General features: G+C 38.0%; 3 protein-coding genes across 4 annotated transcripts in view; all 3 read right to left on the reverse strand.

Annotated features, from left to right (window-relative positions):
- Positions 1 to 12,170: 12,170 nt before the first annotated feature.
- LOC121384987 (serine/threonine-protein kinase DCLK1-like) lies at positions 12,171 to 80,854 on the reverse strand. The gene is given in 8 exon segments (XM_041515499.1): positions 12,171 to 12,995; positions 16,464 to 16,631; positions 19,623 to 19,755; positions 26,245 to 26,391; positions 29,042 to 29,686; positions 29,689 to 30,644; positions 68,284 to 68,785; positions 80,778 to 80,854. Coding segments are annotated over 7 exon segments (2,706 nt in total). The 5' UTR covers positions 68,705 to 68,785; positions 80,778 to 80,854; the 3' UTR covers positions 12,171 to 12,759.
- Positions 80,855 to 95,258: 14,404 nt separating this feature from the next.
- On the reverse strand, positions 95,259 to 118,359 carry LOC121385390 (outer dynein arm-docking complex subunit 4-like). 2 transcript variants are annotated; one of them, XM_041516056.1, is made up of 12 exons: positions 117,984 to 118,359; positions 114,937 to 115,068; positions 112,520 to 112,673; positions 111,658 to 111,722; positions 109,706 to 109,874; positions 106,916 to 107,122; positions 103,745 to 103,952; positions 102,398 to 102,484; positions 101,175 to 101,371; positions 100,522 to 100,590; positions 97,054 to 97,410; positions 95,259 to 95,517 (listed from the first exon to the last, which is right to left on the reverse strand). In XM_041516056.1, the coding sequence occupies exons 1-12, from the start codon at positions 118,095 to 118,097 to the stop codon at positions 95,504 to 95,506; spliced, it is 1,773 nt and encodes a 590-aa protein (XP_041371990.1). In that variant the 5' UTR covers positions 118,098 to 118,359; the 3' UTR covers positions 95,259 to 95,503. The 2 variants fall into 2 exon arrangements, 1 of the variants encoding a protein (XP_041371990.1); XR_005959534.1 differs by lacking the exons at positions 97,054 to 97,410; positions 100,522 to 100,590; positions 101,175 to 101,371; ... (6 more) ...; positions 114,937 to 115,068; positions 117,984 to 118,359 and adding an exon at positions 95,737 to 95,943.
- Positions 118,360 to 121,197: 2,838 nt separating this feature from the next.
- LOC121385093 (contactin-like) overlaps positions 121,198 to 144,179 on the reverse strand; it is a 39,049-nt gene continuing 16,067 nt past the window's right edge. The window contains exons 14-24 of the mRNA XM_041515629.1: positions 141,794 to 141,920; positions 141,168 to 141,323; positions 138,688 to 138,828; positions 135,898 to 135,992; positions 133,934 to 134,023; positions 131,694 to 131,841; positions 130,484 to 130,605; positions 127,086 to 127,266; positions 126,062 to 126,177; positions 124,011 to 124,188; positions 121,198 to 123,090 (exon numbers count right to left, since the gene is read on the reverse strand). Coding sequence (XP_041371563.1) covers positions 122,960 to 123,090; positions 124,011 to 124,188; positions 126,062 to 126,177; positions 127,086 to 127,266; positions 130,484 to 130,605; positions 131,694 to 131,841; positions 133,934 to 134,023; positions 135,898 to 135,992; positions 138,688 to 138,828; positions 141,168 to 141,323; positions 141,794 to 141,920 — 1,485 coding nt within the window. The 3' untranslated portion in view covers positions 121,198 to 122,959. The remainder of the gene's footprint in view (positions 123,091 to 124,010; positions 124,189 to 126,061; positions 126,178 to 127,085; positions 127,267 to 130,483; positions 130,606 to 131,693; positions 131,842 to 133,933; positions 134,024 to 135,897; positions 135,993 to 138,687; positions 138,829 to 141,167; positions 141,324 to 141,793; positions 141,921 to 144,179) is intronic.

Below are 144,179 nucleotides of genomic sequence, written 5' to 3' on the forward strand. Positions count from 1 at the left end.
GTTTCTTGTTCCAGCCAGTACACCACTACTGGTATATCAAAGGCCGTGGTATGTGCTATCCTGTCTGTGGGATGGTGTGTGTGCATATAAATGATCCCTTGCTACTAATGGTCCATATAATCTTTTAAGATCCCTTGCTACTAATGGGAAAATACGAGCTATTCTCGGCATACTAAGCTCCCCTTTTGTAATTCTATGCATCGTTAAAAATGCGCCAAACTTCCATCATAGAAATTCCTTCTTCACTTAATCCTACGGGACATTCAAAATGTCCATAGCACCAAACCCGCTACCGACCCCGGTTGCACTGCTGGTGCTCCCTTGCACCTACCAGTGCGGGCGGGCCCATCTCCCACCCACCCACCAACTTCAGGAGCAGGCCAAGACCGTGTCGTTTCAAAGATACTATTTGCAACTATTGTCGTAAAACGGGGCACATTAAGCTATTCGTCGCAAAGCTAGACAAACCACTCGCACAACAAATATGGTTTAGCAAATTTATTAGTCAGATAGTGACAATGATGTTTCATTCCATGTGAATCCTGATGAGGAGGAATACTCATTATATCATGTAATTGGATGTTAAAGATGATCGTATGTTCCGATGATTCCCAGTCTGGAGCTCCACGCGCTAAGACGTGTTTGTTTCGCTGGTGCACACTGCACGTGCTTTCGTGTGCTCGACTTGGGGATTCTTCATTTCGTTGTTTTTGTCGGCGAAATGAAGTTTGGGATGTATGCGGCCATTGGAACTGATTGAACGCTGGAACGCTTCTCGTTTCGACAGTCTGCAAAACCAGGTTGGATTATTTTTTAAATAGCGAGATTCCTCGTCTCCACGTCATTTCTCCATCTGACTATGTTGACTTGTTTTTTCGAGACTCGTATGACGGCCATTCTGCAGAACGCCACGGTTGTTCGCGTTTAGTCTCTACATGTTCGAGCCTGTCCTAGCAGCACTGGAAGATTGACTGCCCCACTCTAAAAAGAAATAGGAAGCGGGGTCGGTCCCTACTAGGCCTACTCTTTTCTAGACTTTACTTTGCTTTATAGTGATACCATCTCGTATCCTCCGGAGTCGGGCCCGTCCGCACCACTATACCAACCAACCCATGACGACTGGACTATACCCTAGTCTGATACTCTCTCTCGTTCAGACGGATCCGGCTTCTCAAGATTTGTATTTCAGCACAGCACTACACCTTCAACGTCTATCGACTGTCAATCTCGGGGTTTTCTTGACGGGATGCAACCCATCTCGTCCCTATAAGCTGTGCACCCAAACGGTCTTAACGAGGCCATTCACGTGGACATATCGATCGGACTTTAAACTTTTATATCTGCGTTCAAACGTTTATGTCGAAATTACAGTCTTTTTTATTATTATTAAATAGTCCGATCCTCCCTTCTTTCTCTTATTTAATTTTGGACTTTCCTTCTAAAATGCTTCAAATTAGATAAATATTCGGTCGAGCAGTCAATTCTTTTTATTTTTGGCTTGTAATTTTTTCTTTTCTTTTTTTATAAATTAACTATTATCTATTAACTTTTTAACTAATTGCTATTTTCAAAAATTCTGCCCATTTTCAACTCTACACCCCCCCCCCCCCCCCCCCCCCTTCCATCCCAAGTCAGGTCACCGATCTTATCGGAGGTCGGACTCGGGATGGGCGTGTTCGAAACCCTAGTGGTATATGGGCACGTTAAACAAGTTATCATCATCATCTTCTGTTCCGATTACTGTAGATGTCTGTATATGAAGGTAAACTAAAAAAAAGAAGAAAAAAAAGAGAAGAAAACTGATTTTCGTTGATTATGTCTTTCATATTAAACTGACAAGTAAATATTTTGTAAATATCCTTTTTAATGATACTCTACCTAGTTTAGCATTTACTTGTTTGGGTTTTCATTGATGTACAAGGTGGTGTTTACTCTTGAAATTAAAAGAAAGATGGCGGTAAACAGGTGATTTGTGTACTTTATTGGAACAGACTATAACACATTTTTGATCGACATGTGTCAATTACATTACCTTCAAACAAACTTTTAATTTAAAACTGCAAGTTAACAGTATTTTGAATTGCAGTACAAATTATTAATTATTATCAGCATATTTAGTGAATATAAATTCAATATAAGTACATTAGAAATTTACACAATCTTGCAACCACTTAAAGGTGGTATATCCTTGTTAATTGTGAGGATCTGTTTGTGATTAAGATTCTCCAATAAAATGTATTTTCTACTAGTAGATAAAATTATATTGTTAGAATCATTTATGGGCATATAGTTGAAGGTGTAGTCTTTAAATTTTAAAGCCAAATTTTATTTAATTTTTTTTTTTGCAATAGCTGATTATGCAACCTGGAGACAGCACCTTTAATACATGTACATAGCCCTTTAATATCGTATAATAGATCACACACTCAGAATGGTTCTTGACAGTTTTGTTCAAAAGTTACTTAGAAATGTCTACAAATATTTTGTTTTGGAGAGGGATAGGGGTAAATGTCATCAGAGACCTACCTCATATATCACAACAGCAATGAAATTAATACATGTCAATCAACAGTTGTTATAGTCTGTTCTAATAAAGTACACAAATCACCTGTTTACTGACATCTTTCTTTTAATTTCAAGAGTAAACACCACCTTGTATATCAATGAGAACCCAAACAAGTAAATGCTAAACTAGGTAGCGTATCATTAAATAGATATTTACAAAATATTTACTTGTCAGTTTAATATGAAAGACATAATCGACGAAAATCAGTTTTATTCTATTTCCGACACTACTTTAGTTACACTGCATGTTGACACATGCGCTAGTGTATCTCTGATGAGTGAGTTATGCTATAAGAAAACATGTTCTGAACGTGAAGCTCCTCCGTTGAGGAAATCTAAAGCTGTACTTCGTACATGTACATACACAGTTGAACAAATTAAGGTACCCAGTGTCATAGACATTTACATGGAATATCGGGGACAAAAGGGTGATGCAGCATCTATTATGAATGTCAACGGTCAAGAAGCAAATCTTCTTGGGAGAGACCTGCTTAAAAATATTTGTCCGAACTGGAACAAAATCTGTCATGTGGAAAAAGCTACATCTCTCACTCAAATCCTGGACAAGTACTCTGACATTTATAAAGATGAATTCGGAGGGTAGTCGGAAAACATTATGTTCATCAAAATGCGCAACCCAAATTCTTCAAACCACCAGTTCTTAAGCAATGTGCAAAAGTGGAACTCAAATTGGATAGACTTGTGAAAGAAGGAATCATTGAACCAGTTAAGTATAGTGACCGCGCATCTCCAATTGTATCTCTGGTGATTACGAAGTCACCATAAATCAAGTTTCCAAAAGTGTGTATCTTTAGCTTCCTCTTGATGAAAAGTCAAAGCAGTTCACAACCATCAATACTCACCCTGGTGAAGTGTGCTACAATAGACTTCCGTTTGGAATTTCAAATGTACTTCTTTTAAATTACCGGGTATGCTAAAATTGTGACCTTACAATGCTGAGCATATGAAAAGTGACTTGCATGTTTCCATCTATACTATAAATTTTATGGAAACCATGGCTATTGATTTCTAAGTATTACGCTTAGTGTATAACTGGAATATATCAAGAAATCCTTGTGAACCTTCCCAGTTTTTCAAATATACTTCTCAAACTTAGGCTAAAATTCCGACTTTACAATGCCGAGCATACAAAAAGTGACCCCATGTTTCCATCAATAATAAAGTAGATGAAAACCACTGCTATTGGTTTTTAAGAATCACACTAACTGTATAACAAGAATATATAAAGAAATCCCTGACAACCTTCCCAGTTTTTCAAATATACTTCTATAACTTAGGCTGAAATTCTGATTTTACAATGCCGAGCATACGAAAAGTAACCCCCATGTTTCCATCTATACTAAAGTCGATGGTAACCACTGCTATTGGTTTCTAAGTATCACATTAAGTGTATAACAAGTATATATACCAAATCCCAATTAACCTTCCCAGTTTTTCAAATATATTTCTTCAACTTAATTATGCAAAAATTGTGACTTAATTTACAATGCCGAGCATACGAAAAGTGACCTGCATGTTTCCATCTGTACTAAATTCGATGAAAACCACTGCTATTGATTTCTAAGTGTTACACCAAGTGTATAAATAGAATATATAAAGAAATCCCTGTTAACCGTCCCAGTTTTTCAAATATACATGCAGTGACCTAATAATGGTTTAAAGTTCGTTTTGTTTAACAACACCACTAGAGCACATTGATTTATTAATCATTGGCTATTGGATGTCAAACATTTAGTAATTTTGACAGTCTTAGAGAGGAAACCCACTACATTTTTTCCATTAGTAGCAAGGGATCTTTTATATGCACCAGCCCACAGACAAGATAGCACATACCACATCCTTTGATATAGCAGTCTTGGAACACTGGATAGAACGAAAAATAGCCTAATGGGCTCCTAATGATGGTATTCAACACACAGCCATCCCAAGTTGTACTTGCATGCAGGGTTTGGTGATTCTATAGGTCACAGTTACCTAGCAATGGTATGAGATGCACAGCCATCCCAATTTGTACTTGCATGCAGGATTTGGTGATTCTATAGGTCAGTTACCTAGCAATGGTATGAGATACACAGCCATCCCAAGTTGTACTTGCATGCAGGGTTTGGTGATCCTATAGGTCACAGTAACCTAGCAATGGTTTGAGACACACAGCCATCCCAAGTTGTACATGCATGCAGGGTTTGGTGATCCTATAGGTCACAGTAACCTAGCAATGGTATGACACACACAGCCATCCCAAGTTGTACATGCATGCAGGGTTTGGTGATCCTATAGGTCACAGTAACCTAGCAATGGTATGAAACACACAGCCATCCCAAGTTGTACATGCATGCAGGGTTTAGTGATCCTATAGGTCACAGTAACCTAGCAATGGTATGAGATGCATAGCCATCCCAAGTTGTACTTGCATGCAGGGTTTGGTGATCCTATAGGTCAGTTACCTAGCAATGGTATGAGATACACAGCCATCCCAAGTTGTACTTGCATGCAGGGTTTGGTGATCCTATAGGTCACAGTAACCTAGCAATGGTATGAGATGCACAGCCATCCCAAGTTGTACTTGCATGCAGGATTTGGTGATCCTATAGGTCACAGTTACCTAGCAATGGTATGAGACACACAGCCATCCCAAGTTGTACTTGCATGCAGGGTTTAGTGATCCTATAGGTCACAGTAACCTAGCAATGGTATGAGACACACAGCCATCCCAAGTTGTACTTGCATGCAGGGTTTAGTGATCCTATAGGTCACAGTAACCTAGCAATGGTATGAGATGCATAGCCATCCCAAGTTGTACTTGCATGCAGGGTTTAGTGATCCTATAAGGTCACAGTAACCTAGCAATGGTATGAGACACTCATTTTTTATGTGATGTCATCATAGGAACATACATTATGAGACATTTAAATAATCTTTTTACAAGTATTCAAACATTTTAAACTGCAAATTTAAGTTTTACACAGAGGAAAATGTAATGTAAACCAAAGTGAGACTGATCTGTGTAGATTATATATTAATATTTTAAAATAATTTCACTTTCAAAAACAACAAACATTGTGATAAACTGTAATTACATTTGTTTTATTTCGAACTGTATTACTGTAACCATCCATGCAGTTAGTAAAATATATCAAACAAAACGTAAAATAGAAAACATGAAATTAATGTATATTAAATATTTTTGCTAAAAATAAAGTCACCATTACTAAATTAGCTGAAATATAAATCGGTGTGTGAATGCATGTGTGTTTGAGTATATATGTATGTGTTTGTATATATGTGTGGGTGAGAGAGAGAGAGGGAGGGAGGGAGGGAGTGATGGAGTATTTGTATGAGCATGTGTGTGCATATGTCACATTCAAGATAGAAATGTGTCACAATGTGTGTATTAAAATGAAAGTAAAACTAATTCACCAACTTGGTGATACTGTTAAGGACAAACCATAAAAGATTGGCAACATTCATCATTTTAAAATAATTATAAAAGATAGATATACAATACATTTAGGCAAATGGCAAAATTCACAAATATAACACCCTAAAATAAGACGAAAAAAAAGGAGAGAAAAATCACAAGTTATGATGCAACATTACGTTAACAAGATGGATGGCACATGCATAACTTAAGATATGTTAACAAATACAACAGACATGATCTAGCAAACCATTCACCTTTCAACTGATCAGTCAATTTTACTGTCTTTATTAAACTATTATTTGGAATCAAACACATTATTAATTTTGTGATAACTGGAATGCTTCCTTTTCATGAAAATACATGATGTTTTATTTTACAAAATGACCAAAGATCGTTAATCAAATGTGCCAGTAATTTTTAAGAAAAAGAAGAAGAAGAGAAACATTAAATGCTGTAAACATATCCATTTGGTTTTGTATATATCTTATCACTTAACAGACTAAAAGAATCCTTCATGTGTGTCCATGTGGGACAGGGCTATTCCACCCAAGGGTGGAATAGCCCTGTCCCACATGGATACATAATGGAGGATTATTTTTGTCAAAAAAACAAGCATTTTGGGAAAACATGGAAAACCTACATTTTTTTTATCTCACAATAAAATCATCATAACCATTGAAAAGATTGGACCCAAAAATAGTTAATACTAAAAGTATAAACTGAAAATGATAGTATAATTTCATTATGACAGCAGGTTTCCTTGTTTTTATGAAAATAAGAAGCATTTTTTGCGTTATTTTACCGTTTACGTGACGCCACCCAATGTTAATATCAGCTCAAACAACAGAAGTCACGTGGTCATGCAAGACTGATTTATTCCGCATGGGCTGACGTCATGGAATACGCCTGTCTTGCATGGCTAGGGATGGGAGAAAAGACAGTCACTGAAAATTGCCTCCCTTTAATTAATCTTGCCTCAAGGGTTGGTGTGTAGATCAGTGGTAGAGAACTCGTGTCAGTTGTGGGGGGAGGGGACATATGGGTACCAGACGTTTCGCCCCCAGGTCTGTTTGCCCCCAAATAGTATGTCAGTTCGCCCCTATAAAGATACCACTGTGTCGATGTGAATGCGTGGTCTGGACCCATCTGTGTGCCGAGCTTCCTCTAGTGCAACCCTACCCTATTTTTAGGTGATTTCGCGTACTTCCATGTGTATTTAGATGTGTGGTTTGGCAGTCATCAAACTTTGATGCAAGTATGATTTACATTTTTGAATCCAGAATAAACAGATTTATTATGAATGTCATCAATGCTTAATTCTCAGTCAGGTGTGCCATGTCGCAGGTTCTTCATACCTGAATGGTAAACAGCCTTTTCCAGGTGTATTCAAAGAGCACCTAGCATATCGAAACCGAAACCCATCATGTCTCATGGTCGTTCCCACGATAAGGAGGTGGTACACATCCTGGTAATTTAACTCTACTAATAGTAATATACTGCTCAGCTGGCACCGGTTCTTTCTGCTGACAAATATAACCAACTACAACATCAGCGGTCACCAAAAACGTTCTGCGATGATAACCAACAGAAGGACGACTACAGCCTGTTATTTATACCATGGATAGGCGGCGAAAACTCGTAATAATAATGCTTAGGAATGACGAACGAATGGATCAGCAAATTACACTACCAGGAAATGTTTAAAAGTAGCAAATAATTGGGAGTTGGGAGCGAACTGACTATAAATTTGAGGCGAACTGACAAATAGTTACATATTGCTTTTTTTCCTCAGAACATTAGTACTGCATTTTGCCTGGCCTGTACTTAAGAGGTGTGTGTGTGTATCTTGGGGTCGGGGTCGGGGTCGGGGTCGGGGTTGGGGTCCGGGTGGTGGTTGTGTTGCGGATTCTGGCTCCACTATAGTACTCCTGATTAGTTTTAAATTTTAAATTCCTGAGGATCACACTTTGTAAACATGATTACAGGTTAGTAGTCACCATCATGTGAGCCAACACCAAAGGAGAAAAACAAATAAAAACAAATTGTTTTGGATAATATGTGTAAGAAAATTCTTATAGATTTGATAAATATGATTAATTAATGGATCAAAATAAATAAATGTATGTAATAATATAACAATAAAAGAATGAAAATAAAGTTACAAACTTGTGTTTTAAGGTAAGACAAAATATAAATAATTTACCGGTAATAACACTCTCATCAAATATATTGAAATTTAGGTATTTACAATAAATTTTCCAAAGTGTATGTATTAACATGAACATACACAAAAATATCTATTAGGAATGGATTAAGAGTACACATTCTAAAATATACAATTTGTTAAAAGTTACAATAAATAATGTCAAAAAGCACATATATTAAGTGGCAATGCAGATTTTCTTAACAGATTTAACAACTTTTGATAAATTTGCAAATTTAAATATTTGAAATGCTAAATAATTTTGTAATTTATTTTAATATAAAATACTGTGTTCATGTATTACAGTGAAACCTGTTTAAACCGGATCACACTGGGGACCTAATATTTATACAATTTAGACAGGATTCAGTGTTTACAGTGTCATGTTTTACAATTTAGAAAATTCAGGACCATAAACCTTGGCCTGTTTTGACAGGCCCCTGTTTTTCAGGGCCTGGTTTAGACAGGTTTCAGTGTATAGTAAAAATTTAAAAATTAACCGAAGAAATGGATTAATGTTTTCCTGGTCATATCAGAATTTTGAATGTTATTTTGAGTCAGTTATGTTCAGAAATGTCACGTTTTATATACATGTAATTATATACGTTTCCTTTATATTAATATATTTCACTGCTAAAATCATAATAAGGTATGATATTTGGTATTATTTAAAATACATGTCAATATTTGTATCACAATAAAACAGGCCTAGCAGGACCATGACTATGATGTAGATAGATACACAAAACATGATCTACATGTGTATGTATATATTTACAAGGATATACATATTTACAAGGACATACATATTTACAAGGACATACATATTCATCACAACACTGATATACATGTATGGATAAAAATATTATCTATTTATAGAACCAAAAATGCATTATAATAAAATCAATGTACAGCCAAGTGACAAGTATGTAAATTTTAACAAGACGGAATGCTGTTCATTTAAGTTTTTAATTAATACTGTATCAATATACATGTATATATATATATATATATATATATATATATATACAACATATACAATAATTAAATAACATGTATAACATAACAAAGTGCTTTACTACAACACTGTTAACAAGTAGAACACTACTAAAATGTCATATAACGAAAACTATACACTGCAGTGTATTTACAATTTTACAACTTAAATGCTGTCATTAACATCAGCAGTACACTTAAGTATTATTGGAGTTGAATAAAAAATATATATGGGTCCTTATATTTTTTTGAAAATGATTCCTTAAAGTGTGACATAGGCACAAGAAATTCCTTCTTACTTGAGCTAAAATTGTCTGGTTTTGTATACAGCCTGTTTGGACACCACTGGTTATACATACAGAACAGATGAACATCAAGTTTAACATTATATTCTTTATTTTCATGTACATTCAGGCCTCTAAGGATGTTATTTTTTCCTAACTGTTGTACATGTACATGTAGCCTGGAAATATTTTAGGGGGGATTGATATAAAATTACTGTCTAATTACGTGTAACTGTCTATTCAACTGTCAAAAAGTTATCATTTTAAAAGAAGGACTTGTATAATTTGTATTATAAGTACATGTACATAATGCACATATAGAGATTAACAAGATTAAAAAATAGTTAAACCAAAAAACGTATTAGAAATTTAGTTAATTTGGTCTGAAAAATCTGAAGTCAAATTCAAGTTTTAATTAGTCAAACAGTCAGAATGGCTGTGAATTAATCTTTTTTAAAGGGCAGGCAATAATGAAATGTATTCACCAAATTCAACTTTAATTTGCATTTGGCTGCCTGGTGGACAAGTTTAACCCTTCACACACAGATTGATACATGTACAACAACAACAACAACAAAAAAGGTTGAAACTATAATTTTCAAGACCTTTATAATTATTATAGATACATTTCATTGAACAGTCCACAATAAACACATTTATAGATTATTTCAGTACATTTTATGTTATTTTAAAGCAGTGTTTATTTCACAAGCCTCTTGCAATTTTATCCAACTCTTGACACTCAATCCAACAGGGCTCCATACACAGGTATAGGTGTAGGTGTTGATTGGAAATGGAGTTAAACACAAAAATGTTAGTATTGTTGACATAGTTGAATCCTGTTGGTTCGAACCCCATCGGTGCTCAAGAAAGTGTTCAACTCATCGGGTAGTTCGACCCAACCATTCAGTGAACATTGTGTAATTTTAACTTGACCCTTCCGAGTTCAAGCTAACAAAATTCTACTTTATCTCCAGCAGACTTCACAGGGTTCATACACTTAAAGGAAGTCAAAATTCCAGGGTTTTTCAAGCACTTTCCAGGTCAACTTTACCAAAATTCCAGGACCTTACCGAGTTTCCACAGGTCGTTAAACACGCAAGTGCCAACCATCTTTGTGGGTTTACAATAGATTCATTAACTTAACACGCTCCCTGAACTTGCTAAATACCCAGCGGTAAAAAGTGACAAACTTTCTTTTCCAATATGGCGACGCTGTCGCTTGGATCTCGTGGCTGCGTGATCCTCGCATCGCAAGATAAAAAACAACAACAAACATTCACACGTCAACTGTGCCGGTAAACATCGATTAGCCGGACGATTGGCATTTGATTGTGCCGCGGAAATGAAACAAATAATTTAATTACATGTTAAATAAAGTAAATAAAGCCTCCGTTTTAGGCGTTTATATTTTATTTGACATCAAATTATCATTTTCAAGGGTTTTCCAGACCGCAAGATGATTTTAAAGGGTATTCAAGCACTGGAATACATTAGTTTATTTTTAAGGGTTTTCAAGGGTTTTCCAGGCGCGTACAAACCCTGACTTCAAGTGTTAGGGCTAGACAATTATATGGACACAATTAAATGTGGATGATTTTTATTATTCAGTTTGGTTACAGCAAATAAATATTTCTTTACAATTGGCCTTATAGAGCTAGCTGCTATTGTATATATCGATATACTATCAGCATTAAAATCATAATAAACATGACAAAAGTGTTAACCATTTAAACACTGATATATTAATGCTAGCCATAGTAATTGGGAAAAAAGACCACCGTTTTTGCATTGATATACATGTAAAACAAAATAAGCATGTGACATACATATTGAAACATGTACATACATGTACATGCATGTACCTATAGAGATTAAATTTTATCCAATAAAATATAAAACAACCTAGCTGAACTGTTTTTTGTTTGTTTTTAAATAAGAGACATATAATATAATAATTAAATATGGCTGAAGATGAATACTAAATATGAAGACAAATAAGAACAGTTTACCAGTCAAAAAGAATGCTTACCTTTACGTTAAAATGATACCGGTACACAATGTACGATAATATCACATATAACAATTAAACCACATTTGTCATAATAATACATGTTCAACACAGACTAACTGTCATGAACCAACATAGGCATACAGGATCCCATTTCAGTGGGAGGGGGCAGACTCCCCCCCCCCCCCCCCCCCCAAAAAAAAATAAAAAATAAAAAATAAAAAATAAATAAAAAGATCTAAATCTCAATAGCAACCTTTCATATTAACATTACTGTCAACCAGCTATATACATGTAGGGTTCAAACAAATCACTGAGCATTTTACATGGATTGTGAGTAGAATTATGGAAATACACTGAAAATTAGGTATCAGACCAGCTAATTTTGCCCAAATTTGAAAATTTGCTCCAGTACTAGTTGACCCGGCCCCCTGGCAGTGTTTTTGCCACAAAGAAATGTTTGAGTATAGCACTATGGAACTGAATGCAATCATACAGTAATGATAAGAGTAATTAATTTTGTCAAAATTAAGGTTAACTTAATTTTGTTTTAAATCTGCAAAAGCATTTGGGTATGGTGCCATACCCATTTTACCCTCTGGCAGAAACCCTGCCCATGCCCCCCCCCCCCCCCCCCCCCCCCCCCCCCCCCCCCCCATCTCGTATGCTTATGTGAGCCAATGTAACAGGTTTTCAACTAACAGTATCTTTAAGAACTAAAGTTACAAATCAAATGTATTCTCTCATCTAAAGTGAAGAATGCATTCAAGGCGATTTTTGTTATCCAAAGTACTAGGGTTTTTTCACCTCCAAATAATTTCAAATGTGTCAAAAAAGTTACATAGGAAGTAAAATGAAATTAAGAGTTATTACAAACATTAAGATGACATATTTAATATATAGAAACTTATATTCTAAAAACTAAACTGTATTCCAGATGTAACTTTAGTTGTCAAAAAGGATTTATTATTTGGAAACATGTTACAATGGTTTCAAACTCAGGATACATCCTTTCACATGTGTCAAACATTTTGTTACGAACTTGAAAACATTGAGTCGTGCATGATTAATCATAAATATATGCATACATTTAAGTGAAGAATGCATCATCCTTAAACATTTGTTATAAAATACATTCTCAGTAGGGTTTTGATGAATAGCAATATGTTAATATGTAAAATATACTCTGAAACCGTATAACCTCCATTTTAATTTAAAGTTCTATATATGAGGACTCTGGGTTTTTATTTTTTGTTTGTTATTCACGTTTTGCTGCTTTTCTTCTTTCTTTCAACTTTTGGTAGCTCTCAAGATTCTGTCTTCCTTGTGATTCCAACTCTTTTCTTCTCTCTCTTCGTAATTCTTCCATTTTGGTATCCCGTGGCGTAGACGTGTCTCCACCAAATATAATCCACGGGTGACTGAGTACGTCGATTGCTGTGTAACGTCGCTTCTTGTCCACAATCAACAAGCGCAGAATCAGATCCTTGGCAACTGGAAAGAAAAGGAATGTTTGTTTTACGACACATTTTAAACTACAGGTATTTGGTGTCAAACAAATTAATGGACATTTTAAGAAAACCCTAGCTACCACATAGACTACTCCTACCAGGGTTTCTGCAAGAGAGTAAAACTGGTATGGTGCCATACCCTATTTTTTTTGCAGATTTTATTTGTTTAATATAATTAAGTTAACCTTTTAACAAAATTAATGACTCTTATATCATTACTGTACATGATTTTCTTAACCCTAAACCTAAACTTAACACATTTTCTTTCTGGGGGAGGTTCACCCCCCATACCCCCTGTTGACTGTGATTGTATTCAATTACATAGCACCATACCAAAAAATTTCTTTCTGGCAGAAATTAACACTGCCTACTGATAAAGCAGCATGGGACATTTTATAGGCTATTCCTCAGACAGGACGGTACATCCCACAGCCTTTAATGTACCAATCATGGGCCACTGAATGGTTGGGATAGGAAGGAAACACGGTCCATTAATGACATACCCTAGTTTTTAAACAGTCCATTAATGACATACCCTAGTTTTTAAACACAACAATGTATTTTTCACTATTATAGCTACATGTATAGAGCCATTTTAGACATTACTTAATGGCTGGTGTATCTATACTCTCACCCTGTTGAGTCATTGTCTCTATTAAGTTATGCCATTTGGGATTTCTCCCCTTTTTAAAGTAAAATGCTACATATACCAATTGTTTACATTCCAATTCTCACAGTAAGATGTGTAGACAGTCAATTTTAAGTAGCAAAGAAATGTTAAGTATATCCAATTCTTTGTTACATTTTACCTTAAAAAATAAATTTCTACACAGGAACCAAAATAGGTAAAAAACACATGACCCGTATGTCAATTAAAACATTTGTAGTTTTCTTAATTTATGGCGAATGATCATGCCCAAAACATATATCGAAGTGTCGTCTGTATGTGCATGTTTATTTTGACGTACTAGTGAGTGGCGTCAGTAAAAATGTTAGGTCACACACCAATCGTTTTTCTATGGAAGCAAATATTAATGGCGCTAAAATTTGAAAACGTAAACTAAGAATGTAGATCAATAGAGTTTTACTTTAAAAATATGACTACAGTGAACCTGTCTAAACCGGATCACGTCGGGGACCTAATATGTATCCTAATATTTATATAATTTATATAGACAGGATCCAGTGTTTAGAGGGTCACATTTTAGAATACAGAGTTATTTCCCTTGACATATCGCATCATAGACTTATAACTGTAAATGAACAAGTCTGAGAATTACTGAAGACTGTCGGACTAATAATAATGTTGTTATATCCCAATTTTGTTATGAACAAACATTAATTTTAAGCATACTTAAACAAAAACAACAAATTTCAATGTAATTTAGTTTTTATCACAATTAAGGTTGCAAAATGACAGATAATTCCACACGCTTACATTTAGCCGGTGGTGGTCAAGACATTTTTGTTCTTTCTCAGCAAAATTCATTGTGCGTATTTCTCACTTTTATCACAGAAAAGATAACATATTCTGTTTGTATTTAGTGTATAAAATACAAATTAATTAAGTCACATGTGTGTATTTTACTCTTACAATTTAGTTATTTATAGCATTTAATTTTACTCTCAGAGTGTCAGTATTTCATTATTAAAGCGCACTGACCAAAATCAATGTTGGAAACTCAACTGTGTGAGCATCTGAGATTTGTCTGAAGATAAAAGAAATTTTGCACTGCCCAAGACAATACAATTGAAAACAATTGATTACTCTGATGTCTGTTAACCTGGGCAGAAATCGGTGACTGCATCATGACGTAACACTGGATGCTGCACAGCATATATTCCAGTCAGCATTGTTTTCTGGTGTCGTGTTTTTGTTAAGTAGACAATTCATTTACACTACGTACGCCAGTTTGTTCAGGTTAATTAATTAACGATTTTACATTTCTGAACCAAAAATCAGTCCGGTTTCTGAAATGGACAGGTTCCGGTTTTATCAGGGTTTTAATACATTGTTTAAATAATAAACTTTCGGGACCCTGAAACTTAGCCAGTTTTGACAGGATTTCTGTATCTTCAGGGTCCGGTTTAGACAGGTTTCACTGTATTACTACAATATATATAGTCAATAATATAATATAAAAAATAGGAATATAACCAAAGCTATTTAAAAAACCCAAAAAAGAAGTTTGCCCCACCTTATGTTACAAGCAATATGTTAAACACCATGCAGCATTTTGCTGACTGTTAAATGAATAAACATACATGTAAATATAAAAACAGTTCCTTTTTTATTGATTGCTTCAAGACATAAATTCAACCATGCAAATTACAGTTATATACTTTGTTTTTATGATATTTTGTGCTTCTATACTTGAAAATAGTAAATAACACGACTCAATAATTAGATATTTTCGTTCAATGAGTGGGGGTAGGCCGATTGTCAGCATGTACATGTACATGTTACCTTTTGATTCCAACAATTAATGTATATTTTTTTGCATTGGTTCAAGTGACAATTAAAATGTTTTTTTCAACTAATAATTATAATATGTACATATGGGCATTTATGGCGAGCTGTCCAGTATTTATGTTCATTATTCCGAACAATTATTTCTGATCAGAATGTTTTAACAAAAAATTAACTACGATTCATATTCCAATATTTGGTGATTTTCATTGTTGGTAAAATTATCAAATGTATTATGAAATTTAGCTGTCACAATCAGCTATCGATTCCTGAAAATTATGACTGTGACGTGCCGCCATTCTTGTACATTAGAGAAAATACTTGTTGAAAACCAAAATTCCAAGGTCTTTTCCATTGAAAAACGAAAAACAAAAGTAGCAATACTGTAAACTAAACTGTTTCCTGGCTGATAGAAATGTTTCAGGTGAGTGCCACGTGCAAAACAGCCGGAAATATGAATTGGGGAATGCACTATATACAGTTTTCAGTACGCCAACTGGCGTGACATCGAGCCAGATATCTCACCTGCAGTTGTCATGCAGAAGGTTAAAACAAGTTCTAACCTCATAGAGAAAAATTAGTTGTTTAATTAGTTTATAAAACAGCATTCCATGCCACACTATATATTGCTGGTGAATTCATGATGGCTTGTACGCTACCTGTATGTCAATCTATGTAAGTGCTAGACAGTTACCCTCCCCCATCCCCTTAAAAACATCACAAAACACAATCAAAAAGTAACAAAATGATGTATTTTAATATACACTTAAGAGACATGTACATATGTAAGGTAAAATGTGAAGCTAAATTGTAGAGCTAAACTCAGCATACCAGGAGCTACACCATTGTAAATTTTAAATAGCAGTTGGTGATCAATTTTCAATTGATTAGCAACTGTTTGTACTGTAATTAAAATTTTAAAAACATCATGTTCCCTGGTTCTCAATAAATATTCAAATGAAGACCTAGCTATTAACTTACCATGTGAAGTATTATCCCAATATGGACTTAAAAACTCGTACTTCCCAGCCTTAATGAATTCGAACAGTTCCGTCTGGTTTCGATCTGGACTGCGAAATGGCGGAAAGCCACAGAGCAAAATGTAGGTGATTACCCCTATAGCCCACATATCCACTTCAAGTCCATACCCTGTAACAAATAAAGAATATTTAATTTATAAACAATTTAAAGGCAAAATTTAAACACTTGGTCCATGCAGAAATCTAAGTAAGCAATGTGTCTGGTAACCCATGTACAGCTCACCACAAAATACAGACCTGGTAACCCATGTATAGCTAGCTCATCACAAAAATACAGACCTGGTCACCCATGTACAGGTCACCACTAAATACAGACCTGGTAACCCATGTACAGGTCACCACTAAATACAGACCAGGTAACCCACGTACAGGTCACCACTAAATACAGACCTGGTAACCCTGGTACAGGTCATCACTAAATACAGACTTGGTATCCCATGTACAGGTCACCACTAAATACAGATCTGGTAACCCAGGTACAGGTCATCACTAAATACAGACCTGGTAACCCATGTACAGGTCACCACTAAATACAGACCTGGTATCCCAGGTACAGGTCACCACTAAATACAGACCTGGTAACCCATGTACAGCTCACCACTAAATACAGACCTGGTAACCCATGTACAGGTCATCACAAAATACAGACTTGGTAACCCATGTACAGCTCACCACAAAATACAGACCAGGTAACCCATGTATAGCTAGCTCACCACTAAATACAGACCTGGTATCCCAGGTACAGGTCACCACTAAATACAGACCTGGTAACCCATGTACAGGTCACCACTAAATACAGACCTGGTAACCCATGTACAGCTCACCACTAAATACAGACCTGGTAACCCATGTACAGGTCATCACAAAATACAGACTTGGTAACCCATGTACAGCTCACCACAAAATACAGACCTGGTAACCCATGTATAGCTAGCTCACCACAAAATACAGACCTGGTAACCCATGTACAGGTCACCACTAAATACAGACCTGGTAACCCATGTACAGGTCACCACAAAATACAGACCTGGTAACCCATGTACAGCTCACCACTAAATACAGACATGGTAACCCATGTATATACAGGTCATCACAAAATACAGACTTGGTAACCCATGTACAGCTCACCACAAAATACAGACCTGGTAACCCATGTATAGCTAGCTCACCACAAAATACAGACCTGGTAACCCAGGTACAGGTCACCACAAAATACAGACCTGGTAACCCATGTACAGATCACCACTAAATACAGACCTGGTAACCCATGTATAGCTAGCTCACCACAAAATACAGACCTGGTTACCCATGTACAGGTCACCACTAAATACAGACCTGGTAACCCATGTACAGCTCACCACAAAATACAGACCTGGTAACCCATGTATAGCTAGCTCACCACAAAATACAGACCTGGTAACCCATGTACAGGTCACCACTAAATACAGACCTGGTAACCCATGTACAGGTCACCACAAAATACAGACCTGGTAACCCATGTACAGCTCACCACAAAATACAGACCAGGTAACCCATACGTGTACAGCTCACCACAAAATACAGACCTGGTAACCCATGTACAGGTCACCACTAAATACAGACCTGGTAACCCATGTACAGGTCACAACAAAATACAGACCTGGTAACTCATGTACAGGTCACCACAAAATACAGACCTGGTAACTCATGTATAGGTCACCATAAAATACAGTCCTGGTAACTCATGTACAGCTAGATCACCACAAAATACAGACCTGGTAACCCATGTATAGCTCACCACAAAATACAGACCTGGTAAACCATGTACAGGTCACAACAAAATACAGACCTGGTAACTCATGTATAGGTCACCATAAAATACAGACCTGGTAACTCATGTACAGCTAGGTCACCACAAAATACAGACCTGGTAACCCATGTACAGGTCACCATAAAATACAGACCTGGTAACTCATGTATAGGTCACCACAAAATACAGACCTGGTAACCCATGTACAGATCACCACAAAATACAGACCTGGTAACTCATGTATAGGTCACCATAAAATACAGACCTGGTAACTCATGTACAGCTAGGTCACCACAAAATACAGACCTGGTAACCCATGTACAGGTCACCATAAAATACAGACCTGGTAACTCATGTATAGGTCACCACAAAATACAGACCTGGTAACCCATGTACAGATCACCACAAAATACAGACCTGGTAACTCATGTATATGTCACCACAAAATACAGACCTGGTAACTGATGTACATGTCACCATAAAATACAGACCTGGTAACCCATGTATAGGTCACCACAAAATACAGACCTGGTAACTCATGTACAAGTCACCATAAAATACAGACCTGTAACTCATGTACAGGTCACCATAAAATACAGACCTGGTAACTCATGTCTAGGTCACCATAAAATACAGACCTGGTAACTGACGTACAGATCACCACAAAATACAGACCTGGTAACTCATGTATAGGTCACCACAAAATACAGACCTGGTAACTGATGTATAGGTCACCACAAAACAGACCTGGTAACCCATGTACAGGTCACCACAAAATACAGACCTGGTAACTCATGTATAGGTCACCACAAAATAGACCTGGTAACCCATGTACAGGTCACAACAAAATACAGACCTGGTAACCCATGTACAGGTCACCACAAAATACAGACCTGGTAACCCATGTAGATTACTGGACGTGCTGAAAACTAAACAAAATGGCTGCAGGAATTATCACTTCTTTTTTCTGAACTCTAAAATTACACGTTTTTTATTTCTTAAAGTGTCAGTATGTATTGGTGGTCTGGGTATGCATGTTTCCAACACATTTACGGTTCATGTTTGAGCTTACTTCCCTTTTAATAGCATCACAATAAAATAAGGCTTCTAGAATATATGGTAGCCCGGTCAAGCTACCAAATTATCAGTTTTACCATGCCTGACGGCTAGTGGATTTACAAAAAATTAATAATAATCGGAGCTGGTGGCAAAAGGACGGGGGAAAAAAACAAAAAACAAAATGAAAACACCACAAAAACCACATATATAATAATGAGACTGCAGCAAGTAAGATTTCAAAGTAACACTGACCAATTTCCGACAGTATTTCAGGTGCAACGTATGTTGGTGTGCCACACACTGTATAAATGGCCTCCTTTACTTCCATTGCCAGGCCGAAGTCAGCCAGTTTTAATGTTATCGTACCATCCTTATTCCGGTGGACCTAGAGTTAAAAACAACAACATTTTGTTGACTGTGAACACCCTCATACATACACATACCATCAAACTGCATAGCTAGTTATATTAATTAAATTTCCTTTTTTCTACAGGGATGAATTAAGGCTACTGCTGGATTAACCAAGGTACATGTATAGTATGGGTGTAACGAATACACATGGTGCCGAATATGATACATATCATGAATATGAGGTAACGAATACACATGGTGCCTAATATGATACATATCATGAATATGAGGTGAGGAATACACATGGTTCTGAATATGATACATATCATGAATATGAGTTAACGAATACACATGGTGCCGAATACGATACATATCATGAATATGAGGTAACGAATACACAGGGTGCCTAATATGATACATATCATGAATATGAGGTAACGAATACACAGGGTGCCGAATACGATATATATCATGAATATGAGGTAACGAATACACAGGGTGCCGAATATGATACATATCACGAATACGAGGTAACGAATACACATGGTGCCTAATATGATACATATCACGAATATGAGGTAACGAATACACATGGTGCCTAATATGATACATATCACGAATACGAGGTAACGAATACACATGGTGCCGAATATGATACATATCATGAATATGAGGTGAGGAATACACATGGTTCTGAATATGATACATATCATGAATATGATTTAACGAATACACATGGTGCCGAATACGATACATATCATGAATATGAGGTAACGAATACACAGGGTGCCTAATATGATACATATCATGAATATGAGGTAACGAATACACAGGGTGCCTAATATGATACATATCATGAATATGAGGTAACGAATACACAGGGTGCCTAATATGATACATATCATGAATATGAGGTAACGAATACACAGGGTGCCTAATACGATACATATCATGAATATTAGGTAACGAATACACAGGGTGCCGAATACGATACATATCATGAATATGAGGTAACGAATACACAGGGTGCCGAATACGATACATATCATGAATATGAGGTAACGAATACACAGGGTGCCGAATACGATACATATCATGAATATGAGGTAACGAATACACAGGGTGCCGAATACGATACATATCATGAATATGAGGTAACGAATACACAGGGTGCCGAATACGATATATATCATGAATATGAGGTAACGAATACACATGGTGCCGAATATGATACATATCACGAATATGAGGTAACGAATACACATGGTGCCTAATATGATACATATCACGAATACGAGGTAACGAATACACATGGTGCCGAATATGATACATATCACGAATACGAGGTAACGAATACACATGGTGCCTAATATGATACATATCACGAATACGAGGTAACAAATACACATGGTGCTGAATATGATACATATCATGAATATGAGGTGAGGAATACACATGGTGGCGAATATAATACATATCACGAATATGAGGTGACGAATACGAATATATATTCACGTCCATGAATACAAAAGTCAAAAGATTTTGCAGAAAGGAAGAACAGTATATAGGCGTTTTTTGTTTGTTTTTTAAAGTAAAAAATTATTAATCATGGGTGGGGTTTTTTAATTGCTTTTTGTTTTTTATTGACAGAAGCGAAATCAAGGTACACATAGGGTACCAGTCCAATGAGTTGAATAAAAAAGGATTGGTAAATGTGCTTTATTTACTACAAAATCGGTCCGGACATTATCAAACAATCGAATCGGTATTGCATTTTGGTCAGTGTGAATTAGAAATATAAACTGTACAGTTAGAATTACATATATGTATTCATGTATTCTGTTCAGCTAAGTGACGAATATGAATGCAACTATGATACAGATCACTGTTAGTGCACCGAACATTCAAGAATATCATACGTTACATCCGTAATGTAAAGCAACTGCACATGAGGTTATGCCTTTAAATGCTGCATACTGCATATCAATTAATAATAACAATCCAGATGCTACTTGGCTGTTCCAGCATTTTGCCTTCATCCCTGTATTAAAAATAAATTAAAAGTAAGATCTAATCTACACAATTTGATAGTAATTTGTGCTAAAAAAAACTACTCTTCTATTTACGATGAATACTTTTGTAAAAAAAAAAATGATATGATAATTAGTATAGGTTTTAAACTAAATAATATATTTTTATATGAACTTAGTATTACATGTAATCATTATAAAGTTACATCTCAATTCACCAGTTCCCTTTTCATTGTAGTAAAATATGTTAATTAATGGCGAAGCAAGTCTGGGGTTTTACATATTAAGTTTACATATGCCTGACGTCATAACTCACGTTTTATGACAACTGACATCATTACTCATGTTTTTCAGAATTCTGTTTACCATTTTATGTTGTATCATTGTTTTAAAAATATTTAAACAAATTAAATTTTTTCAACTTTATATTTATCGTTAGGTTGTTATATTTTTATGTTGTTACATAATATGAACTATATTTTTTTGTGTATGATATAAATGAGTTTGTAGGTGAAATGTTTAGAAATCGTTCTACAATAAACAAACCATTTCTTACAAAATTATTGTTTTGTTACTGTAATTAAATGGGCAAGAAAAAGAATCAATCACTGTTTTGAGGTATAGATTTAGAGAATACTTAACAAGCTACATGTACATGTACGCGGCAATACCACTTATTTTACATGAGTGAATTGATGTTGTCCTTCCCAAGCCTTTGGTGAGAGAAGGACAGTCATCAATCCATGAGTGCAAGATAAACAGTATTGCTGAGTAGCGTATTGGGTATTCTATTTATTACCCATTTTCAATATTACCATTTCATGGAAGATTTTCAAAAGATACTGTTGTTTGCAAGTTGAGAACAAGAGGCAGTGTTGGGTCACAGCTGTGACATACATAAGTTAGTTGCAAATGACCTGATGTCCACCATGGAAACTATTCTCACACACAATTACCTGCCTATAGTGGAACAATGTTTACGACTTCAAAACATTCTAGGGTAGGGCTAGCTCTGGGTTAGCAGACATTTTCACCAAATTAGCTATTAAACTTCAATCATTGCAAAAACCCAGTAATAGTGTAACAAAATATCAATTATTACATAAAATTATTTCGCCAAATTAAAATAAAATTTGCCAATTGTTTTTGAAATTCATAATTGGCAAATTTGGTGAGTGCCAGAGCTAGCCCTGTAGGGGAAGAATTAAATGGGGTTTTCTTTCTCTAGGGAAAGATCACTTTTCATTCCCCACTTCTCTCTGCCCATATGGGTAATAAAAGGCAATTTCAACCCTCAGGACAAAACAAAATATTTTTGGAAGGTAAAACCTCAGCCCTCAATTTTTTTTTTTTGTCCCCCAGGTTGGAATTCCCTTATTTATACCTCACAATGGTGATAGCTAGATTCTGTTAGTATAAACTGTATTCATTATATTATACTCTCCAGCAAAAGGCTTCCAGAATAAGAAAGAGGGGGAAATATTGATGTATTTTTAATTAATATCTAAAAATTTTAAATGTTTTAAAGGGACAGACCCTAGTTTCAGCCCATGAAAATTAACACTAAGTTTAGTTAATCTACAAACCTGTAACACATTTGGATAAAGTTACAATTGAGTGAAACATGAGTCTGGGACTTTGAAATGGTGAAATACCCTCTAAAAATAGACTAAAACTCAACTCCATAACTGTTACTTCTCAGATGCACGTGTGTTTTTGAAAATAAAGAGAAATGCATTTTGTGGTATTAAAAACACCAGGATGACCAAAAACACTTCAAATGTACGAAAATAGATAATCTAAACAATAAAATCTAAATAATGTCTGATTTCAGTTATCAAAAACGACTCTTAATAGTCAAAAATATGCCTTAGTGTTTAAAAACTAGGGTATGTCTCTTTAAACGTGCATTGTGATAAACATAGGCACAGCTATAAACCAAGTTTCAATGAAGTAGGACTAATAGTTTTTGAGAAATGGGGCTAAACGTAAATTTAATGTTCAAGCTAAATGTAAATGTTGACACCATCGCCGACGTTGCCGGAAACATAACACTGGGGAACAATTTTTCACTTGATTTAAGACTAAAATTGGCATGCTGATTTCAAAACTACAGTCAGTTTTCTTCTATCACGTCAAGTTTTTTCTCCACAGCTGACCCTCTGAATAAGCAAAATTGCATTGTTTGTCCGTAAGTAATAAAATCGAGTATCCTAGTCTATCATCAGCTATACAATGTATGTCCAGTGTCTCATTCAGCTGAAATCCCAGTGCCAGTTTTCGTTCGACTACCCTCTTGAAGATCTGGGTTATGATGAAGAATTCAGTGACAGCAATGATGAAGATTTTGAAATTGAAGATGACTCAGTTCGTAAAGGATTCGATCAGCATGAGATAAATGATTTGGCACGAGATTTGGGACTATCAAAAAAGGCTTCAGAACTCCTAGCATCAAGACTGAATGAGAAAAACTTGCTTCAAAAGGAGCGAAGGTATCATACTTTCGATCCAGAGAAAGTGCATTTCTGCAGTACTTTCGAAGTGACAGTAGCTTTGTGTATTGCCATAACATACATGGTTTACTGGAGGAATTGGGAATTCCGATCTACAACTCAACTGAATGGCGACTGTTCATCGATAGCTCAAAGCGGAGCTTAAAGTGTGTCCTCATCCACAATGGCAATTTATTTGGTGCAGTTCCAATTGGGCATTCAGTTTGTCTTCGTGAAGAATATGGAGACATAAAGAGAGTCATTGAGTTGTTGCAATATCACAAACACAATTGGATCATCTGTGTTGACCGTAAAATGATATGCTACTTCTTGGTCAGCAACACGGATACACCAAGTATCCCTGTTTTGTGTGCATGTGGGACAGCAGAGCTCGAGAGAAGCATTGGGTGGATAGGAATTGGCCTCCAAGATCTGACCTCAAACCTGGTGATCCCAACATGATATCCCAAATTGTATGTAAATGTTTAAAACATTATATAAAATAAACACAACATGAGCCACTTGTTGACAGAAAGAAAATTATATTCCCATCTCTGCACATAAAACTGGGTCTCATGAAGCAATTTGTTAAAGCATTGCCAACTGAAGGCAACTGTTTCAAGTACCTCATTTTGGCATTTCCTGGCCTGTCAATTGAAAAAATCAAGGCAGGTGTGTTTGATGGTCCACAGATTCGGCAGCTCATCAAATGTGAACATTTCATGGGGACAATGTCAGAACTCGAAAAGAATGCTTGGTTATCATTCAAAGACCTTGTCAAGAACTTTCTTGGAAATATACATGTACATTGTACACTAGCAAAGAATTACACTGAAATTGTCCAGAAACTATTGGAGAGCTACAAAATGCTCGGTTGCAACATGAGCATCAAGTTGCATATTCTGCATAGCCATCTTGCTAACTTCCCGGAAAACCTTGGTGAAGTCAGTGATAAGCAAGGTGAACGATTCCACTAAGATTTGAAGGTCATGGAGGAACGGTATCAGGGTAGATGGGATGTACATATGATGACTGACTATTGTTGGAGCATCAAGTGAGATTGTCCACAGACTCCAGGAAAAGCTATAAACGTATATTTTTACCGTAACTACTTACACACAATTTGACTTACACAATATCCTTTGTATGAACAAGTAACTTTAAACAAACATTAGTCAAGCAATTTTTTTTTTCCATTGTATGTAAATGTTTAAAACATTGTATAAAATAAACACAAATTTGTTAGCTGCGGTATTTTTATGGTTTTTGAGACAAAGCGTGGGAATCCTGTAGCTCTAACAGTTGATGTGATGGAGAAACATTTGGGTTATATTTGAATTCAGAGGCCAAAATTTTAAGTTAGTCAAAAACATGTCAAAAATCTACATGTAACTCAATGAAAATTTTGTTCCCCAGTGTAATAGATATATTTTGCTTTTTACCTATGTTTAGACAAACATTTCTCTCGTGGTTTATGTACTCTAAAACAATATATTTTTTTGTTTTACATCATTTGTGATACAACTTTCCATAAACAATTTCTAAACATTTTAGAAAAACAAGTTTTAGAAAATTCTAGAGTGCCCATGAAATACAATATAAAATTCGCAATGGATTTTGTATCTTCTGAGATGATAAACTTCAAATAAAAAATGGTATAAAACTATAGCAGATAAGGGTTCACCTTGACCAAAAATGTCAGCCTTGGCTCCCTGACTAAATAATATTATGGATAATAAAGAAGTTATTACACTCAAGTGTGAGTCATACTGATTTAACAAAACTTATGTCAGGATCCATGTATTACCATTGCTCTCCCTTGGGCAATATAAAAATTACGACACTTGTTTCATAAAATCAGTACAATACACAAGCTCAAATAACTACTTGTATGTGAATGTAAACTTGATCAAATAATTTTTTTTTTTTTTAAAAGTCTAGGATTTAAATTTTTGTGTGGTACGAGAGGACTCGATCTTGAGAAAATACAAAAGACTGTACCAAAAGGTTTTCTGGTTTCAGATCTCGGTGGACGATTTCGCGAGAGTGCAGGTAGAAGAGAGCGCTACACAGGTCCTTCACCATGTTGGCGGAATCAACCTCTCCAAACTTGACACTCTGTGTGATGGCATCAAACAAATCACCTCCCTGAAAAACACAAATAGTTCAAGTCAGTTTTCTTATTTACTTCTTACATGTAGTTTTTTAGTTTATTCATTACCGGTAGGTTTTTTTTTTAATTAACCATACATCTTCCATAATGAAAACTCAAAAAAATATATTAACCACAGATATTTAGTTTTCTAGTTCAGTCATTAATTTTTTAATTAAACATACATGTACATGTACTTCTGGAAGTAAAACTTGTATAAAATATTAACCACAGATATTTAGTTTTTCAGTTTAGTCATTTGTTTTGTGGTTACATGCATGTAAACATATTTCTTCTATAATTACAACTCCTTTAAAATATGGACCATGTATATACTTAGTTCTTTAGTCATTAGGTGTTTTTTTTTTCAAGTAAACATACTTCTTCTATAATATTATAATTCTTTTGAAATATTAACCAGAGATATTTAATTTTTCAGTTTAATCAGCAGGCAGCCTGCTACGACTTATTGCCCCGGGGAAACCCCTGTATATTAATTAGTGAACAGCACCTAATGGCTCCTTGACCGAAACAGTGCCGAACAGCTCTGACCTAAACAGCACCAAACAGCTCCGTGACCTAAATGGCACCAAACGGCTCCTTGACCGAAATAGCACCGAACAGCTTTGGGACCAAAACGGTGCCGAACGGCTCTGTGACCGAAACAGCACCGAGCGGCTCCATGACCAAAACAGCACCGAACGGCTCCATGACAGAAATAGCACCAAACGGCTCTGTGACCAAAACAGCTCCGTGACCGAAACAGCACCGAACGGCTTTGGGACCAAAACGGTGCTGAACGGCTGTGTGACCGAAACAGCACCAAACGGCTCCATGACCGAAACAGCACCAAACAGCTCCCTGACCACGCTGAGTGGTGTGTTAACTGAAGCAGCGCCAAATGGTGCCATGATCGAAGCAGTGCCTAACTGCGCCGCGGTCAACCATCGACCGTGAAAGAGACGTTACCCTCGAGCTGCAAGTACTCTCCTCCAAGGGACCGACAACCCGGCATCCATCGCTATGACACTTCGGACTTGAGAACAAGCCCAGAGGTCGCCTCCAGGCTACGCCTGTCCAGTTCCCTCCTTACCATTCTCTTGCACTCGGAGACGCGAGACAGACAGCAAAATGCCACTCAAATGAACATGACCAGCAGGCACGACACACCAAATGTGTATCGAACTGCGGTAACCTTGGAGGACTGCAGAATCAGAAATGAGGATATACGGTATGCTCATGTGCGGGTGTACTATGTACATCGGCATGGGGAGATAATTCTGCAGAGAAGGTTATAACTTGGGGTTGTATAGCATTGTTGTTGTGCTAGCACAGTAAGTTGAACAAGACTAAATGTTATATATACTACTGAGAAGGAACTCGACATCTACTGTACATATATACAAAAACAATTACAATATGGCCCCCATTTTGTTTGCACAATGAAATGCACTTCTATCAAACATCGTCATACTGCCGTCCGGTATATATATACCGCTATCCCTAGTTACCGCCTAAAAATGTTTGAGCACAAATTGTCTTTATTTATATTTACATAAATTTACCCTGTTCACCACCCCCCACTATCCACAATCCACCAATGCAAGCATAGTAAAACAACCTGACATACATGTAGCACCAAACAATCATAGTAGACACACACACAGGTCATGTTCAATTAACTGCTTTTCGCTAATGCTCGCTAGACTGTTTTTGACGCTACACAGTAAACTGAATTACCACTTTGGGAACCAGTCAAAATAATTTGCAAACATAATTAGCTGGTTGAACTTGGGTGTAGTCTGCCAATCACTCATTTGCTGAATGTGTGAGATCATGGGGTACATGCCAGCTTTGTCTCAGATGATGGTCGTTCCACAATTCCTTAATGGAAAATCAAGATTGCTACCTTTTTATTTTTTATTATTATTTTTTTAATCCTTTGAAATAGTATGTAATGTTAAGCACCATCCTACACTCCAAATTACTTCATTCACTCTTACAAATAAAAATAAGAAATTATTTTTTGAAAATGTTATGTAATTCTAAACCAATACCCATCCCTCAAGTTTTATAACGTACATGTACCCTATTTCAGGGCTTCTAGATTATGGTAACCCCACTCCCATGGCTAGTGATATTCAATGTTAATTGGGCTAGTAAATAACTACTACTGCCATGCCCGATGGCTAGTGAATTTGTTTTGGGTCAAATGTTGCAGTTAACTCTATTTTGTAAACATGAATATCCTGACCCAACCCCCCAATGTTAGTGTTTTTAAGCTCTATCTCCCTCTTTAGGTGACATATCTGATTATTACTATTATTTAGCAAAATTGGATTAATTTAAAAGTAAAGTAGGGCTAGTGAATTTTTAATCGTGGCTAGTAAATGTTTTAAATCACTGATCCCATGGCTAGTGGATTTTTTAAAAATTCTAGAAGACCTGCCTATTTGAGTCTCTCTTTGGGCGTTTGCATACTACATACAGCAAGGTCAACCAAACAAGTTGAGCGATTAAGATCAATTATGGGTAATAAATAGGATATTAAAATCGCTGCCATTTTGTATGATGTTTCCTATAAATATGTTACACGTAGCCTACTAGTAACATTAATAATGTGAATGTGTGAAAAGAGTGACCTACCTTGACGAGCTCCATGACCAGATATATTTTATCATCTGTTTCATACTCCTCATACAACTTGACAATGTTCTGATGATTGCAGTCCTTCATTATCTCAATCTCATTCTCAACCATGTGCTCTTTACCCTTCAGTTTGTGTTTGTCAATAACCTTCATCGCAAACTCCTGACCTGTCACCTTTGACTTGGACTGTCGCACAATGGCAAAATTCCCGTCCCCTAAAGTCCGCCCCAAGTCGTATCTTGAAAGCACATAATCATCCCCGTCCACCCGTCTCTCGGCCTTAGTCTTTCGAACAATTTTCAATTTGGTCCTTTTTTTAGGTGGAGGTTTTTCGTTCTCTTTATCCGTCTCTCGTTCTTTCACATGACCTTCTTCTTTGACGTTCACAACATCTGCCTCAACTTTTGTCACACTGTCCACCTTTGATTTTTCACTTTTTACACTTTCGGGTTTATTTTCTGTGTTTGTAATATCCTCTGTAGCAGACATGGCCTCTGCCTGCAATCTCTCCTGCTCTGCTCTTTCTGCTGCGAGTTGTCTCTGTCTTGCAGCAGCTTCTGCTTCCTCCAATTCCTTCTGTCTTCTTGCTTTGGCCTCTTCTAGTCTCTGTCTTACTTTCTCTTCTTCTATCTCTTGCAGTCTCTTCGTTCATTCTCTCTGCGCTTTCTAGCTTCAATTCTCTCTTTTTCGCGGTCTTTTATCTTTTTAAACGGATCATCTCGTGGTTTCAGCGCAACCAACCCACGTTTGCGTTTCTCATCTTCAAGGGCTCTCCGTTCAGAGTCTACCATCTTAGCTTGTCGTTTCTTTGAGCGTTCGGTTTCTTCATAAGCTGCATTTCCCCTTTCTTTATCAATTTTGGGAACGAGTTCTTTGGGATGAGGACTAACCGAATGACTTTCATCAGGGACTTTACTCTTTCGACCGTATCCCAGTTCCTGGTCCGACTCGCGATTGCTGTTACTTCCGTCAGTACTTTCGCCAAACCCACTGTCCCGTTTATCAGGTTCGTGATCTTTCAATACTTCAACTTTATGGCGTTCGGCATGTCTCTTCTTCCTTTGTCTTTCCCAGTTCCTGTGAACATTTTTAGCATACGGACTGTCGGGGTAAAGTTCTTCAAAAATATCTTGAGCATCTGTAGCTGACAATGTTTCGTTGAGTCCTACCCCTACAAACACATCATCTTGTCGGAAAAAATCTGAAACACTCTGAACTTCACGTCCTTTCATTGTATACAATCTACACACTTTGTTATTTTTCCACTTTGGCCCAAATGCTTCCGAGATATCAGCCATGAGCTGTTCGAAAGACTGAACACTACGACGATTCAATAAAATCCTTACATTATTCCTTGGTTTCGAACCATTTCGTACAATAGTGACAACTTTCGGTTTTATCGGTAAAGAGTCTGATTGGGCGAGGTATGCGTTTCCAGTGGCCATTCCAAAAGCCCCTGGGTAGCGCCGGTGTTGATTGCTCGCGTTAGACCGGAAGTACCGTCCAGGGTGGAATGCGTTGTTGCTGGCATACCCACGATACTTGTAAGAACCAAGTGGATTGCTGCCATCTTCGCTTTGTCCAAGCTTTTGAGCTTTGGCTGAAAAAAAAGAAGAAATATTTATTTTAAAAATTAATTCATTAAGATATATGTACATATATACATGTAAATGTTAACCATTCAATCTAAACAACAAAACCTTTATTATTTTCAAAACTGCATCTCTGCACAAAGCAAAAGTCCAAAGGAAATTTTAACAATATCATGATTAGCTGCTCCCAAGTGATTTGCCATAGGAGGACTGCCAGTTCCTAGTACAAGACACCCTTCTTACTTCCTCTGTTGGAGGATTCCACTCCAAAGGCTGGTTAGTACATCGCTTGAAATCTGAAGTAAAATATGGCCTGCTATTATATGTTTTAAAATAGCAGAACTGAAAATATGTCCTGCTATGAAAAAATATGGCCTACTGGAAATAAGACAGCATATGAAAAATTAGGACCATTGAGATATATTTAGAGCATTATGGAAGTAAAATATAACAGAATGTTGAACTACATGTAAATAGCAAATGAGATAATCCTCTGTAAATCGGTCTTAAAAAATTATTTATGATTTTTTGGTGACTTTAATTTAGCAGGTGAATTTCTATTTCAGCTACTGGGTCTAAATGACGGACTGTTTTTCGCAGACCACTATCTGGAGCCAGGAGGATGTTGCCAACAAGGTTGCTGTCCTCCACTGCAACATATCTCTTTCTGACAGCTCGGTCTCCTGATGGGGGTGGGATTTTTTAAATCTCTTTTCAGGATTGTTTTTGGGTTTTTTAATATTTAACCAATTTCAATTTAGGCTTATAAACAAGTATAATATTGATCTGTAAATGATATTTGTCAAACATTTTAAAACCTTGATATAATTTAATCAAAATTTATTAATCAGTTTCAATTAGTTGGAAATTAGAAATTCTGTAAAATGCTATCTGCGGTGCATGCTCGTAATACATGGTACGTGCTCTTTTGACAGGCAAAATGGGTCTTAAACTAAATTAATTAGTGGACCACCAATTTTCGAGATAGCCCAACCAGGAGTTCAACGTAGCTAGGCTGAGATATATCAAAATGTTCATCTTGGTGTCAGGATTCAAGAAACCAATGTTGACATTGTGCCAAATTAGTGCGGGCTGAGAAATTTGGGTCAAAATATGCATTTGGGGTGAAAAAATACGAAAAAGTAAAAATGCTAAATTCCAAAGTATTTGCATACAACTGGTTTAATTATTACTTTTTGAGGCCTAAATTACTTTTATCAAATGAAGAATAACCATATCAACTAAATTTACTGTATTGTTTGTTTGTATGGCCATTATAGTATTTGTTTTGTCAGAAGGCGCTGGTTACAGCTATCTACTGAATTATTTATCTTTAATACAGTGGTTTTGAACTCACAAACATCAGAAACAAGACTGCAGAGAGCTACATAATTTATTCAACCAATGACAAGTTGTGTTCATTTGTGTCCACGCCTTCTCACTGTGTATATATTTTAACAGCTGACCAATGGCAGTCGACCTCTTATAATTCCTGTTAATATAGTTTGGAACCAGACCTCAAGCGCAATTATTTATAAATATACAGTGAAACCTCTCAAGACCGGACCCTCTGTAAACCAGAATTCCCTCAAAACCGGACATATTACAGTCCCTTTTTAAAAACCAGGACAGAACTTCACCTCTCTAAACTGGATCCCTCTTAATATCGGACATGTTTACTGGTCCCAAGGGTGTCCATGCAGTTTCGATGGGTTTCACTGTATTTTCCAAATAATTATTAAATGAAGAAACAAAAACATTTACCTGATTAACTAATTAGTACAACTTTAGTACAACTTAAATACAACTCCCAACTAATTTCCTTTTGCCAATTTACTCTACAGTGGGGATTGGCATAAAATACATATCAAGATATACATGTATTAAGAAAATAAACTAGGAAGTTATATAAATATAGCCAAAATCAAATACCGGTATTAACAAACTCAGAAAGATTCCCTTGCATGTATATAAACACTGAGTAATAATTAAATACAGCCGTATTCACAACTTTAAATACATTTTACTGTTGGCTACATGCATGTAGTTTAGAACATCAGTGTGTGTGGATAAAACAGTGTGTTTCTGGTCATCGTAATGTTTGTAGTCGTCCAAACTGGATTTACCTCCCAATAGTTTTTAATGTACATTTAGGAAGTAAAATGAAGTTTGAGTTACTACGAACATTAGGACAACTCAAAACACACTGCATATGCAGACAATGATATTCTAAACTGAAAAAAATATTTAATCTTTAATTTTAGTTGTTATAAAAGCTCTATGTTTTTGAAATACGCTACAATGGCAGTAAACTGAGGATTATCCTTTTAAAGACAAAAATGTGCTGGTAAGTATCTCTGCATGGTAGTGGATGAGAAGTATTAGGATGTTTAGATCAAAATGTTGTCAGCACACCTCCAAAAAACTTCATTTCTTATATGGGCCTCCTCTTGATTAGATGACATTTGTGGAATACCAACAACACCTATTGGTGTTACCTGAGCAGTTACTTCCACAACCACTCAGTCTGATAACACAATGTCTTGTTCCAGGAGAATCCTTTTTTCAAACAGGTAAAGGTAAAGAACATTTTTACTGTTGTTGAGAAATATTTCTATCTTCTACAAACAAGACAGTAGTAAAGATAAAGAAGAACATAACAATGGATGCATGGTGTATTTATTATATACCTTCATGCTGTCAGTTGTGAAAAAGGTTCCACCAGCAAGATTTATGACATGGAAATGAACTTGTTCCATTAAGTATGTTTGCAAAAAATAGAAAGACTATCAGCAAAATCTCAGCGGTTACCATGTCTGGAAGGACTCCGTGTTTTGGAAAAAGTGACATCTCTCACAGAGTGTGATGCAGTGTTATTACACAGACATATAGTAACCCTGTTCTACAAGTACATGTGGTGTCTTGACAGAATCAAGGGACAGACACTGAGAACTGGCATCTTGTGCAACAAGCTTTGCATTTCAGCAAACTGGACATGATTTCTCAGTAACTGAAAATAAAGCCAGTCAAGCAAAATGTTTTACTTTGTACCCGTCTAACATCTCTTACCACAAGACTAGGCATTGTTTATTGGTGGTTGTGGATGTGACAAAACTATTCAGGTTAACACCAACAAAAAGCAACACGTGTTCCTGACATTCCACATATATCCAATCAGTCTAATCACGAGAAGATTCATATAAGAGAATCATAGTGCATACCAATGATGCTTCTAGGAGGGCTGCTGACAATAGAGCAATGTCCAGTTCTAATGTCAATGTCCTTGTTCTCGATCATCCAACAGTGATACTTTCTAGCAAATCTACTTCTTAACGGGCCATGCTGGTAAGCATGTCATTGTTGAAAGTTTATCCCTGTTCATGAGATAGTACTGTATCACTTGACATTTTCCCAGAGTCTATACATTGCCAACTGTGGAAACAACACACAGACTGTCAAAAGAGTACTTTGTGCTGTGTGTGACATTAGTTGTAGCTTGTACGGCAAAATTATGGTGTTTCTTTGAACAGTCTTTATTGTCAGGGTTCACATGCATCCTGGAAAATCCTAGAAAGTGCTTAAATTTTATTTTCATCCTGGAACATGCTTAAAACTCCTGGATATTTTTGTTATTTTATTATTGCTTATTTGGGCTTTGCACACCAGGGATGGGAGTACTATAATTACTAATTACATTAATTAAACAAATACAATTTAAGACAATTAGCATTTAGAACGTTGTGAGCTATCATTACTTGACAGGGATATATAGCTTAACCGAACATTATCAAAGTGAGTTACGTTAATGAACCAGCTGTTTGAAAGTTTATGTGACGTCACTAAGGTAGCGGTTTGAAAGATATATGTGACGTCACTGAGGTAGCGGTTTGAAAGATATATGTGACGTCACTGAGGTAGCGGTTTGAAAGATATATGTGACGTCACTGAGGTAGCAGTTTGAAAGTTTATGTGACGTCACTGAGGTAGCGGTTTGAAAGATATATGTGACGTCACTGAGGTAGCGGTTTGAAAGTTTATGTGACGTCACTGAGGTAGTGATTTGAAAGATATATGTGACGTCACTGAGGTAGCGGTTTGAAAGTTTATGTGACGTCACTGAGGTAGCGGTTTGAAAGTTTATGTGACGTCACTGAGATAGCGGTTTGAAAGATATATGTAATGGGGAGAAGAAAACACCAAGTGTTGTGGCCCGTGTGGGATTAAATTGTAGGCGGTCTAGATTTATATGATTAGGAGATGAGAGCACCAGAGTCAAGCTGATGTCCAGGGGTGACATTATTATGGTCCGGCATGGGTATGTGGTAGATGTTGGTATATTTTGTTATAGTCTGGCACACAGTGTGTCATAACCTGGTACTTTTATTTAGTGTATTTATGGACCAGAGTAACCTGCCTATCCCAAAATTATATGTGTAGGGAGTATGAATAATTAATGGGTTTTTTATGCCAGAGATAACCTACCTAATTATGGTGTAATATGGAGTAAAGTATATACCCCATCTTTTTACCCCAACCACTGACAGGTTGTGACTCAACTAGGGGTGCAATTACGATACCGTCAAAACCGTATTGCGATATATTGTGATATAAGAAACTGTATTGCAATATGTATTGCAATATAGTTGATATTATTTACATTTAATATTTATGGGTTTTTTTTTAATGAAAGCAGAAGGCATAAACTTTTTAATGATCTTTAAAAGTTTCAGCTGTCAGGCTAAACGCATCATCATAAACATCAAACATGTCGGCGGTTTTTTGATGGTCAGTAGCTAAATAACTGTTGCATGTGTTTTTCGTGCATAAAACTTAACATATAGCTAATTTGAGTTAAATAAGTAATACTAAGTATATAAATCGAAATATTTGTAATATTGATTCCATCATAGACCTAAATGATTATATAAACCACAACATTTATTAGTAGCATATAATGTTCAACTTGGTGATTTTTATTTTTAACACAATATATATACTGGGTACTGGTAATGGTCATTCAAGTAAATAAAGCCAGTAAATTTAGTTGATATGGTCATTCAGCATATAATAAACACAGTAAATTTAGCTGACATGGTCATTCAGCATATAATAAACACAGTAAATTTAGTTGATATGGTCATTCAGCATATAATAAACACAGTAAATTTAGTTGATATGGTCATTCAGCATATAATAAACACAGTAAATTTAGCTGACATGGTCATTCAGCATATAATAAACACAGTAAATTTATCTGACATGGTCATTCAGCATATAATAAACACAGTAAATTTAGTTGATATGGTCATTCAGCATATAATAAACACAGTAAATTTAGTTGATATGGTCATTCAGCATATAATAAACACAGTAAATTTAGTTGATATGGTCATTCAGCATATAATGAAAGTCATTTAAGCCTAAAACACAATTAAAAATGAATAATTAGACCTGTTGTTTGCATATACATGTACTTTGGAATTTTGAATGTTTACTCTTTTTTGTATTTTTTCACCCCAAAATGCATGTTTCGACCCCAAATTTTTCAGCCCGCACTAATTTGCCACAATGTCAACATTGGTATCCTGAATTCTGACCCCAAGAGAATCTGTAATCGGCCAACTTATTCCAACTGGCTTGGAATACCGATGAGAGAGAAGTGTGTTTGACTATTAGTATAATTTTAGTTTAATTATAAAACAAAGATCTAAAACGTAATAATTAAATTCACTTTGCAGTTTTTTGACAGGTGTACAATATTGTACACCCCTTCAAAATCTGTATTTCCTGAGGTCAGGGTTTTCCAACACATTGATGATATTAGCTAACATATGTTTGTTTGGATTTTCTGATGATACAGCTTTTGCACAAACAATCCATCGTTTATGTTTATACTGGTTTTGCATAACTTACAGACAAATAACCCAGGGGATGCGATCCTTTAATCCATGCACCTCGGGCGAGGTGGAGTGCTCTGTCGATTGAGCTATTGATGCCACCTTCTCTTTAACAGATGATTTTCCGTTTATAGTCCTCCCCAGCTTTGATAAACATTGTTATTTTGTAAATTGTTTAATTTTTCCATTAGTAGCAAGAGATCTTTTTATATGCATCATCCCATGCAGACAGGATAGCACATACAGGTACCATGGCCTATAATGTTCCAGTCATGGTGCACTGGCTGGAACGAGAAATAGCCCAATGGGACCACTGACGGGGATCGATCCTAGACTGATTTTGCATCAAGTGAGCACTCTACCCCTGGGCTAAGTCCACCCCTTCTGAAAATATGGCACGTGTAACTGTAATATTATACCTCTATGTATCCATCATGCATTACCTTATGTAGGGTGTAAAGAACCACTGGAACAGAATTAAGTCTGCAAACTATCCGGGTTTAACCTTTTTCAGTTGAGCTGTCAGGTAAGATCAAGGTTATTAAGTTGATTTAGGTGCATGATGTCTTTGTGTGTTATGTTTATTTCTGGGTCAGACTAAGGCCAAAATGTTTGTTTTGTTTAACGACACCACTGGAGCACATACATTGACTAATTAATCATTGGCTATTGGCTGTCAAACATTTGACAATTCTGACTCGTAGCCATCAGAGGAAACCCACTAAATGTTTCCTGATGCAGCAAGGATCTTTTATATGCACTTTCCCAGACAGGAAAGCACATACCACAGCCTTTGTCTAGTTGTGGTGCACTGGTCGAAACAAGAAAATACTAAATCCAAAAAAAAAGTTTGTTTTATTTAACCACGCCACTAGAGCACATTGATTTTTTATCTTATCATCGGCTATTGGACATCAAACATATGGTCATTCTGACACTGTTTTTTAGAGGAAACCTGCTGTCACCACATAAACTACTCTTTTACAATAGGCAGCAAGGAATCTTTTATTTGTGCTTCCCACAGGCAGGATAGCACAAACCATGGCCTTTGTTGAACCAGTTATGGATGACTGGTTGGTGCAAGTGGTTTACACCTACCCACTGAGCCTTGCGGAGCACTCACTCAGGGTTTGGAGTCTATATCTGGATTAAAAATCCCATGCCTCGACTGGGATCCGAACCCAGTACCTACCAGCCTGTAGACCGATGGCCTAACCACGATGCCACCGAGGCCAGTATAATAAGTCCAAAACACATTTCTTATTTTCTGGGAACCTGATCCTACATATACATAGAAAAAAGGGGTCAACCCTAATTAAAAAAATTTTGATGCATTATTATTATTTTATTTTTTTCTGCATTAACATGTACATGTAGTTGAAAAGAGTATGTAAAATGTTATGGGGTAAATGTATTTTTAAAAAAACAAAAACAAAATCAAAACAATACAAAACAAAACAAAACAAAACAAAAAACAGCCTACATGTACATCTCTTTCTGCATTCAATTTTCCCATAAAAACAATTTTGCTTTAGGCTTAAAGATACACCATCAATAAATGAAACCTTTTGCAGCATGACTTCATTCTTTGTAGGAGATAACCCAGTGGAAAAGCACTCACTTGATGCGAGGTCAGTCTAGGATTGACCCCGTTAGTGAGCCCTGGCATGCATTGGGTATATTTTTCGTCCCAGTCAGTGCACCACAACTAGTATATATCAAAAGTCATGGTATGTGTTATCCTATCTGTGGGATGATACATATAAAAAATCCCCAGCTATTAATGGAAAAATGTAGCAGGTTTCCTCTCTAAGACTGTATGTCAAAATAACCAAATGTTTAACATCCAACAGCTGATGATTAAATAATCAATGTGCTGTAGTACGACGTGGTGTCATTCAAGAAAACAAACTTCAACTTTATGTATGAGGCACTGTAGCCACATTAAAATGCATTTCCAAACTCAAAGTCATAATTAAATATATATTTATATCTTTAATAAGACACACAAACAATGGATCCAACAATAAAGAAATTTGTGTATATATCGTCATCATATACATGTAATGTAGTGTGATTGCAGGATAAATTACATAGATCTCACCTTGAAAAACACCTGAGGGAGTGATCAGTTGCTCCCCTGACTATTATGGGGAGTCATTTAGGATATTATCATATATTGATAATTCACTTGCTAACAATTACTCTCCTTGAATTATGTGAAGTGTTGGGGACACAGGATTGAAAAAGCAGAGGTCCAATTACAATAATACAATTCTGAATGAGTTTCATGTTTGTGATTATGACAATTTAAATACCATGTATATGTCCAGGGTTTCAGACAACATCATCATTGAAACAATAACCGTTGTGTTCAAAATACATATGCCCAACATAATAAAGCCCAAATTAAGTATACAAACATGCTCAAAACCACTGAAATGTTAACTTTAATTAGATTAAAATAATTTGAAATGCATTTCTGAATACTGACAACTCTCCAGCAGCAGTTAATGACAGTACTGAAGTAAACCGACCTTCCTGTGATCAAAAAGACAAAAGTCTCCATTGTGTCCAAATTAGCGAGATCTATAAAGCCCCGATATCTATAAAATCTCCCGCCCCAACATTTTTCTCCAGCTAGATTACCATACATGTAATAATGCTGACTGGACTGCTGAACCAAATTTTAGAAACTGCTTTGACTTTAGTGTATGCATGTATGTACACACATGCCGAGTACACACTGGTTTTCATTATTTTAATTCAGATGTATTCAGATTTGCTAAGTCTAACAGATATATTGAATAGATTACTGCACAAGAGATCTGTGTTACAAACTAGCAGCATTTCAACCAAGAGTGTGTAATATATGCTGTGAAACTATGGCAGCTAGCACACAAACAGACCACTGGAAACATCGAAATAATCTTTCCTTACAAAACAAGGGAAGATTAACTTCAAGCTCAGCTATCTGGGTTGTCGATCGGTCTCAACACTTCAACTGCATGACAAGGGAACCCATGAAATGGCTTGTAGCAATATAGACTGCTAAAACTCACATCAAAACATACTGGGACGATTTCAATACGTCTGGGTAATTGGTGGATTTTGGAAACAGGGAACCCATGAAATGGCTTGTAGCAATATAGACTGATAAAACTCACATCAAAACATACTGGGACGATTTTATATGTCTGGGTTATTGCTGGGTTTTGGAAACCTATAGGTTAAACCCTGGTTTTCAATAGTTAACCCTAGTTTAACACTGAGTTACAATTGTATTGCTTGTTTAAACTTGCAAGCTCTTTAAACTACATGACGTCATTTTGAGTGTTTGCCAAATCGTGATGACATCACAAAGTACTGATTGGTTTGGTTTGTAAGCTTCAAATCGTCCAATAATATTTGTACGTTACACCAATGCAGAATATTTCTCATTGAGAAAATATGCAAAATATTTTCCCTGTTATAAGTGACCGCTGGGGTAATAAATATACTTATTTACTAAATTAGTAAAAATAAGCATTTTATTTATGACGTATGAATTGCATGAAAATGTATGATTTCAATTTCTACCACTGTATGCCTCTCTAATGTATGCATAATGTATGATTTCAATTTCTACCACTGTATGCCTCTCTAATGTATGCATAATGTATGATTTCAATTTCTACCACTGTATTGCCTCTCTAATGTATGCATAATGTATGATTTCAATTTCGACACAAGCAAGAAAGGTAGGTGGGAAAAGAGAGAGAGAGAGAGAGAGAGAGAGAGGTGGAAGGGCGTTGGAATTAAGGTTGGGTTTTAATTTTGGACCTTTGTTTTGGCTTCGTAACCACAATAAATAAAACCTATCCAACGGTAATGTTTTGATATGATATTTTTGACAAAAGTTACTTTTTATTTCTTTCATCTTTTAAAACTTAATATTTAAGGCACTCAGTCACGGATGGTTGACCTAATTAATGACCCAACAAAGTATTATATGAAAATATATACATTTCATGCAGATAGAGGTGTGATGTATTATTTTTGAGTCACGTGACGGACATCCCCCTAATAGCCGCAGTGTCAAAACGATTTGGACAGCAGATAGAGGTGTGATGTATTATTTTTGAGTCACGTGACGGACATCCCCCTAATAGCCGCAGTGTCAAAACGATTTGGACAGCAGATAGAGGTGTGATGTATTATTTTTGAGTCACGTGACGGACATCCCCCTAATAGCCGCAGTGTCAAAACGATTTGGACAGCAGATAGAGGTGTGATGTATTATTTTTGAGTCACGTGACGGACATCCCCCTAATAGCCGCAGTGTCAAAACGATTTGGACAGCAGATAGAGGTGTGATGTATTATTTTTGAGTCACGTGACGGACATCCCCCTAATAGCCGCAGTGTCAAAACGATTTGGACAGCAGATAGAGGTGTGATGTATTATTTTTGAGTCACGTGACGGACATCCCCCTAATAGCCGCAGTGTCAAAACGATTTGGACAGCAGATAGAGGTGTGATGTATTATTTTTGAGTCACGTGACGGACATCCCCCTAATAGCCGCAGTGTCAAAACGATTTGGACAGCAGATAGAGGTGTGATGTATTATTTTTGAGTCACGTGACGGACATCCCCCTAATAGCCGCAGTGTCAAAACGATTTGGACAGCAGATAGAGGTGTGATGTATTATTTTTGAGTCACGTGACGGACATCCCCCTAATAGCCGCAGTGTCAAAACGATTTGGACAGCAGATAGAGGTGTGATGTATTATTTTTGAGTCACGTGACGGACATCCCCCTAATAGCCGCAGTGTCAAAACGATTTGGACAGCAGATAGAGGTGTGATGTATTATTTTTGAGTCACGTGACGGACATCCCCCTAATAGCCGCAGTGTCAAAACGATTTGGACAGCAGATAGAGGTGTGATGTATTATTTTGAGTCACGTGACGGACATCCCCCTAATAGCCGCAGTGTCAAAACGATTTGGACAGCAGATAGAGGTGTGATGTATTATTTTTGAGTCACGTGACGGACATCCCCCTAATAGCCGCAGTGTCAAAACGATTTGGACAGCAGATAGAGGTGTGATGTATTATTTTTGAGTCACGTGACGGACATCCCCCTAATAGCCGCAGTGTCAAAACGATTTGGACAGCAGATAGAGGTGTGATGTATTATTTTTGAGTCACGTGACGGACATCCCCCTAATAGCCGCAGTGTCAAAACGATTTGGACAGCAGATAGAGGTGTGATGTATTATGTTTGAGTCACGTGACGGACATCCCCCTAATAGCCGCAGTGTCAAAACGATTTGGACAGCAGATAGAGGTGTGATGTATTATTTTTGAGTCACGTGACGGACATCCCCCTAATAGCCGCAGTGTCAAAACGATTTGGACAGCAGATAGAGGTGTGATGTATTATTTTTGAGTCACGTGACGGACATCCCCCTAATAGCCGCAGTGTCAAAACGATTTGGACAGCAGATAGAGGTGTGATGTATTATTTTTGAGTCACGTGACGGACATCCCCCTAATAGCCGCAGTGTCAAAACGATTTACCAAGCTTGTGTAATGAGAACGATCAGACCATCCTCTGCGATATAGTGTAAATAGATCAAAACAACAATGAAAATAAGTTATTAAAAATTAATAAAAACATGTACTGAATGATATAAGCTTATACATTAATTTATTTCATAACAGAAGCATTTTAAACGTCAACAATCCCGACTAGTTAGGCCTTTGCATCTATAGGTAAATTTATTGTTAGTCATGTAAAAAAAATCTGAACATATGGATCACAAATGTACACCATCATTTTCCACCTTGTGAAATTCATTATTATGCAAAATATGCCATAACAGCTGGCTTAGGATAGGAATTGTTACATTTTTAAAGAATACTGTGAACTAGACGGTGTTTATATAAGCCTCCGCTAACGAGAGCTGGCTGTATACACAGCATAAAATGTATATAGGTGGTAAATAAGTATTTAATTGATCCATATTACCAAACCATCTGGAACAGGAGGAATACATACTAAGTACTGTACGAACAGTGCATGGTCTGAACATGGGACAGGGGAGGGGATTGTATATGAATCTAGCGGGCCCTTTTGTCTACATTTTCCATGAAACATAAATAGCGTAATATTGCCCCTGCAGTACTCAAAAATAATAATAATAACAACAATAAAATAAAATAATAATAAATAAATAAAAATAAAAATTACAAATTATCAGCTGCTGAGGTAGATTATCGAGAAGCTAACATACAGACAGTACACAAACTAACAATTTAACAGGGCATGAACTTAATAATTTTTCACTGATTGCAATTTTGAGGCTGCTTACGTAAATTTAACAAAAAGAAGTTAATTTTACCGCAAATAAATATGGCTAAAAGGTTATTTTGCTGCATAGTCTTATTTCATATGCACAAAATTACAAGGGGCAATAAAACTCCAATTTCTTTTTTTATTTCAGTAAAGCTGAGACCACTTCCGGGTCCCCCTCTAAATTTATATAATGTTTCTGTAACAACCGCCCACATGCACTCCACTGCGACATGATTTTATCAACATTATAATAATAATTAATATATAATAATAATAATAATAATACAAAATTATTATTATTATTAGCCTACTACTACCTTTTTGGGGTGGAGGGGGCGGTGCTTTTTCTGGGGAGTTTTGGCTATAAAAATGCAAGATTAATGTGCGTGCACACACAAATGGCAGGCTGAACTTGCCCCTGCATGTAGAACTGGATTCAACTGGGTTAAGTTATAATTAAGCCAACCTTTGGACGGCAAAACATGCGACGGTACACTGTTTGTTTTACGCTATACATTAAACCGAACAACCACTTTGCGAATCAATCAAAATAGTTTGCAAACGTTTAACGAAAAACAACTGGCTGGTCATAGGCCACATTGGTGATACTGGAAAACATGTTACCTGTTTTCAAACCAAGCACTATAGCACTATAGAGTTGTAACCGTCTAGACTCCCGCTGCTGCTAAATTCCATGCACACGCGCCTACAGTGGTACTGTGTTCAGTAGCTCCATAAAAAAAAACTCCACCCAAAGACACAATTTAGTTTTTTTAAATCATAGCAATAATGAAAACAAAATTGTGAGTTCATGTTCTGACTGTTTATTATTTTATTTCAGCGTATATTCACCATTATTTTGTCATGAAATAATATATTTTTAATTTAATATTTGCCATGTATATATAGCCCATACTTATTTTCCAAGTCTCTACATGTATACACGATGGTCGTTTATATAAAATTCAATTTAAGGGTACATTACACGGTTGTCGTATATATAGTGCCTCATCAATACTAGTACATGTAGTTTTTGCTGTACGTTGAGTTCCAAATTTTAAAAATGAAGCATGCATGTCATGGAATTCCCTTGATTGTGGTTCAATTAAAATGTTTTGGATGATACAATAACGAGGTAGGCATTCCAAACGAATGTAATTTCCATTCATATTTCGAGAAATAAGGTCCTCTAAATCCATGACTGAGTACACTGTCTTTAATATTTTGTCCAGAATTAAGAAATATAAGAAAATACCGACCTGTAAACTGTAAACGTTGTCTGCTTGTTATAGAAATTTGACAGGGGTCAAGGTTAGTAGACTAGTTTTTATTTTAATGTGGCGAAGCATTGTAATAATATAGCTAATTCTGAATTTGAATGACGTCACTATTCCAATGACCTCACTTTGCATCTCCTTACAATAACCATAAACTGCATATGGGTACATGACATTTCCGTTTTAATAATGTTTGAAAAATTCCAATGCAAAATTGCCATTGAAATTGTTTTGTTTGAACATTACTGATGTATCCAAATATGTTTGAAGAAAATCTTGCACTTAAAAAATTGTACCTTTTACTAAATATGGATTTCATGTGAAATTACGGTAAGATATGCTATATTTATTGTGTATGAAACCAAAATAATGGTGCGAAAAGTGACTGTCGTCGACCTTAGTCCATATATCACTTAACTCATTTCAATTCTCCATGCATAGACCACAATCCATACACATATAGCACTCTGTATAAAAGTACATGTAGATCGGAGAAAGTGAGTGGTTCTACAATGTATGTACAAATCAATAGGATCATTAATGACCCACAGATCAATAACAGTTATATCCTTCATGGATTCTCCTTACAGCAGGTTGTAACCTATTGACAGAACATTTGCAAGGCTTGAGGGGTCATAGCATCTATTCTTCTCGGTTTAATGACACCACAAGAGCACATTGATTTATTAATCATTGGCTATTGGATGTCAAACATTTTATAATTTTTAACGTGACAGAGAGAGAGAGAGAGAGAGAGAGAGAGAGAGAGAGAGAGAGAGAGAGAGAGAGAGAGAGAGAGAGAGAGAGAGAGAGAAAACCTGCTGCATTTGTTCCAATAACAATAATGGTACATGTATAAGCAATTTACCACAGACAGGACAGCACATACCATGGCCCTTGATATACCAGTCATGGGCACTGGTTGGGGTGGGGAAAAAAATAATCAGAGAAATGGGTTGACTAGGGTGATTTAATCAGACAATGCGTGCAGCACAGGACGTGGTCTACTGACTGCACCAGATGCCGCCTCCTTTACCGAGCATACTGAGATTTATAAATGTACACATAAACAGCAGATCGACAGTGGTGGCAGCAGCTGCCTACTCAAAGTTAAAGTTTGTTTTGTTTAACGACACCACTAGAGCACATTGATTTATTAATTATTGGCTATTGGATATGGTAATTTTTGACATATACAGTAGTCTTACTACATTTTTCCAATTATTAGCAAGGGATCTTTCACAGACACGATAGCACATATCATGGCCTTTGATATACCAGTCGTAGTGCACTGGCTGGAACGAGAATGGGCCCTCTGATGGGGATCAATCCTTGACCAACCACACATCAGGTGAGCACTTTACCATGCACTGGGCTGCATGTACGTCCCGCCCCCAGATGTCTACTAATGAACAATACAATGATAATTACATCTTTAATTATTTTGTATAACACACACTAATAACACACGTAAAGACACAAGATTGGCTGCTCCTAGATGATGACCAGGTCGCCAATGTCATACCATCCAATGAAAACAAAATATAATTGAAATCGATTACACTGTGATATATAAGTTAACCTGAAACAGATTGGTAAGTTAGCTACATGCATCAGAGCTGTAAACATGTTCTAGTTGGAAAAGACATTTAAATTTGCTTAAACTGTGGTTTTTGAGGATATACATGTATGTACATGTATGTTAGAAATCAAATACTATATTTGTGTTTGTTAAATACCATTTACTCGCTTAAAAACATATCCAACATGCTTTTGCTTGTTGTAGATATGTTTTAATTAAAACAACTCACGGTAAAATAAATGGTATCTAAGGCTGAGTTTCCATAAAAGTTCACTTTCCGCCATTTCAAAGTGCAGGACCCATAGACATTCACGTGTTGCTTTACACCTTCATGTCATGGGTCACGCGTGAATAAAGAATCAAACATGCTTGTTTTTTGTGACATGCTAGAATAGCAAAGTATAGTTACCCTACATTTGTAAGTAGCCTGCCCTTTTAAATCTGTTTATATCCTTGTTGTTTTGTAAAAATAGTTTTGTATATATTTGCAAAATGAACCTACATAACACAAAAACTATTACATTATGTTGAAAATGTAAATACTGTAGTTTCTTTCTGCATGGATTTTGGGTACATTTTACAAAAATTATTGACTGATGTAATAAAAGTGCTATAGCCACCAATGCTATATAGAAACATAGTGTAAATAATTGTGGTCTGTGGTAGATGTACATGTACATGTAGAATAAGGAATTCTGTTTTGGTCTGGCAAAGTCTACCTGTACACGTGAGTAGTACATGAACAGGCCAGTCGATCCAAAAGCTAAATGACAAAATCTACACTGGACAATAAATCCACTAAAAAGCATGATATACACAAGACATACCTTCCTTCAACAATCTTTGACACCTTCCTAAATAGAAACATGAACACATATGGCTGTTGTATTTGCTGATGTATGAATATCTTACATCCACAAGCAACCACACTCTTGAATTTATTTAATCACATCTTCTACATAAGTCTAGCAATGTATTCACAGCAAAACCAATATCTTCACGTACCATACTGCAACGTCACGAGCTAACTAAATTATGCAGTCACGTACATTTATTTGAATTTCTACAACCGACAATACTCTGAAAGTGATATAAGCAAAAGATCATGATGAAGTCTTGAAATCCACACAATCTTTGAAATCTTTTGAAAAGAAGAGTAATTTTTCACACATAATGTAGTGCTACAACAATCAGACTAACACTCCTATTACAGGCAAACACTGGAGGTAAGACTACCTGCATACAATGCTGGTAATATCAGACCTATATACATGTATGTAAGTAGGAATACCTGTACCTGTTGTGTATGAAAACTTTAAATGAGGAATTTGTCTTGTCCTTGTCAAGTAAAGAAAGAAATGTTTTATTTAACAACACACTCAACACATTTTATTTACGGTTATATGGCGTCAGACATATGGTTAAGGACCACACAGATTTTGAGAGGAAAATGCTGTCGCCACCACATGGGCTACTCTTTCTGATTAACAGCAAGGGATCTTTTATTTGCGCTTCCCACAGGCAGGATAGCACAAACCATGGCCTTTGTTGAACCAGTTATGGATCACTGGTCGGTGCAAGTGGTTTACACCTACCCATTGAGCCTTGCGGAGCACTCACTCAGGGTTTGGAGTCGGTATCTGGATTAAAAATCCCATGCCTCGACTGGGATCCGAACCCAGTACCCAGCCGGTTTGTCAAGTAAAGATGCATGTACATGGACTGCATGCATGTGTTGATCTTCAGTACAGAACATTAAAAGGATGATACATATGTATGTGTTATGCTATAGTAAAGGAAAGGAATGTTTGTTTAATGACATTATAAACTACACAAATGTATGGCATATATAAACTATGGCTATTCGGTCATGAGAGAGCAATGAATCTGCTGCTGCTACAAGTATATATGCACACAGGTGAGCTATTCCTTCTAAAAAAGCAGCATTACAGGATCTTTAATTTATATGCATCTTTCATAGACAGAGCGGTACGTAGCCCAGTGGTAAAGCGCTCGCTTGATATGCATGGTCGGTTTAGGATCGATCCCCGTCAGTGGGTCCATTAACTGGGCTATATTTTCGTTCTAGCCAGTGCACCATGATTGGTATATTTATCAAACAGTATATATGTGCTATCATGTCTGTCGAATGGTGCATATAAAAGATCCTTTGCTACTAATGGCAAAATGTAGCAGGTTTTCTTCTAAGACTATATGTCAAAATTACCCAATGTTTGACCTCCAATAGCCAATGATTAATAAATGAATGTGCTCTAGTAGTGTCATAAAACAAAAAGAACAAAAAAACGTTCATAGGCAGGAGAGTATACATACATGTACATGTATACTACAACATTGGACCATGCATATAGGCACGTATTTCATGACAGGATAATTTAATTCATCCCAATATATCTCCAGAGGACCCCTACAAAGCACATACTACATACAAACACAGAGAAAAAGAAAACAATAATAATAATAATACAAGTCGTATAATTGTATTATGAACTATAAATTATGATGAATATTTAAAATAATACAAAGCATATTTTATTTCCATAAATTAGCACCCCAACCACAGAGACAGGACATCAGAAGCAATTAAAAGTTGATACGGCCATGAAAGCAATGGATATGATGTGATCTATACTATGCAAGCACCATAGGAAGAGAAAAAAATGTTCCTGGACCACAAAATGGTACAGCCATGGCCGTACCGCTTAAAATTCCCACACCAATGATAATAATTATGACAAGCGTTTTACAGATGTTGTCAGTGATGCACTAGTGCTGACAATGGCATTTCCCCCACAAAATAGCCAGAAACTTTGTAAATGTCTAAGTTGCTTTGTAAAGATGCAATAAAATGTAAAGTGTAGTTATTATAACCAATAATAAAACTACATCGTTAATGAGCCTTGGTTATATAATAGTCCTATTATAACCAATAATAAAACTACATCGTTAATGAGCCTTGGTTATATCATGGGCAGATCCAGGAAATATTTTTAGGGGGGGACCAAAAAAGAAGGGCACATTGACTCGTCAAAAGGGCACCTTACTACAAGTTTTGATATTTACAATTAATATGAATTCCTACAGTTCTACGTCATAATATACTAGCAATAATGAAGTAAATTGGCGTCACTCGCGTTAGAACCTCAATGGGGCCCCATTGAGACTCAATAACACAGACACATATCTGCAAGCTTGCGCATGTACACGAAAATCTTGATTTCATTTATCTACAATATAATTATTGTTTACTTAAAAAAAAAAAAATTCTACAAACAAAAAGGGCACTTGGACATTTTGAGGGCACTTGAACAATTTTGGGGGGGGATGCGTCCCCCTGGTCCCCCCCCCCCCTTGGATCCGCCCATGTATATAATAGTCCTATTATAACCAATAATAAAACTACATTGTTCATGAGCCTTGGTTATATAATAGTCCTATTATGACCAATAATAAAACTACATCGTGAATGAGCCTTGGTTATATAATAGTCCTATTATAACCAATAATAAAACTACATCGTGAATGAGCCTTGGTTATATAATAGTCCTATTATAACCAATAATAAAACTACATCGTTAATGAGCCTTGGTTATATAATAGTCCTATTATAACCAATAATAAAACTACGTCCTGAATGAGCCTTGGTTATATAATAGTCCTATTATAACCAATAATAAAACTATGTCCTGAATGAGCCTTGGTTATACAATAGTCCTATTGATGATCCTGCACAACTTTTATTCACACCTGATTATATCAACTATACATGTGTATTTCATTTCATTTAAACTTATTTTCATGCTTATATCCAATTAAGGTTCAAGCACGCTGTTCTGGGCACATACCTCAGCTATTTGGCTATCTGTCCAGGACAGTGGGTTAGTTGGTTAGTGGTTAGTGGTTAGTGAGAGAGAAGAGGGTGTATAGTGACGTTACACCTACCCAGTGAGCCCTTAAATTAGAACTCACTCTGAGTTGGAGCCGTTACCGGGCTGCGAACCCTGTACCTACCAGCCTGTAGTCTGATGGCTTAACCACTGCACCACCGAGGCCGGTTTTAACTACATAAAGTATATTTCAAGAAGCATATGATGCAACTTGAACATTAAAATTAATTTTGTACTGCTTTTAACATATTTCTTATGTACACATGTAGGTATCTGCTATTTTAGCTAAATGCTATTTAAAAACAATAGTGGACATTTCTTGATTAAAACATGTTTTAGAACTTTTTTTTCTTTGACTTAATTGATAGTTTAAATGAAACTTATTTTTATTTATTTTGATAGTTTACATCAAACTTCTTTTTCTTTGTTATACTCATTTTGGGAATTTTTAAATACTGTACTTCAACATATTGTTCAGTTAGAGACATTTTGATAAGTTACTTATATTTAACTGTTTAGGTTATCCATTTTCATACAATCAAAGTCATACAGGTTTTTGTAATATACTCTTTAAAAAAAGTAGGGGAACTCTAATAAGAATTTACAATTGCCAAAATTGTAAGGTATATTAGCTGTGGAGAATGGTTATATATGATAATAGTAAATTAATTGGGCAAACATTACAACCGGTAATTCAGTATTACAGTAGGTTTTATGACCATCAAAGATCTTGAAGGACGATTGGGGTCAAAAGTGAAATTTGAAAGTTGACGTTTTTTTTATCAGTAAATTGCAAATTCAAACAATAAAACTGACTAAAAACAAAACAATAACAACTGTATGATCAACAGAATGAAAAAGATTGACAGAAATAATGTTCCACAGTGATTAATTGACCTTCCTGGAAATTGTCAAAATTGATAATGACACCCCATGCACATGTACGGGGAAACTGCGTGATGCACGTGCAAAGTATGGAATGTGTTACGGTGTGTTGATAAACAGACATGAATGTTCTTTACTAGGATGTCTGTGGTCAAAATGTATCTTCAGTCTAATAGTTGATATTAACATTAATATTTCAGGAAATAAATTTTTCATAATTTTAAAGATGCAGGTCATCTGAGCAGTAATGTTATTGAGCCAAACTCTAATCTATTTTTAGACTTTATATCCCTGTTTAAACATCACAAACTTTAGTTTCACTTTATTAAAACTTTATCCAGACGTATGTGTTACAGGTTTGTAGATTAACCAAACTTGGTGTCCATTTTCATGCAACTATAAACTTACTTTTCCTTCCCCAGATATATTTTCTGTAAGTACCACTGTCTGGAGAATCCCTGTTTTCGTGATGTTTTTCTTCTTTACTTTGATAAACAATGTTTTTGACCGGTTCCTGCTGAAACCAGTCAACATCCTTGGCATGTAAGTCATGCTTGAACCGGTCGATCCGTTCTAGGTGTCGCTGCAGTAGTTTGTTAGGGTCGTGGCTTCTGTACATATAGAACTGACGGTGAATTGTGAAGTAGTTATTTTCAGCTTCAAACGTCGGTCGGATTGTTGGGAAATACATGGTGTATCGAGAAATAGTATCGCGATCATACAGTAAAAAATAATCACTTGAAATATAGTCAAAAAGATTTTGTAACAAAAACCCTGTTTTTATCAAATTTGTTCAGCTTTGCAATGACCAATAAAACTACATTTCTAGTAGTTAAAAAGTGCATACAGGTAAATATGTAATTTCTTCACAACTTCTTCATTCACTTTAATTATAAGCATATACTTGGAAACTCAAAATGAACTGTAATCTAAAGCAATTAAATCTTTAATTTGTAGCCTTTTGTTTGGAGCTTTAATATAATTACAATTTCAAAATGATTTGAATTAAAGTGTAACAGACATAATCAAAACTAATTATAAATAAAGGAATATAATTATAAATCTATTAATTAATTTAATTTGGACACACACAGAGCAATTTGTAATATATTTTTAAGACTCATTTATTGTTGATAAAGCCATCAGTCTTGTTATGCTTCAAATGATTTTCCATAAACCACACATGATGAATCTGTTCACTTTCAAATGTCTTCAAGACTTCATACAAATAAAACAAGAACAGTATAACTCTATTTTTGAATCTTTATAAATGTATTTAATCCTGGTAACTGTAAAGGACATCCATGGCAACTTAATTTGACAGTACCATTCACCCAATCAATTTCACACCAGAAACTAATTTCCACATATATATATCCAAGCCATACATGTAGGTAATATCCTTGCAAAGTTGCATGTAAGTTTTAGACAAACGTCTTGTTAGCTGGTGAAATACAGATATATGTTCATTGTCCACAGTGAGTGACGTCAGTAATATAAAAAAATGAAGAGAATTATTCAACAGTCAGCCACTATAGGGCTATGAAAGGTTTCTTTCACTTGTAAATAAAGTGTATGTATGTAAGTAGTCCAAGTGAAATGGAGTGTCGGCCCAGACAATAAACCTACTGGTGTCGAGTTCAGTTTTTATTCGTGTTGTTGGCCCTCACAGGCTAGGTGGATTCCTGTACTTGACAAACAAAGAACAAGACATTTGCTGCCATATTGGTATGAAAAACAGGCAATGTTTAAAGTATACAAACATATAACATATCATAACACCAACTGTTTGTCACTACAAAGGATTGGTTGTTATTACAAAACAGCAATGAGGTTCAAAATATCTCAACATATGTTTAGAAAAAGTTCTTCATACTTCAATAACACAAATGTGTACAATGTTTTTATGATTAAGTTAGTGAAATGCATTTGTGTGAAATTCTTTGATATTTTCTTTATACAATATGTGGCATTTGAAAATTTTAATCAAGCAAAACAAATATATCACAAAATGCGTATATACATCTTTTATATGAAAGGAATGTTTGTTTCAATGGCTGTGGGTTGTAAATGCTTTCAGAATGTGAGAAGAAACCCACACTGGCAAGTCTTTTGTAAGTGGCAATGAGTGTCTTGTATGCACCCCTTCCCTAAAAAAAAATATAAAAAAATAAAATAAATAAATACAGCCTTTGATCTATACATGAACATGTAGCTGCTGTACGGCATTATAGTGGCTGGAATACAAATATCCAGTAAGTTCATCCAGGTGAACCACTCTTGTAAGTGGCTATGACCCACTGTATTGCACCTTATTAATTATAGAGTGAAACCTGTTTAAACCAGACCCTGGTCTTACTAGAATCCTGTCAAAACCAGCCAAGTTTCATGGTCCTGAATTTTCGAAATTATAAAACATAACCCTCTAAACACAAGGGGCCTAATTCACTAAATTGTCGCAACTTTGCGATATCGCAATGCAATGCTAAAAGACTTGCAAAGAGGATGCTTTTATGTCTAGCAGAGCCTAAGAGAGCTTTGTGAATTATAGGCCCCATATCCATAAATATTAGGCTCCTAGCTAGCATGATTTGGTTTAGACAGGTTTCACTGTATACATGCATACAGAATTTCTGAAACAAATACCTATCGGTTTGGTGTAAAAAAAAGAGAAAATTTTAAAAACTACACATAATAAACTTTTTTTTCTTTATCTTATACCCATGCATACAAAAAAAATTAAAATAAATAAATAAATAAAACAAAACAAAACAAAAACAACAACAACAAAAAATCAACCCCACAAAAAATAGCTACTGGAATGCAATGTTTTTAAGAAGCACCTTATGTTAACAATCAGTTGTAAGTTGAACAATCATCAATTATAACGGGTTTGCACCAACCAATCAATTTTTGATTGTACAACTGGGTAGAATATATTAGAATATACAGGTGCATGTACACATGTATGTAACAATGGTGTATATATGTTACACGTAATGTGTAAAATCAGGCAATCTGTAGAATGCCTGAAATATTCAGGCAATCTGTAAAGTGTCTGATTCACTCAGGTAATCTGTATATTGCCTAAATATTTCAGGAAATCTACACATGCATTGCCTGACTTTTCGAGGTAGTTTTTCAACACATTGACTGAAATGAAAGATCTATCATTCATTGACGGCAATTATGGTAAAGGTAAACACAACTAAAGACAAGATGCAATATTATTTAATTATTTCGAGCCCTGCACACACACACAATCACTTACAAACAAACACACACAACACACACAAACAAACACACACACATACACACACACACACACACACACACACACACAAATACACACATGTCCATTCATCAATTCATCCTTTTGCTTAAGACAACATGAAAAAAGTCAAGCTTGGTCAAATTTACACACATTTCATCAATTCATTCATTCATTCATTTGTTCATTCATTCATTTGAACTTGTTTCCATGCTTATATCCTATTAAGGTTCAAGCATGCTGTCCTGGGAACACAATTCCGCTATCTGGGCTGTCTGTCCAGGACAGTGGATTAGTGATTATTGAGAAAGGCGTTAGTACATGTAGTGGTCTTACACCTACCCACTGAGTCATTAAAACTCGATCTGGGTGGAAGCTGATACTGGGCTGCAGTTATATGGCATCAGACATATGGTTAAGAACCACACAGATATTGAGAGAGGAAACCCGCTGTCACCACTTCATGGGCTACTTTTTTCGATTAGCAGCAAGGGATCTTTTATATGCACCATCCCACAGACAGGGTTGTACATACCACAGCCTTTGATATACCAGTCGTGGTGCACTAGCTGGAACGAGAAATAGCCCAATGGGTCCACGGACTGGGATCGTTCATACATCGACTGCACATCGAGCGGGCACTGTACCACTGGGCTACGCCCTGCCCCTATGTCGGATGGCTTAACCACAACACCAATGAGGATGATATGCATACATTTGACCCACAGTGCTTATACATTTGGCATAAAATAGTGACGACCAGTGTATTTAGCCAAACCTGGTGAACTGTGACACCTGAGGATTGGTTCCACTGAGTACCAAGTTACTCAGCTCTAACTGATCCACAAAACCAATACAAAACCGTGGTCACTTGACAAGTCAGTTGATAAGTAACAGGCCTTTATACTACCAAGAATTGCTTACTTTGTTTGACAAAGAGATTAATTTCAAACAGCAGTGCTCTGTTCCTGATTCTAGGAAGAACCATTCTTTACTGACACATGCTTGAGCACTAAAGCACATCCAAAATATATGTATCGGTGATTTAAACTCAATGACTAAATTAATGTTTAATGATGATACTCTAGAGTGAACAAACACTGGGTATTCTCACCAGTCTTAAACAAAGGTAATTTGATATGTACATACGAGTCACATGTACATTAAAAATGTACGTGTTAAAACAGTCAGAAAAATACACTGCATGCAAATAGACATAATTAGTCTGTAATTATCTATGCTTCTTATTGTCTGCTGTGGCACAGTATTGTAGGTTATGACATAATCCAGGTGCACATTTCTACATATAATAATTATACATGTATTTTATTGTGCGCAGTCATTGAAAGTGGGGATTTTCCTACATTATTTTTCCAGATTCCACCAGAATCATAAAAAGTATCTAATAATTTGGAATTCCATGTCATAATCTTGCGCTTCTGATTCAGAAATAGAGGATTTGTCACAAGCATTTTTTAATATGGAAAATATCAACAGAGTCTATGTTAATCAGTATTTGTCTCGGGAGAGCCTTGACAAATACCCATAACAGCAAATCACAGTACTAAAGTCACTGCCATCAAGGTGAACCACTCTTGTCATCATGATTAGCACAAATTAGTTTGATGTCACACATTTTAAATAAATCTTTGAAAACGTTACGCTTAGGTACAAAGGTCTTAAGCAAATGACACATCCACAGCAACACATTACCTAGAGACCTTGCAAATTTGCATACCATTATTAACCGGGGTAATACACTAAAGTATCACATGGGTTTATGTCATGGATATCTTGGGTAAGTTATATGATAATAACTTTTATGTCCCTTACAATTTTAAATTATAACACAACAAGGGTTAACAACCAGATCTGGTTATACCCAGTGCTTAATATTTTACTAATTAGGAGATAACTACATTGTAGTTGACCATTTGCAGATGTTAATGCTGGTTTTACTGTCGCAAAGTGAGCTTCACTGGCATCCAAAAAGAAAAACAAAAGCTATATACACACCGAGGTCCCTTCCTGCTGTTTAGTTGTATATGGCAGTATAGGGGGTTTCCTCTCTCACTGTCTACACCACACATCAAGATTCTAAAAAGCTATATACACCGAGGTCCCTTCCTGCTGTTTAGTTGTATATGGCAGTACAGGGGGTTTCCTCTCTCACTGTCTACACCACACATCAAGATTCTAAATAACTATATACACCGAGGTCCCTTCCTGCTGTTTAGTTGTATATGGCAGTATAGGGGGTTTCCTCTCTCACTGTCTACACCACACATCAAGATTCTAAAAAGCTATATACACCGAGGTCCCTTCCTGTTGTTTAGTTGTATATGGCAGTATAGGGGGTTTCCTCTCTCACTGTCTACACCACACATCAAGATTCTAAAAAGCTATATACACCGAGGTCCCTTCCTGCTGTTTAGTTGTATATGGCAGTATAGGGGGTTTCCTCTCTCACTGTCTACACCACACATCAAGATTCTATAAAGCTATATACACCAAGGTCCCTTCCTGCTGTTTAGTTGTATATGGCAGTATAGGGGGTTTCCTCTCTCACTGTCTACACCACACATCAAGATTTTAAAAAGCTATATACACCGAGGTCCCTTCCTGCTGTTTAGTTGTATATGGCAGTATAGGGGGTTTCCTCTCTCACTGTCTACACCACACATCAAGATTCTATAAAGCTATATACACCGAGGTCCCTTCCTGCTGTTTACTTGTATATGGCAGTATAGGGGGTTTCCTCTCTCACTGTCTACACCACACATCAAGATTCTAAAAAGCTATATACACCGAGGTCCCTTCCTGCTGTTTAGTTGTATATGGCAGTATAGGGGGTTTCCTCTCTCACTGTCTACACCACACATCAAGATTCTATAAAGCTATATACACCGAGGTCCCTTCCTGCTGTTTACTTGTATATGGCAGTATAGGGGGTTTCCTCTCTCACTGTCTACACCACACATCAAAATTCTATAAAGCTATATACACCGAGGTCCCTTCCTGCTGTTTAGTTGTATATGGCAGTATAGGGGGTTTCCTCTCTCACTGTCTACACCACACATCAAGATTCTAAAAAGCTATATACACCGAGGTCCCTTCCTGCTGTTTAGTTGTATATGGCAGTATAGGGGGTTTCCTCTCTCACTGTCTACACCACACATCAAGATTCTAAAAAGCTATATACACCGAGGTCCCTTCCTGCTGTTTAGTTGTATATGGCAGTATAGGGGGTTTCCTCTCTCACTGTCTACACCACGCATCAAGATTCTAAAAAGCTATATACACCGAGGTCCCTTCCTGCTGTTTAGTTGTATATGGCAGTATAGGGGGTTTCCTCTCTCACTGTCTACACCACACATCAAAATTCTATAAAGCTATATACACCGAGGTCCCTTCCTGCTGTTTACTTGTATATGGCAGTATAGGGGGTTTCCTCTCTCACTGTCTACACCACACATCAAGATTCTAAATAACTATATACACCGAGGTCCCTTCCTGCTGTTTAGTTGTATATGGCAGTATAGGGGGTTTCCTCTCTCACTGTCTACACCACACATCAAAATTCTATAAAGCTATATACACCGAGGTCCCTTCCTGCTGTTTACTTGTATATGGCAGTATAGGGGGTTTCCTCTCTCACTGTCTACACCACACATCAAGATTCTATAAAGCTATATACACCGAGGTCCCTTCCTGCTGTTTACTTGTATATGGCAGTATAGGGGGTTTCCTCTCTCACTGTCTACACCACACATCAAGATTCTATAAAGCTATATACACCGAGGTCCCTTCCTGCTGTTTACTTGTATATGGCAGTATAGGGGGTTTCCTCTCTCACTGTCTACACCACACATCAAGATTCTAAAAAGCTATATACACCGAGGTCCCTTCCTGCTGTTTAGTTGTATATGGCAGTATAGGGGGTTTCCTCTCTCACTGTCTACACCACACATCAAGATTCTAAAAAGCTATATACACCGAGGTCCCTTCCTGCTGTTTAGTTGTATATGGCAGTATAGGGGGTTTCCTCTCTCACTGTCTACACCACACATCAAGATTCTAAATAACTATCTAAATAGGTGTCAGTCAACAAATACAACTTTTTCTTTGGTCTATGCTCTATTTTTTATGTCTAATTACCCCATCCCCTCCTTTTCTGGAATTGCCCTTAATATGACCATATATGTCTCTTATATAATAAGGGGGTGGGACATATCCCAGTGGTAAAGTACTCGCTTGATGCATAATCGGTTTGGGATCAATCCCTGTTGGTGGGCCCATTGGGCTATTTCTCGTTGCAGCCAGTGTACCACGACTGGTATATCAAAGGCTGTGGTATGTGCTATCCTGTCTGTGGGATGGTGCATATAAAAGATCCCTTGCTACTAATGGAACAAGAGTACCGGTGAGGTACATGATACACCTGTCAGGAGTTTGATGGAAAACCATAGATGTTAATCAATGGGTATGATTCAATTCTAATTGTGTGGAATGTTTGCAATGGGATGGATGAACAGTTTGTTTTGGACCAACTACTGATGATACTGTATCCACTGGAGAAGGTGCTGTCTGATTAATGAAATGGAAATGGTTTATTAACGACGCACTCAACACATTTTAATTACGGTTATATGGCGTCGGATATATGATTAAGGACCACACAGATATAGAGGGAGGAAACCCGCTGTCACCACATCATGGGCTACTTTTTTCAATTAGCAGCAAGGGATATTTTATATGCACCATCCCACAGACAGGATAGCACATACCACGGTCTTTGGTGAAGTCCTGGCTTCTTCAAAGGCTAAACAAGATTTTCCTATGATGTTCCAAATATAGACAAATTATTTTATTTATTTTGATCACAGTGACCTATTAATTGTATGCAAGATATGGTCCAGGCAAGGATTTACTGTTCTGTGCAGTAGCCCATGAAAAGTAGGTCACAGTGACCTAGTAATAGTACACGACACATTGCCATCCCAAGTTTTCCCTACATATGAGGTTTGATGGTCCTGTATTCAAGATATGGTCTAGACAAGGATTTACTGTTATGTGCAATAGACCGTGAAAAGTAGGTCACAGTGACCTAGTAATAGTACATGTACGTAACACACTGCCATCCTAAGTTGTTCCTACATGTGAGGTTTGATGGTCCTGTATGCATCTGTATGCAAGATATGGTCCGGACAAGAAAAGTTAACAGACGGATATATGGACTGACCGAATGACCGACCGACAATGCCATACCCATTACAGACAGACATATAAAAATGTAGTGGGTTTCCTCTCTAAGACTAAATTTCTAATTACCAAATGTTTGACATCCAATAGTCAATGATTAATAAATCAATGTGCTCTAGAGGTGTCATTGGGCAAAACAAACTTCTCATATAATAATCTGGAATCAGTTATAAATAGAACTATTGGGTAATAAGATTACTTTAACAATTCCATGAGCTTCATTAAAAGTCAAGACAATAAACAAAATGCTAGTAGCATGCCAAAATGCAGTAAAATTAATCTGTATGTTATAAATAACCACCAAATGTATACTCACTGCCGTTACATTATTTATTCAACAACAACAGAATCAATAAGGTTTTTATTCTGTTATGGAAACCTTAATATCAACAGTAACTTAGTTACGATAAAACAGCTACAAACCTAAAGAATCTGACGAACACCTCGGAACTAGATAGCAGTGAAAATGGTTATGTTTCAGTGGCATACATAAGTCATGGGGGGGGGGGGGGGGGGGGGAGAGAGAGAGGGATGTAGACCAGTGGTAATGTGCAAGCCTGTGTGGTCAGTCTAGGACCGATCTCAGTCGGTGGGCCTATTTGACTATTTCTCGTTCCAGCCAGTAGTCTGTAACTGGTTACCAGAGGCCATGGTATGTGCTACATGTATGTCTATGGGATGGTGCCTATATATAAAAGATCCCTTACTACTAATGGAAAATTGTAGTGGGTTCCTTATATAAGACTGAATATTATAATTACTAAATTTTTGACATCCAATTTAGCTGATGATTAACAAATCAATGTGCTCAAGTGGTGTTGTTAAACAAAACAAACTTTAACTTTTAACTATCAATTAATTTTTCTTTTCTTACCTTTGATTGACACCCAACAGCTCATCATGTATTTTTCGTGCTGGGGTGTCATTAAACATTCACTGATTCTAAGATGTTTTCTATAAATTCAAAACTTTAAAATGTATATTAATGAAGACAAAAGATATTGCATGGTCATAAAATAACAATAAAATATATTGAAAAATGGGTAACTATATTCTTAAATATCCATGCCTAAGACTTAATTTATATCAAATTATGGATGACAAACATTGTGCAGCATACAGCACATGTATGGAAATACAATTAAGTCAATACAAGAACTTTTGATATGACCTGTATTCAAGAAGTTACAGACCAATTATATCAGTCACCGATATAGCAACCTAGAAGAAAAAAAAAAGTCTCCATTTATTAAATGCCTACGCTATAGAGTCAGGCAAACAATGTTATTGTAAAACATTGGGAAATGTGCCAAAATCAAGTCCTCTTTGTGCTGTCAGTTTCGTACATTAATCAATATTATTAATGTTAATTTTATGTGCCCATGTCATGACAGCTACATGTAAAGCCTAACCTTTGATAGTGATCAGCAACAAAAGTACCGGCATGGACTAGCCTAAAGAACATATTGGTCACAACTTAGGAAGATATCCAATATAAATTACAATAAAGTTTTAACTTGACAATTAAAGGCAATGTAGTCTGTGGTATGTCAGTCGACCAGTAGATCTACATGTATGCATATATCAATAAATAAATAACGGTGGTACAAACTTTAATAAGAAGCTGGGTTTTATTTCTTAAATTTTACTTGATGCCCATGGCTTTGACTTTGGGAATTTTAGCGTTGTTTTAGAAAAAAATGGGAATTTTTAGTTTCATTTAAAAGAAATCTGATTAATTAGCTACGTTAGACTTTAAAAGAGTACCGGGTAATACGTACTACATATATACTTGTGATTTACTCTAATTAATATATCTATTTTGTGTTATGGGTGAGGGAAGGGTGTTAGTGAAGTGATATGTATTGTTTTCAAAATATATCTTAAATTTATATAATAAAAAAGGAATTAAATGCAGATTGGGAATATTTTAGTCCAGAAACATACATGTACATGTACATGTAGGTGGTAAATTGAACTCTGAGTAGAAAAGAAATAGGAAATAAAATATTTGTTTAATTGCATAGAGCTATATATATCTCTGTGACTCGCCAAATTTGCCAACTGCTAATTTTAAAAACAACTGGCAAATTCCATTTTAATTTGGTGAAATAATTACATATGATTGATATTGTGTTAAAAAATAACTGAGTTTCTGCAGTTTGTGAGGTTTAATAGATAATATTTGGCAAAATGTTCTATCCACTCAAAAGTTTCCCTGTATTAATATCAAATATTAATAAATTTATGTATATTTTGATTTACTCACCAAAAATGCTTATTTTTAAAATGTACAAAGCATGTGCATATAGAATACATTGTGTCTTGTATTTGGTATGGTGGTGCTGGGGTCAATCATTACGGTTATTTTAACACTTCGTGCAATAAATTTAGGACTTCATTTACATGCATGGCCATGACGGATTACGAAAAAAAAAAAAATGGGTTACTTGATTATAATTATGATCATAAATAAAATGTTACACTTGTACATGTACATGTACACATAATTAAATTTCATTACAGTAATTTCAATTTAACATCACCACGTTAGTCAAGCTATAGCAATAAGCTTGTTCACTTCTTGATGTTTAGTACCAAAACAATTATTTAAAATAAAATATGAACTTTTAATGTTATTGTTAGTAAGTATGTTTCAAATTTATTTATAAGTATTGTCTGCTACCGGTATTTCTTTTACATTCATCTGGGTATGAAAACAAAATGGTTTAACTGAAGATTCACACAGTTAATTTGCAGATGCTTTTTTCCTGTTCATAACCCAATAAATGTAAGTGTTGTGTTGTTTATTTTGTGCTATATTCTGGAATATATTCCACTAAAAACATAAAAACGTTTCCTCATCTAGTATGATGCATATTGGTTTTCCCATGATCATGTGATACGCAATATAGTAACCATGCAGAACACCAGTTTTGTTCTCCATGCATGGCAAGTTGTTGACAATTTAACAGAAAACTACTTCTATATGAATAATAAATGTATTATTTTTTATACATACATGTACATGTTCAATTTTTTATTCACCAACTGTATGCAACATCCAATAAATATAATGTACCATATACATTGATGCAAACATCCACATGTAGTATGTTCAAGCAGATTTGTTCTGTGAACAACAGTACAAACAGCCAAATTTTAGATTCTGCCTTCATGCACCATAAAGAACTTTTACATTAATTACCAGTGTCAAATTAAGCTTCTGCAAGCATGCATTAATAAAACTTTAGAGTCTAGACTCGACTTTAACAGGGAACATTTTGTTCAGTATCACATCACGATTCACCATGCAGCTTTTAGAGATCACTAAACAATTAAAAAACAACAATAGTAATTGCAAATCAATTTTCTCTTGACTAGAAACGTCACTGATCAAAATTTTAAAAGCAAAATGTTCCCTGTTTAATAACATGTTTACGATTTTTATGACATTGTAACGCCATACAAATTAATAAAATAAATGAGACTGATGGTGACCATTTTGAAATTCAAAATGGTGGCTACCAGAGGGAGTTAATTTTTTGTGTCCTGTTTTAAAATTGATCCCACCATGTCATAGAACACCTAGCTGTGCCAATTTAATATGTTTCATACTTTCCTGAAAAGTGAAGAATTTACTGAAAAGTTGGGCCTTATAGTTGCTGGACTGAATTGGACATGACATGACATTATTACAGATCTGAGTCTAGACTGTAACGGTTTATGAGCACAGACTCTGGTGTGTCCTAAAAATTGATGTGGTGCCCTCCCAATGCCAATGCCGAAATGCAGTGAATATCGACCCCTGGATCCTCCCCCCCCCAAAAAAAAATCAATTTGTCCAAATTCATTTTAGCATAAAGTTGTACCTATATAATGTGTACATGTACATGTAAGTTGATGGTAGAAAAAAGCTAATAAAGCCGAAAATATTTTGAACCATATATTGTCTAAAAACAAGATTCAGTTCCTTTAACTAGAAATCATGACAAATTATTTTTAAAAAGTCACACATGCATGCAGTACATATAAAAAGTCAGGTTCCTTTCCCCATGTTTTATTTATGGAAAAGGTATGTACAAGGAAGATTCAAGTGGTTGAGTAAACAAGTTACTTCAGCCAAGATATCACACGTCACTGAACGTCTACATCAAAACACAACTCTTTGATTAGCTGTATATAAAGAAAGCTTTCAGAAGTGAAATGCATGCTTCAAAACGATGAAACAACCTGGGAAGTGCTCAAACAAGGCTTTAAAAGTTTTCTAAGTATAACCTAGGGAGCATTTTGTTTTTAAAATCTTCATTAGCGATATTTTTATAGTCATGCAATTGAAAATTGATTAGCAACTACTGTTTAATGTTTTAAAACAAGCATAGTATGCAAATTGCTATGCTATACTGAACAAAATGTTCTTTGTAACCACACATCCCTACTTTTTAAAGGTACACATACGTGATGTCCAAATTCAAGGAAGTCATTAATACATGTATATACATGAATGTAGGTATTACTAGCCTGTGATTTTTCACTTGCCGTCTATTCAGTGTTGGAATGTAACTTTAAAATGTTGTGAACTAGCTATAACAGGGAAGTTATAACACATTTTATAGTTTGTTATCAAATTAACAAGACCATAAATTATTATTGTAAATTATATAACCACCACTAAAACATGAGTTTTTTCTTGTTGGTACATGTATTACATATATATGTACTTGTTCAAGTCCAACATAACTTTCATTAAAGATTACTTCTGTATCTGCTGTTAGTTTGAGTATGTCTTTTTTTTCAGTTTCATGATATATGTATTGATATTACAGTTGTATATATATTGTATATTATACTATAATTTTTATTTTGGAAAGATACACATTTTTCTAAAACTGATGGTTACCTGATCAGTGTTTCTGCAAGAAAGACATGTTTGGGTATGGCTGATCAGTGTTTCTGCCAGAAAGACATGTTTGGGTATGGCGCTATGGAACTGAATGAAATCAGTCAGCAGGGGGTATGGAGGGCCTCCCCCAGAAAGACATGTTTGGGTATGGCGCTATGGAATTGAATGAAATCAGTCAGCAGGGGGTATGGAGGGCCTCCCCCAGAAAGACATGTTTGGGTATGGCACTATGGAACTGAATGAAATCAGTCAGCAGGGGGTATGGAGGGCCTCCCCCAGAAAGACATGTTTGGGTATGGCGCTATGGAATTGAATGAAATCAGTCAGCAGGGGGTATGGAGGGCCTCCCCCAGAAAGACATGTTTGGGTATGGCGCTATGGAACTGAATGAAATCAGTCAGCAGGGGGTATGGAGGGCCTCCCCCAGAAAGACATGTTTGGGTATGGCGCTATGGAACTGAATGAAATCAGTCAGCAGGGGGTATGGAGGGCCTCCCCCAGAAAGACATGTTTGGGTATGGCGCTATGGAATTGAATGAAATCAGTCAGCAGGGGGTATGGAGGGCCTCCCCCAGAAAGACATGTTTGGGTATGGCGCTATGGAATTGAATGAAATCAGTCAGCAGGGGGTATGAGGGGCCTCCCCCAGAAAGACATTTTTGGGTACGGCGCTATGAAATTGAATGAAATCAGTCAGCAGGGGGTATGGGGGCCTTCCCCAGAAAGAAAATGGGTTACATTTAGGGTTAGGGTTAAGAAAATCATACAGTAATGATAAGAGTAATTAATTTTGTTAAAACAAAAAAACAAATCTGCCAATGACCATTTTTGCCATATTCATAGCTGCTGTTAATAAACCTCTGGTAAATGGGCAACTGCTAATTTCCAACCCTGTTATTTAATAAATGTTTACTATGTATAAAAATGACAAAGAATAAATGCTTCCTGGCCTAATTTTGTATATTTAGGCCCACTGGAATGATATCTGGAGTGGTTGGGGGGTAAGTACAACCTCTAGTTGGGGATCAAAGCCACAAACCATATTTCAACCTTTATATATACATGTATAGAGAGAGAGTTGCATTTTTTTTTTTTTTACATATTTGTCCTTTGTCCTACACCCCAATTACTACAGGCCTGGCAAGTTGATAACCCTGTTATATATGTTTGAAAAGTTTGTTCCTGATTGTTTAATTTTAGCTACCCTTCTCTTTGTTCAGTTGCAGACATTGGCCAACAGGTCATTATAGGCAACTACCAGCAGTGTTTCAATATTACATGTACCAGCAGTGTTTCAGTATTACCAGCAGTGTTTCAGTATTACCAGCAGTGTTTCAATATTACCAGCAGTATTAATTCATCGACATTTAAAGTGCATCCATATGGCATTTTCAAACTTGTATTTATTCACTTTGATACTTAAAAAACCGGCCTCGGTGGCGTCGTGGCAGGCCATCGGTCTACAGGCTGGTAGGTACTGGGTTCGGATCCCAGTCGAGGCATGGGATTTTTAATCCAGATACCGACTCCAAACCCTGAGTGAGTGCTCCGCAAGGCTCAATGGGTAGGTGTAAACCACTTGCACCGACCAGTGATCCATAACTGGTTCAACAAAGGCCATGGTTTGTGCTATCCTGCCTGTGGGAAGCACAAATAAAAGATCCCTTGCTGCTAATCGGAAGAGTAGCCCACGTAGTGGCGACAGCGGGTTTCCTCTCAAAATCTGTGTGGTCCTTAACCATATGTCTGACGCCATATAACCGTAAATAAAATGTGTTGAGTGTGTCGTTAAATAAAACATTCCTTTCTTTTTCTTGATACTTCAAAGTTCAATTTCACAATTAAATGACATCAAAGTGGAGATTATAATGTAAACACTTCCAGATTGCATAATCATTATACTAGCTCTGCAGGGACAGGGCCCTATTCCTAGAGACAGCACTGATGGGATCTTACTTTAGACACATCCTAAAACAGTGTTCTACTAATTTTTTTAATTAATGTTTGCTGCTTATGATCAACCTCAAGGAATGTTGTGAGGTTTTATGACTGTTGAACACAGAGCTCTACAAACACTCCACTCAACAAAGAATAAACCACTCCTGTAAAATAAGACTAGCAAAGCACAAATCTTATGATGGTCAAATTTGAAATTGGATTTCTTAAGTTATTTTTTGCAGAAAAAAGTATTTAAAAAAGTATTTCCATGTGAAGGAACAGTACTGTATTAAAAAAGTATAAAAAGTAGTATTTCCAAGAAAACAATATAATACTTTTTAAAAAGTATAAAGTGGCAGCACTGTTACAGGTATGTTCGCCCTCAGACAGTGTCGAGGGAAGCGTAACCTACACATGCGTGCACTCCTTAAGACAGCATGAGAGGGGATCTTAACTTACAGGTATGTTCGCCCTCAGACAGCGTCGAGGGAAGCGTAACCTACACATGCGTGCACTCCTTAAGACAGCATGAGAGGGGATCTTAACTTACAGGTGTATTCTTCCCCAAGACAGTGTCGAGGGGATCTTAACTTACAGGTATGTTCGCCCTCAGACAGCGTCGAGGGAAGCGTAACCTACACATGCGTGCACTCCTTAAGACAGCATGAGAGGGGATCTTAACTTACAGGTATGTTCGCCCTCAGACAGCGTCGAGGGAAGCGTAACCTACACATGCGTGCACTCCTTAAGACAGCATGAGAGGGGATCTTAACTTACAGGTGTATTCTTCCCCAAGACAGTGTCGAGGGGATCTTAACTTACAGGTATGTTCGCCCTCAGACAGCGTCGAGGGAAGCGTAACCTACACATACATGCACTCCTTAAGACAGCATGAGAGGGGATCTTAACTTACAGGTATGTTCGCCCTCAGATAGCGCTGAGGGAAGCGTAACCTACACATGCGTGCACTCCTTAAGACAGCATGAGAGGGGATCTTAACTTACAGGTGTATTCTTCCCAAGACAGTGTCGAGGGGATCTTAACTTACAGGTGCGTTCTCCCTCAGACAGCGTCGAGGGAAGCGTAACCTACACATGGGTGCACTCCTTAAGACAGCATGAGAGGGGATCTTAACTTACAGGTATGTTCACCCTCAGACAGCGTCAAGGGAAGCGTAACCTACACATGCCTGCACTCCTTAAGACAGCATGAGAGGGGATCTTAACTTACAGGTGTATTCTTCCCAAGACAGTGTCGAGGGGATCTTAACTTACAGGTGCGTTCTCCCTGAGACAGCATCGAGGGAAGCGTAACCTACACATGCGTGCACTCCTTAAGACAGCATGAGAGGGGATCTTAACTTACAGGTATGTTCACCCTCAGACAGCGTCGAGGGAAGCGTAACCTACACATGCGTGCACTCCTTAAGACAGCATGAGAGGGGATCTTAACTTACAGGTGCGTTCTACCTCAGACAGCATCGAGGGAAGCGTAACCTACACACTCCCTAAGACAGTGTCGAGGGGATCTTAACTTACAGGTGCGTTCTCCCTCAGACAGCATCGAAGGAGGTGTAACCTACACACTCCCTAAGACAGTGTCGAGGGGATCTTAACTTACAGGTGCGTTCTCCCTCAGACAGCATTGAGAGAAGCATAACCTACAGACTCCCTAAGACAGTGTCGAGGGGATCTTACCTTACAGGTGTATTCTCCCTAAGACAGCATTGAGGGAAGCGAAACCTACACACACCCTTAACACAGTGTCGAGGGAATCTTAATTTACAGGTGCGTTCTCCTTCAGTCAAAGGAAGTGTAACCTACACTACACACTCCTGGAGACATCGTCAATGGGATAATAATCCATAGGTATGTGTAGACTTTCATCAGATCCCAAAACCATATATAGTTTTTTAAGAATGATGTCATGTTTAAATATTAGTAGATGTGTATATAGTGTAGTTTATAAATTTAGTTTATTCATTGAGTATATAAATGTATTTGTTTATTAGTAGTTAATACATTATTTACAGAAAGTGTCTGTGTTGGCTGTTTATAAACAAAACATTGCTTTATTTTCCTATCAACCAGCTATAGTATAACTGTATAGGTAGACTGATCTGTGTAAGTACTTGTAATGGCAGGTGAACTAAAGTTCAACACAGTTAAGCTAACACTTGAGTGAGGTAACATCCCAAAACACACTGCCTTCATTATTGACACAAAACAACACAGAAGGGAACCATACACGGAACAGAAAAAGAACCCAATCAGTTGAATGGAGGTGGTTCGATCCTGCGATGCAAGCACTTCAAGTGAGCACTCACCTGACTGAGCTAAATCCCGCCCCCTTGTAAACGAATAACAATAAGAATACCTACCAACAGACCACGGTTCGAGATCCGCTTTTCCGTATTTGATGCCTTTGAATCCTTCAAACCCAGCACAGACGTACGACTGCCCATCAGTCATGTCCTCAATGTTCGTGATCCTCCGCCCCTCGACGGGAGTGAAGATCTGTCGCACTCCGTACGGCAAGTTGAGGTTGTTGGGCAGCTTTCCCGTCAGGTCGTTGAGAAGGTCGTTGAAGTTGAAGTATCTGTTTGGAGTGATGTACATCTTCTTCCCTTTGAAGTAGCGGTCCCCGTTCACGAAGAATTTCACTTTTCTCGATCGACGTAGATCTTTGTAGCGATCATCGGTGATGTCCTTGTGAGCCTGAGAGACAGAGGCATTGGCGTACCGCCGGTTAGTTGGGCTGCTACCAATGGGTGGTATCGGTTGTGGACTAGAGACAGACATCACTGGCAATGTTTAGAGATGTGTCAAACCAAGGCAAAGTAGTTCACCATTTTAACACTGACGTGATGCCTCTTTCTTCACCTGTAAAACATTGTTTAGTATTAGTTCACCATTTTAACACTGACGTGATGGCTCTTTCTTCACATGTAAAACATTGTTTAGTATTAGAGATGTGTCAAACCAAGGCAAAGTAGTTCACCATTTTAACACTGACGTGATGGCTCTTTCTTCACCTGTAAAACATTGTTTAGTATTAGAGATGTGTCAAACCAAGGCAAAGTAGTTCACCATTTCACCTGAAAAACATTGTTTAAAAATGGGTCAACCCAAGTCAAAGTAGTTGTCATTTTAACATCGAAGTGAAAACTGATTTAAAAAAGGGGGGGGGGGGGGGGGAACCCCACTATTTAAATTAGAACTGAATATACATTCAGTTGTATGTTGAGGAATAACAGTTTCTGGCACGTCAAGTCCTTTTGTAGATGGTTTTTCTGACACAAGTCTCAAGAAAATCAATCAGTCTTATAATTTTAGTACAATTATTATAAAATCCACTGCATTTTATTTTTGTACCATGATGTCATGACCCTGCTCACAGCTGATATATATATATTATGTCACTAAAAGGAATTCATGCAGCGTTACATATTACATGACATCAGGTACTACTTTTGCTTAGAGAATGATGTATTCAACAGGTAGCAATGGCCGTCTATCTCTTAAACGACAAGACCAAGTCACCAATGAAAAGGGCACATTACCGTCTAGGCGACGTGTGCTAGACTGTTTTTCTAGTACAGCTTTCTGGCACCTTTCTGCTGGCTGACTGAACTAGAAAAATGTGTGTGGTGTATTATAATAATGGATGTGTTGATCAAACTCAATGTAATTCACCAATTTGCTGATGGGATATGGCTCTTTTTTCCCCCACCTAAAACCAGGAAGAAACACACTAATTCAATTAATATAATTGAACATACATACTGTTACATAACATATTTATTAGGATGCGTCCGAAAGTGTGAATATCGCTAATAATTTCAACAACAAATTATCTCAGGCCCACTTGCATGATAATAATATTAAACTTAGCTCAATTTTCTTTAATGCTTTAGACTTTTAATTAATATACATGCACGTACATGTATTTAGTTTGTAGAAAGTAAAGTAAAGTTTGTTTTGTTTAACGACACAACTAGTGCACATTGAATAATTAATCACTGGCTGTTGGCCGTATCAAATATTTGGTAATTGTTTTACAGTGATCACATACAGTCTTAGAGAGTACCCCCCCCCCCCCCCCTCCACACACACACACACACACACCAGCATGCACTATTAGCAGGGTTGAAAATTAGCAGTCGCCCGTGGCGATCTTTATTGGCTCAAGGCGACTAAGAATTTAACAAAGGTAGTCCATTGGGCAACCATCGATTTTAGGGTCTGGCGAGTATGGTACCAGTTGAAAAAGAAAGACATTGAAACTGAATCGAATGTGACAAAACACACCGCATCTGTGTTGGCATGAACTACAGATCTGGCAGCAGAAGACATAGAACATGCTTTATATTTTGACAGTGTCTGACTCAGCTTTTGTGGTTTTGGGCAAGGTCTTTCTAAAAATAGAGCTCAAAATGTATTGAAGACATGTACACTGCATGTATTTTTAAAATCTGGACTGGATACATCATAATTATCTAGTAGAGCTACTATTTGATAATTATTGTTATTCAATATAATGGTAAAAAGGAATCATATTTAATTAGCTTACATTATTCTGAATGAGATTTAATCTGTATAATTTAATGGTAATTTATAAAGAAACATTTTTATTTATACTGGATTTCTTTTTTCAAAAAAATGTTATTTGAGTTGGTATGGGTTTAAAACTTAAGAACATGTTTTTATATTAATTTTAACTATTCATTATGAAGTTACATGCCAATTCATCAGTTTTCTTTTGAAGCACAATTTACGTACTAATACACATGTATATGGTGAGCACATGGTTATTATTCAACAAAGAACATTCTAGTTTTGATTTTGGCTGTGCAGGTAAATTTCAATATGATAATTGGAGGGCTAGTTGAATTTGAGAAGGGCCAGTAAGATTTTTTTTCAACTGACCCTGCTGGCGACCATAATTTTCATGTTAATTTTCAAGCCTGTATTAGGTGTGTAGAGAAAGGACAGGCTTGAACCTACAAGCTGGAGCAGAAGACACCCACTCCAGAAAAATATGGAAACATGCCTTTTTTTCAGTTAAAGTTTGTTTTATTGAACAACACCACTAGAGCACATTGATTTGTTAATCACTGGCTATTGGCCTTTGATATACCAGTCGTGGTGCACTGGCTTGAACAAGAAATAGCCCAATGGGCCCACCGACAGGGATCGATTTACCACTGGGCTATGTCCTGCCCACTTTTAGTTTAAAAGTGTTATTTCAGTCTAGCTGGCCACATGATGTGACATCTCAAGTGAGTATAGGCAATTAAGCCTTGACTGGGGGTGTAGATATATAATCTTCAGAACTGGCAGCTGGTGGCAGTGTCCCCGCGCCCTTACCCCCCAGGTCCTCCAACTTCTGATGCCTATATATATATGACACATGCTCTAACACTGAGCTACATTTCAAGTAGTAAACATTCCATGAGCATCTTGCTAAATATAAACATCATCTTTGTGTTCCAGTCTGGAATAAACCGTGGATATTGATTTCTTCAACTGCCAGCTCGGGACTATGTAACAATTAGACACACAGATCAATATGTATCAACCGGTGTCAACTTAGAAAGGATTTCAGATTGCTTCAAAATGAATGTCACGGCACTCATTCTTTCATTTTCATATAAATATTAAATTTCTGTTACATTCATTACAATTTAACATCTTCTCACTGGTCCAGCCGTAGCAAGGGAGTTTGTTAATTTCTCGATGAACGTAAAAATAGCGTTGTTGGGGAATGTCATATCTGATGAGGTCACTTTATATTGGTAGTTAAAGTTGTCTTACTGAGCATTATTGTTTAAGAACCAAAAAATAATTCAAAATAAAACATGAACTTTTAGTGTTATTATTGAAAGTATGTTTCAAATTTAATTGTCTGTTATTTCTTTTACGTTCATCTGTGTATGAACAACAAAAAATCTGCAAACGTCTGTGAAAACAGCTTTGTTGATTTAGTTTGCAGATGATTTTTTTAATTCATATCCTGATGAACATAAAACTAAAAGAAATAACAGACAATCCTTAATTATACTTATTTCTATGCTTATATCTAATTAAGGTTCAAGTACACTAACCTGGGCACACACACATCTCAGCTGTCTTTGCTGTCTGTCCAGGACGGTGGGTTATAGTGGTTAGTGACAAATTTTAATCACAAGACAATGTTTTTTTACGTCACTGTGTTTGTTTCAGCGCTAAACCTACCATTAGTGACATCACACCACTGTCGTTCTGCTAGTTAACGAGTCTACCGCTGACATTCAACCCACATTCTGACATTGTTTACAACTGTCGCAAATGAAAAGAATGATAACGGACGATAAAAAGAATATCCCTCTCATGTCTTGTAATATCATAATTTATCAGCACTCGTTGATAAAAGTATAAAATCCTCGGCAAGCCTCGGATTTCATACTTTTATCAACTCGTACTGATAAATTATGATATCACAAGACACTGAGGGAGTATCCTCTATATCTTCTCCAAAAGAGGTCAAAAAAGATTTTGACACAGGTCGATTTTCGTGGGTCGGTCGTGTTAGGACAAACAAACCTAATTTTTATTTTCACCTGGTAGCTTTTAAGTTAGTCCTAGCACACAAAAAGTATATTTTCATATTTATTATAGGATAAAAGCTACAAAAATCGCTCATTTGAATATCGTTGCCCATTAATCTTTTCATTTGTAACTACTGAAGAAAATCGTTCGTGTAAACACTAAAACCACACAAACGACATATTGGTTGTCTAAAAAATTCTAATTTTATTACCTGTAATTCGAGTATGCTTATTTCGGGCATACTTATTTTGTGCACAAAGTTTGTTGCCTTGAGTTTGATGTGATCTAAAACCCTACTGCTACTAATCAAGTTTTAAATCTTACACCTGCAGAGATATCAAAGCATGAGTGTACATTGTGTATATAGTCAAATCAAACGGAAATGTTTTATCACAAGTACTCATCGGAATACCATATAATCTCGAACACTGTCGGGTTCCTTAACACTGTTCGCAAATTGAATATGGGCCAAATGAATACAGATATATATATATATATATAGATATATATAGATATATATAGATATATATATATATATATATATATATATATATATATATATATATATATATATATATATATATGTATATGCATAAGCGCCATACCCATAAACACTGGCTGGTACATGTGTATATTGAAAATGAAAACTCCCTCATACACACACAGTTAAAGATACTACTAGACAATTAATATATGTACAATATTTCATGACCAGTTTTGAAGTATAGTACTCTGGACACATTACTGGGTGTACGGAACTGTGCCTATTTTAATATTCCCAGAAAACTGCATTGTGGGGGATAAAAAATATAAAAAATTAAACTCCCTGATATTATAACAATTAAAAGACACTACCATGCAGACAACTAGATTAATATGCTACTAATGGAAAGATGTAGTGGGTTTCCTCTCTAAGACTATATGTCAAAATTACCAAATGTTTGACATCCAAAAGACGAAGAATAATAAATCAATGTGCTCTAGTGGTGTTGTTAAACAAAACAAACTTTAAACTTTATCTTGTAATGGTAATGGAGTAGTGCTATGAAAATACTACTGGATGGACAGAGGGTGCCTGTTTTAATATTCTCCGTAAATTGCATTATACAGGTTTAAAAAACAAATCCATAACACATCTACATGTATTTTACACGTGCCAATAGGCACCAAACAACCTTCCATATAGTTATCTAATGTATTTGACAAATGCATTAAAACATATATAATGTATGTTTGTGTTATTAATATATTAATTAATATGTTTGTTTGATAAAAGTTAATGAGGGTCAAGTGCTATACAATGTGACTCCCTGACCCTTGAAGTCAGACGGAAGCACAGACAGGACAACTTAGGAACTAATTATTCTGAACTATACATACATGCGTTTTGTTCTACCTGATCGAAACTACTTGTTTTCTTTGACATGATCAGCCCTGAATGGAGAACACTAGTTTTTCCAAACTAATTACACATGTACATGTACTAAATGCTAGCTTCTTAACACATGAAACCCATGAGAACCTTCAGTGAAGATGTTAATTTACTGCTACGTTAAACTCATTATTACTGTCTGGTGTTCGACATTTATAAGCAAAATAAGGTGACCTAGCTGATGCTCTTTCTCCAGAAATGGTGCTAGCTATAGGCATAATTAAAGCTACATGTAGGATTCGATGCACACGATTACAGCAAGCTTATACATGGTTTGCTAAATACAGCATGCTTATACACAGTATTTGGCTTCTTACATTTCATATACCCATATATTGTAAGCAAATGTGGGTTCTATTTAGGGATTGTCTGGGGTTTTTTTTTACATTCATCGGGGTATGAACAAAAATCCCATCCACATCACCGAAAAATTTTGACATATTAATCACTAATACGTACATACACTACAGGAAGAAAAAAAGTAGTTTGTTTTATTTAACGACGCCACTAGAGCACATTGATTTTTTATCTTATCATCGGCTATTGGACGTCAAACATATGGTCATTCTGACACTGTTTTTTAGAGGAAACCCGCTGTTGCCACATAGGCTACTCTTTTACAACAGGCAGCAAGGGATCTTTTATTTGCAGGATAGCACAAACCATGGCCTTTGTTGAACCAGTTATGGATCACTGGTCGGTGCAAGTGGTTTACACCTACCCATTAAGCCTTGCAGAGTACTCACTCAGGGTTTGGAGTCGGTATCTGGATTGCCTCGACTGGGATCCCATGCCTCGACTGGGATCTGAACCCAGTACCTACCAGCCTGTAGACCGATGGCCTAACCATGACGCCACCGAGGCTGGTCACTACATGAAGAAACCTGTCAGCAACTAGGTATTAAATTAACAAGAACATTATTGAAAGGGGGTGCTTGTTTTTTTTTTCCAGTAGTGTGTATTAGTGATTAATATATATGTCGAAATATTTTTTATCCAGGAGCACGAAAATGATCAAAGTAAAGGTATTTAACGTCAAACCTAAGATTGTTGTTCTATTAGAGCAGGAATCTTTCACTACCATTTAGTAGGAACAGATTGCTTGCACGGTTTTGATATACATTATTCTCTGATGGAAATGAGAACATCATGCATACAGTAATTAACTGTCCAAATGTCCATCTTGTTCTCTTACAGTCAGAGTACTCGGGCTATGGGCCACATGCATCTACTGCACCAAATTATCAGACATGGAAATTGTTTTGGATACAGGGGACGCCTACATATACAATGTATCTGTAACAATTTTAAAATGCTATAATTTACTACTGACATTAAAATTTGTTTGGCCTCACAAAATTTTAAAGTCAGGATACATAAATTATATATATAGTAATAGTCCTTTCCACAGGGAACGTCTTGTTTTCATACTTATGGATTTTGTTTTCTTTCTTAAACACTTTTACTTTTCTTCATACATATCAAACCAAACTGAAATTATTTTCAAAGTTTCGGTAGTTGCATCATTTGTGCACAACAGTACATATATTTAAAGATTTCTGACATACTTGACTTTTGCATGGGGAAAGTAAACAAATGTCTGTCATATTCACAGAAATATTCATAAATTTTTTCAAAAACAAGCAAAGAAAGGAAGATTGAACATGGCACATTTCTTAATACCTTTTTTCTATGATTTTCAAAGACTGTAATTTGAAAGAAAATTTAATTTTAAAAACTATTTTTGCTGTACTGCTATCTAGTGGTTGAAGTTACATGATTGTGACATCACAGTGTCTGATGGCAAAACTCTCTTTACTGATACTTGCAAAAAATATATGGTCTTTATATATTTTAACATAAATTATATCTTTCTGAAAGTTTGTTTATATATTTATTAAAACTCAGAATGTAGCTTATATTTTGCAACCAAACACTTTTAATATTATAACCATTCATTTGCTCAACTTATAACATGATTGCAAAACATCAGAATTGTTATTATACCCTCAAATATGCTGTGTTGGAAAATTGCATATTCGGTCTACCAATGCATACCGACAACTTAACAAATGAAAAATGTGTAATTTTAGAATTAATAAAAAATCACAAATTTTGCTACTAACTGGGGGCAGTCATCTTGCGTCCTTTTTGGAAGCCACACCCCCAACAGCTGGACAGGAAGTGATGTCAGCTCCTGTCTTATATTTCCCTACTCCGTGCATGTTTACATGTACAGTAATTTAGTAAACACATGATACAAAGAAGTAGAGCTGCACCAATTCACTCACATATTTGGTGCACTGAATACAGGCCGTATCTTCGATATATGCATTCATTACTCGGTACCCAAAGAACCGAATATGTTTGTGTGTTTGGGGTTTTTGGGGTTTTTTTATCTTTATTATTATTATCTAAGTTTAGAAAGACCACAGATTACAAGCTGTATGTAAACACAGAAGTATTTTAAGCAGTCTACTATGCAAGGTATGGTCCAGACAGGAATTTACTGTTATGTGCAGTAGACCATGAAAAGTAGGTCACAGTGATTTTTAACTCTTGGAACTCTGGCTGCAGCTTATACATGACAACTTGTTTCGCATTTATGATGGCGTCTAACATTATGTGGCATTTTTTAGATTATCGATCTTTATTATGGCATCCCATATGTTTGGAATAAAATCATTTGGCTTTGTAATGACAGATGTTGTCGGAGTTTGTATATATTTTTTTTATCAACAACACTGGGACTGTTCTCGATCAATAATGTAACACTGACTTGACATAGATGTCAGAGCCCTTCGTAACTGATAGTGGTAGGTCAAATGATGTTACAAAATGTTGAGGGAGAGAGACTGGTTGCGTAATTGTTGAAATAAAAATGTCACGTGAATGTCAATGCCCCAACCACTGTCATTTGAACTAATTGTAGACCTACATTTAACAAGTTATTCAATAAAATAATAATATGAGGGATCTAATTCAGTCAGTACTACACACCTGAGATGCTTGGGTTGTAGTTCTAATTGATACAACCTCTGCGGAACCAGTGGGATTTTCCCATCCTAACTATCCTAATCATGTTTGTTGCACTTAATTATCATAATAATGAAATTCAAGACAAGTTGATTCCTATCATGTGACATGTTTAGCTGCACGTTCATCAAACCATATGACACTGAAAAGGTACTCTGGTATCTGTAATTGTGTGCATCAAACTATCTGCATAGTACATATTGTAATTAAAAAATCAAATTGTCTGCAACAGTGTATGTCATAATTATATTTCTATAGAACTGCTCTTGAAATTTTTGAATAACTCCATTCCTGAAAGGAAAACAAATCAGACTACACTAATGAACAAAACAACATAAAATTAGAAGAAAACATTACTGGTTTATTGATTCATTTTTGTAACATACATGTATGTCTCTACATTTACATAAATTAATAAAGCTTGGTATTCACTTGCCTTAGCATTTTGATGAGTGCAATTTTTCACTCGCCTAAGCGTTTTGAGGTCTGCTATTTTTCACACGCCATGGTTTTTCAAAAGCCAAGGACTGCATCTGTATGCAAGATATGGTCAGGACAAGAAAAAGTTACCAGAGGAATGGACAGACGGACAATGTTATACCATAATACGACCCATCATAGATAGGCGTATAAAAAGGGCTGCTCCCATTATATACAATAGCCGACACATTTTTATCATTGTATTATATTAGTATATAATTAATAAGGCTTGAAATTCATTTTGTTGATTGGGAAGCAATCTTTGTAAAATGGCCGCGTCCACAATGTCGGTACAAATGTAGTAATGTTTTAAAATATTTTAAGTTCTTCAATTAAAATGTGGAAACGCATGATAAACGCAAATCAAGAATTCTGGAATATATTGGAAACAACTTTTAGAAATAAGATGGAAAGCAAAAGCTGCTTGTGAAACAGATTATTTGAAATCATTTTGTGCGTTTTGAGTGGCAATTGCTGCCTGCCAAATTCGAGCCTTGGTTAAATATATATACCGGCCTCAGTGGTGTCGTGGTAGGCCATCAGTCAACAGGCTGGAAGGTACTGGGTTCGGATCCCAGTCGAGGCATAGGATTTTTAATCCAGATACCAACTCCAAACCCTAAGTGAGTGCTCCGCAAGGCTCAATGGGTAGGTGTAAACCACTTGCATGTGGTATACTTGGGTACCACGATATCGCGGTATTTAACTATTTGAAAGAAACAGAGAAATATACTAACATGTATGAAGGTAAATATGCTTGGGTTGCAATTTTTGCTATATGCATCATGTCCATGCCATTGTGTTAACAAATAAATGCAGTTCTAACATTAAAACAGTTGATGGAAGTACGCCATAGAACTGGATTCCGTTTAAAGGGAGGTTACCACGATATCGCGGTAAATCGTAAACGTTACAATATAGTGGACCGCACGGGTCAAAAATGGTTCTTTTTGTACACACATTTGTAGTAATGTCTAGTAAACAAACTTCAACACAAGAACAAACAAAAGTCAATTTAAAATGTTTTGTTTTTCAATTGTAGTAAAATATTTACATTTTCCAATGGAAAAGTCAGTAATAATAATTATTATTATGCTACAAGACAATGTGGGCATTTTTTTAAATTGTTCATCATATTAGTAAGCTTCAACAGTTATATAATCAATATTTATCAAGTGAAACCAAGAATAGAACATATTAAAAGTTGTGTTTTGTTTAAATTGCCAATAAATATAGGCATGGCCCTTAAATGTTTCCATACTTTTCTAGAGGTCACGGGTTCTAAATATAGTAACACTGTGACAGTGTATATAACCTCGTTTTGATTGCCAATAACCAGGCGACAGTCTGATAGCTGTCAGAGCAGAATTGTATGCGTGTATGGTTAAGTACTGGGGCTATTTATAAGCATGGGGGTGTCAGTAAAATCACTCTCTCTCTGTTATTTTATGACCATGCAAACAGTAAAACTATGAATACTTATATGGAAAATTTTGACATTTCTTCAAATTTGTTTACGGGCAAAACAATGTGTTGTCTGTAATCACATTTCTAACAATAAACGTGTCACCAGGGGGAGTTGCGCGTGCTAAACCGCAAAAATGTAAATGCCGCAATGTCGTGGAACCCGCGATATCGTGAGCAAGGAGTATACCTTGTAAAGTAACAGTTTTATTTATAATACTGGATTAATTCTAAGCCAACTGATTTGTAAATTGCACACAAAGATAGTTTTTTTTTTTTTTTTTTTTAAACATTTTATTTTTTTCTTCTTATGTCAAACCAAAATGAAATTATTTAAAAAAAAGAAAAAAAAGTTTTACAAAATGATGGGATAGATGCTAGCCCGAGTACTCTGACTGTAAGAGAGCTAGACGGACATTTGGACATAAACACGCTCTCATTACAGTCAGAGACCAACCTATGTCTTTTTTTGGCAATTCCTGACTACCAAACGGTAGGCAACGAGTCCCGCTCTAATACCACAACAATCCTATGTTTGACGTCAAATACCTTTACATCAATCATTTTCGAGTTAAGTGATACACAAAAAAATCCACATATTAATCACTAATACACTTACTACAGAAAGAAACCCGACAGCACCCACATTCAGCTACGCTTCGTGACCCTCCGTCGCAACAATTGCAAAGCTCGGCGATCTATTTCGAGACGTAGACCACGTGATCGCGCACTGGGTGATTCCGCCTTGTGCAGCAGTTACAGGGGCCGTCTCATATCAAGCGAAGTTACAACATGGAAGAGTTGGCTAATGCCGTTTTGGATGAATTTGGATTTCATTACGTCATTAAACCAAAACAATTACACATTATTGACTCTATTTTGAATCTGAAGGATACATTTGGGGTGTTATCGACAGGATACGGCAAAAGTATGTGCTACGTACTGCCTCCTCTTATGAGATGACCCCTGTAACTGCTGCACAAGGCGGAATCGCCCAGTCTCGAAATAGATCGCCGAGCTTTACAAATGTTGCGACGGAGTGTCACGAAGCGTAGCTGAATGTGGGTGCTGTCGGGTTTCTTTCTGTAGTAAGTGTATTAGTGATTAATATGTGGATTTTTTTGTATCACTTAACTCGAAAATGATTGATGTAAAGGTATTTGACGTCAAACATAGGATTGTTGTGGTATTAGAGCGGGACTCGTTGCCTACCGCTTGGTAGTCAGGAATTGCCAAAAAAAGACATAGGTTGGTCTCTGACTGTAATGAGAGCGTGTTTATGTCCAAATGTCCGTCTAGCTCTCTTACAGTCAGAGTACTCGGGCTAGGATAGATGCATGCTAGTTTTTAACGCATGTGCGGTAAACTTTTCTACATAGCGGTACACTTTGCTACATAGCCTAAGCTGCCAGTTTAGTGCTCATTTCAAGTGTAGAAATACTAATAAAAAGGTAGCTATTTGGATAATAACTGTCTGTTTATAAATATAAAATTTTGCATTACAGCCGACTGCTTATAAAATAAATGGTCAACAAAACTGGTCTCTCTAATGAATACGGAACCATTAATTATGTTTTTAAAACACTAAAATGTTCCGTATTTATTTAAATTTAATGAGCTACATGAAATCATTTCCACGATATGTCCTGCTTACTGAGTTCAAAAGAAAACAATTTGGTTACTACCTTTAATCAGACTTGACGTGGGAGCACCTGTCACATTAGTGAGCAGCCGAGAAAAGCGTCCATAGTAATGACCCATAAACCCACATTTCCCGTTAACCTCAACAATAAACGTTCCGTTTAATATCAGTAATGGTGTATTTACCACTGATTGTTTTAAAAACACAATAAGAGTGAAAACAACACTCACCATCTTGTGTATTACGGTAAAAGAATGTCCACTCGAGTAAATTCCTCCAAGGTTACTACCCGCCATGTTTGTTTTTTTGACATGGGCGCGTTCGATCCTACTGTTCTGAGTCCGTTCTGCGTGCTCTATTATACGGTATTTAATATGTGCGCAGAAAGGTATAAATCATTATTATGATCGGGCCTATTAAGTGTTGTTAACTTACTTGGATATGTCATGATAAAATAATACTATTCTTAATAGATTCATCTTTACACGAGACCTTAAAGGGACAGTAAACTCAAACATGAACCTTATGTGTTGGAAAGATGTATACCCGGACCACCAACATATACTAACACTTTAAGTAAGTAATGAAAAACCACGTAATTTTAGAATTAATAAAAAAAAATCGTTATTATTCCTGCTAACTGGGGGCAGCCATTTTCTTTTGTTTTCGTCGCTGCCGGAATTCTAGCCTGGGGCGAAATGACGTCAGTTCCGACCAACTTCTGTATGCACAGTGTAAACAAACGCAGCCATTTATGACAAGGCGCTCCGCTTTCATCAACCTGACTTACAAAACAACATAAATTACTTGACAATGTAATAATATATTTAACAAAATATATTTCAATTTGCATTAACAGAACAAAATGTGGTTATAGTATTTTTCTTTCTTAAAAAAAAAAATCCAATGGAAAAAAAAGCATACTATTAAGCCTATTGGTAGGGTACGTTGGAGCAAAAACGACCACTCACGATATCCAAGTTATAACGTTCTTTTCTTTGGGACTACGTAATTGGTCAGTTGTGTGATTTTAGATGGGAAAGTTTACTTAATCAAGAGTTTTACAGACTGATTTACAATAATAAAGCATGCCGACTGATAATTCATTACCATTTTAGGGATGGCAGGTATATACCAATACCCTGTGATGTTAAAAAAAAATGCTGAATGTAAGTAATTTTGTGTCTAGAAGGCAGTAATTAATAGTTGGCTACCTACGAAATATACACCTGCCAATTAGGAATCACATTCGATTTCATTTCAACTTATTTTCGTACTTATATCCAATTAAGATTCAAGTACGCTGTCCTGGACACACATCTCAGCTATCTGGTCTGTCTGTCTAGGACAGTGGGTTAGTTGTTAGTGGTTAGTGAGAGAGAAGAGGGTGTAGTGGCCTTACACCTATCCAGTGAGTCGTTGGGTCTCGCTCTGGGTGGGAGCTGGTACGTGGCTGCGAACCCTGTACCTACCAGCCTTATGCCCGATGGCTTAATCACGATGCCACCGAGGCCGGTCAGGAATTACAGGTAGAGGCCACTGGAAACAATTAACTAAAAAAACCCACTCCGTTTATCATTTCAGTAGGTTATTGCATTGGCAAAACATTATACAGTTATTTCGACACTTTGACAATGGTGGTTTATTTTGTACTGTAAAATAATATATACTTATTGCTGGCTTACTATTATAGAACACTGCGCAAAAATCAGGTGACATGTTAAATATTACGTAACCACCGGCTCGCCAGAGGGCGTATTCACCGGGATGGTACAGAATGGCCGCGCCCGTTATATATAATAGCCGTCAAATTTAACCATTTTATTAATTAAATATAATAATATACTTGATGATATTAAGCAATAATGTGCATTATATATCGTTGAATATGCATACCAATCCAAAAGCCTTGCGCGAGCATTACTTTTGAGAGCGGGACGTAGCCCAGTGGAAAAGCGCTCGTTCGATGCGCGGTTGGTCTGGGATCGATCCCCGTCGATGGGCCCAGCCAATGCACAACGACTGGTATATCAAAGGCCGTGGTATGTACCACCCTGTCTGTGGGATGGTGCATATAAAAAATCCCTTGCTGCTAATCGATCCAGTTGCCCATGAAGTGGCGACAGCGGGTTTCCTCTCTCAATATCTGTGTGGTCCTTAACCATATGTCTGACACCAAATAAATCAAATGTGTTGAGTGCGTCGTTAAATAAAACATTTCCTTCTTCTTCTTCTTCCTTTAACTTTTATATGAGTATTTAGGCACGGCGGAAGCATGTAGACATTGGGGGGTGGGTGGGGTTCTGACAGATCAAGGGGCGCAAAGTAAAGTTTCTAGGGGGTTCGGGAGCATGCTTTCTCGTAAAAGTTTGAAAACTAGATGTCCTGAAATGCAATTTCCTGCATTCTACAAGTAAAATTCATCTTTGCCTTAAGATTTACTACCAATAATACTTTTGATATTTCGCATTATTTTATCCATTGAGAGAAACATTCGATCTTTCCGCGTGGGGAGGGAGGTCGTAAATATGATGTATGGGACAAGGCGTATTCCACCACTTTAGTTAAACATCAGTAAATTCAGACAAATAAGTTATGTGCATTGGCCATAACTCTATACAAAATTAAAATACACATTACGGGTATCTTGCTTTGGTCAAAATGGCTTACAATCATATTGTTATAATAAATAATGTCATGTTGAGATTTCATGTTGTACCTGAGATATTTGTACCAACTTGAACATCTTGACTCAACTCCAAATAGTTTGTATCCAGGACCTTAGATCAAGGGACGTAGGTGCTGCAAAGCGATGGTTTTAAGTGTGATATACTGGTCAGGCAAGCCTCCATTTTTTATTTAGTAACAAATATGAGTAATTATAGGAAAGTATGTGTTATGCGCGGGACAACCTCCTGTCATAACTTTATTTGAAGACTACATACATTTGGCATTAGTCACAACCCTTTCGCTCCATCCAGTGCACCACGGCTGGTATACCAAAGGCGGTGGTATGTGCTATGCTATCTTTGGGATGGTGCACATAAAATATCCCTTGCTACTAATGGGAAAATGTAGCGGGTTTCCTCTCTAAGACTAAAATGTTAAAATTACCAAATGTTTGACATCCATTTTTATAAACTTACGTCATATATATATATATATATATATATATATATATATATATATGTATATATGTGTGTGTGTGTGTGTGTGTGTGTGTGTGTGTGTGTGTGTGTGTGTGTGTGTGTACTCTCCCAAAAAAAGAAACGCACAATGCTTGATTTTATTAATACATATGTGATGATAAGGTTACATATAACAAGTAAACATCCTGAATATAATGTCATTTGTGATTCACACATATTGCCTTTGAAAAAAAATGCCCCCATATGCAAACAACATTATCTGTGCACGTGCGTGTGAAACATGGATATGTGTGCAATGGAAATGCAGGGTTTTCTATTACTTGTCCTCATTAGTTTGGTTACTGCACAACATCAAACACATGCCGTGATTGAGTGAAGCTCAACGAAACAATGCCATTGGCGGCGAATCCAGCTCGGCCATAGCAAGGACGTTCCATGCAAACCCAAGTACAATATCGAGATTGTGGTATCGGTTCCAGCAATATCAGGCAACACGTGACCTTCCCAGATCAAGTAGACCACGTTTCACCACTGTGGCCTGTTACATCCACAACAAAGGACCACCACGGCAACCTCTACTGCTTCCGAAATACCAGGATTGCGTAGAATATCGGCTCAGACGGTGCAGAACCAACTACGTGAGGCAGGTATTAGATCCTCATCAACATTGACCACTACAACGTCAGTGGTGTCAAGTCCACAGAGTATGGCCTCAACTGCGATGGAGAAGTGTATGGTTTTGTTGAGTCTCGTTGTTGCTTTTTTTGCTTCATCGCGCTGATTGGAAAATGTCGTGTGTACAGACGTCATTGTGAACGTTATGCTGGTAACTGCATACAGGAAGTGGACAGATTCGGTGGTGGTAGTGTGATGATGTGGGCAGCAATTTTACACACTGGCTGGATCAACCTGGTTCACGTCCAAGGCAACTTAGCGGCAAAGAGATATCGAGATGAAATTTTGCAGCCATACGTCGTTCCAGTTATGAATAACGCCAACGTTGTATTCCATCACAACAACGCAAGACCACATACAGCTAGATTAACAACAGCATACATACACACCAGCAGCATTCAGGTCCTGCTCTGGCCTGCTAGATCGCCGGATTTGAATCCCATAGAACATGTATGGGACGAGTTGGATAGACGACTAAGACCGCATCTTCCACAGTTGACACTACAGGAAAAGTGGGCCACCGTTTCATTAGGCGTAATTCATAATCTTATTGTTGCTATGGGAAGGAGATGTCAGGCAGTTCTGGACTCTTATGATGGGCACACAAGATATTGACTGCATACCGTTATGACCTTGAACCTTTAATTTTTATATGTCAAGTAATCGACAACAGTCAACTGCGAATACGTGTGTAACATATGAACATTCGTCCATCCATTAAATACATCTTTTCACTGTAAACAAAATCTACTTTAGCGTTTCTTCCTTGGGAGAGTGTATTTAATTTACAAAACTGCATTGTTGATTTATTGAATCACCATCTATATGTAAGCTGAGAGAAAGATATTCCACTATTACAATGTGTGTGTGTGTGTGTGTGTGTGTGTGTGTGTGTGTGTGTGTATATATATCACAGATGGGGCGATTACATTTCCACAAATCTACACAAATAATGAAATGATGTTATCACCATGAAGTTATGCACTTTATTTTACAACCATACCGATTTCATTCATTCAAAGACATAATGGATCATTTTGGATTATTTATTAAATTATTTCAAACATTTATAAACGTATGAATACTGCAGGGAGGGAATCAGTTTCTAAAACCAGATTTATTATTCTTAAATTTGGATTATTGACGAAAAGGTACCCATAACCATAGATATAATTATTGTATCAATGCATAACATATATACACGTATGTTGTTATATTATTGAAATAAGCCATAATTAGTAATTGCAAACTGTCTGATCACTATTACTTGGGGTTTTTTTTATTGTTTGTAGAACGTATACCATTTAATACCATCCACAAATTAAAATAAATTATTATTTTTTAAAAATCTATAAATGAAGAAATAAAGAACGAAAGAAAAGAACAAACAAGTAAATAAATAATTAAATTGATATCTGCATACATATACATGTGCACAAGTTGCTCATTGCATTTAATTGTTGACATTCTAAAAATGACTATTATTAATGAATCGATTTGCAGTCATGCTTGCATTGTGCCATATTATAAGTATCGGTGAAAATTACAAGTATCTTGGTCTGGGTGTGTTTATGTTGGTACCATTAGAAGCGCCGCGTTTCGTAGAACATCTGTTAAAATCCGCTTTCGGGAATTTTTATCAGACGTATTAATATTTAAAGCTATTTTAAAGGAAAATAAACCAAGGTTTATCGTGATAGACTACTTTCAACTGGGTCTTTGCCTAATTAGTTACGTTATTTGTGGTTGTGTCTGCGACAGGGTGAGGATGACTGCCCATGGAATCAAGCTTGATACGACTGGCTGGCTACCCGTCTGCAGTCGTAACCACTAACAAAAGAAAATAAAGTTTGCCACGGTACCAATGGTGGACTTTCACACCTGTGACAAAACGAGATATTGTCAAGCGTATCTTAGTTGAATTCAGACCCGTGATAACGCTGTATAGGCATTCAGAGGAACGCAAGTGTTTTATTATAAAAACAAACATATATATATACAAATATATATATATATATATTATTCATTTTTTTACGGCAATGAATTAGGACACAAAACTGGGGCATGGTTAAGCGCCCTTTTATATATTGCTAGCTAGAACACTGTATTCATGCAATTGGTTTTTATAGTAAACGTAAACACGATAGATACCATTATGTGAATGTGGGTCTTCATCCCCTGGGTAACATTCATTTGATAATCCAGACGTTATGATCCCCTGTTTCTCAAGGCAAATAATAGTTCTACTATGAGAGTAGTAGACAATGGAAGATCAGTTCTACTGACTGACCAGTACTGCTTCTAACTATATGCACTGTTACTGGAGTTGATGCTAAACACATCTAAGTTAAGTAAATAATTATGAGTAATCATGAAAGTAATCGCTGATTACGATTACATTAGCAATGTAATCGATTACGATTGCGATTATATGACATTCTCAAACAATGTAATCGATTACAATTACTGATTACGAATACGCCATCTCTGATATATATATATATATATATATATATATATAGGCCCTATATATATATAGGCCCTATATATATAATGTGTGTGTGTGTGTGTGTGTGTGTGTGTGTGTGTGTGTATACAGGTATGTGTGTGTGTATATATATATATATATATATATATACAGCTTCGTATAGCTATATACAAAGTCATTCGGTCTAAGTGGTACGCGTTCTGAAGCATTTTACTGCTGTTATGTCTGTTCGGAACGTTCCAGTCAACCAATCGAACGTACCCATTATCACTGGGTGTAATGTGTTGGTAACTTGGAATACACGTTTTCTGTTGGGAAATATTAAATTACACTAGACCCAACACCTTCGAATTAAGCCGGCTATTTAACTCCAAAAAATTATAAAATATAAAGAAAATATGCATGTGCATTTATTAAGTTGATTAATGACGTTTAAAAACGTAAATTACTTGTTTGTTTGATATATTAATATGATAGAGGGCTATATATAATATATTATTATTATAAAGAAATTATGTACATGTATAAAACTGATTCATAGGACTTAAGCAAATTTTGTTTTTTTCCCCCCGATAATTGTCCGGCGGAGCGTGTCACCCCCTATAAACGTTGCTCACCTCAGTCTAGACCCCTTGCTAAAACCCACCAAAACCCCGCAAAAAACACACACAATAATAATAATTAATAAAATAAAATAAATTAATAAATATAATAATAATAATAATAATAAAAATCGTGAGTTTATGTTCCAACTATTTATTATTTTATTTCAGCGTATGGTGCATATAAAATATCCCTTGCTACCAATGGAAACATGTAACGGGTTTCCTCTCTATGACTGTGTCAAAATGACCAAATGTTTGACATCATCCAATAGTCGATGATTAATAAATCAATGTGCTCTTGTGGTGTCGTTAAATAAAACAAACTTCTTTTTTATACATGGATACGGTTTAAAGTTTGTTTTATACATGGATAAGGTTTAAAGTTTGTTTTATACATGGATACGGTTTAAAGTTTGTTTTGTTTAACGACACCACAAGAGCACATTGATTAATTCATTATCGGCTATTGGATGTCAAACATTTGTTCCATTAGTCAGCTGCAGGTCAGGTTAGGTCAGGTCATAGGGCCTCAGACCACAATTAATTACACTATGTTTTCTCATATAGCCCCAGTGGCTGTAGCACTTTTATTAATTTCACCAGGCCATTGGTATTTCACAAGAAACCGTACCTGCCTGGGGCCAATGAACACTCAAAAGGACGACCTCTGTTGTCCACTTCTTTTTCACGTTATATCAATGTAAACAAACACACGTGGGCTAAGGGACCGAATCACACCCATTTCTGTGCATTTTATACAAATGTTGCATGACTTCAAGATGCTGTGGGGGACAGTATGCAGTATCCAGTGTAAACCAAGTGCACATATTCCGCGCTTGGCAAGTGCAAGAAAGCATCAGCAGCCTGACCTGGTTCGGTTGCGGGTGGAGGCATTTGTGATGCTTTTGAATTTTCAATGTCCTGTAGGATTGAATCTAAAAAAAAAAAAATTGCGCAGTTTTGATGAAGTAGTTTGGCGGCTGATTTTGAGCGGTTCATGGAAAGTACACGCGATGAGCTATCTGATTGTTTGGACTTAGCTGGTCGGATTATAGCCCTTTCTAGAACTTTGCCTACTGGGGGCCGTCGTGGTTGTCTCCCATTGTTGCCTCCTTGTTTTTAGCCCTCGGAGGTGTGTGTGTGTGTGTGTGTGTGTGTGTGTGTGTGTGTGTGTGTGTGTATGTGTGTGTGTGTGGGGGGGGGGGAGGCTATATTGATTGGGTGATCGGTTTTTCTGATTCTGCCCTTAAAAGGGCATGGCCGCTTGGTGGGGCAACTGGTGAGAGGCTTGTTGACAGCCCTTATGAGTCATTAGTAGCAAGGTATTATCACAGTGGAAGATTTGCAACTATATTCAAATGTACTTTATATAGTTTTAGCGTTCATATACGATTCAATTAATTGTTAGGGTGTCACCTGTCGATTATGCAGTAACTTAGACTTTAGTTACTTAGGGGCTAGCAATCAGACCAATTAGTTTGAAACTAAATCACTGCAATCAAGACACTGCGGACTTTTAATTGATGCCCCCAGCTAATACCCGGTCTGCCAACAGTTAACTATTCAGCAGTTAACTATTATAATTGATCATGTGACACAATTCACAAAGAGGTCTTACTCTGGGTATATGCCTAGGGAAATGCTATTGATGGGAAATAAATTCCCAAGGAACATTAAGACATAACCATTTTAGCCGAGAGTTATAAAAGAAAAAACAGAAAGAGACAGACGAATATAGAGACACAGAGATAGAGAGAGGAGGTGAAACCTAAGGGGAGACCCTTGGGGTCTCAGTCGCAATGTCAACTCTATCGTTCACCTTAGACATATATTTTATCTGTATCACCATTTTGTTAACTTACTTGTTAATCATGTTTCATGTTTGGAAAGCAAAATACAAGAAACTACATCACCAACCATGAGAATTATCTTACCTCATTTACATTCGTAAAACTACGCTGTGTTAATATTTTTATATGCACTTTCCCACAGACAGGAAAGCACATGCCACGGCCAGTTGTGGTCCACTGGTTGGACCGAGAAAGTAAGCTGGTTCGATCATGCGATGCAAGCACCTCAGGCGAGCACTCAAACGACTGAGCTAAAGTCCCCCTCCCCCCATCCCCCCATACATGAATAAGTCATTTGAAAGACAACGAAACTTGCAAACACTATTTGCACGAACACTCGTATTTATTTATCGATCTAGATGTCTGACAAATATCCATATGTGCGCGTTTTAATTACTTTATTTCTGCGTTGTGGTGTATAAGACATCATTTGTTGGTCTGACGACACAGCTGACGATTGTCGAACATGAACTTTTCTTCGACTGTCGGTCTGTTTGCCGCTGTTTGTCTTGTGTTCTCCGGCAATCAACGAAGCAATTACTGCAGTGGCAGTGGCAGTAATAGTGCAGGTAACTCAATTCCTTATTTGGGCGGGACTAAACCCACTGGTAAAGCGCTCGCTTGATGTGCGGTAGGTTTGGGATCGATCCTCGTTGGTGGGCCCATTGGGCTATTTCTCGTTCCAGCCAGTGCACCACGACTGGTATATCAAAAGCCGTTGTATGTACTATCCTGTCTGTGGGATGGTGCATATAAAAGATCCCTCGCTACTAATGGAACATTTTAGCGGGTTTCTTCTCTAAGACTATATCAAAATTACCAAAAGTTTGAAATCCAATAGCCGATGATTCATAAAGCAATGTGCTTTGGTGGTGTCGTTAAACAAAACAAAAGACTTTTATTAAAGTTTTTACAGCTCATCCGCTGTACATACATGTAATATAGACAATAATACATGAGTGGCCATTAGATACCATTTATCTCACAACGAGTTGTTTTAAAACGAATTGTGAGATAAATGGTATCTAACGGACACGAATGTATTATTCTATTTCTTACATATCTTCAAAAACCAGGTTTTAAGCAAATTTTAACATCTTTATCGATTAAAAGATATTTACAACCGTTTGCACTTGTAGCTGACTTACGCGTCACGAACACATGATTGCCAGTGTAATCAATTTCCACCGTGCTGTTTTTGTTTTATTGGACGTATGACACTGGTGACCTGGTCATCACCTAGAGGCAACAAGTTGTATGTTTTGAAAATGTTAACACACGTACGTGTGTAAACAACTATATGTTGTCAAAAATAACGCATGGTGTTCTTAACAACGGGTGTGTAAGAAAGTTAGATATTAAACATACAAATATACACACTTCCAAACATACTGGAAGGTGTTGGTATAAAATAGATAAGGTGAATATACGAGCATGTGTATACAACTGTGTATAAAACTACGCTCTGTAAATTGTTGTCTTTTACTAATTTTGAAACTTATACCCAGGGAACAAAATGGAAAAATTAACCCGACATGCTGCCTACATATATTTAGGATGACAATCTAGGTGGACAACATTGCCAACAAGGTCGCTGTTAAATATGATGCCCCTCTGTGAAAAAGTTTGTGTTGTTTAACGACACCACTAGAGGACATTGATTTATTAATCATCGGCTATCGGCGTTACCCGAGTAGCTGGCACGAAGTCGGTCTGACATGTTACAACACCAGTGTTACGTTCATCAAAAACAGCTATTACAGATGTTAATTAGTTTAGATGTATCGTTCTGGGGAGTGGCAGTCCTCTTGTATACAAAACATGGGCGTACTTACAGCTTTGACTATCACCCTTTTTAAGTGATGTGGCGGAAAGTTCCGAGCCCATATTTTGAAAGGATCCTAACACTACGACATCGTAAAACCATCGTATGCTATGACGTAACAACACACCATGGTGACGTCATAGCTTACGATGGTTTTACGATATTGTAGTGCTAAAATAATAAGCGTTCGAGACAGCGAGGCAGGGAGCAAAACCTCAAATTCGGGCAAAAATTATACAGATATTCATGGAAAATATCCTAAGGTGTGACCTTTTTACCATATATTTCCATCATTATACCCTCAAAAGTAGTTGTAATTCGTGTAAAAATGCGTAGTGATTCATTTGCCACCCTATTATTGCTGTTTGGTAGTAATGTTAATATGAACAAATGTTGTTATGCAGATTCGGGCATGTTCGTTTAATTCAGACAAAAAAAAACCCTGCCCCCTTACAAAAATGGGAGCCATACGCCTATGGCTAAAATAGCTTTGGAACATATGGGCCCAGCTACAGACTTTCGTAGCTATCTTAGCACTATGATATCGTAAAACCGCCGTAGGCTATGACGTCACTACGACACACGCTATAGCCTACGACGGTTTTACGATATCGTAGCGCTAATGTAGCTCTGAAAATATGGGCCCTAATTTCAATTAGGTTGGCACAGTGGTTAATCAGTAATTTTTTGTAAATAAAAAACAATTTTGTTCGAGTACTTTCCAATAACACAAACTGACCCCAGTATATTTGACAATTCCGTGGAATTAAACGTCTTAAACCTATTCCGTATCGCTCCTACATGTAGGTGCGTCCATAGGTGCTCATCTCAGAGCATGCATTAAAAAGTTAAAAGTAATTATATATTTTTAACAAACTTTAACTGATGTATATCTAATCACAAATGCAACTATTGATCAAGTTTCAGTGATCTTGTATTTTGACTGGATTTATAGTTTGTGACAAATGAAGTTAAATTTGAAAACTTAACATTAAGCTAAGCGCCAAAATACTTCGCAATACTTAAAAAATCTAAAATTTAAAATTAGCCACGAGAGGATCCTTTGAACCAAGTTTTGTCGATATGTGCCAGGTGGAACTTGACAGAAGTTATAGAAACTTAAAGAAAAGGAGTTTTAGACTATTAACTACCCAGGGGCCCTATTTTCGAAGCCATCTTAGCGCTACGAAATCGTAAAACCGTCGTAGGTTGTGACGTCACTACAGCACATGCCATAGTGACGTCATAGCTTACGACGATTTCACGATTTCGTAGGCTAAGATAGCTTCAAAAATATGGGCCCTGGTATCTAACGGCTGCTCATGTATTATTCTCCCATCCCTAGCCATGCAAGACAGGCGTACTCCATGACGTCAGCCCATGCGGAATAAATCGGTCTTGCATGACCACGTGACTTCTATTGTTTGAGCTGATAGTAACATTGAGTGACGTCACATAAACGGCAAAATAACGCAAAAAATTATTTTAATATTTCATAAAAACAAGGAAGCCTGCTGTCATAATGAAATTATACTATTATTTTCGGTTTATACTTTTGAGTATAAAACATTTTTGGGTACGATCTTTTCAGTGGTTATGTTTATTTTATTGTAAGTTAAAAAAAAAAAAAAATGTAGGTTTTTCACGTTTTCCGAAAATGCTCCATTATGTATCCATGTGGGACAGGGCTATTCCACCCAGGGGTACATAATATGATGTCAGGAACTCGGCAAGCCTCGTCCCTGGCAACAAATTATGTACCCTCGGGTGAAATAGCCCTGTCCCACATGGACACATATGAAGGATTATTTTATTCTCTATTTGCACAATTCAGTAGGGGTTTTTGGAGGCCACTTAGCTTTTAACGTCGCGGTTTTTTGTGTGTTTCTTTACATTTTTGAATCTGTTGCTATTTTAACAATATGTGACATAAGCCTCAATCACACTGGATCGTACATTTTCTGGATCGTGCGATTCATGGTAATTTGGCCGAGGTACGACCAATCGGCAATGTTTGCTTCGATCTTCATTTGCAATCGGATACAGCGATTGCTCTTAAGATTGGTGGTAGGTCATCGTACGATTGGTGGTGCGTGTTGTGTGCGATCACCAACGATTGGAGAAGATCGATCGCAAAATCAGTCGTAGGTAATCTTGCGACTAGTGGTGGCGATCAGCGACCGATCGTACGATCAATCGTGGCGACCTGCGACCGTTCGCAGCCAGTCGTGAGATGGGTCGCTCGATCAGATATAAAGGCTCAGCATCAGTAGTCACCTAGCTCTAAAAGAGTACACTTTGCTGAACTTTTCAGCTTAAACTATAATATCCTAGTAGTATGGGTGTGGAACATTAAAGCCACACACCCTAGTTCCATCCAGCGAAAATAAATTATAATTTGGTTAATCTACAAACCTGTAACACACTTAGATCACGTTTTTATCAAATGGAGTGAAAAAGCAGGTTTTATATCGATAAATACCATGGGAATCCCCATGTCCCAGTTGCTTGAAATAATTTTGAAAGTTAGTATTCTGATGTCACCGGTAGATGTCGCTCGAAGCACAACAATGCCTACGTCACGACAAATTTCACAGAGTGCGCACAGACTTGGGGTGCGTTCTTTTTACCTCTCCTGGACATGTTCCAACTGTTCTGTCCTAGTTGTATCCCCTCTCCAGATATCGTAAGACTTAGCAAAATTATTGGTTTTAAGGGTTTGTAACGTTTTGTATTGAGACACTTACTTGTCTGAACTTTATTGTTACTGAAAATGTTCACGAACGGTGAAGAAAAATCTCACAAATGAACAACAACAAATCGGATGTTGATTGCGCGAACCGTGCACGAGAAAACAAACCGAACCAAAATTAACGGTCACGTGGTATACCAACACCTGTGACGTTTACACAGGATGATTCCCTCTGAAAATAGATTGGACCTCGCTTGCTTAACGGTTTTTTCTCGACAGCACGTCTTGTGAAAAAATGCATTTCGTGGTTTTACAAACATCAGGATTACTAAAAAGCACTTCAGGTGAATGGAATTGGGTATTCTAAATAATAAAATGTAAGTAAAGTGCAATTTTATTTGTGAAAAATGGGGTTTAATAGCGAAAAACAACGCCGTAATGGTTAACAAATAGCCGTAACTAGGGTGTGTCCCTTTAAGTTCAAGCCCCGATACTTTTTAAATAGTTCTACATTCAGTAGGATTATCGTTGTTTGGGTTGTTGTTGTTTTTTGCGGGTTTTTTCGGTGGTGGAGGTGGGAGGCGGAGGCACCAGATCTGTACAATGATGAATGTAGAAAAACTCCCAAAAGACTGAGTTCACATTGCGTAGTTCACAAAATACTACGTGATCAGTCAAAACATTTTGATCTAAAGTTTGTTGTCTTTAACAACACCACTAAAGCACATTGATTTATTAATCATCTGCTATTGGATGACAAACATTTGGTAATTTTGCATATAGTCTTAGAAAGGAAACCCGCTACTTTTTTCCATTAGTAGCAAGGGATCTTTTATATGCACCACCCCACAGACAGGATAACACATACCACGATCTTTGATATACCAGTGGTAGTGGTGCAATGGGGGGAACGAGAAATAGCCCAATGGGCCCACCGACGGGGATCGATCCCAAACCGACCGCGCATCAGGCGGACGCTTTACCACTGGGCTACGTCCCGCCCCCTCCCCAGACACTTGGATCTCTTACGGTACTACTTTTCGTTCCAACCAGTGGTCCACAGCTGGTTCATCAAAGGCAGTGGTATGTGCTGTACTGTCTGTGGGAAAGTGCATATAAAAGACCCCTTGCTGCTTATCGGAAAGAGTAGCCTATGTGGCGGCAGCGGGTTTCCTCTAAAGAAATATGTCAGAATGACCATATGTTTGACGTCCAATAGCCGATGATAAGATAAAAACCAATGTGCTCTAGAGGCGTCGTTCAATAAAACAAACTTTACTTACGGTACTACAGTTGGTGGTCTGTCTCGTTCCGGCCGAACGAGTCTAAATAATAACATAACAAGGAATGCATTTCACACCAGATTTTAATATCTATAACGTTTTTTAGTATCTATAACGTTTTTTAATATCTATAACGTTTTTTAATATCTATAACGTTTTTTAATATCTATAACGTTTTCTCTTCCTTGAAACATTTTATTTTATCTAGAATATATTTTTCAAGAAATTTGTTGAAATATGTTGAAGTCTTTGTTGTCTCCACCTATGCTATTCTTGATTTCAAAAGCAAGAAAATATTTTTCATACGAATTTTCCAACATGATAACATACTAAGTTTTAAAAATCATGTTTGTATAATTAGCAACGATTCTGCCGCGTGGAAGCTTCGTTTATGATTCACCACCTGTAAAAAAAAAAAGAGAAAAAAAACTATTATTTACATTAAGCTCCTAATAGCCTTACTGGACCAAACCGCAGCAGACCCAGAAAACAGAAAGACCCAGAAAGAGCATTATAACATTACTATCAGTACTATAGGTCTCCGTCTCGTTGATATTAAAACATCCGCTTTAAGGGCGATATATATATATATATATATATATATATATATATATATACTTACTTCGTATATATTTAGTTCGAGATGTGCGGCCAATATTTTCGAACAGGGTCGTAGCTAGAATGTTGTTGTTTTTTGTGTTGTTTTTGTGGGGGGAGAGATTTATTCTGCGCATATTGAAAAATGGTTAAGAAAATTATTTTCTTTAAGTTTATACTGGGTTTTTTTTTACCAAATTCCCCCTCCCCCCTCCCCCTCCCAGCTACAGCCTTGTGCAATCTATATTAGGCTACGATATCGTAAAACCATTGTGACGTCACTGGCGTGTGCTGTGGTAACATAAGGTAGGTTCGAAAATCTCGAGTCTGATGTTCACCGATATTGTAGAGTATATTTAGCCAACTGCGATAATTATGGAAAGTTAATAGTTTGTTTTGTTTAACGGCACCATTAGAGCACATTAATTTATTAATAATCGGCTACTGGATGTCAAATATTTGGGTTTTTAGAAACTTTTTGTTCCATTAGTAGCAAGGGATCGTTTATATGCACCATCCCAGACATGACAGAACATGCCACTACCTTTGATATGGCAGTCGTGATGCTCTGTCTGGAACGAGAAATAGTCTAGACTGACCAGCGCTTTACCACTGAACTACTTCCCACCGTGCAATCATTATGGTTTAATATTAAGCTTCCCACTTGGAATATTAATCCAATGCAGACCCGTACGCAGGATTTTTAATTTGGGGGGGGGGGGGGGGGGCGGATTCCTCGTGATGGGACCCACAATGACAAAAAACAATAACAGCTGTTTACGTAACGTTATCTAAATTTGATAGAAAAAATATGGACCTTTGGTAATTGGGGGGTTGGGGTGTACACACCCATCGACCCCCCCCACCCCCCCACCCCCCGGCCCGATGCGTACAGGCCTGTCATGTGTTTCTGTCATTCAATTATTTCAAAGATACTAACACCTTTCTTTACGTAACTACAGTAGAGTAAGTTATGATTATCAAACTTTTCATTTATACATACTCCTTAGAAAAGTCTATCACATTAATTTATGAACTACAGGCAAATGGCTATTAAAAAACCACCATGAGCGTTTGCACCGCCCAGGTAATACCAATTACATGTCTGGCCCATGGACTATATCTGTTCTCAGTTCTGTAAAACATTTGCCACGTGTTTTCCAATATTAAAGGTACGGTCTCACGACAGTGTGCTCTAGTGGTGTTGTTAAACAAAACAAACTAACTTTTCCACATTAACAATCTTACTCTAGTCATTTAAAATAACCAACCGATAGATCTGCCATTGCTAATGTAATGTAATGTAATGTAATGTAATATGTAATGTAATGTAACGTCTTACCCTCTTCTGTTTTGGTCGCAGATTTTTGTCTACTTTTAGCATCTTCTGATTTCACTTCTGACTTGCTCGGCGACTTGTCTCTGCTTTTTGTGTCTTCTGGTTTCACTTCTGACTTTGCAGCCGACCGTTCTCTGCTTTTAACATCTCCCTGTTTCACTTCTGATTTAGTGGATGACTTGTCTTTACTGTTCGTATCTTCATGTTTCTTCTCTGACACAGTGGCTGATTTTGCTTTACTTTTGCTGTCAGTTTGGTCAGTATCCGACTGCTCGGCGTCAGAACCTTTCAGAGACTGGACGATCCTGTTGTTAACGTCTTCCATCGCTTTCTTTATCGCATTCTGGGCAGATACATCCTCTGAAATCAGAAACCAGAAGACAGATGTAGTAGTGTCATTTACAGTTGCTCAAACGCGTCAAAGGAAGCATAGTGTAAAGTTAAAGCCAGGGGAAGCATGAACAGAACGTGAGTCAAGAACGAGAGGCAAGGCAAGGAAAGGCAAGGCAAGGAAGGACAAGGAAAGGCAAGGAAAGACAAGACAAGACAAGACAAGGCAAGGAAAGACAAGACAAGACAAGGCAAGGCAAGGCAAGGAAAGACAAGGAAAGGCAAGACAAGACAAGGAAAGGCAAGGAAAGGAAAGACAAGACAAGGAAAGACAAGGCAAGGCAAGGAAAGACAAGACAAGACAAGGCAAGGAACGACAAGACAAGGCAAGGAAAGAAGGCAAGGCAAGGCAAGGAAAGACAAGGCAAGGCAAGGAAAGACAAGGCAAGGCAAGGAAAGGCAAGGCAAGGCAAGGAAAAAAGGCAAGGATAAAAGGCAAGGCAAGGCAAGGAAAGAAGGCAAGGCAAGGAAAGACAAGGCAAGGAAAGGAAAGAAGAAAGGCAAGACAAGGCAAGGAAAGGAAAGAAGGCAAGGCAAGGAAAGAAGGCAAGGAAAGAAGGCAAGGCAAGGAAAGACAAGGCAAGGAAAGACGAGGCGAGGCAAGATAAGACAAGACAAGGCAAGGCAAGGCAAGGAAAGACAAGGCAAGGAAAGACAAGGCAAGGCAAGGAAAGACAAGGCAAAGAAAGGAAAGAAGGCAAGGCAAGGAAAGACAAGGCAAGGCAAGGAAAGAAGGCAAGGCAAGGAAAGACAAGGCAAGGCAAGGAATGACAAGGCAAGGCAAGGAAAGACAAGGCAAGGCAAGGAAAGAAGGCAAGGCAAGGAAAGACAAGGCAAGGAAAGGAAAGGCAAGGCAAGGAAGGCAAGGCAAGGAATGACAAGGCAAGGAATGGAAAGACACAAGGCAAGGCAAGGAAAGGCAAGGCAAGGCAAGGAAGGAGACAAGGCAAGGAAAGACAAGGCAAGGCAAGGAAAGACAAGGCAAGGAAGGAAGGAAAGAAGAAGGCAAGGAAGGCAAGGCAAGGAAAGACAAGGCAAGGCAAGGCAAGGAAAGGCAAGGCAAGGAAAGACAAGGCAAGGCAAGGAATGACAAGGCAAGGCAAGGAAAGACAAGGCAAGGCAAGGAAAGAAGGCAAGGCAAGGAAAGAAGGCAAGGCAAGGAAAGACAAGGCAAGGCAAGGAAAGAAGGCAAGGCAAGGAATGACAAGGCAAGACAAGGAAAGACAAGGCAAGGCAAGGAAAGACAAGGCAAGGCAAGGAAAGAAGGCAAGGCAAGGAATGACAAGGCAAGACAAGGAAAGACAAGGCAAGGAAAGGAAAGAAGGCAAGGCAAGGAAAGACAAGACAAGGCAAGGAAAGACAAGGCAAGGAAAGGAAAGAAGGCAAGGCAAGGAAAGACAAGGCAAGGCAAGGAAAGACAAGACAAGGCAAGGAAAGACAAGGCAAGGAAAGGAAAGAAGGCAAGGCAAGGAAAGACAAGGCAAGGCAAGGCAAGGAAAGAAGGCAAGGCAAGGAAAGACAAGGCAAGGCAAGGAATGACAAGGCAAGGCAAGGAAAGACAAGGCAAGGCAAGGAAAGAAGGCAAGGCAAGGAAAGACAAGGCAAGGCAAGGAAAGAAGGCAAGGCAAGGAAAGACAAGGCAAGGCAAGGAAAGAAGGCAAGGCAAGGAATGACAAGGCAAGACAAGGAAAGACAAGGCAAGGCAAGGAAAGACAAGGCAAGGCAAGGAAAGAAGGCAAGGCAAGGAATGACAAGGCAAGACAAGGAAAGACAAGGCAAGGCAAGGAAAGACAAGGCAAGGCAAGGAATGACAAGGCAAGACAAGGAAAGACAAGGCAAGGCAAGGCAAGGAAAGAAGGCAAGGCAAGGAATGACAAGGCAAGGCAAGAAAAGAAGGCAAGGCAAGGAATGACAAGGCAAGACAAGAAAAGAAGGCAAGGCAAGGAATGACAAGGCAAGACAAGGAAAGACAAGGCAAGGCAAGGAAAGACAAGGCAAGGCAAGGAATGACAAGGAATGACAAGGCAAGACAAGGAAAGACAAGGCAAGACAAGGAATGACAAGGCAAGGCAAGGAAAGACAATGCAAGGCAAGGAATGACAAGGCAAGACAAGGAATGACAAGGCAAGGCAAGGAAAGACAAGGCAAGGCAAGGAATGACAAGGCAAGACAAGGAAAGACAAGGCAAGGCAAGGAAAGACAAGGCAAGGCAAGGAATGACAAGGAATGACAAGGCAAGACAAGGAAAGACAAGGCAAGACAAGGAATGACAAGGCAAGGCAAGGAAAGACAATGCAAGGCAAGGAATGACAAGGCAAGGCAAGGAATGACAAGGCAAGACAAGGAATGACAAGGCAAGGCAAGGAAAGACAAGGCAAGACAAGGAATGACAAGGCAAGGCAAGGAAAGACAAGGCAAGACAAGGAATGACAAGGCAAGGCAAGGAAAGACAAGACAAGGCAAGGAAAGACAAGGCAAGGAAAGGAAAGACAAGACAAGGCAAGGAAAGACAAGGCAAGGAAAGACAAGGCAAGACAAGGCAAGGAAAGACAATGCAAGGCAAGGAAAGACAAGGCAAGGCAAGGAAGGAAGGCAAGGCAAGGAAAGACAAGGCAAGGGAAGACAAGGCATGGAAAGACAAGACAAGGAAAGGCAAGACAAGGGGCCAAAAAAGAAACATAAGGCAAGGCTGGTTGAGAAAAGGAAGACAAGGCAAGGTGACACAAGAAAAGACAAGGCACTAAGAGAAAATGCAAGGAAAGGCACTTGCGTGAAAGACACAAGGGAACGGATGACTATAAGCTGTCACACAGAGAGACAGACAGGCAGACAGACTAGTATGTAAATAAATGGAGACATCACAGACAGACACCTATGTACATTGATAGATAAATGGATGGCTAGATGGGTGGCTGGGTGGGTAGATAGATAGATAGATGGATGGACCAAAAGACTGACAGTTAAATAAATGGATGGCTAGATGCGTGGCTGGGTGGATAGATAGATAGACAGATAGATGGACAAAAAGATGACAGTTAAATAAATGGATGTATTTAACAATGGTCATTCTGAAACCAGTACCTTGTAATTTGGCAAAATCCATGGACTTCTCGAAACTAGCTAAGGCTGCTTGCAGATCGCCAAGCTTCACTGAAATGAGAGGATGTGATACATTATAAAATCTCATCACAAATAACACATTGGAGAGCTAAGTCTATATACAATATACGGCTAAATTCGAGTATATACAAACCCTACCCTACTTCACATCGAATCATATGATATTTAACAGTCTAATCCAACAATTGCTTAAGTTGTGTAAATCGGTTCATTCCTTACAGGAGGTATATAATACTTTAAATGCGCAGTTTGGTTTGGTTTTCACACATACTTTTATTTCAAAACAACTATATTTTTGTTAGTTAATTATGATTTCAGATCCCATAACAATATTTTCGAAAAAATATCGGGTTTTGCTCAAACGTTTCATGGGTAAGTTTTCACTAAAACGCATTTGAATGGTGTGACGTTTATGTAAATTAGTAGTATCATCTGTACAAAATGACAGAGATGCAATGACTAAGCAAGTTCGCCTTATTGAACAAATTACGTCATTTCTAATTGAGCAAGGTTATCTTTCAAATAAAAGTATCCCCTTTCTGATTGGGCGAGTTTGTATATGAATAATTGTTTCAAGTCTTCTCACTGAACATGTTGGAATATATATAACGAACCTTCTGATTGAGCAATGAGTACCGATGCCTGTAACTGCCAAACAGTGTCATTGGCTTCCTCCGCCGCGGTCAGTGATTTCTCGCCAAACTGCTTGGCCGTGTCGTAGTGGTGCAGTTCAAGGTGGCAGCGTCCGATCTCGTGATACAGCCACGTGCACTCTAGCGCCGTCTTGCTCATTGGCAGCTTCCTCTCCCAACTGTAAAGGTAAAACAAAGAAAACAAAGTTTGTGTAATGATTTCAGTACGAAGAAACGAAGGAATGTTTTATTTAACGACGAACTCAACACATTTTAATTATGGTTATATGGCGTCGAAACATACTGGTAATGGAGGACGGAAGGAATGTTTTATTTAATTATGCACTCAACACATTTTAATTATGGTTATATGGCGTCGAAACATACTGGTAATGGAGGAAGGAAGGAATGTTTTATTTAATGACGCACTCAACACATTTTAGTTATGGTTATATGGCGTCGAAACATACTGGTAATGGAGGAAGGAAGGAATGTTTTATTTAATGACGCACTCAACACATTTTAATTATGGTTATATCGCTCGGACATATGGTCTAGTACAACACAAACAACGAGAGAGGAAAATCTTTGTCAAAGTTATATTCGTGCTTGTGCAAAATTAAGCCCTTTTTAACGTGCCCTAAGAATACAACTCTTTGACTTGAATGCAGGCACGTAAGACCGATATGTGAATTAGAGGGGTCAGGTGAGGGCGGTAGCACATTATTTTGTTATATATATATATAGCACGACGAACAAATCTTTTAAGCTTCAAGTGGGCCCGCTTCCACACCACTCTCCTTCAGTTGTTCAGGCCTGACATGTCCAGGACATTCATTAAAGATTAGCATACGCTGTTGGAAGTTGAGAGAGACCAGTGGAGTGACCTTTCAGCCAGAAATCTTGGAACTCTGTACCTCACAGTCTTTAGGTCAATAGTTTATCGAAGAAAAGATTCATACCAAATTTAATTAGGCCCTGTACTTAGCCTGTAAATTTTTTTTACAAAGTTTCACTCATACAAATATCCTCTAGTTAAAGTCGGAAGAAATGCTAGTTTTAGACTTTAGAAAGCAGTGACATATGGTATATGGTATGTGAAAACGTCTTCCTTTGCACCAAGTCCATTATGGCGCCACCTCGAATAGTGTCACCTGCTCTTGGTTTAGTTGAAGACACCTACTGGACAAACCACGTTTACTTACACTTCTATTGCTTTGTCGAAACTTCCAATTCTGGCGTAAACCCGACCCAGGTTATCCAGTCCTCTTGATTTCGCATCTTCTATGGGACTGAAATACAAACGTAGAATTAGACATCACTGTGATTAAGTAGCATCATGGGAGATCGATCCTTCGACCCACCACACCTCTAACGAGTGCTCTGCCAGAATACATGATGACACTTTGTGGACAGTAAATGCCTGGCATTTTGGCAGTAAGGGCTTAATTTACAAAGCCTGTATACGTCTTACACGCGTGTAACAACATACATTTACACAAAAAAGGTTTTGTTCAAGGACATCAATAGAACACATTGATGTATTAACCATCGGCAATTGGATGTCAAACATTTGGTAAATTTTACGTATAGTCTTAGAGAGGAAACCCGCTACATTTTTCTATTAGTCATTGATATGTACCATCCCACGGACAGGAAAGTACGTATCTCGTCCTTTGATATATCAGTCGTGGTGCACTGGCTGGAACGAGAAATAGCCCAATGAGCCACCAACGGGGATCGATCTTAGACTGAGGGCGCATCAGGCAAGCGGTTTACCACTGGGCTACGTCCCGCCTCTACATACATTTACAATGCTCAAAAACACCTTCGTTTAAGACAAACAGGCGTCGTAAATTCCTGGATGACAAAGACCCACTATATCGAGCGCTTGTGGCGAATAATTACAAGACAGAGAATGGTGTAACTAACAGTTACTGGCCAGCACAATCTCAATAACATTGAGCACATTTGATTGGCTATGGAGAGAGAGAGAGAGAGAGAGAGAGAGAGAGAGAGAGAGAGAGAGAGAGAGAGAGAGAGAGAGAGAGAGAGAGAGAGAGAGAGAGAGAGAGAGAGAGAGAGAGATATTGTTAAAGGACTGTATGAAACCACACAGAGAGGTTATACGAATCAAAGGCCATCTAACCAAGTATTAAGGTATGACAAGATATGAATAACGAATAGCAACTGTGTCTCCAACGCAAACAAATGTCCGCCATATTGGAACAGACGAATACTTAAGTGCCATGATTGTATATCTCGCGACATGGGGGAAAGGAAACACTGTTTACGTGAATACTGTATAGTGACAAAACATTTCAATTTAATTTTTACTAGGTTCAACGTCGATGCTGTGATGAGGAACATAGTACAAAACTAAATTCAACAGTCTAAATATTGCAATGTCCCTTGGACTTTTTATTTTTTATAGGCATAAATAAAAAGAATTGTTTTGATTTTTTTAACAGATTGTTCTAACATTTATTGCGATCACATGCACCTGAGATTTATTTTGTACTTCGTTTTGGTTTTGAACAAACTGTCCTCACCCTTTTTCTCCCAGTTCCAGGTCCGTGCTGTGGTGCTGCAGGGCCTTCTTGTACTGGCCGAGTTCAAGGTAGGCGTTGCCGATGTAGCTGTGCAGGTTGGCGACCACCTCCAACTTGTTGGGCACCGACTCGTTCGAGTAGTTGTCCACAGTTTTCAGACACTTCTGGGCTCGCTTCAGACTCAGAGCGTACTGGCCGTTACTTTGAGCTGATAAAATAAACACACAGTTTTTAGAGACTTCTGGGCTCGCTTCAGACTCAGAGCATACTGGCCGTTACTTTGAGCTGTTAAAATAAACACACACAGTTTTCAAATACTGTAAAACAGATATTATTCGCGGGAATACATTTTCATGGGCTACTCATTTTGATTGGCAGCAAGGGATCTTTTATATGCACCATCCCACGGACATGATAGTACATACCACGGCTTTTGTTACACCAGTTGTGAAGCACTGGCTGGAACGAGAAATAGCCCAATAGGTCCACCAACGGGAATCGATCTTAGACCGACCGCGCATCAAGCGAACGCTTAAATACCACTGGGCTACGTCCCGCCCCTTGTAAACACATAAAGACAAACACTTGTGCTATTTGTTAAACAAGTCTCAGCTGGTTTCTTCCTGTAAACACATAAAGACAAACACTTGTGCTATTTGTTAAACAAGTCTCAGCTGGTTTCTTCCTGTAAACACATAAAGACAAACACTTGTGCTATTTGTTAAACAAGTCTCAGCTGGTTTCTTCCTGTAAACACATAAAGACAAACACTTGTGCTATTTGTTAAACAAGTCTCAGCTGGTTTCTTCCTGTAAACACATAAAGACAAACACTTGTGCTATTTGTTAAACAAGTCTCAGCTGGTTTCCACCTGTAAACACATAAAGACAAACACTTGTGCTATTTGTTAAACAAGTCTCAGCTGGTTTCTTCCTGTAAACACATAAAGACAAACACTTGTGCTATTTGTTAAACAAGTCTCAGCTGGTTTCTTCCTGTACACACATAAAGACAAACACTTGTGCTATTTGTTAAACAAGTCTCAGCTGGTTTCTTCCTGTACACACATAAAGACAAACACTTGTGCTATTTGTTAAACAAGTCTCAGCTGGTTTCTTCCTGTAAACACATAAAGACAAACACTTGTGCTATTTGTTAAACAAGTCTCAGCTGGTTTCTTCCTGTACACACATAAAGACAAACACTTGTGCTATTTGTTAAACAAGTATCAGCTGGTTTCTTCCTGTAAACACATAAAGACAAACACTTGTGCTATTTGTTAAACAAGTCTCAGCTGGTTTCTTCCTGTAAACACATAAAGACAAACACTTGTGCTATTTGTTAAACAAGTCTCAGCTGGTTTCTTCCTGTACACACATAAAGACAAACACTTGTGCTATTTGTTAAACAGGTCTCAGCTGGTTTCTTCCTGTAAAGACCTAAAGACAAACACTTGTGCTATTTGTTAAACAGGTCTCAGCTGGTTTCCACCTGTAAAGACCTAAAGACAAACACTTGTGCTATTTGTTAAACAGGTCTCAGCTGGTTTCTACCTGTAAACACATAAAGACAAACACTTGTGCTATTTGTTAAACAGGTCTCAGCTGGTTTCTTCCTGTACACACATAAAGACAAACACTTGTGCTATTTGTTAAACAGGCTCAGCTGGTTTCTTCCTTTAAACACATAAAGACAAACACTTGTGCTATGTGTTAAACAGGTCTCAGCTGGTTTCTTCCTGTACACACATAAAGACAAATACTTGTGCTATTTGTTAAACAGGTCTCAGCTGGTTTCTTCCTGTAAAGACCTAAAGACAAACACTTGTGCTATTTGTTAAACAGTTCTCAGCTGGTTTCTACCTGTAAAGACCTAAAGACAAACACTTGTGCTATTTGTTAAACAGGTCTCAGCTGGTTTCTTCCTGTAAACACATAAAGACAAACACTTGTGCTATTTGTTAAACAGGTCTCAGCTGGTTTCTTCCTGTAAACACATAAAGACAAACACTTGTGCTATTTGTTAAACAGGTCTCAGCTGGTTTCTTCCTGTAAACACATAAAGACAAACACTTGTGCTATTTGTTAAACAGGTCTTAGCTGGTTTCTTCCTGTAAACACATAAAGACAAACACTTGTGCTATTTGTTAAACAGGTCTCAGCTGGTTTCTTCCTGTAAAGACCTAAAGACAAACACTTGTGCTATTTGTTAAACAGGTCTTAGCTGGTTTCTTCCTGTACACTGCTACTGAAAAAAACCTATCGTCTTGTGGTTGACATTTATCGGAACTTTATAAAACAGTTAGTGTCCCTTGTTTTGATTGGCCAGTTAAAAATAGAAAGCAGTATGATTAAGAAGCACATTGTTCATATTCTATTTTGGAAGAATAACAAAACAAACTTTGTGGCGGTTTGCAGGCTCCACCATAAGGTACGAGACAGGGGACAAAACATCAAATTCGGGCAAAACCGATACAGATAACCCGATACCTTTTTACCATGTATTTCCATCATTATACCCTGAAGATTAGTTGGAATGCATGTAAAAATGCGCAATGATTCGTTTGCAATCATATGTAGCTGTTAGGTAGCCTAGGCCTAGTCATGCTAATATGATTAAATGATTTTTTCTAAGCCAGCCTGCCCCCCCCCCCCCCCCCCCCATCCTTACAAAAATGGGAGCCCGTACGCCTATGGGCACCATGGGTAAAGTGAACATTGTTTTGAATAATGTCAGTACCCGAAAGGTTAACTTGGTCATCTGGTGACTATGGACGAATGGGTGCTTAAAGTTCAAGTCCTAGCGATGGTTTGAAAGAGAATTTATCAGAGCAATAATATTTATATTTATCATATAATGAAACCGAGTTGGAATTATTAAAGTTGCGTATACAGTTTACAAAAACGTTTAATCTTGAGATTATATGATAAAACAATTTATTACCCTCGTGTTTTTCGGTATCGTCAATATCAGAAATAAAAATCGAATAATACAATTTTGATTTCTAATATATGATACTGACATACAGAAACACACGAGAGTAATAACCTCCATACGTGCTGGTGAAACAACAAACATACAATATAAAGCTATTCATGCAGACATACACACATACATACATAGACATGCAGACATACAGACATTGATAAATAGAGACAGACAGACAGTTACCTGCATCTATCTTCTCAAGCTCATTCATGATGTAGTCGTTGGGTGACGCCCCCTTAGCTCCACTGTGGTTCCGCCTCTGGCGCATGGACTCGTACTTTCTGGCGTACATGGGTTTCTGCTGCCGCCAAAAGTCTGTGCGGGTGTCCAGGTACAGCAATCCGCTCTCTACCAAGTCGTAGATTGTCCGGCCCGTGTTAGTCGAGTTGTCTGAAAACAGTATGACAAATACAGCAGGTCGTAGATCGTCCGGCCCATGTTAGTCGAGTTGTCTGAAAACAGTATGACAAATACAGCAGGTCGTAGATCGTTCGGCCCGTGTTAGTCGAGTTGTCTGAAAACAGTATGACAAATACAGCAGGTCGTAGATCGTTCGGTCCATGTTAGTCGAGTTGTCTGAAAACAGTATGACAAATACAGCAGGTCGTAGATCGTCCGGCCCATGTTAGTCGAGTTGTCTGAAAACAGTATGACAAATACAGCAGGTCGTAGATCGTCCGGCCCGTGTTAGTCGAGTTGTCTGAAAACAGTATGACAAATACAGCAGGTCGTAGATCGTCCGGCCCATTTTGATCGAGTTGTCTGAAAACAGTATGACAAATACAGCAGGTCGTAGATCGTCCGGCCCATGTTGGTCGAGTTGTCTGAAAACAGTATGACAAATACAACAGGTCGTAGATCGTCCGGCCCATGTTAGTCGAGTTATCTGAAAACAGTATGACAAATACAGCAGGTCGTAGATCGTCCGGCCCATGTTGATCGAGTTGTCTGAAAACAGTATGACAAATACAGCAGGTCGTAGATCGTCCGGCCCATGTTGGTCGAGTTGTCTGAAAACAGTATGACAAATACAACAGGTCGTAGATCGTCCGGCCCATGTTGGTCGAGTTGTCTGAAAACAGTATGACAAATACAGCAGGTCGTAGATCGTCCGGCCCATGTTGGTCGAGTTGTCTGAAAACAGTATGACAAATACAGCAGGTCGTAGATCGTCCGGCCCATGTTGGTCGAGTTGTCTGAAAACAGTATGACAAATACAGCAGGTCGTAGATCGTCTGGCCCGTGTTAGTCGAGTTGTCTGAAAACAGTAGGACAAATACAGCAGGTCGTAGATCGTCCGGCCCATTATGGTCGAGTTGTCTGAAAACAGTATGACAAATACAGCAGGTCGTAGATCGTCCGGCCCATGTTGGTCGAGTTGTCTGAAAACAGTATGACAAATACAGCAGGTCGTAGATCGTCCGGCCCATGTTGGTCGAGTTATCTGAAAACAGTATGACAAATACAGCAGGTCGTAGATCGTCCGGCCCATGTTAGTCGAGTTGTCTGAAAACAGTATGACAAATACAGCAGGTCGTAGATCGTCTGGCCCGTGTTAGTCGAGTTGTCTGAAAACAGTAGGACAAATACAGCAGGTCGTAGATCGTCCGGCCCGTGTTAGTCGAGTTGTCTGAAAACAGTATTTTTTTATATATTTTATTTTTGGGGAAGGGAGACCTAGGTTGTTTGGTAACAAGTGTCACAAATACAGCAGGCGCGAATTGGTGGTGGGGGGGGGGGGGGGGGGGGGACTGGAGAGAGTCCTAGGTTATCCGGAAACAAGAGTGAAAAATACAGCAGGTGCTTATTGGATGGTAGTCCTAGGCATTTCCCGGATATCGAACTGCCCCAAAAAATCCAGTGCAAATTAAACTAATAAATGTATGTGTTTTGAATGCAGAAAATGTCTTGTCTTTGTGCACTTGGTGACTGGAGCGCATTGCCGCATATATACTGCAGTGATATCAACCCCACACCGTTATAGTCAGTTAGTTCTCACAAGTCAGTAACAACGAGATTTAAAACAAATGTAGAATATTTTCCAAGTAAAACTTACGGCACTTGTGTTTGCAGTTGACTTACACAGGGTAACACATTTCAGTCGTGTTTGTTTCATTGTATGGCATGGCTGTGGCGTCCGGAAATGTTTTATTTAACGACGCACTCAACACATTTTATTTACGGTTATATGGCGTCGGACATATGGTACAGAACCACACATATTTGGCGTCCGAGTGTTCGCCATGGAGCAGCCAATGAGATGTGTTTACATCGATCCCTTAAACGTGTGTGTAATCACTGTTTAAACGTGTGTGTAATCACTGTTTAAACGTGTGTAATCACTGTTTAAACGTGTGTATTCACTGTTTAAACGTGTGTGTAATCACTGTTTTAATGCAAATCAATGAGTTCCCGATGGTTCGAATAATCACAGCATGTTGATTACTGCTTGTTTGAAAGTAATTTTCACAAACATGCAACAATTACCAAAATGGTTGTTGCACCTTTAGAAAGTCTACATTCAAAGAAGACGAGCAGTAGTCTATATTATTGCTCTTTCTTTCTATCGTTAGATTAGTTATTTCTTTGTTTGTATCTTTATTTTTATCTTTCTTTATTTTTTTATTTGTATGTCTTCTTTTTTCCCCTTCCATTCTTTTATATTTTTCTTTCTTCCTTTGTTCTTTCTTTCTTTGTGCTTTGTTTACATGTCTCATTAAGACGTTTTTCCAGGTATTTGCGGTCTCATTGCTTTGTTTACCTGTCTCTTTGAGGAGTTTCTCCAGGTATTTGCGGTCTCATTGCTTTGTTTACCTGTCTCATTAAGACGTTTTTCCAGGTATTTGCGGTCTCTGTGCTTTGTTTACCTGTCTCATTAAGACGTTTTTCCAGGTATTTGCGGTCTCATTGCTTTGTTTACCTGTCTCCTTGAGGAGTTTTTCCAGGTATTTGCGGTCTCATTGCTTTGTTTACCTGTCTCTTTGAGGAGTTTCTCCAGGTATTTGCGGTCTCCGTACAGCTCGCCCAGTAACTCTTTGATTGTCTTCTCGCTGGACGTCGACGAAATGACGTAACGTTTAGTCTTCGCTTTCTGCTGCTGTTGCTGCGGTGCAAACGTCGCGAACACTGGCCGCCGCTTCTTCTGTTTCTGTACATAAAATGATCGATTTATAAATAGATATGGATGGACAGATAGATATGGAAGGACAGATATATATGGATGGAATGATAGATATGGATGGACAGATAGACAGATAGATAGATATGGATGGACAGATAGATATGGATGAACAGATAGATAGATAGACAGATAGATATGGATGGACAGATAAATATGGATGGACAGATATGTATGGATTGATAGATAGATGGACAGATAGATATAGATAGACAGATAGATATGGATGGACAGATAGATATAGATGGACACATAGATATGGATGGACACATAGATATGGATGGACAGATAGATATGGATGGACAGATAGATGGACAGATATATATGGATGGACAGATAGATATGGATGGACAGATAGATGGACAGATAGATATGGATGGACAGATAGACAGACAGATAGATGGACAGATAGATATGGATGGACAGATAGATAGATAGATATGGATGGACAGATAGATAGATAGATATGGATGGACAGATAGATAAGACAGATAGATATGGATGGACAGATAGATATGGATGGACAGATAAATATAGATAGACAGATAGATGGACAGATAGATATGGATAGACATGGAAGAACAGATAGATATGGATAGACAGATTGATATGGATGGACAGATAAATATGTATGGACAGATATATATGGATGGACAGATAGATATGGATAGACATGGAAGAACAGATAGATATGGATAGACAGATAGATATAGATGGACAGACAGACATGGATAGACAGATAGATATGATTGGACAGATAGACATGGATAGACAGATATATATATAGATGGACAGATAGACATGGATAGACAGATAGACATGGATAGACAGATAGTTATGGATGGACAGATAGACATTGGTGGACATATAGAGATGGGTGGACAGATAGACATGGATGGACAGACAGACATGGGATGGACAGATGGACATGGATAACAGATAGACATGGAAAGACAGATATACATGGGTGGACAGATAGACATGGATAGACAGATATACATGGGTGGACAGATAGACATGGATAGACAGATAGACATGGATAGACAGATAGACATGGGTGGACAGATAGACATGGATGGATGCATGGTTAGAGTGAATGAAAGCAGAATGAAAAACACACAAAGAAAGAGTGAGTGAGAATGGATAGACGAATGAATAGATGGATGAATGGTTAGACATACAGAGACATAAAGAGATAAACAAAGACAGGAAGATAGAGTAATAGATCTCCTGCACTTAACGGTAATCTCTTCAAAATGAGGTAACTGAGTGACATACGATATAATATCTTGAGAGACATGGAATATAGGAGTCATCGCAAGAGAGAGAGAGAGAGAGAGAGAGAGAGAGAGAGAGAGAGAGAGAGAGAGAGAGAGAGAGACGGAGAGAGACGGAGAGAAAGACAGAGAGCGAGCGAGAGAGAGAGAGAGAGCAGGAAAGAGAGAGATAGAAAGGGACACAGAGAGCAAAGGAGAGAGAGAGAGAGAGAGAGAGAGAGAGAGAGAGAGAGAGAGAGAGAGAGAGAAAGAGAGAGCAGGAAAGAGAGAGCTAGAAAGAGACACAGAGAGCAAGAGAGAGAGAGAGAGAGAGAGAGAGAGAGAGAGAGAGAGAGAGCAAGGGAGAGAGAGAGAGAGAGAGAGAGAGAGAGAGAGAGAGAGAGCAAGGGAGAGAGAGACAGAGAGACAGAGAGACAGACAGACAGACAGAAGATATACATATATTGCTTTAATGTAGACAGCAAGATGGCTACCTCGTCTTGCTCTCTAAAGAAGGATAAATCTCCCTTTGTTGTCAGTTTTACTTTCTCAGCAGCTGAAACAAGTAGAATAAAAATTAAAAGTGAACAACTTAAGGCAGCAACTGTCAGTAAATGTTTTTGTCTCCAACACACAGAACAGACTATGCATTGTTTCTTTCTTTGTGTGTCTCTCCAACAAACATTATATTTTCAAAATGTCTCAATAATAGGCAGTTAACATGTTCTTCTAATGGTCGTTGAAATACAGTTATGCTAGTATCAGACTACCAACTGTCACATCGGAGGTGGCCAACTCGCCATTCTCGCGACTTGTCGAATACAACTTCTGAGCAAACCCGTTGTGGGGAAAATTACAACGCAACTGTCGTGTTGGTCAACTCCGTCGTGACAGCTGATAGTCTGACTCTAGCATAACACAAATTTATATTTCAGGAAAAACCATTACGATAAAGTGACCGTATCACTGGCTAGGGGAGATTGTAACTTATGAAATACACATTGGTTAATGATGTTACTGGGATTGATATTCGAATTATTATCACCTACTGAATTCTAATGTTTTATTGGCACCTAACAGAGGATAACTTGTATCTAGTCCTATATGCAATTGAATATGTTTCATTCAAACCTGACAGCCGTCCTCGGATGTATTTTGTCACGGACGTACGTACCTTTTCTACTTCGCATAAAATGAATTTTGACTACTATTTACACTAACTGTAGGAACAGAAATATTTGATACTTTAAGCAACAATTTAAAACTAAAAGAGAACTGTAATAACCAAACACATTTTACTATTTTTAATAAGTAGCAGTGTCTTTACAAAAGGTTCACAAAGTGGCTGCTTACATCCAATAGAATTGTCAATGGCTTCTTGTGCCTTTTGTATTCCTAGTCTAAATTCCTTGAGTTCGGGGCGTAACTTGTTTCCTCGATGGTAGAACATCAGGGCCAATTCGAACTCGCCCTTGTAGTATAGGGCTTCTGCCTTTTGGTACACACCCTGAAACATAAACACAGACATCCTTAGAGATATCCGCCTTTTGGTACACACCTTAAAAGGTTTTAAGCAAATTTTTACATCTTTTTCGACTAAAAGTTACTTACAGCCCTTGCACATGTAGCTGACTTACGCGTCACAGACAAATGATTGTCAGGTTAACTATACGCCACAGTGTAATCGATTTCGATCGTGCTGTTTTTTTCATTGGATGTATGGCAATGGTGACAAGGGCCCCGTTCCACGAAGCCATCTTTGCACTACTATCGCCGTAAATACCCTACTATCGCCTCCTTAACTTTGTTCTACGATTGCCAGCCTGTTCCACGACGTAGCGTAGCTTACTATCGTCGTAAATTACTGTGAAGTACGAGGCAGTTGTAAGCCACTAACGTAGCTGTCAAATGGCAGTTAAATAATGATTTGGTCATTTTCTAAGAAGGATACTAACCGTTTGTATATACCAAATACCTTTCATAAAACTCGGCGTTCGATGAAAAACAGTCTAGGCCATACGACCGTTACATGAAAATACGGGAGATAACTCTCATGTCTTATGCATTCGGCAATTATCGCTTAGCAAATAAACTGACAAAGTTACTTCATGGATGTCCGATACCATTGAATACATCATAGATGTTCCGAAAAGTCAGTAACCAATTCATTATTTGTCTAATTCGTACTTCTTCGTAAAGAATATTTTAATCATTAAAGGGGCACTTACGACTACCGTAAGGTTGCTTTGTGGAACGGCTGTAAGGTTTACGGTGCCAGTTGTAAAATTCACCGTAAGTCACTACAATTAACCTTAGCTACAATTCTTTCGCGGAACGGGGCCCTGGTCATCACCTAGGAGCAGTCAGTCGTATGTCTTGAAATTGATAACAAACGTACATGTGTTAACAAGTATGTGTTAAAGGTAGGCACTTTAGCAAATGAAAAACGCGTAATTTTAGAGTTAATAAAAAACCATGATTATTCCTGCTAACTGGGGGCAGCCATTTTGTTTCGTTTTTGTGACGTCCGGTGGGATAGCTTGGGGCGAAGTGACGTCAGCTCCTGACCATCTCCTGTATGTACAGTGTAAACAAAAGCAGTAATTTTCGACAAGGCGCTTCTCTTTGATCAACCTGACTTATAAAACAGCATAAATGACGTAATAATATAATAAACTATTTAACTAAATATATTTCAAGTTGCATTAACGGAACAAAATGGGGTTATAGTGTTTTTCTCTGTTTAATAATCCAAAGGAAAAATGTACACTGTTACGCCTACTGATATGCTACGTTGGAGCAAAAACGACAACCCACGATACCCAAGTGATAATTTTATTTTCTTTGGGACTACGTAATTGGTCAGTTCTGTGGTTTTAGATGGAAAAGTCTACTTAATCAATAGTTTTACAGAACTATTTACAGTAATAAACCATGTCCATTACAGTTTTAGGGGCGACAGGTAATATTCCACAATACCGGTATGTATTTTTGTGTCTAGACAGCGTCAGTTAATTGGCTCGTCTGGTTACCAATCAAATACACACCTGCCAATCAGGAATCAAAGGTAGAAGCAACTAACAGCATAGACCAATTAACTAAGAAAACACTCCGTGTATCATTTCAGTACGTAGGTTAATCCATGGGCAAAACATTGTTAATTGTTTCGACTTGTTGTGTAGCCACTTTGACAATGGTATTTTATTTTGTATTGAAAAATAATATATATAGTGCTGGATATACTTACTGTTGGCTTACTGGGATGTGTATTATTACAGAACATTGCAATGTATGACTATTTATCATCCCGCAAAAAACAGGTAGATTGTGTTTCTCAAGTTATAAGGCTCATTCCTGACGTGACGCGTTAAGTATTACGTAACCACCAGCTCGCCAGAGGGCGTACTCACTGAGATGGTACAAAATGGCTGCGCCGTTATATATAATAGTCGTCACATTTAACCGTTTTATTAATTAACTATACGATTATACGTGTTGATATTAAGCAATAATGTGCATTATATATCGTTGAATATGCATACCAGGCCAAATGCCTTAATTGTCCTCTTCTAAATAAGGAATGATAATTATGCCAGTGCAACTCTATTTCCCTGACCTAGATACACGTGACACGTATGAGACGCGTTACGCTGGAGCTCACGACGGGAAATCTTAAACTCTATTTCCCTGACCTAGATACACGTGACACGTCTGAGACGCATTACGCTGGAGCTCAGAATGGGGAACTCTCTAAAGACGGAGTACTTCACCTTGTGGTACGTGTTGTCGTTTGCCAGTGATGACTCAGCATCTTTGAGCGCCGTGTTCGTGTCTCCGAGCTGGAGGTGACACTTCGAGCGCGCCACCAAACACGTCTTGTCATTGTGCTGGATCTCCAAGGCCTAAAAAAAAAAAAGCACGAAGCGTTTGAGCATAAAATAATGGACACAAATGTAGTACTAGTATTCAATTCATTTTAAAATACCGGTACTGCTACGGCTATTCATAACCTACAATATACTATGCAAGGCCTTTTTAACAGTTTCCGATCCCTCTAATCGCTCTACTCTTTTGATCCGCACTGCCGACCGCCATCTTTGCACCTTGCGAGGATCTTTTTAGTCCAATCGACTACCATACACACATCGTGCTAAAATGATATTTTTATTTTCCAACAAATATATAATGAAAACTTGTGTCAAAACCTGTGCCAAGATTTTAGAAAAAAAGAAGAGTTTATTTATTTTAAAATTAGTAATTTTATTATTTTATTGCTTACTAGCTATTTTTAATGATATCTTGGTTGTATCTCGTGTCTCATAACTCCAATGTTCAGTGGCTTTTATTAAAATATTATGTATTACATTTATTATATATATTTTTAAAGGTGAGACGTTAATAAATAATTGAATTGAATTGAATTGCTGAAGTTTGCGCCGAACCCGGGGGGGGGGGGGGGGGGGGGGTGGGGGGGGGGGGGGGGGGGGGGGGGGGGGGGGTGGGGGGGGGGGGGAGGGGGGGGGGGGGGTGGGGGGGGGGGGGGGGGGGGGGGGGGGGGGGGGGCGGGGGGGGGGCGGGGGGGGGGTGGGGGGGGGGGGGGGGGGGGGGTTTTTTGGGGGGGGTGGGGTTATGGGGGGGTGGGGACATACTCGAAACTCCAGTGGTATATGAGCATGGAAAATGTTTTCGGATGAAGTTTGCGTACAAAGATGGATTCAATAAATAAAACCTCAATAGGCGCGGTCATTTGTTTTTGACACATAAGAAGTGGCTATATACACGGCGACCGTGTATAAATCATCTGGTAATGAGGGATGGTTATCTAAACGCCAGTGTTTGTCTGGGGGGGGGGGGGGGGGGGGGGGAGGTTGACCCCATTGTAATGCCGTCACAGCTCATGTAAACGTACATGTAGTCTGACAACACAGAGAAGAGTGGCATATCTTACCACAGACACACAGATTACTCTTCCGAAAGCCAGTAAAACACCGTTTAAATAGTTTCCCAAGACATGTCAGTACATACCATGACATTTGATGGGGCACTGTTTATACGTAGACTACATGGGGCGTGGCAATTGCTCTCCTACATCCGCTCTTTCCAACTTTGATACCGTTTATATATATTGCACAACAACACCAAAAAAAAACCCCCACCCCCCCAATATTTTAACATACTAATGTAATTATATATATATATATATATATATATATATATATATATATATATATATATATATATATATTATATATATATCTCACAGTAAACGTACCCTGCGCGTGCTGTAAATTCACCGTGGTGCAGGGGTGTAACATTCTCTTTGAAAATGGCCAATACATCACAATTGAAATTTTGAGTAAAAGTCAGTATCTATCTGTAATATTTGTATTTGTGCACAGTTCTTTACACTGTTTTTATTTAAATCTTGAATATTTATATTGATGTTGATCATCACTTTATTTATTTGCATTACCATAGTTTGACACCCAATAGCTAATGTATTTTTCGTGCTGGGGTGTTGTTAAACATTCATTCATTCAACAGTAAACGTAATTCGCTAAACAGACCAAGAATATTCACAAATCATTAATTTAAATAGATAAACAAATAATGGGATTCAAATTGAATAATTTAAAATAAATTAAAGAAAATTTGCGGGTATTTTTGGTTGTTCTAGTATTTAACTATGAAAAATAATTTTACGTTTAAACCATTTCAATAAATTAATTAAATGTTAGATATGTCTGTTTTAAAGGCGCTTCTCCCTCTAAATACTTTGTACACTATTTCTGTCTAATACGTACAGTCCGTTGTTTGAAATATTATTCTGTGCGCATTCAAATGTGCCACTGATTGTGGAAGTTATAGAATCTCATCATTCTGACACATAGTCTTAGAAGAAACCCGATAATTTTTTCATCAGAAGCAAGAGATAATTTATACGTATTTTTTCCACAGACAGGATACAGATCACGGGATTCATTTGACATAGCAGTGGAAAAAAAAACCTAATCAGAGAAAGGGTTCACCGAAAAGGTTCGACCCGACGACCAACGCATCTCAGCAGGCGTCCAACCGACTGAGCTGGATTCCGCCCCGACAAGAAACATTTAAAATTAAAGGCCTGTAGAAACGATATCTGGAGGGGGAGGGGGGCAACCTCGGGTGGGGTGTTGGGGTGGTGGGGTTCACAGTCTCTACAGGCCATAGTTTTACCTTTACTAATATTTATACAGAATAGGGGCGGGGCGTAGCCAGGGATAGAGCATTCGCTTGGTGCGCGGTCGGTCTGGGATCGATCCACGTTGGGCTATTTGTTGTTCCAGCCAGAGCACCACGATTGGTATACCAAAGGCCGTGGCATGTGCCATCATGCATGTGGGACGGTGCATATAAAATACTCTTTGCTATTAATGAAAAAAATGTGGTATAATATCCGTCCGGTCCTCCCCCCCCCCCTCATTATTTTAGTTAGGGTTAGGTGTTAGGGTGAGGGTGAGGGTGAGAATGAGAATGAGGGTGAGGATGAGGGTTATGGGTGAGGGTGAGGATGAGGGTGAGGGTTAGGGGTGGGGAGACCGGGCGGATATTTTTCTAAAAATGTAGCGGGTTACCTAAGATTATGTAAAAATTACCAAATTTAATGTTTGACATCAAATGTGCTCAAGTGGTGTCATTAAACAAAACAAACTTTATACAGAGTAGGACAAAACATATGTTCGTCCACGAGCTGGGGTTGAGGGAGCACGTCCCCCGTTGTCCCCGTCCCCGGTTCGTATGGGCCGGAGTTAAAAAAAAAACCCAAACTATTACTTACAATTGTGTACGATTCGATCGCTTTCTTGTAGTCTCCTTGCTTGTACAGCGTGTCTGCCTCAGCCTTGTAGATCTCAAACGTCGCTTTAGGGCCCTCAGATCCTTCTTCGTACATTGTGTCTTCTTTTAGTGCGATAAAACAAACCTTTACTTCCCGTTCAACCGCACACCACTGCTTGTTTCAGAGCCAGTACCCGAACGACGCTGTTGCTAGGAGACGATATTGCCCTGGGAAGGTATAGTTGTGTTACTGAGTGGGTAGGAGTTGAGACTCAGTGAATTTCTTAAAACACTTGTACCTGGTTGGTATTTATGTAGATAATGAAATTGAACACAGAAATGTTCCGATTGTCTTTAGTTCTGCAATAAATGTTCGACTGTGACAGCTATATGTTTTTGTCGTATCAATACTATGTATTATGCTTCGACTTACTGACGGCTGGTGGTTACGTAACCGGGTAATCAACAACACATGCATTAACACGTTGATTGCAAATAACAGGTACACCAACCGTAACCAATCTTGATCCACTGAAAGGGATTAGGGTTGTTCCACAGCTAATCACTGGGGGAGGGATGAAGGGGTGGTAGGCAGTTTTCGGCAGTTTGCTTTGTACATCTACCACTTATAAACAAACTTCAAAGTGATTTAGACCATGTGTCATGTGAGCATAATGAAACAAATATACATAATAATATAGCAATTACGGTGCCCCCCACCCACACCCCCATCCCGTCGCCAGCATCTATCTCGTCCTGGAACATCCCTTAGTGTAAGTATACAGGCAAGGAAAGAAATATTACACAACAAACAAAAGGTTATTACTATTCAAGTAATCTTCAGGACCGTAGCTAAGATTTGTGTGTTGGGTGGGGGTGGGGGTGGGGGTGGGGATGGGGGTGGGGGTGGGGTCAGATGAATTCTTGGAACGAACGAGCATGGAAGGCGCAAGATACTAGGAGGTCCGGGGGCATGCTCCTCAGGAAATCATAAAATCTATATGTTTCTAGAGCTTATAGTAGTAGAACAGGTCAAATAAAGACAACCGGCCTCTGGCGATGTTGTGGTTAAGCCACCAGTACTAAGGCTGGTAGGTAATGGTTCGCAGCCCGGTACCGGCTCCAACTCGGAGCGAGTTTTAACGACTCAGTCGGTAGGTGTAACACCACTACAGCGACTTCTCACTCACTAACAACTAGCAAACTAACCACTAAACGACTGTCCTGGACCGACAGTCCAGACAGCTGAAGTATGTACCCAGGACAGCGTGCTTTAACCGTGACTGAAATAATCACGAATGTAAATATAAACAACAACAATAGAGATAGGACCAGTGTACTGAGACACATTACCATTGGCGGGGTTGATACTTTAATACTATTACTGGAAGTAGGACACAGGACCATGGGCGGGGTTGATATTTAAATACTATTACTGGAAGTAGGACACATTACCATGGGCGGGGTTGATATTTAAATACTATTACTGGAAGTAGGACACATTACCATGGGCGGGGTTGATATTTAAATACTATTACTGGAAGTAGGACACATTACCATGGGCGGGGTTGATATTTAAATACTATTACTGGAAGTAGGACACATTACCATGGGCGGGATTGATATTTAAATACTATTACTGGAAGTAGGACACATTGCCATGGGCGGGGTTGATATTTAAATACTATTACTGGAAGTAGGACACATTACCATGGGCGGGGTTGATATTTAAATACTATTACTGGAAGTAGGACACATTACCATGGGCGGGGTTGATATTTAAATACTATTACTGGAAGTAGGACACAGGACCATGGCGGGGTTGATATTTAAATACTTTTACTGGAAGTAGGACACATTAGCATGGGCAGGGTTGATATTTAAATACTATTACTGGAAGTAGGACACAGGACCATGGGCAGGGTTGATATTTAAAATACTTTTACTGGAAGTAGGACACAGGACCATGGGCAGGGTTGATATTTAAATACTATTACTGGAAGTAGGACACATTACCATGGGCGGGGTTGATATTTAAATACTTTTACTGGAAGTAGGACACAGGACCATAGGCGGGGTTGATACTTAAATACTTTTACTGGAAGTAAGACACAGTACCATGGGCAGGGTTGATATTTAAATACTATTACTGGAAGTAGGACACATTACCATAGGCGGGGTTGATACTTTAATACTATTACTGGAAATAGGACACAGTACCATGGGCGGGGTTGCTATTTAAATACTATTACTGAAAGTAGGACATAGTACCATGGGCGGGGTTGATATTTAAATACTATTACTGGAAGTAGGACACAGGACCATGGGCAGGGTTGATATTTAAAATACTTTTACTGGAAGTAGGACACAGGACCATGGGCAGGGTTGATATTTAAATACTATTACTGGAAGTAGGACACATTACCATAGGCGGGGTTGATACTTTAATACTATTACTGGAAATAGGACACAGTACCATGGGCGGGGTTGCTATTTAAATACTATTACTGAAAGTAGGACATAGTACCATGGGCGGGGTTGATATTTAAATACTATTACTGAAAGAAGGACACAGTAACATGGGCGGGGTTGATATTTAAAATACTATTACTGGAAGTAGGACACAGTATCATGTGTCGGAGTTGATATTAAAAATACTATTGATGGAAGTAGAATACTGTACCATGGGCGGAGTTGATACTTAAAATAATATTACTGGAAGTAGGACACAGTACCATTGCAGCGTTGATATTTAAAATACTATTACTGGAAGTAGGATACTACCATGTGGCGGAGTTGACATTTAAATACTGCCACTGGAAATAGGACACGCTGTTTTTCTCTTAAACACCAGAAATTGACAGACTATTTTGACTGAAACGTATTTTATTGACCAAATGGATTAGGCACAAAATATGACCATCATTTATTTATGCAATTTAAAATATGAAAACAAATGTCGAAAGAAAGAAAGAAGAGATGATAGAAAAAAGAAAAGAAAGTTATCTATGTGATCGACAATCTGACAGGATTGTTAAAAACAGAACAGAAACAAACACAGTTACACAAAGGCACCACAATATAATTACGTGTATAGAAAAAACAAACACTACACATTATTTACAAATTAAGAAACACGTTTTTTTTAATACATTATATACATCTGATATATCAAATGCCGTGGTATGTGCTATCCTGTCTGTGGGATGGTGCATATAAAATATCCCTTGCTACTAACTCTCTAAGATTATATGTAAAAAGTACCAAAATGGTTGACACCCAATAGCTGATAATTAATAAATCAATGTGCTCTAGTGGTGTCGTTAAATAAAACAACTTTAAATTTTCATATTGAATGCATTCAAAGAAAAACTAAAAAACAATTTCAAAATAATTCCACAAGGAATCAAGGAATCAATGCCAAGTCCAAGGCCTATTACTAGACAGTAAAACCTGATTCTGTGGACACCTCTGTAGAAAGGACAAGCTGCTGATAAGGAACATGATTGCATATACAACAAATCACACTATAATATGGCACAGATATATACTCCATTATCTCTCTCTCCCCCACCCTACTCCTCTCTCTCTCTCTCTCTCTCTCTCTCTCTCTCTCTCTCTCTCTCTCTCTCTCTCTCTCTCTCTCTCACACACACACACACACACACACTTTCACTAAAAACTGAATCATTGTGTTTTTTTAAGATTCAGTTCTAAGTTGGTTTGTAACATAACAAAGACGTAATAATGTAATGAACAGATTGGGTACTGTTTCTTTAAACACAGAGTAGGCCTACAGCAGACTTACGTAACACTTTCATGACTAGGGTATACAGTGTCATTCCCTAGTTATATGTAACATTCTGAACGCAGCACTGGCTATAGTCCGTTTGCGTCAAAACGTGCAATGTAACTCTATAATAATTAAAGTAAAAATTAAAATAAAATTTGCGTATCTCCAAAGTTCAAGGGCTATAACTGTCAAAAAAGAGGGTAAACTGCCATAAAAGTCAAACTTGATTTATAACAGAAAGCGATAAAGCTATACCCAAAATTATAAACGCTATAAACAAAGAAGACGTTTGGAAAAATAATTTTCTTATCTCCTAAGTTAAAGGGCCATAACTGTCAGAAATAAAAGAAAGTCAAACTTGATCTGTAATAGTATAACATAAGCTATATAAAAAATTTCCGCTCAATATCTTGAGGCAGTGGGGGGCGGGGAGTTCGAATTTTTTTTTTCCGTATCTGCTAAAGTCAAACTCGATCTGTAATGAAATAGTATAGGATAAAGCTATACACAGAAAAACATCTGGAAAATTATATGTGGGACAAACGGACGGACATACAGACGGACAGACAGGACAGAGATGAAAGCTGAAGTCCACTCCAGTGGGACCGGTAAGGGACTAAGACAAAGGTTACTTAACATATTACATTCAAATTATATAGATTAAATCTAATTTTTAATACAGGGGTGAAAACGAAATGTTTGCAGCTTCTCTTCATTGTCATTGAAGTAATCGATAATGCTGCTCGTGGAGACTAAAGGTTTGGCTGTTCCATCAGTAGCCTTCATACCTGTATCAAAAAAAAGATTTAACCTATGCAATTTGATGGTACTTTGTAAAAAAAACTAAAACCTTTTTACTTATGTATGGGTTTAAAAGTTAAAAGTTAATAATATGATTTTATATGAATTTGAACTGTATTCGTTAAACCGGACTATAGTTTTGATTACCAATTTCACGTGATAATAATGCACTTCAGATTTCCAAAAGAACAACATCCCAGAGATCATCTTTTAAGGTCAGCGTAATCGTAAAGTGGACGCACCTCTTAATATAACCATTGATACTGCTAATGTCTGTTACACTTATTCAATGCACATGCTGTTTTTTCTCAGTCGCGGTGCTGCCCTCTAGTGTACGAATTAGGCGATATCACAGTCTGTTTTCCTTTATCTTCCTGGCGCTCCTAGTCATACATCGCAGAAAGAACGAACAAGTTAAAGACCACACCAAGAACCAAACAGATGGTTGAAATGCAGAGTTCACTCCCTTTGGCCAGTATGTCGCTTGTTAGAGGGTCATAACGAATCTGTCCACCTGAAACAAACACGATATATATATATATATATATATATATATATATATATATATATATATATATATATATATATATACACATACACATACACATACACACATACAAATATATATAATATATATATATATATATATATATATATATATATATATATATATATATATATATATATATATATATATACAATTATACACGTAAAACACACACGCACGCACACACACATTCACATGCACGCACACACATTCACACACATTCACACACGCACGCATGCACACACACATTCACATGCACGCACACACATTCACACGCACACACACATTCACACACGCACGCATGCATACACACATTCACACATATTATTGTATTGTATTATATATAAATTGTATTATTCGATGCCAAAACACACGAGAGTAATACTCTCTTTATCATAAAATCTTAAAATTAATCCAACGTATTTTTGTAAACTGTATATATATATATGCAGCTATCATTCCCAGTCAGCTATTAATCGACATTCAAATGACGTATGAATTATGTGATGCGGTGTTGCTTTGAATGGGAACAACGTCGGATATTTTTAGATAAAAAAAAAAATTTCAGAACGCTGGGCAACTTTCAAATGTAAAGTTACTATTGACATGTTTTTGTTTGACGACTGTCATATATTTCACGGGTGTATATAATAGATCCATTGCTACTAGCGGAACAATGTAGTGAATTTACTCTAAAAATAACCAAATGTTTGACATCCAATAGCCGATGATTAATAATCAATGTGCTCTACTGATGTCGTAAACTATAAAAACCTTTAACTTTAATCATGTGAGATTAGACAATCCAAGTCCACCAAAAGTGATCGATCCTAAGACCCTCCATACCTCAGTAAAGCTCCCCCCGTATAACCGTGTGATTGACGTACCCAACGTGAAGTACACTGTGGGGCTCTTCTTTCCGTCTCCCCCGTTCGACCAGCCCAGCACCCTCAGGTTGTAGACGACGCCACCCTCGATCCCAGAGATCACCGCTCGGGTCTCCTTCTCTTTAGTCAGAACGTCCTTGGCCGTCAGTATGCTCTCCTTGCTCTCCCAGTAACGTAGCTGAAACAACCCACATAAAATAGCACTGTTCTCCCAGTAACGTAGCTGAAACGACCCACAGAAAATAACACTGCTCTCCCAGTAACGTAGCTGAAACGACCCACATAAAATAGCACTGCTCTCCCAGTAACGTAGCTGAAACAACCCACATGCAGTGACACTGCTCTCCCAGTAACGTAGCTGAAACAACCCACATGCAGTGACACTGCTCTCCCAGTAACGTAGCTGAAACAACCCACATGCAGTGACACTGCTCTCCCAGTAACGTAGCTGAAACAACCCACATGCAGTGACACTGCTCTCCCAGTAACGCAGCTGAAACAACCCACATGCAGTGACACTGCTCTCCCAGTAACGCAGCTGAAACAACCCACATGCAGTGACACTGCTCTCCCAGTAACGTAGCTGAAACAACCCACATGCAGTGGCACTGCTCTCCCAGTAACGCAGCTGAAACAACCCACATGCAGTGACACTGCTCTCCCAGTAACGCAGCTGAAACAACCCACATGCAGTGACACTGCTCTCCCAGTAACGCAGCTGAAACAACCCACATGCAGTGACACCGCTCTCCCAGTAACGTAGCTGAAACAACCCACATGCAGTGACACTGCTCTCCCAGTAACGTAGCTGAAACAACCCACATGCAATGACACTGCTCTCCCAGTAATGTAGCTGAAACAACCCAAATAAAATAACACTGCTCTCCCAGTAATGTAGCTGAAACAACCGAAATAAAATAATATAATCGAAACAAGGGTACCCGTTAGGCCTATCAAAAGTAGGTCACGTGACACCAAGCCATCCCAAGTTGTACTTGCATGCAGGATTTGATCATCCTTTCTACAAACTACTGCTGAAATGGCAATGTTGGGCTTAAGGACTGGAATGGAGTCCAAATGTATTTTGTTTGGTTTGGTTGCCCGCCAAGTTTAGGGCTGACGCAAACAATTTAAACACAAAATTCTAATTGTAAATTGTAAATTTAATTGTTATGCATTCATTTAAAAAAAAAAAAATTCTTTCTCTTCTAATTCAAATTGTAAATTCCATAGCCTTATTACCCCACCAACCCCCATCTTGGACATATCCACCAGGGAATCTCGGAGAATGTGCCCAAGACAGCCGTGCCTAAACATTCAGTGGACGTAAGCACGAGTGGAATGGTTGATTGATTGATTGGTTTGATAATCCTATATGTATTGTTAAGGAATATATGCCCTGTTTATTTATTGATTGGTTTGATAATCCTATATGTATTGTTAAGGAATATATGCCCTGTTTATTTATTGATTGGTTTGATAATCCTATATGCATTGTTAAGGAATATATGCCCTGTTTATTTATTGATTGGTTTGATAATCCTACATGTATTGTTAAGGAATATATGCCCTGGTTTGATAATCCTATATGTATTGTTAAGGAATATATGCCCTGTTTATTTATTGATTGGTTTGATAATCCTACATGTATTGTTAAGGAATATATGCCCTGGTTTGATAATCCTATATGTATTGTTAAGGAATATATGCCCTGTTTATTTATTGATTGAACATTTTATTTCAAATTATTTTCGGGATTATATCCAATTAAGTTTCAAGCACGCTGTCCTGGGCACACACCTCAGCTATCTGGGCTGTCTGTTCAGGAAGATGGTTTAGTCATTGCTGGTTAGTAGTTAGTGAGAGAGAAGATGGTGTAGTGGCCTTACACCTACTCATTGAGCCCTTAAGAACTCGCTCTGGGTGGGAGCCGGTACCGGGCTGCGAACCCTGTAGGCCTATCTACCAGCCTATAGTCCGATGACTTAACCACTGTGCCACCAAGGCCGGTATTGATTGAACACATGAACAAGTGGGCGTGGTTTTAATACCTTGTATCCCCTTATGGCTTCTTCCGCCAAAGCTGTGCTAATCCCTCGCCACGACACAAGCACACTTTCGGCACCGTACGACGAAACTTCCACATACTCGGGGTAGAGGAGCGGCGCTGAAATATACACACCACGGAAATACATCATATACACACAGCACGAGGTCTGGACAGTTGTTAACACTCTTACATAGATTGGTCTCTGGAGAGAGAGAGAGAGAGAGAGAGAGAGAGAGAGAGAGAGAGAGAGAGAGAGAGAGAGAGAGAGAGAGAGAGAGAGAGAGAGAGAGAGAGAGAGAGAGAGAGGAGAGGGGGGGGGGGGGGGCAGGGAGGGGAGGAGGAAATGTTGTATTTAACGACGCACTCAACACATTTTATTTATGGTTTAAATATATGGCGTCAGACATATGGTTAAGGATCACACATTTTAAGAGAGGAAACCCGCTGTCGCCACTTCATGGGCTACTCTTTTTGATTAGCAGCAAGGGATCTTTTATATGCACCATCCCACAGACAGGATAGTACATACCACGGCCTTTGTTACACCAGTTGTGGAGCACTGGCTGGAACGAGAAATAGCCCAATGGGTCCGCTGACGAGGATCGATCCTAGACCGACCGCGCATCAAGCAAACACTTTACCACTGGGCTACGTCCCGCCCGGGGGGAGGGAAGAAGGGAGAGAGATTTTGTTTGTTTTGTTTAACGTCACCACTAGAGCACATTTATTTATTAATCATCGGCTATTGGATGTCAAACATTAGGCAATTCAGACATATAGCCTAGTCTTGGAAAGAAAACCCGCTACATTTTTCCACTAGTGGCAAAGGACATTCGATATGCACCATCCCACAGATAGGATAGCACATACCACGGCCTTTGATACACCCGTTGGAATGAGAAATAGCCCAATGGGTCCCTACCGACAGGGATCGAACCCAGACCGACCGCGTATCAGGCGAGCGATTCCGCCGCTAAATACGAATGTGTTAATTCGCGCCCAGCCCGTGGGACAACATCACTCACGGTTGGTGAAGGTGCTGATTCTGGCGAGCTCGCCGCGGGGGCCGTAGCCGGCGGTGTTGAAGACCTGCACGTTGACCCAGTAGTCGGAGTCCGGCAGCAGGCCGATCACGTTGCCGCTGTCCATCTGGCCGTAGTGCGAGATGGAGTTCATCAAGTCGTCGTCCTCCAAGTTGAAGTTTATCTGTCAGCAGTAGACATTGGTACACATTAGTACAGAGGTCATTCTATACGAACTTGTGTGGCCTTCTAATGTGATAATCAGAACAGGAGGCTTATATTTAACCCCAATGAGAACGAAATACATTTTACAAGAATTCTGGTACAAGTATGTGGGGTTGTTGGAGTATGCACACCCTTCCTGGAAAATCTCTCTCTCTCTCTCTCTCTCTCTCTCTCTCTCTCTCTCTCTCTCTCTCTCTCTCTCTCTCTCTCTCTCTCTCTCTCTCTCTCTCAGAAAAAAGGGAGTGTTCCTCAAGTTAACTAACGTTCAGAAAACAGTATCTCTTTTACACACACACACACACACACACACACACACACACACACACACGCACACACACAATTAATGTTTGACACCCCTAGAGCACACTGCTTTATTTTTCAGAGGCTATTGGATGTCAAACATTTGGAAATTCTGATATATGCATTTTAGTCTTAGCGAAGAAATCCGCTGACGGACCGGGTATAAACTCTACATCAGATTTTGGTCACAATGGCAAACATTAATGTGATAAAAAAAAGCTCACAAGTGGGGGAGGGGGGGGGGGGGGGGCGCACCCCGGTTCCTACAGGCCTGTTTTATTACGTACCCTCAAATTATTTTCTGGCAGAAAACCTGGTACCTTTGGCAGAGGTTGAAACAATTGGTCGTCTAATTTTCGACTGTTACCATAAAATAATATAATTAATCACTTTTGGCATCTAGCAATTTAAATTAACAATAATTACCACATGGAATATGTTTCATATATCATATATTATTTTGTTTTACCTGTAATATATTTTCATCAGGACTTTCTTCTTCCTCCATGAATGATTAAAGAAAATAACACTGGATATATTGTAATTATTTTTGTTTTATTCCAATATATAACAAATGTGTTTTATGTCAGTATGTGGAGCAAACTACCTGAAACAGTTGGTTTGAAATCATGATTACAAAATCCTGAAAATAAAAGGAACTGGTTCCTAACCTCACCATCTACATATTATCTACATATTATCTACATTTGTACAGGCCTGTAGGAACGATATTTGAAGTGTGTGTGTGTGTGGGGGGGGGGGGGGGGGAAGGAGGGGGGATACAGTCTCTAGTGAGGGATACAAACTAGATTTTTATCTTTATATCATCTTTATAATTTTATGCAGAGTAGTGAAAATTTAAAACATAGCCTACATTTGCATCCTAGAGTGTGTGGTGAAGAACAAGCCCCTAGGCCCGCCCCTCCCCAGTTCCTACGGGCCTGTTGTATAGACTACATAATAATATTGTCGATAAGACATATTAGTTGTAAAGTGATTGTCAGTATGTGGCAACAGTATAATATTTTCTAACATTTCTGTGTTTCTGTACCCGGCTGTGGACAGTTTCGGCAGACTGGTAATACATTTTCTTAATAATTAAAAATACACGGTTTAACCAAACACATTAAAACTTGGAGGATAACTAGTTAAGAGAACAAAGTTTTTTTTGTTAAATTATTATATCTTGCTTGTGAGGAGGGGACGCTTTTTGCAAATTTGCGAAATCGGCCTCTGGAATATCCACTGACGTGCCATATTTACATCTATGCTGAACAAGATTTATGATGGAATATTACTACATTTCGTGTGCTTTTCTTCTAATTAGGTCCATTTGCTTCAGTTTACATTATAAATGTCATACAAAATTATGTTTTAAAAATTGCTTGTATGCTAGTCTATGACCGTGTGGCTTCCTCGTCTTCGTCGGCAGTTGATTCATCCGAATTTTCGTCTAAGACAACATTTCCAGGATTAGGGACAAAGTCTCTGATAAGTGGTTCAAACTGATACGGTTTGATGCCATTAGCACAAGCTGGACACAATTCTTCGTCACTCGAATCGCTAAGTTCGTCCATGCTGCTTGGTAGTTTCTTCAGTTTTCCTCTCATCGATGACGTCACGGGTCTAGCTCATGAATTGTCGACAGTTTCCGGCAAACATCGGAGATCGCCGACCCCCCCCCCCCCCCCCCCCAACCAAGACTGGCACGCTTAACTTGGTCAATAAGGAGAGCGCGGTAGTTGCGAGTTGTGGTTTATGACGGCAAACAAATTCATTACGCCGTATATATGGTTTGGTGTCCGGTCTCCTTTAACTGCTAGTTTAACAGTGGACACTAGGCCATAAAATGCACCAGCATCCCACAGACAGGATAGCACATACCACGGGCTTTGATATACCAGTCGTGGTGCACTGTCTAAAATGACAAATAGCCCAACAGGTTCACTAAATGGGGTCAATACTAAACCGAACGAGCGCTGTACCACTGGTCTACGTTCCGGCCCCACATGCATACGAACATGCACAATCACACTTTAAATGGGCTTGTACGTGCACATTATTTCACTGAATGAAGTTTACATAGAGCATACTACATTAATGGCCGTTAGATACCATTTATCTTACAATGAGTTGTTTTAAAACGTATCTAACGAGCGAAAGCGAGTTGGATACGTTTTTAAATACCGAGTTGTAAGATAAATCTAACGGACACGAATGTTGTATTCTATTTCGTACATATCCTAAAAAAACCCACCCCAGGTTTAAAATAAATTTAAATGCCTTTTCAATCGAAAATCTATTTACGACCCTCGCGCTTATTTTTAACAGACAAGTCAATTTCAGGTGAACATTTAAGCGTACGAGACAGGAGTGCTGGAGCAAAACCTCAAATTCGGGTAAAAATTATAAAAATATTCGGGCAAAACGTGCAAACCTGAGACCTTTTCACCATGTATTTCCATCATTCTACCCTCAAAATTAGTTCTAAGCCATGTATAAATGCGTAGTGATTCGTTTTCAACCATATATGCGACCCCCCCCCCCCCCCCCCCCCCGAAAAATAGGAGCCCGTATGCCTATGGGAGTGATAGATTCGACCGTTCTTTTTTTTATTTCATTAGATGATAAGGCATTGGTGACCTGGTCATCACCTAGGAGCAGCCAGTATGTCTTTAAAATGTTAACGCACGTATATGTGTTAACAAGTATGTGTTATCCAAAATAACGGATGATGTTCTCACCAACAGGTGTGCAAGAAATAACTATTATCACTAGAAATTACGCCTTCGACATGAACATTATGAAATAATAATCGAATGTTTTTGTAATGCACGGGAATTGACTGAACCAAATTATCATTTCCGAACACATACCTGATAACCTAGGACACGCCCTTTCATCATTTCACGTGTGTCTGGGCAGTGTCCCCAGAAGACCATGATTGCAGTTCCATTCAGCGAATCCCCATACACATTGGACGGTGTACAGATGGGCACTGCAACAATACAAGATGATGACAATAGATGCGGAGAATGCAAAGAATACTGTACGAGTGGACGTTCAACACGAGCTATTTGGAAATGTATCTAACGAGCGTAAACAACAGTATAGTCTATTTCTTACATACCCCAAATATTTTGAACATATCTTGTCGAACTAAAGCTTCATGGCGTTTGCAGGTTAAAATATACGTTACACTGGGTCTGTTTAAACCCACGTCTGAAGAAATCAGCATATAAAGGGCTACATCAATGTCCTAATATTGTATGTACATTGTAATATATTTTCTCTTCTTTTTCCACAGGAAAAATAAAGTGGCACTTTTTACCAATGAAAGACGATATTATTTCACACTTTCTAATTGCTGAGCTTAAATTATTCCATAGATCTGTTGCTGAGTAAATAAATGATGATTTTAATAAACTTGTTCTAGTATAAGGTGTAGATAATAAAATGTCCTCCCGATTTTTTAACATATAGAATCCTTTGTTGTCATCTTTGTAGAATACGACTAGTTAAGAAATAGTGCTCATTTCAATGGATGGTGTAGTTTTGGAGTCCACGTCAACACCGTGGAGCAGCCAGTCTTTAAAAGCCCAAATCTCACACGGTCCGTCGGGTACGTTCAACCTGCCGTTTATCACTAACCAGGGGCGTGCGCAGGAAATTGTGAGGGGGGGGGGGGGGGGGTCGAGGTGTCTGGCGACGCCCGACACCGTAGGCGCGAAGCCCGTGGCGGGGAGTCTGGGTGGAATATGAAATTTTGTTTCGCTTTGACCGGGGGGGGGGGGGGGGGGGGGGGGTTCGACCCCCACCCTGTGCACGCTCCTGCTAACGCTTGCTAGTTTGATATTTACGCTACACGTTAAACCGAATGACCACTTTGGGAACTAGTCAAAACAGTTTACAAACGTTTTAAGCGAAAATTGCATACATACATACATACATACATACGAACAGTGTGGGCTGCCCCTTTCTGCCCAATCCCCAATTCAAAATCCTGATTATGCCAATGTCTCTGGTCAACCAATTCATGGCATACTCGGTGGTTGCCGACTAAAAAGTAGTACACACAATACTCACTGTCTTCGGCGGACATGATAACGGTGATGGTAGAGTTGGGTCCTTGACCTAGATAGTTGAAGGCGGCGACCTTCACCTCGTACTCTGAGAAGAAATTATCGACACCAACAATGGCAGTGTACTTCGACGCTCTTCCTTCGACAACATGCTAAAAATACACAAATAATCACAGATCGGCCCCGCCCATATTGATCATTATGTGCAGGCCTACATTATCAGATATACGAAAGGCCCCGCCCATATTAATCATTATGTGTAGGCCTACATTATCAGATATACGAAAGGCCCCGTCTATATTAATCATTATGTGTAGGCCTACATTATCAGACATACGAAAGGCCCCGCCCGTATTGATCATTATGTGTAGGCCTACATTATCAGAAATACGAAAGGCCCCGCCCGTATTGATCATTATGTGTAGGCCTACATTACCAGACATACGAAAGGCCCCGCCCGTATTGATCATTATGCGTAGGCCTACATTATCAGACATACGAAAGGCCCCGCCCATATTGATCATTATGCGTAGGCCTACATTATCAGACATACGAAAGGCCCCGCCCATATTGCTCATTATGCGTAGGCCTACATTATCAGACATACGAAAGGCCCCGCCCATATTGCTCATTATGCGTAGGCCTACATTATCAGACATACGAAAGGCCCCGCCCATATTGCTCATTATGCGTAGGCCTACATTATCAGACATACGAAAGGCCCCACCCATATTGATAATTATGTGTAGGCCTACATTATCAGACATACGAAAGGCTCCGCCCATATTGATCATTATGTGTAGGCCTACATTATCAGATATACGAAACAGCAAGGGGCAGATCCAGGATTTTATATAGGGCATTTGGAGTATGCTGAACGTTAAAATTTTGTTTTGTTTAACGACACCACTAGAGCACATTGATTAATTAATCATCGGCTATTGGATGTTAAACATTTGGTAATTATACTCGTAGTCATCAAAGGAAACCCGCTACATTTTTTCTAATTCAGCAAAGGATCTTTTATATGCACTTTTCCACAGACAGGACCAATATACTAGTATTCAAAGTCCTAATGCTTGTAGCAGCTCAAACTGCTTCACTAGTCCAGCATTGCCGGAGAGAGAGAGAGAGAGAGAGAGAGAGAGAGAGAGAGAGAGAGAGAGAGAGAGAGAGAGAGAGAGAGAGAGAGAGAGAGAGAGAGAGAGAGAGAGAGAGAGAGGAGAGAGTAATACATGCATTATCAATATCTGTATTATCCATATTCTCCATACTCCAGGACCCCATGAGAATATTTCTACCACTAGCACCTGGCCACGCCCCGCCATCCCCTGCACCACTAACATCTGGCCACGCCCCGCCATCCCCTGCACCACTAGCACCTGGCCACGCCCCGCCATCCCCTGCACCACTAACATCTGGCCACGCCCCGTCATCCCCTGCACCACTAGCACCTGGCCACGCCCCGCCAGCCCCTGCACCACTAGCACCTGGCCTCGCCCCGCCATCCCCTGTACCACTAACACCTGGCCACGCCCCGCCATCCCCTGCACCATTAGCACCTGGCCACGCCCCGCCATCCCCTGCACCACTAGCACCTAGCCTCGCCCCGCCATCCCCTGTACCACTAACATCTGGCCACGCCCCGCCATCCCCTGCACCACTAGCACCTGGCCACGCCCCGCCATCCCCTGTACCACTAGCACCTGGCCACGCCCCGCCATCCCCTGCACCACTAGCACCTGGCCACGCCCCGCCATCCCCTGCACCACTAGCACCTGGCCACGCCCCGCCATCCCCTGTACCACTAGCACCTGGCCACGCCCCGCCATCCCCTGTACCACTAACATCTGGCCACGCCCCGCCATCCCCTGCACCACTAGCACCTGGCCAGTGGTAAAGCGCTCGCTTGGTGCGCGGTCGATCTAGGATCAATCCCCGTCGGTGGGCCCAATGGGTTATTTCTTGTTCCAGCCAGTGCACCACGACTGGTATTTCAAAGGCCGTGGCATGTGCTATCCTGTCTGTGGGATGATACATATAAAATATCCTTTGCTATGAAAAAATGTAGCAGGTTTCCTTTCTAAGGCTATATGTCAAAATTACCAAATGTTTGACAGCTAATAGCCAATGGTTACTAAACCAATGTGCTCTAGTGGTGTCGTTAAACAAAAAAAAGTTAACTATTATATACACCACGATGAGGAACAGCGTTTTCTGGACATGCTATTAAAATAAACTTACTTGTTGCCACGTGCTATCAGTGATCGTGTATTTCCGCCAGTACACTCGGTAGCCAGTGCCTTCTCCGTGGTGGTCTTCAGGTGCTAGAGGCTGGCGAATTCAAACAAAGTCCGTCATACAAATATTTCAATTTTCCATCAGTAAGACAAAAATAATACAATACAATGTGCAACACATTTATGTTGATCTCAGGAGTGATTATAATCGGTTCAAATCTTTGGAATCAGTCTGATAACATATGATAATACAAAGCGTTTAGTTTACTTAGTTTACACAGGCCAATTCACACTTTAATTGTCGACCTCACGAGAAGTGGAATTTTATCGATGTATTGTAAACGAAATATCATTGAACGAACGCGTACTAAAATTTAATATGAACTGTGTTAAAATCATACTGAATTGAGTGAAAAATGAGGATTAGGTTTCAACAAGCAGGACTGGGCGAGTGAACTACTCGCTGACAAGAGTCGGATGTGTGGTATACATCTGGCTCTCTTCTGTCTTCTTTGCATTTGAAATATCCATTCATTGTACACTCAAACACTTTGAACTTTGTTCTACTGATTATACATTACAGTAAATGATTTTCTTTTTTAAATATACAAAAGAAAAAAGAAAAAACAATCATGTTGTTCAAATGTACATAAAGTGAGTGACACAAATATCCGTTAACGATCTGTTTATCGCATCCATTTGTCGGCCGTAAAACACATCCGATAACGGATGATTTCGAACGAATGGTTTTTAAAGAAAAAAGAAAGAAATGTTTTATTTAACGACGCACTCAACACATTTTATTTACGGTTATATGGCGTCAAACATATGGTTATGGACCACACAGATTTTGAGAGGAAACCCGCTGTCGCCACTACATGGGCTACTCTTTCCGATTAGCAGCAAGGGATCTTTTATTTGCGCTTCCCACAGGCAGGATAGCACAAACCATGGCCTTTGTTGAACCAGTTATGGATCACTGGTCGGTGCAAGTGGTTTACACCTAACCACTGAGCCTTGCGGAGCACTCACTCAGGGTTTAGAGTCGGTATCTGGATTAAAAATCCCATGCCTCGACTGGGATCCGAACCCGGTACCTACCAGCCTGTAGACCGATGGCCTAACCACGACGCAACCTAGGCCGGTGGTTTTTAAAGAAGATTGACACATATGTCCGTAACGTTGATTTGTCAGATCCAGTGACGCACGTTTCGGACACTGCTCGAACATGCTCCGTTTACTCAGTTAATGAAGCAAGGATTCCCATATTGTGACGTCATTATTGGGAAAGACCCTTTATTAGGAAATAATGTAGTTTTCTAGTCTCAGTGCTGGACCAACTTTCTGAAATTCTGAATATGTCATCGTTATTTACCCTTAGAAACAGGACGCTGGAATAGCATCCCAGTCGAAAATAGATTAGGTACATTGTGCGAAGAAAATGATATTGGAGATGAATATAACTACTTATTAAAATGTAATTATTTTATGAATACTCACAAACTGTTTATAAAGCCATATTAATATAGAAAAACCCTAGCACACTTATTCAAAGAACTGTTTAATTGTAACAGCATAAGCACCCTCCGTAAAATGTCAAAATTAATTTCTGAAATTACAAGTAAATTCAGTAAACCATAGATAAACATCTTCAATATCATTTGATACTTTTAAAAGTACAGTATATAGCTATTTTGAATTGTGTTTTTATATATTCTACGAAGAACTCATATTGTCATCTTGTGAGTGTAAACAACTATTGTACAACAATTCGTCATATGCTGTCGTTTGGCGGCCTGAGTGTACAGAAATAAAGTTTCAAGTTTGAAGATAAACGCATCAGTTTCCAGACATACGTGTATGTGTGGCTAGCGTCACTCGGCTCGGACCTGTTTGTCAGTTAAAACCATACAATAGACTGTGATGTACTTGACCACATCTGTCGGATCTGACCCGTGACGAACTTACCGCCCATGTGATGACGAGACTTCCCACCGGACCTCCCCCTCCTCCCACCTCAGGGGGAGCCAAAACAGGAGGCGCGTCGGGGATCTTATACTTAGCTGCAAAAAAATACAAAAATCATTTCTTCATTACTGCTGTTACAATACCGGCTTCATCATGCGAACGTTTGGAATACGAATTCGCTTTTTGACCAGAGCAGAGTAAAACTGATATCGTAAGATAGTAATCGGCTATTTTATTTATCATGCAAACCTTCATAATTCGAAAACATCAATAAAATGGACCGTTTTATTTCTTGACTTCACCGTTTTTCAGAGTACCAATCAATCAATCAATCAATCAACCAATCAATCATTTGACCCATGCTTACATCCACCGACGATTCAAACGTGTCTGTCTTAAGCACATCCTCCGAATTTGCCGGCGGATGTGTACAAGACCAGCAGAGGACTCTTGGTCCACACGCGTTGAATGCCTTATCGTCTACAATATATATACACCAAAACAAAATAATTCTTAAATAACAAGTTATTTCTTATTTTAAAAATAAAAATTGTCTTAAAAACTATTTGCATTTTCCATTCACTTTTGTTAGATTAAGCATACATTTGACATTACTTTGTACTATATGTTAGGTTTTAGAAAAATATTCCACATTCCAAGTACCAAATATTCCAATACCTTTTAGGAGCTGATGCTTTCTAGAATGTTTTGGTACTTTCTAGAATCTTCCAATGGCTGCTATGTTTTAGCTCTTTCTAGAATGTTTTGGTACTTTCTAGAATGTTCCAGTGCTGTTTAGAATGTTCCAGTGCTTTCTAGAATGTTCTAGTGCTGCCCCCAGATGGTGTATATATAGGCCTATACATGCACTCAGGTGAACTTAGGTGCACTTAGGTGAACCTTAGTATTTTTCAGGTGCGCAATGTCTTCATCGCGAAGCTGCTTATATTCTGCTGATTCATTTTGTTACGTTTGTGGATTCTACATTGGCCCAAGGCAGGTAAAGCATGGAAGCAAAGTATCTACGACATTGCACAAACTTATGAATTATACTTTGTTATGAAGACTGGGGACCATACAAATCATAAGCTCCACGTGTAGTCTGTGGTACATGTCGATGAAATGTGGAGGGATGGATGCGAGACAACCGCCTCTTAATGCCCTTTGCCGTACCCCGAATGTGGAGAGAACCACAGAACCATGTGAATGCCTGCTACTTCTGTATGGTGGATATTTCAAGATTCAAGAAAACAAAAAATCGACATGATATCACATATCCAGATATTCCATCATCTATTGCTCCAGTTCCACACTCTGAAGAACTGCCTGTCCCGAGACCACCTGCTAAAGATTTGGTGAACATTGTGAATTTGAATCTGAAGAATCTTACGTTGGTAATACTGACGAAGAAAAGAAGCAACCGCACTTTCCAAACCAGCAGGAACTGGATAATTTGATTTCAGAGCTCGGGCTGACGAAATCTAATGTAAAGCTTCTAACATCAAGACTGATGGAGTGGAACCTCTTGGACAACAGTTGTCGAACTACAGTTGCTAGAAGACACGAAAGGTTCTCAAAATGTTTTTCGGTGAAAGATGATTTATGTTTCTGCAATGACATTAAGAACTTGTTTCAAGAATTGGGTATTGGTCATGAACCAAATGATTGGCGTATCTTCATAGACAGTTCCAACAAGGGTTAGTACATGATGACTCATCATGTCTTCGACGAAAAGTACGAAAAACTGTTCATTTGTGATACCATCTCGTATCCTCCGGAGTCGGGCCCGTCCGCACCACTATATCAACGCATGACGACTGGACTATACCCGTCTGATACTCTCTCTCGTTCAGACGGATCCGGCTTCTCAAGATCTGTATTTCAGCACAGCACTACACCTTCAACGTCTAATGACTGTCAATCTAGGGGGTTTCTTGACAGGATGCAACCCATCTCGTCCTATAAGCTGTGCACTCAAACGGCCTTAACGAGGCCACTCACGTGGGCATATAGATCGGACGTTAAACTTTTAGATCTTCGTTCAAAATGTTATGTCGAAATTACTTTCGTTTTTTAATATTATTAAATAGTCCGATCCTCTCTTCTTTCTCTTATTTATTTTTGGACTGTCCTTCTAAAATGCTCCAAATTATATAAATATTCTGTCGAGCAGTCAATTCTTTTTATTTTTGGCTTGTAACTTTTTAAAAATTCTATTAACATTTTTTACTAATTGCTATTTTCAAAATTCTGCCCTTTTTCATTTCTACACAAATCCGCCCCCCCCCCCCCCCCCCCCCTCAATCCCGAATCAGACCAAATATCGTATCGGAGGTCGGACTCTGGATGGGCGTGTTCGAAACCCTAGTGGTATATGAGCACGTTAAACTAGTTATCTATCTATCTATCATTTGTGATTTGTAATCTTTGTTGTTGATTTATACCTGTATAGTAGAACATGCAGAATATCCATGTAACATTTATGTTAATAAATGCCATTAAAACCTCCATCAATATAGTGTTCTGTATATGTCTTTGGAGCGAAACATCTCATAAATTCGTAAAACATTTCCTAACAAGAGTACAAGTGAGATTCTGTGACTAAAACTAACACTCTAAAAGAAGTAGTGGCATTTTTGTAATCCGTACAATTTAACTAAACATAATCAACACAAACATTGACATAACTAAGAACTCTATAATCGACAAACATGTTAACAGTGGATATCGGAGGTTATTCCATTGGACCCGTCATATATTTTGGACTTTACACGAACTGCTGTAACTTACGTGACGTCACACTAGGCGTTCCGCGACCGAAAGAATTTGATACTGTGACCCGGAACGAGTACAGTGACCCCGGGCTGAGGTGAGTTACGGTGTACTTCCGTCTGTTTGACTCCTCCACTATGGACTCCGTGTATGGAATGTCTGTAATTAACTGTATTAATTATACAACATGACACACTGACATATCTGCAATTAACAGTGTTAATACACAACATGACTCACTGCCATGTCTGTAATTAACTGTATTAATATACAATATGACACACTGACATATCTGTAACTAACAGTGTTAATACACAACATGACTCACAGACATGTCTGTAATTAACTGTACTAATATACAATATGACAAACTCACATGTCTATAATTAACTGTATTAATAGACAATATGACTCGCTGACATGTCTGTAATTAACAGTATTAATACACAACATGACTCACTGACATGTCTGTAACTAAATGTATTAATACACAACATGACTCACTGACATGTCTGTACTTGACAGTATTAATACACAACATGACTCACTGACATGTCTGTAATTAACTGTATTAATATACAACATGACTCACTGACATGTCTGTAATTAACTGTATTAATATACAATATGACACACTGACATGGCTGTAATTAACTGTCTTAATATACAATATGACACACTGACATGTCTGTAATTAACTGTATTAATACACAACATGACTCACAAAAATTAGTACACAACATGACTCACTGCCATGTCTATAAGTGACTGTATTAATATACAATATGACACACTGACATGTCTGTAATTAACTGTATTAATACACAACATGACTCACAAGAATTAGTATACAACATGACTCACTGCCATGTTATAAGTGCCTGTATTGATATACAATACGAGAAACTGCCATGTCATGATGTCTGTAATTAACTGTATTAATATACAATATGACACACTGCCATGTTATAAGTGCCTGTATTGATATACAATACGAGAAACTGCCATGTCATGATGTCTGTAATTAACTGTATTAGTATACAATATAACAGACTGCCATGTCACGATGTCTGTAACGAACTGTATTAATATACAATACGACAGACTGCCATGTCACGATGTCTGTAACGAACTGTATTGGTATACAATACGACAGACGGCCATGTGGCGATGTCTGTAACGAACTGTATTGGTATACAATACGACAGACGGCCATGTGGCGATGTCTGTAACGAACTGTATTGGTATACAATACGACAGACGGCCATGTGGCGATGTCTGTAACGAACTGTATTGGTATACAATACGACAGACGGCCATGTGGCGATGTCTGTAACGAAATGTATTGGTATACAATACGACAGACTGCCATGTGGCGATGTCTGTAACGAACTGTATTGGTATACAATACAACAAACTGCCATGTCACGATGTCTGTAACGAACTGTATTAATATACAATACAACAAACTGCCATGTCACGATGTCTGTAATTAACTGTATTAATATACAATATCAGAAACTGCCATGCCATGATGTAATTTCCCCACGATTCGTATATCAAATGTCGTGGCATGTGTTGTCGTGTCTTTTTCATAATGACCAAATGTTTGACATCCAGTAGTCGGTGATAATCATTCAATATGCTCTAGTGGTGTCGTTAAACAAAACAAACCTCATTGATGTTATATTGATACACCCCATCTCACAGTCACTCAGCACCCCTATAAACTAAGTTAGACGCGCCCGTTACGGAATGTGTAGCGTTCCTGTTTGAATCATCTCCGGTCACATTCGGCAAGCTAGCTTACAACACCGAGTTGTAGGATATTGGAATCTAGGTTAATTATTGGCACTTTGAAGTATAATGTCTGACATACCAAGATGAATTGCTAAACTAGCCAACTAAATAGAATTAGTGGTGAAGAAAATTCACGACAGGCAGTTGTAAGTTCTAACTTTTACATTAGAGAGAGAGGGAGGGAGGGAGCATGGGCGTACATAGGATTTTGAAAAGGGGGGTTCCAAAATAGATTGCAGAGATATTGGGCATATATTTCTATTTTGAGTAAATATAATAATGTCAGATATCAATGTCAGATATATTAAATTATAAAAAAAGCGATTTCAGGGGGGGGGGGGGGGGGGTTCGGTCGAACGCCCATGGAGAGAAACAGAGAGAGAGAGAGAGAGAGAGAGAGAGAGAGAGAGAGAGAGAGAGAGAGAGAGAGAGAGAGAGAGAGAGATATAAAGTGAAATAAAGTTAGAGAGAGAGAGAGAGAGAGAGAGAGAGAGAGAGAGAGAGAGAGAGAGAGAGAGAGAGAGAGAGAGAGATTTAGAGAGAAACACAGAGCGCGAGAGAGACAAAGAGACAGAGACAGAGACAGTGAGAGAGTGAAAGAGACATATATATATATATATATATATATATATATATATTATTATGTGTGTGTGTGTGTGTGTGTGTGTGTATATGTGTATGTGTGTGTGTGTAATTACATTGTGTTAGAAGTCTCCAGTTGTGGTTGTAGTTCGTGTTGTACTCGATCATGAAGCTGTGGACAGGACTGCCGTGGTCGGTCCCAGGCGTCCATATTATCGTCGCAGATGTCCCGTCTATCTCAGCATACACGCCTGCCGGTTCACCTGGAGGTCCTGAGAAAAACAACACGAAAAAACCCCCATCGTTACCATCGTTGTCATCATCATCACCATCATCACAATATTAATAATAATTATTATTATCAGCACCACGGCATCAATGTCATGTCTATCACCGTCATAACTACGATACTCATAATCATCATGAAACCATCATTATCAGGAACAAAAGGGCACATGGATCACCTCCTTAAAAGGGCACCCCCAAAATTCAAGTTAAAAAGACATTCGATGTTTTTCCGATGGGGACAAGTCTTCTGGTACTTCTACTGGATCCGCTCTTGTTGTTGATTTGCGTCAACGACTTGTAGACAATTTCCATGATACACCGTGTAATAATTATGATGATGGTGATGATGATGATGATGATGATTAGCCATTCATTAAAAGTTCAACACACCAGTTCGAAACGTTAAATTTGACAGACATAATTTACTACAGCGATGTTAAATCAAACTAGTTACCTAGAACTGTAAGTATTGCCTGATAGGAGACAGAGTCCTGAACTGTCTGAGCCGTACATTCGTATTTCCCAGCATGCCTGAACTGGGCGTACCGGATATAGAGACCAGACGATCTTTCTCTTGAACCCTGGAAAACAATTCTGATCAGTACATAATAATTCCTACAGGGTATTAGTACAACAATATAATATTCTTAAAACAATACAGAGCTAAATTATTATAATGTATTTATCTGTGTTCAGTCATTCTGAGATTCATCAGTAGATAAATGTTCAGTGGTTCTGAGATCCAACAGTAGATAATTGTTGTGATCAGTAATTGTGAGATTCAACAGTAGTTATCTATGATAAGTAATTCTGAGATTCAACAGTAGTTATATGTTCAGTAATTCTGAGATTCGACAGTAGTTATATGTTCAGTAATTCTGAGATTCAACAGTAGTTATCGATGTTCAGTAATTCTGAGGTTCAACAGCAGTTATCTATGTTCAGTAATTATGAGATTCAACAGTAGTTATCTATGATAAGTAATTCTGAGATTCAACAGCAGTTATCTATGTTCAGTAATTATGAGATTCAACAGTAGTTATCGATGTTCAGTAATTATGAGATTCAACAGTAGTTATCTATGATAAGTAATTCTGAGATTCAACAGCAGTTATCTATGTTCAGTAATTATGACATTCAACAGTAGTTATCGATGTTTCCCTAATTATGAGATTCAACAGTAGTTATCGATGTTCAGTAATTATGAGATTCAACAGCAGTTATCTATGCTCAGTAATTATGAGATTCAACAGTAGTTATCTATGATAAGTAATTCTGAGATTCAACAGCAGTTATCTATGTTCAGTAATTATGAGATTCAACAGTAGTTATCGATGTTCAGTAATTATGAGATTCAACAGTAGTTATCTATGATAAGTAATTGTGAGATTCAACAGCAGTTATCTATGTTCAGTAATTATGAGATTCAACAGTAGTTATCGATGTTCAGTAATTATGAGATTCAACAGTAGTTATCGATGTTCAGTAATTCTGAGATTCAACAGTAGTTATCGATGTTCAGTAATTATGAGATTCGACAGCAGTTATCTATGTTAAGTAATTATGAGATTCAACAGTAGTTATCTATGATAAGTAATTCTGAGATTCAACAGCAGTTATCTATGTTCAGTAAATCTGAGATTCAACAGTAGTTATATGTTCAATAATTCTGAGATTCAACAGTAGTTATCGATGTTCAGTAATTCTGAGATTCGACAGCAGTTATCTATGTTCAGTAATTCTGAGATTCAACAGTAGTTATCTATGTTCAGTAATTCTGAGATTCAACAGTAGTTATATGTTCAGTAATTCTGAGATTCAACAGCAGTTATCTATGTTCAGTAATTCTGAGATTCAACAGTAGTTATATGTTCAGTAATTCTAAGATTCAACAGTAGTTATATGTTCAGTAATTATGAGATTCAACAGTAGTTATCGATGTTCAGTAATTATGAGATTCAACAGTAGTTATCGATGTTCAGTAATTCTGAGATTCAACAGTAGTTATCGATGTTCAGTAATTATGAGATTCGACAGCAGTTATCTATGTTCAGTAATTCTGAGATTCAACAGTAGTTATCTATGATAAGTAATTCTGAGATTCAACAGCAGTTATCTATGTTCAGTAATTCTGAGATTCAACAGTTGTTATATGTTCAGTAATTCTGAGATTCAACAGTAGTTATCGATGTTCAGTAATTCTGAGATTCGACAGCAGTTATCTATGTTCAGTAATTCTGAGATTCAACAGTAGTTATCTATGATAAGTAATTCTGAGATTCAAAAGTAGTTATCTATGTTCAATAATTCTGAGATTCAACAGCAGTTATCTATGTTCAGTAATTCTGAGATTCAACAGTAGTTATATGTTCAGTAATTCTGAGATTCAACAGCAGTTATCTATGTTCAGTAATTCTGAGATTCAACAGTAGTTATATGTTCAGTAATTCTGAGATTCAACAGTAGTTGTCGATGTTCAGTAATTCTGAGATTCAACAGCAGTTATCTATGTTCAGTAATTCTGAGATTCAACAACAGTTATATGTTCAGTAATTCTGAGATTCAACAGTAGTTATCGATGTTCAGTAATTCTGAGATTCAACAGCAGTTATATGTTCAGTAATTCTGAGATTCGACAGCAGTTATCTATGATAAGTAATTCTGAGATTCAACAGTAGTTATCGATGTTCAGTAATTCTGAGATTCAACAGCAGTTATATGTTCAGTAATTCTGAGATTCAACAGTAGTTATCTATGTTCAGTAATTATGAGATTCGACAGCAGTTATATGTTCAGTAATTATGAGATTCAACAGTAGTTATCTATGATAAGTAATTCTG

This window comes from Gigantopelta aegis, chromosome 11 (assembly GCF_016097555.1).
Source record: "Gigantopelta aegis isolate Gae_Host chromosome 11, Gae_host_genome, whole genome shotgun sequence".
NCBI lineage: Eukaryota > Metazoa > Mollusca > Gastropoda > Neomphalida > Peltospiridae > Gigantopelta > Gigantopelta aegis.

Coding starts and splice junctions, on each gene's coding strand:
- LOC121385390 (XM_041516056.1), bottom strand. CDS start 118,097: ATGTACGAAGAAGGATCTGAGGGCCCTAAAGCGACGTTTGAGATCTAC. Junction 109,875..111,657: donor TTAGAGAGCAAGACGAGGTA/GCCATCTTGCTG, acceptor GTACAGAAACAG/AAGAAGCGGCGGCCAGTGTT. Junction 101,372..102,397: donor TTCGACAAAGCAATAGAAGT/GTAAGTAAACGT, acceptor TTACCTTTACAG/TTGGGAGAGGAAGCTGCCAA.